A 139,684-nucleotide genomic window follows, 5' to 3' on the forward strand; every position below is an offset into this window, starting at 1 on the left:
CTGCCTTACCAGGTTATTATGAAGATTATATGAAATAAAATATGTAAAGTGTTTTGCAAAGTTCCTGGCACACTGTGATCGCATACGCAACTGACGGCAGCTATGACTATACCTCGCATTGTTCGTGCACATCTCATGTCTCCGGACTTACACATCCTAGACAAAGCAAAAGCGCACAGCGCACATTAGCGGCCTCGCATATATCAGTCGCTGATAAAGACTGGTTGAATGAACGATTTTAAATATAAACGGAAGGTATTGTGGTGGTTATAAATGATGGCATAAATTATTATAATGGCTATAGTACAAAATGCACTCCTAATGAGCAATACATTATTTAAACAAGTGTCTCTCCTATTTACCTTCATTATTTAACAGTTAATTACTGCAGTAGAGAAACACTCCTGGAGCTGATTAGTAATGACAATTAGATGTCCGACGCTGCATTTGTGAAGGTTCCAGGGGCGTCTCCCTTTAAAACCAAAACCAACAAAAATTTCACCCCAGAAACAAAACGAAAAACACCACTTTTCTCATGAAGACATGAAGCCTCTCAAATTTTAACTGAAACCTTTGTTCAGCAGCAGAGAAACTGGGGAGGCAACAGCTGCCCCCCGCAGCTTCCGTACAAGATGGCGCCGCCCACTTGTACACCGCAGCTGGGATTACGTCCTCCTAGCCCTTCGCAGGACCGGAAGTGGTTGCAGCCCTAGTGGATCCGGGTGGGTGCGCGCAGGTGGCGGCGGAGGTTCCAGTGCTTCAGCGTGGGGCGCCGCAGGTGTTCGGGCGGGATCTGGGCCACAGGTAAGTGAGGATCAGAGGCCGGCGAGGCCTTTCACCCCGCTCTTGCGAGGGGCGCACGGGGTTTCCACTGCGGATGGAGGAGAGGGGTCGTGGAGCTGGTGATGTCACCGTGTGCGGGGGCGACTAATTGCGGGGACCCTGCGGTCCCAGAGCGACGTGGCCCTGCCCCTCTCTCCGCCCCCGCGCGGCTTCCTCGCCCCGAGTGCGCGGCCCCCCCACGCCTCCCAGGGCGGCGCCCTCGCACCCCTTTCTCTCTTTAGCAGCACCTACCAAACCCTCATGGCTTCCTGACCCGGTAAAAACGAAGCCCCAGCCGCAGCCCCAGCAACTCCCTGGGCGCTGCGTGCTCTGCGCGTCCAGTGCCGGTTCCCTCGCCGCGATTCGCGGGGCTCACCCCCGCCCCCCTTTGTCACCACCCCTTTCCTCGCGGCCACACCCGCTGCTTCTGGCCTGGCTGGCCAGTCACCTCTTTCTGTTTTCGCATCCCTGGGATAGATCAAAGCTAGAACGTCAATGATTGTTTAGTACAAAACTGATACCTGCTCATTAAAGTATAAACAAGCGCAAACCTTTATAAACAAACTTCTGCGGGACGCAGACGAACTCTCTCAGATACCCACGCTTTCATTAGACACCGAATTAATGATGTCATATGTTTTAGTTGTATTACAAGGATGGAAGGAACTACTGGAAGGTTTTGTTAATTATCAGAATTAGAAAGTGGGGGAGAAAGGTTTAATATGGGGGTGGAACGATTAATTTGCCACATTGAGCTTGTTTTAATAATGCATTTATTCTTCTATATTTATTTTAGTTGTAGTCCATGCATATGATCTTGTAAAACATTGATGAAAATTTTTACACAGGCTAGATCCCCTTTGACCTGTGTCTTTCCATTTCCATTTTTCCTTCTTTAATCTCTTGCCCCAAAGTAAGAACTGTTATCCGTTTGGGGTGTGTTTTTCTATTTTTCTTTATATTTATTGACAGGTGTTTATACATATGAGATATATTCATGTATCGTACCTACTCAACTTGACTTTTTGTGCTTAAAAATGGGTCTTAGAGCTTTGCCAACATGTAGAGGTCTGTGGAGATCTACCTTGTTCTTTCTGCTTGCTCTGTAAATTCCATAGGATGTCAAGATCCCCTAGTATGTGCGATTCCGTAGATTGCTTACAGTTTTTCACTGTTAGACACAGTGCGGCATAGAAAATCCTCCACGTGTCTGTGTATGCATGTGAGCATGTCTCAGGTAGTTACTAGTGAGATTATGTTGTGTGTTTTTTAAAGATATTTTACTGATTTTTAGAGAGGGAGGAAGGGAGAGAGAACAATTGATGTGAGAGGGAAGCACCGATCGGCTGCTTCCTGCACACCCCCTACCAGGGATGGGTCCTGAAATCTGGGCACGTGGCCTGACCCGGAATTGAACCGGCAACCTTTGGGTGCACAGGACAACGCCCAACTGGGCCACACCTGTCAGGGTGTGAGATGATGTTTTCACGAGTGTTGACTAGTTGTATTTCCTCTTTTGAGAAATGTCTCATTTATATTGGGTTGTCTTTTTATATGTATATAGTAGTGTTTTTTCTATTCTGGATAATAATCTTTTGTCATTTATATATGTTTTAAATATTCATTCCCAACTTAGTGCTTTTTAAAGTTGTTGCTTGTCTTTAGCCATGTGGCATTTTTGTTGAACCAAAGTTTAAAATTTTATGTTTAAATATATCAATTTTTTATGTGTGTATTTTGTATTTTCTGCCTATCATTCCCTATCCTAATGGTTCTCAAATGGAAGATATTTTGCCTTTTAGGGGCCATTTGGCAATGTCAGGAGACATTTTTTGGTTCTCCTTTGGTGTGGTAGTGCTAAACATCCAGTGGTGCTAAACATCTGTTCATCCAGTGAGTAGAGTCCAGAGATGGTGCTAAACATACTACAATGCACAGGAAATCCCTCTACAACAAAGAATTTTTCTGCCCTAAAATGTCAATAGGGCAGTTGAAGTTGAAAAACCCTGCTTTACCCTGAGACAGAGCAGGGGTTTCTCTTATATTTCTTCCTGTAAGTTCTTATATGGTTATGCTTTTCTTCAGTCTATGTGTGTGTGTGTGTGTGTGTGTGTGTGTGTGTGTATTTATGGTGTGCGCGCAGTTATTTTTTTCTGAACAGTGTCTCTCCAAATAGTCCACCCATTCTTTCTTTTAAATTTTTGTTTATTGATTTGAGAGAGAGAAACATTGATTTGTTGTTCCATTTATTTATGCACTCATTGGTTGATTCTTATATGTGCCCTGACTGAGGATCAAACCCCACAACCTTGGCATATCGGGACAATGCTTTAACAAACTAATCTACCCAGCCAGGGCTTCAGTCCATTCTTGACCCATTAATCTCAAATGTCACATTTACCATATACACACAGTCTGTTTCTGGACTCTCTCCTGTTCTATGGCCCAATTACCTTCCTCCCCACCTACCTCCCTTTCTCTCTTTCTTTCTCTCTCTCTCCCTCTCTCTCTCTGTCTTTCTCTTTCTCAGACAATTTTTATAAGACTTTATTTGAGCCAAAACTGATGGGGGAAAAAACCCTACCACAAATAAAACTGATGCCATATGCCAGGGAGCGAGATCTCAAATGCTTCGGAGGACAGTTTGGCAATTTCTTTTATGCATTTGAGATTAAGGAGGGATGTAAGGAAGATTACATGAAGGTAGGAGAAAGCAAGGCAGAGATTAGATTACCTTGTGCAAACTTTCGAAGGAGGGTTCTGAAAGGGTGGTTAGGTATTTGAAGGAAGGGTCTGAAAGGGGGCATTTCAAAGGTGTGTTAACCTAGATGCACAGAAACAATGGACAGGGCTTACTTAAGGCAAAGATAAGCCTTTTAGTAAAGAAGTTTTATGTTTACATCTCACAGGTATAGGGAAAGAAAGCTCTTCCTAGAAGGACTTTGGTTTCATAAAGCCAATATTTATACGCCTTTTGAGATTAAAAGGAGAGATTTGGGGACCATAAGATGAATTGATAGGCTTCGAATTGTTTCTGGAGCCACACCTCTGGTCCTGTAAAGATTTCATTTAGGCCCGGCTGGGCATGGCTCAGTGGTTGAGCTTCGACCAAGGATCCAGGAGAGGTCGTGGTGTGATTCCCGGTCAGGGCACATGCCCGGGTTTTGGGCTTGATCCCCAGCTGGGGGCCTGCAGGAGGCAGCTGATCAATGATGACTCTCTCATCATTAATGTTTCTAGCTCTCTCCCTCTCTCTGAAATTAATAAAGATATATTTTAAAAAAAGACTTCATTTGTAAAATAAGGACAGCTGTTTTTAATACCTCAAGAATTGGGTTGTAAAGAAGTTATATGCTTATATGCATAACCCATGGACACAGACAATAATGGGGTGAAGGCAAGGTGGGAGCAAGGTGGAGGGGGGTCAATGAGGGGAAAAAATGGGACACCTTTAATATCAACAATAAAGATAAATTTAAAAAAAAATTAAATTAAAAAAGAAAAAGAATTAGGTTGTCACCTAAATGGTGGCAAAGGAGTGATGACTCCATCCACCATTGTTAGAATGTTTCTTTCTCTCTGGGTACATTTCTTATCAGGCTCTGGCATTAGCTTTCAATGTGGGCACATTCCTTTTTTTTTTTTTTTTTAATATATCTTTATTGATTTCAGAGAAAGGAAAAAAGAGAGAGAAACAGACAGAAACATCAATGATGAGAGAGTCATTGGGGCTTAAGCCTGCAACCTGGGCATGTGCCCTGACTGGGAATCGAACCCTGATTGCCTGGATCCCAGGCCGACACTCAAACGCTGAGCCACGCCCAGCCGGGCGTGGCCAAATTTCTGATTAAATTTATGAAATCCTTTCAAATATTTTGTCAGGTTTCAGCTGGGACAAACAGCAAATGTTCCTAGTGGTATTAAACAACCCCAAGAGAGGGTGCAGAGGTTACTACTTCCCAAGTCCCAGAGTCACTCCCAAAGATAGCCAAAAGCCATAGGTCTGGAGTTGGAGAGGATGAGACTGAAACTTTATTTCCCTCTCTAATTAGCCTCAGGATGTTATCCATTTAGAAAAACTTTTGAGAGGCCTCCCTGGGTTTAAGAAATCCTAATTAATGCTCTTAGGTCAGCTGTTGACCTAGGAGTAAAAATTACTCAAAAAAGAGCCCTGCCCTAGACGGTTTGGCTCAGTGGCTAGAGCATCATCCTGTGGACTAATGGGTCCCTGGTTTGATTCCGACCGAGGGCACATACCTTGGTTGCAGGCTCGATCCCTGGCCCTGGTCAGGCGAGCGAGGGAGGCAACCAATCCATGTGTCTCTCTCACATCTGTGTTTCTCTCTCTCGATCTCTCCCTTCCACTCTCTGAAAAGCAATGGAAAAAATGTCCCCAGGTGAGGAGGAAAGAGAGAGAGAGAGAGAGAGAGAGGGAGAGAGAGAGAGAGAAAAGTAAAGAAAGAAAGAGAAAGAACGAGTGAGCCCTGGTCAGTGTGGCTCAGTCTGTTGGGCCGTTTGATGCCAGGTCAGGGCACATGCCTGGGTTGCAAGCTCGATCTCTGGTTGGGGGCACACAGGAGGCAGTCCATCAGTGTTTCTATCTCTCTCCCTCTCCCTTCCTCTCTCTCTCAAAATCAATAAAAACATATTAAAAAAAAACAAAAAAGATTGACAAACCTTTAACCAGACTCATCAAGAACAAAAGAGAGAGGACCCAAATAAATAAAATTAGAAATGAAAGAGAAGAAACAACTCACACCAATGAAATGGAAAGGATTGTAAGAAAATATTATGAACAGGTAAGTATATGCCAACAAATTGGACAATCTGGATGAAATGGATAAATTCCTGGAAACATACAATCTTCTGAAACTGAATCAGGAAGAATCAGAGAATCTGAATAGACAGATTACAACTGGTGAAATTGAAGTAGTAATAAAAAACTCCCAACAAATAAACGTCCTGGACCGGCTGGCTTCACCAGTGAATTTTACCAAACATTCAAAGAACTAACACCTGTCCTTCTCAAACTATTCCAGAAAATTCAAGAGGAAGGAAAACTCTCAAGCTAATTTTACGAGGCCAGCATTATCTTAATTCCAAACTAGATAAAGACACAACACAGAGAGAAAATTATAGGCCAATATCCCTGATGAACATAGATGCTAAAATCCTCAGCAAATAGGATCCAGCAATACATTAAAAAGATTATACACCATGATCAAGGGGGATTTATTCCAGGGATGCAAGGTTGGTACAATATCAACAAATCAATAAACGTGACACATCGCATAAACAAAACGAAGGATAAAAACCACATGATCATATCAACAGATGCAGAAAAAGCATTTGATAAAATCCGACACCCATTTGTGATAAACTCTCAGCAATGTGGGAATGCAGGGAACATACCTCAATGTTATAAAGGCCATATATGACAAACCCATAGCCAATATCATACTTAATGTGCAAAAACTAAAAGCATTTCCCTTAAGATCAGGAACAAGACAGGATGTCCGCTTTCGCCACTCTTAATCAATATAGTACTGGAAGTCCTAGCCACAGCAAACAGACAAGAAGAAGAAATAAAAGGCAGCCAAATTGGGAAGGAGGAAGTAAAAATATTATTCAGAGATGACATGATAGACTCCACCAAAAAGCTACTAGATCTAATAAATGAATTTGACTAAGTAGCAGAATACAAAATTAACATCCAGAAATCAGTGGCATTTTTATACACCAATAATGAACTATCAGAAAGAGAAACTAAGAAAACAATCCCATTTACTATTGTAACAATAACAAAAATAAGATACCTAGGAATAAATTTAACCAAGGAGGTAAAAGACCTATACTTGGGAACCTATAAGACATTGAGGAAAGAAACTGAGGAAAATACAAATAAATGGAAGCATATATCATGTTCATGGATTGGAAGAATTAATATTAAAATGTCCGTACTACCCAAAGCAATCTATAGATTCAACACATTCCCTTTTAAAATACCAATGGCAGATTTCACAGATCTAGAACAAATATTCCAAAAATGTATATGGAACAAAAAAAGACCCTGCATATTCTCAGTAATCTTGAGAAAGAAGAACAACGTTGGAGGTATCACAATACCTGGTATTAAACTATATTACAGGCCATTGTAATAAAAATAGCCTGATATTGGCATAAGAACAGGCATATAGATCAGTGGAACAGAACAGAGAGCCCAGAAATCAACCCACACCTATATGGTCAATTAATATTTGGTAAAGGAGGCAAGAACATGCAATGGGGTAAAGACAGTTTCTAATAAATGATGTCAGGAAAATTGGACAGGTACATGCAAGAAAATGAATCTAGACCACCAACTTACACCATACACAAGAACAAACTCAAAATGGATAAAAGATAACTATGTCAGAAAACCATAAAAATCCTAGAAGAAAACATAGGCAGTAAAATCTCAGACATCTCTCGTAGTTATATTTTTGTCGATATGTCTCCTTCGGACAAGGGAAATAAAGGAAAAATTAAACACATGGGACTACATCAAACTAAAAAGCTTCTGCACAGCAAAAGAAACTATCAACAGAATGAAAAGGAAACCCACTGTATAAGAGAATATATTTGCCAATGATACATTGGATAAGGGGTTAATCTCCAAAATATATAAAGAACTTACACAACTCAACACCAAGAAGACAGACAACCCAATTAAAAAAATGGGCAAAAGACCTGAATAGACACTTTTCCAAAGAGAACATACAGGTGGCCAGCAGACATATGGAAAAATGCTCAATGTCACTAATCATCAGAGCAATGCAAATTAAATCCACAATGAGGTATCACCTCACACCGGCCAGAATGGCTGCCATCAATAAACAAGTGCTGGTGAGGATGTGGAGAAAAGAGAACCCCACTGTGGAAAACAGTATGGAGCTTCCTCAAAAAATTAAAAATGGAGCCCTGGCTGGTATGTCTCAATTGGTTGGGCACTGTCCCATGCACCAAAAGGTTGCTGGTTCGATTCCCAGTCAGGGCACAAGCCTGGGTTGTGGGCTGGATCCCTGGTAGGGGGCTGTGCAGGAGGCAGGCGATTGATGTACCATCACATCAGTGTTTCTTTCCCTGTCCCTTCCTCTCTCTCTAAATATCAAGAAACTACTCTTTTTTAAAAAATTAAAAATGGAATTGCCTTCTGACCCAGCGACCCCATTTCTGGGACTATATCCTAAGAATCCTGAAACACCAATCAGAAAGAATATATGCCCCCCTATGTTCATAGCAACGTTATTTACAGTAGCCAAGATCTGGAAACAGCCCAAGTGCCCATCAGTAGAGGAGTGGATAAACAGCCGTGGGACATTCACACAATGGAACACTATGCAGCTGTAAAAAAGAAGGAAATCTTCCCTTTGCGGCAGCGTAGATGGACCTGGAGATTATTATGCTAAGTGAAATAAGCCAGTCAGAGAAAGACAAATACCATGTGATCTCACTTATATATGGACTCTAGTGAACAGAATAAACTGATAAACGAAATAGAAACAGAGGCATGAATACATGGAACAGACTGAAAGCTCTTGGGGGGGGGATGGGATGAAAGAAGGTGAAGGGATTAGCCAAAGAGCATCTATGCATAGCCCATAGACACAGAGAACAGTATGGTGACCAGAGGGCAGGTGGGCGGGGGCTGGGTGGAGGTGGGCAAAGGAGGGGGGAATGCGCACATCTGTAATAGTGTCAACAATAAAAATAAAGTAAAAAATAAAAATAAAGTAAAATAGTGAATATCCATTCTGTTAGGAGCCCTGGTTCTTTTTCGTTCTGCCTGCCTTTGCCCAGATTTGGATATTCTTCCATTCTTGGCTCTACTGTTGTGAGTCTTCTAACGGTTGTCCCTGCCTCTAGCCTTGCCCTCCTCCAGTCTAGCACCACACTGCCATCATGGTATTCTCTGAAACATGAGTCTGATCCTGTCACTCCCCTTATTAGTGTGTTGTTGGCTCTGTTACCCGTAAAGTTTTGTCTTATGGGGTACTGTAAGCTCCCTCATGATCTGAAAGAAGGTGAAGGGATTAGCCAAAGAGCATCTATGCATAGCCCATTCTGCTCATTCCAGCATCACCTCTATTTCCTCACTTGCACTTATGCTAGCGTAGCACTGTCAAGTAGAAACATAATGTGAACCCCATAAATAACATTTCTATAGCCACATTAAAAATATAAAAAGAAACAAGGTGAACTTAATTTTAATAATGATTTATTTAACCTGTATGTCCAAAATATTACTTCAACATAGATATAAAATGTCAATATGGGATTCATAGACTTGGAAAGTATAAATAGAGGTTACCAGAGGTTCCCAGGTGGGGTGGGAGGTTATTGTTTTTGTTGTTGTTATTTTTTAATTTTATTGATTTCAGAGAGAGGAAGGGAGAGGGAGAGAGAGACAGAAATATCAGTGATGAGAAAGAGTCATTGATCAGCTGCCTCCTGCATGTCCCCTACTGGGGATTGTGCTTGCAACCCAGGCATGTGCCTGACTGGGAATCAAATCAGTGACCTCTTGGCTCCTGGGTCAGCACTCAACCGCTGAACCACACTAGCCAAACATTGCCTGTCTCTGAAAAGCACCATTTAAAAAAACTTATATTTTTCTAATTATGAATATATACACTTGCATAGAATTAAAAAAGTATTAATGATAATTATTAATAATAATTATTAATAATCCTACTACCCTTAGGTAACCACTGTTCCTACATACAGTTATGCACCATTTAATGGGGGTATGTTCTGAGAAATATGTGGCTAAGCGATGTTGTCACGTGTGAACGTCATAGAGTGCACTTTCACAAACTAAGTGGTATTAGCCTATTACACACCTAGGCTATATGGTAAAGCCTATTACTCCTAGATTACAGACCTGTACAGCATGTTACTGTACAAAACAACAGGAGATTAAATCAAGCACAAGACCAAATGATGGCAATCTGGAGGCACAGTAAACACAACAAGATGTATGAAGCTGCCGCTGGCATAACATGGCACACTGTTTTATAGCAGACTTATTTTTTAATAAGTAGAATACGGTCTAAAATAATAACGTATTGTGTAGTAAATACATAAACCAGTAACAGTTGCTTTTTATCATTAAGTATTATGCACCGTACATGATTGTATGTGCTGTACTTTATGACTGGCAGCGCAGTAGGTTTCTTTACACCAGCAGCACCACAAACTCAAGAGTCATGCTTTGGGGAGGAACCCGCAACCCAGGTACATGCCCTTGAGTGGGAATTGAACCCGAGACTCTTTGGCTTGGGGCCAGCACTCTAACCACTGAGCACACTGTGCAGGGCTAGCTTATTCTGTTTTATTTATTTTATTTTTAAAAAATATATATTGATTTCAGAGAGAGGAAGGGAGAAGGAGAGAGAGAGAGAAACATCAATGATGAGAGAGTCATTGATCGGCTGCCTCCTACACGCCCTCCACTGGGGATCGAGCCTGCAACCCGGGCATGTGCCCTGACCAGGAATTGAACCACAATCTCCTGGATCCTAGGTCAATGCTCAGCCGCTGAGCCACACCTGACTGGGCAGCTTTTCCTGTTTTAATTAATATGATTTTGTATGACTCAGAACCCCAGGCAACTGGTAAAGGGCAGGAGGGTTTTCTTGGGTGTGAGTGGAGATAGAGATGGAGTAGAGAATCTACAAAAATGAAAAAATTAAAATATCACTGTTCTATGTCAAAATTTGTAACAGTTTTTTAGTTTTGTGGCACATAGACTGTAAATGGAACACTTTTAAGGAGAAACTTGTTTCCACATAGGTTTAAATTCTGTGTGTTACCCTTTGGTTTGCAGATTGTAGGATTAGTGATATGCTTTCCTAAACAGCAGCAAAGCTGAAGATGTCTAGACACTTGGTGGCTTTGACAGTGACCACACTTCTTGGTGTGGCGGTGGGGGCGTTTGTCCTGTGGAAAGGCATCTGGCACCGGAGGAGCAGAACAAGCCGTGGGACCCAGCAGCAGCAGCAGCAGCAGCAAGCTCCAGGCGGCAGAGAGCCGGCCCCTCCAGAAAAGGACCAGCGGCCCTCCAGTGCCCCCAGGGCCTCCTGGGAGGAGAGGATCCTTGAAGCAAAGGTTGTGACTGTGTCCCAGGAGGCCGAGTGGGACCAAGTCGAACCCTTGCTTAGGAGTGGGTTAGAAGATACTCCAGTACTTGGAATCGACTGTGAGTGGGTAAGTTAGAAAGCAAAAATAAAACAAATCTTTTCTGCTTTTCCAACTGGGGACCTTGAATAGTCAGGTAAAGGATGAGCTTAAAGGAGAATTAGCTTGTTCTCAACTTGCTAGTAAGTAGATTTTAGCAGGAGAAGCTACTTCTCTTCTCAGGATAGGGGAGTGCTCATAATCATGGACTCTGCAGTCAGGCAGATCCATGTGAGTTCCAGAATAAACCACACATCATTCTGTGAACTGGAGGAAGTTTGAGTCCCAGTGTACTTGTCTGTAATAGGGATGCAAAGGTGTGTACCTTCCAGGGCTTTTCTAAGGATTCAGATAGTCTCTATAAAGGCTTTAGCATGGTTTTAACATATAGCAAATGATCATTAAATACTAGCTCCTATTAATATTTTTAATAGTATTTTCATATGGATTCCATGGTGAAGTTCATTAAGGAAGTCTATTAAATGGGAATTATTATACAAGTCAGGATTTAAAAAGATAACAGTAAACTTTGAAACATTGTTTACCCTAAGCCAGGTATTATGCTGCTTTGTTTGATCATCTCATTTAGTTTAATTAGATTCTCCTAATAATTCTATGTAGGGAGATACTATTACTATCCTCACTTTTACAGTTAGGAAATTGAGACATAAAAAGGATTAGTTGTTGTTGTTGTTTGGAAAGAGAGAGAGAAGCATCGATTTGTTGTTCCACTTATTTATGCATTCATTGGTTGATTCTTGCATGTGCCCTAACTGGGGATCAAACCTGCAACCTTGGCATATCTGGATGATGCTCTGACCAACTGAGCTTCCTGGCCAGGACTTGGTTGGGGCACATATTGAAGGCAACCAATAGATATTTCTCCCTCTCTCTCCGCCTTCCTCTCTTTCTAAAATCAATAAAAACATCCTCAGGTGAGGGTTAAAAAAAAAGTTATACTGGCCTCATATGAGTTAGGGATGTTCCTTATTTTTATGTTCTCTGGAAGAGTTTATGTAAGATTATTATTTTCTTTTCCTTAAACATTTGATTAGAATCTACTAGTGAAGCCATCTGGAATTTTAAGGGAAGTTTTTGGATTATGGATACAATTTTTTAAATATTTTCAGGCTATTCATATTTTTAATTTCTTCATATCTCTTATGATAAATTATATTTTTCATCTAAATCTATCTTATCAAAATATTTAATTACGGGCATTAACTTATTTATAATGTCCCCCGACAGTTTTCCCCCTGTCTGATGGATATGTAGAGCTGGCTTCGTTTTCATTCTTGACATTCTTGCTTATTTGTACTTCTCTCTTTTTTCCTAATTACTCTTTCCATGGGTTTACACATTTTATTAGTTTTTTCAAAGAAACAGCCTCTGGCTTTGTTGATCTTCTTTGTTGTGTATGTTCTGTTTCATTGATTTCTGCTCTTTCTCTGTTATTTCTTTTCTTCTAATCTCTTGGGTTTAAGTTGCTGTTACCTAATTTATTCTTCAGCCCACTTTAATGACATCCTACCATACTACTACACTGAAACTGAGAAAGTTGGTGGCTTTCTTGTTTTCTGATCTAGTGGACACTTATTTGGACTCATATTATTCTAGTTTTCAAAAACATCTGCACAGTTCTTACACAAGACATTTTCTTCTTAGCTTTCATGCCTTCACACACTCCTCTTTCCTATCTTACTCTCCTTTCTTCTTTTTTCTTTTCTGATCCCCCTTCTACCTGACATCTAAATGTTGACATAGCTCAGACTTGGTCTCTTCTCTGTCCACCTCAGGGATTGCAAACTCAGATGCCTACAAGCTCCATACAGGAATGCAAATGAATGATGTAGGTGTTTGTATTTTGAATGCATAGGAATATTTTTAAATTTCAAAGAAATATGCTTTCTCTCTATTTTTCTTTAAAAACAAGCCCTCTATAGTCTGTCTTTCATTTTCCTAGTTTTAGAGAGACATGGATTGTGAGAAATACTTCTTTGTGTTAGAAAAATAATGGTATATAAATATAATGATAAATGGAAATTGACAGTTGGCTTCAGTGTTGAGAAGACATTATGGTGAAGCCGCTATACAATTCAAGCCAAGAGTTGTAAGATTGTTCAGTTCTTTAAAGAGAAATTTGTAATATAGATTTTTTAAAAATGTGAACTCTACTAATTTTAAATTCTGGCACAAGTTTTTAAATATGTGGACACACAAAAAATTAAAAATGTCTGTATCAGTAGGTGGGTCAATGAGCCACTAATTTATGTCCTCTAATCTACATTATTTTTCTAAGTGATCTCATCAAAAATTTTTTTTTTTGGAGAACTAATTAATTCTTTAATTTTTGAAATTAAAGTATGGCCCCGCCAGTGTGGCTCAGCGGTTGAACATCGACCTCTGAACCAGGAGGTCATGGTTTGATTCCCGGTCAGGGCACATGCCCGAGTTTCTGGCTCGATCCCCAGTAGGGGGCGTGCAGGAGGCAGCTGATCAATGACTCTCTCATCATTGATCTTTTTATCTCCCTCTCCCCCTCCCTTCCTCTTTCTGAAACCAATAAAAGAAAAAATTAAAAATAAAAATTAAAGAATAGTTGGCATACAATATTAGTTTCATGTGTACAACATAGTGCTCCAGTACTTATATATCTTACAATGTCACCACGCAAAGTTATTATGATGTTGCTGACTATATTCTTTGTACTGTACACTATATCTCTGTGGCTTATTTATTTTATAACTGGAATTTTGTACCTCTTATTCCCCTTTACCTTTTTCATTCATCCACCCGTCTTGCCTCTGGCAACCATTAGTTTACTCGCTGAATTTGTGAGTCTATTTTTGTTTTGTTTGTTTTTTGTTTAAATTCCACATGAAGTGAAATCATACAGTATTTGTCTTTCTCTGCCTGACTTTATTTCACTTGGCATAATACTCTCTAGGTCCATCCAATGTTGTCACAAATGGCAAGATTTCATTCTTTTTTATTGCTGAGTGTATTCCATTGTGTGTGTATATATGTGTGTCTGTGTGTGTGTATCACACACACGTGCATACACACATATCACATTTTTATTTATTTATTTTTTAATCCTCACCCAAAGTTATGTTTCCATTGATTCTCAGAGAGAGAGGAAGAGAGAGACAGAGAGAGAGAGGCGAGAAAGAAACATTGATCAGTTGCCCCAATCAGGGATCAAACTCACAACCTAGGGATGTGCCCTGACCTGGAATCAAACCGGCAACCCCTTGGTGCATATGGCAGTGCCCAGCCAACTGAGTCACACTGGCCAGGGCCAGTACTTTATAAAAAAAAGGAATCCTGAAGCTAATGGATTATCCACTGTTCCTCAGGAAAGAGGATTCTAAACCAATGCTCTCTAAGTGAATCACTGAAATATGAAAAAAGTGTTAGAAACTTTGTCTATAATGATTGATGGCATCATTCATTTAAAATTTTTACTTCTGTGTATATATAATAATGTAATGTCTGTAACACATTAGTATAGTACTACGTGTATATAATTTATAAATATATATGCATATATGTTGTGTGTGTCCCAAACATTTTTTATGAGTTGACCAATCCAAAAAAAATAAAAATCAGAGACCATCGAATGAAATGCTAATGAAATTAAAATATGTCATGTCTTTTCCCATTAAGAGTTCCATTGTTTTCCACGAGTAGTAAGTGATATCAAGACGAAAAGATGTTAGAAAGCAAAAGGGGTAAATCTATGAGAAATATAGACTAGATATCTTATTAATTAAGTCAAATTGACTGCTAGAGGCATTATTCTTCCAATTATACATTTAGTATATATTGGGAACCTATTGCAATCATTGACATTTGGATTTCTAGTGGGAAAACCTTAATTGTAGTACATTGGATCTTAAGCACAACCCAGAAACAATATTAAAAGGACAATTTATCCATCTATCTAGTTATTTACTTAATGTATTTTAGACAAGGAAACCTGACTGAAAAGATGTTCAGAGATTCAGCGTTAGGAATTTGCAGTATTATGTCAAATTAGCAGGCTAAATATTAGAAGTAGAGATTTATAGCTTTTTCTTGGAGAGAGCTGGTATTACAGAGGGAGGGAGTTACTGAATAAAAAGGGCAATTTGGCCACATCCAGCTGACTTATTATAGAACAGCACCTAGTAGTCAGTTTCTTGTAGGTCTTTTGGACCTTGGATGAGCCCCAAGAAATAGATACGTTAAAGATCAAACTGGCATGCTTTCCTTTGAGGATATGGAAGTAGCCCTCATCGATAAAGCAGTGCCTGAGAAGAGACATCCTAAGACTTTAATGAGTTAAACCATGGTTTTACTTAGCGTTGAAGTTGAGGGCAAAGGCCATCCTGGATTTTGTTTTTAACAATAATTCTTTGTGATCCTGATTGTTTCTTCTCTGTGATATTGGGAACCTCAACAATGAAGTATCCCTCCTTGATTATTTGTAACACTTTGTTGGATTCCCTCCTTTGGTATTTACCATGCAGTTTCTAAGGTGTGCGCTTGTGTGCATGTACTCTACCTTAAAGGCTGTAGTCCTTAAGGCAGGTTCCATCTCTTATATAACTTGATATCCACAGTGGTGCCTGGTGTAAAGCCTTGCACGCTGATACTGTGGTAGCGAGAGAACCACATTGCCTAGAGCAGGGTTCTCCACTGGCTTCATTTGGGCAGATCATTCTTTGTTGTGAGGGGCTATCCTGTACATTGTAGGGTGTTTAGCCGTGTTCTGGCCTCTAACTGGTGGGTGTTAGTGCACTGTCCCTCAGGTAGGACAACCAACAATTTCTCCAGATATTTCCAAAGGTCCTGGGTGGGATGTGTGTGTTCAAAATCAATCTTGGTTGAGAATTACTGCTCTAGAGATAGGGAAGTTTAGGTTCTAGTCCTGACTTTGCCATTCGCTTTCCATGTTTAAGCAAACTCCTTCACCTGTAGGCCTTAAATTTCCTCTCAAATTTCCTCTCTTGGAAAATGAGGATTGGAATTTATTGGGTACTTTATAGGGAACCTTTAAGTAATGTGAATTTTGTATGTATTTCTGGGAATAACTTTCTTAGCTTTTAGCATTTCTCCAACTTAGCTATTACCTCAAAAAGATTGAAACTATACACCTGAGTCCTGGCTGGCGCTTCTCAGTGGGTTGGCCGTCGTCCCGTGCACTGAAAGTTGCTGATTCAATTCCTGGTCAGGGCACGTGCCCTGGTTGCATGCTCTGTCCCCAGTAGGGGTGTGCAGGAGGCAGCCCAATGGATGTTACGCTCTCATATTGATGTTTTTCTCTCTCTCCCTCTCCCTTCCTCTCTAAAAATCAATTTAAAAAATCTTAAAAAACAACAACCTACACACCTGAAACTAATACAGAATAATATTGAATGTAAACTGTAATTAAAAAATAAAATTAAAAAACAAAGCAGAACAAAAAGATTAAAACTAGATCAGTTAATATATAAAGTTATTTTCATCTCTTAAGATATAAGGATCCTAGCTTATGCTCAGTATACATTTTTTTTCTTTTGTGACCAACATTTGTAACCATAAAATATCGAGAAAGCATTTTGTGCTACCAGGGTTTATTATAATGACAGATACCACTTACTTATACTGGTATTGTATTTCCTGCCTCTTTTGAACAATCAGCTCTTGAGGCAGTGATAAGGTAAATGAGTCAAGTCAGTAGCACGTACCTTAGAGAGTTTGGGTCATGAAGAGTATATTTATCATCTGGCACTCTGCTCCTTAGCCTTTGTTGTTGTTGTTGTTAGCCTTTTAAAACGAGCATGTTTCACATGGCTCTGCTGTGTGTGTCCCAGTGCCCCCTGTGTGTCAGCTGGTCACTATTTATGGACTGCTCACATTACAGGCTCTGGAGTTGGGGCCTTCAGTAACCTTTGTTTAAGTTGCTGCTTCACAGAGTCCATCGCATTTATTACCATAGGCTGATCCTTAGATTTGAACCAAAATCCAGTCAGCTTCTCCCTTGGGAAAGTTAAGGATATATCACTTAGACTTTTTTTTTTGCCACAGTTTCATATTGTACTTGGTGCTGCACTAGGGTGTGAACTGTGGCCCCGTTTTTTCCTCTGTTGCAGGTGAACTTGGAAGGGAAAGCCAGTCCTCTGTCACTCCTTCAGATGGCCTCCCCAAGTGGCTTCTGTGTCTTGGTTCGCTTGCCCAAGCTGATCTGTGGAGGAAAAACACTACCAAAAACATTATTGAACATTTTGGCAGATGGCTCTATTTTGAAGGTTGGAGTAGGATGTTCAGAAGATGCCAGCAAGCTTCTGCAGGATTATGGCCTCGTTGTTAAGGGGTGCCTGGACCTCCGATACCTAGCCATGAGGCAGAGGTATGGTTTGTGTGAATGTTGCTGGGATTCCTGTAGCTTGGGGGAAACATTTTAGCAAGATTTATAGACTAATAAGAATCAATAATGAAGCCTCTAAAATTCATTACAAGCCTAGAGGCTTCTGAGATGCCTATTGAATTTGTGAAGAAATATTCCAATTTCTGAGAAAACTTTAGTTACCTCTATGCGTCTTTTTAAGTGAAACATTAATAAGGTGTGTCTGTAAGCTACAGATTGTAAACTGATGGCCCCACTGGCTAAATGAGGGCCGCAGATGGTTTTTGTTTTTGTTTTTCCCCATATGGTATTTTTAGGAAATTTTAGTTTAAATGCAGAAGATCTGTATTTCTGGTTTCTCTTGAAAACTTAGATGATTCAACTATATTAGGTCAGTAGTGCTAGATGACAGCAATTGCCTGGGTAGCCCTGTCTTCTTTAGGCAGCAAGCTCTATTGAATTTGCCCAAGTCGCCACCTCTCCCATTGTAACCGGGACTCATGCTGAAGCATTCACCCTGCTTTAGGCCAAAATGATTGTAGCTGTAATCTTTTACTGGGAGGAAGAGAGATTTCCCTTTCTCTTGGAATTCTATTTCTATGGAAATTCTATTCTAAATTTAGGGAGTTGAAATTACCTTTTCATGTATATATACAGGTCCTCATTTTAATAATGTGGACTGAAACAGCCTCTCTCTCTGCCTCAAATGACACTGACATTCAAAGTTTGGAGGATTTGCCCAGCCCTTGTGGTTCAGGTGGTTGGGCATTGTCCTGTGCACCAAAAGGTTGCTGGCTCAATTCCTGGTCAGGGCACATGCTTGGGTTGTGGGCTCGATCCCCATTAGTGGGTATGCAGGAGGCAGCGATCAATGTTTTTCTCTCTCTCTCCCTCTCTTTTCCTCTCTCTGAAATCAATAAAGATATATTAAAAAAACCCCACAAACATTAAAAAAATGAAAGTTTGGAGGATTTGATAAACTAAGAGAAGGCCCAATTAAAATCTTTGCTGATCGCTCTAGCCAGTTTGGCTCAGTGGTCTGAGTATCTGCCTAAGGACTGAAGGGTCCCTGGTTCGATTCCAGCCAAGGGCACGTATCTCTGTTGCAGGCTCGATCCCTGGCCTTGGTCAGTGTGTGAGCCGGAGGAGATCAATTGATATGTCTCTCTCACGTCGATGTTTCTCTCCTCCCCTCCTTTCCACTCTCTCTGAAAAACAATGGAAAAAATATCCTCAGGTGAGGATTAAAAAGAAGAAAAAAAAATCTATGCTGATCATAATTTTTTAGTATAAAGTGAAATTTTATTTTAGCTTTGCAGTTTGGCTTATGTAAATAAAACTTAAAAATAAGTATCAGTTTTTTTCAAGTAGTACATTAAAATATTTACTGTAAAAATGTTGAACTCTGTAAATGTATTTGGAGTATAGCAGCAGAAGCCGCCTTTCCTCGGGCCCTCCTCCCTTTGGCACCGCCTCCCTGGAGGTGCCCACAGTTGCTCTGTTACTAGAGGCGGCGGTGTGTACAGTGGCCAGGAGTTGATTTGGGAGCCAAGCGTGTGGCTGGGAGTCCCAGTGCTGCCACTTACCAGCTGTGTCACCTTTGGCAAGTTACTGAACCTCACCATTCCTCTGTTCTCTCATCTGTGAAGTAGAGGTAATAATGCTCCCACCTCAGGGGACTGATGTGAAGATTAAATGAGTTAAACTATATAAAGAACTTAGAAATAGTGTTTGAAATATAGAGAGTGCTGTGTAAATTTTAACTATTACCGTCACCATTAGCACCAGTTTCCATACGATCATCATCTGATTGGTTTGTTTTTCCAGGTCTCTTTCTATGCAATTACAGTTCTCCCTATGAATATCTGGAAGTTAGTGGTGCTCTAAATTCTTTTTGGCTAAATGCAGAGTGGCCAAGTGTCAGAATAAGAATTTGGTTACAGCTGAATGTTACCATGAACTTTTCTAGAAATAAAAATGAAGCACTTATAGACCTTGCATTTAATGATTTTTTTAAAAAATCCTCACCAGAGGATATTTTTTCCATTGCTTTTCAGAGAGACAGAGAGAGAGAGAGAGAGAGAGAGAAGAAACATCGGTGTGAGAGACACATCGATTGGTTGCCTCCCGCATGTGTCCCAACCCAGTGCCCAGTACTGAACCTGCAATTGAGGTACGTATCCTTGATCGGAATCGAACCTGGGACCCCTCTGTTTATTGGCCATTTATTTATTTTTGATTTTTGATTTGCCTGTTCTTGTCCTTTGCCCATTTTTGATACATGGTTTTGTTTACTTTTTGTAGAAACAATTTGCTCTGTAATGGGCTTAGCCTGAAATCACTCGCCGAGACTGTTTTGAACTTTCCTCTTGACAAGTCCCTTGTACTTCGTTGCAGCAACTGGGATGCTGAGGATCTTACAGAGGACCAGGTACTTCTTATCAGAGTGCTTGAAGAATGGAAGAGTCATTGCTTGTGAAGTATAATTGTTTTGAAAATCCTAATCCTCAAATATGATATAAGTATTAGGCAGGAATACCTTAAAATGGATGCCTTTGACCAAGATAACTTGTCTATAATAATGCTTAATGAAATTTTAGGAAATGCAGAAAATAATATTTAAATTTGACATTAAAAAAAAAAAATGGATTGAAAGCATAGCACATATGGCCAGGGTTTTTGGACTAGTGGGTTTTATTATCAATAATTATAGATTACAGTCAAATGTCAGTACTATAAGTCTTTTCTCTCAGGCTACTCAGTTTCTTCAGAGAGAATCTTCTAGATTTCTGCCCAAGAGGGATAAGGCTCACAGCCTGTATTCTGATAGCTGAATGGGGGAAGGTGCTGCTAGTCTCACCATTTAGGATGTAGACTTTCCCATAATCCCCTCTTTTCCAGGTGACACTTTGCCTCTAGCCTCTGCCATACCTGGTATTACTATGCCCAGATCCTCTGTGATTTAGCCTTCATATGACTTAAACTTGTCAAATTTGTCAAAAACCAAATTCTACACATTGAATAAAACAAAGCAGAAAGATGAATTTTTTTGCAGGCTGGGAAATTCAAGGCCACGGGAGCAATGAGTTCTGAGTTGTGTACAGACTAAAGGGTTTTAATAGGGTAAATGTGAAAGTTATTTGGCCTTTTCAGCTGATTGGTTGTCTCCTTCCTTATTTGGATCTGGGTAGCTGAGACAGGAGCAAGGTAGCCCAAAGATGGTGTGAACAGACCTGGTGTTTGGGGATTGGCGGGCATCCTCTGCTGATTTCTGAGGAGAGCTATAAATTCCTGCAATTTATGTTAGGTGAAGTTTTGTTTTCTTTAATGTGCCTGTTTTCGCCAGCTCCATTTTGTTCCTGACATAAGTAACTCCATTTTAGTTTGGGTTCTACAAACTTTTACTCGTCTGGATTAGAGAAGGCCCTGTGGTGTAAAGAGGTCTGGGGTTTAAGTGTGCTTTATGGAGGCTTTCACGTATCCTCCTGTTTTCACCCCACTTGTATACTTGCTTTCACAGATACCTCCTGCCTCCCATTCCTTAGATTTTGCCATTCTTTGCGGCTCAGATTAATTTGATTTTTAATTTTTGGCTTACTACCCTCTATAGGCTTACATTTCAGCCTTCTCTTGGTGGCCGAGTCAGTTACCACTTGTTGATCTTTCCAAAACGTTGTTATTGGAAAGAGTTAGCAATAGTTAGTATCTTCAGGTTCATTCTGGGAATCGAATTATGTGAATTTGTTTCCTACAGCCATTTTTGATTTGCTGTGACCCTGAGAAAGTTACTACTTTGTGCCTCGGTTTGTTCATTCGTTTCTTCTTTACTTCCTTCCTCTTAATAGTTTTACTGAATCACTTCTCGGCCTTTTGGCTAAGATCAAATGTTAATAGTTTTACTGAAATATAGTTCACATACAATAAAATTCACCCACTTAAAGTGTACAAGTCAATGGATTTTCATATATTTACAAAGTTATTCAACCATCATCAAAGTCTAGTTTTAGAACATTTTCATCACCCCAAAAAGAAACCTTTTCCATACCCATTGGCAGTCCCTTCCCATCCCCCACCCAACATCTAGGTTTGGTCGGGGTTGTTTGAAGCACAAAAGGTTTTATTTTTTATGGGGTCCAGTTATCTATTTTTTTTATTTGTTCATGCTTTTGGTATCATATCTAAGAAATCATTGCCTAACCCAAGGTCATGGACATTTACTCCTCTGTTTCCTTCTAAGAGTCTTATGCTTTAGCTCTTACACTTAGGTTTATGATCCATTTTGGGTTAATTTTTGTGTGTGATGTGAGGTAGGGAGGTCCAACTTCATTCTTTTGCATGTGGACTTCCAGTTGTGGCACCATTTGTTGCAAGTGCCTTGCTTTTTTTATCATTGGAAAATAATTTGTTAAAAAGCACTCTGAACTTTTCACATCCAAGCACACTCTTTTCTTATGGGAGACAACTTGCTGGTAGATATGTAGATTGTTTAGGTCTACGTGGAAAATTATATCCAAACTTGTTTTATTCTAAAAGCGTTAAAAAAAATTCTTACTTAATAGTTCCATTCACCAGGCTTGGCTATTTTTTCCCCCATCACCATTTATCCCCCCTGTACCCCCTCCCACCCCCCACTCCCTACCCCCTGCAGTCACCACACTGTTGTCTGTGTCCATGACAGGCTTGGTTATTAAGGCGAATTAAAGAAATCTAAAGTCTCTATAGTCTTTGTTGAGGAAAGCTATTAATTATAGCTTTGCCTACTTTTATTTATGACCAGCTTGCCTGGACCAGTTGCTTGGAGAATGATTTATCATTATTAAATAAATAAATTCCAGAAATGGACCTTGTGACTTTTGATTTGAGGCCCATGTTTGAACCCCTCCCCCCACCCAATATTTTATTAATATGGTGGTGAACCTCACTGTAGTCACACAGGCCTCTTAATGAATGTTGTCCTCAGCTGTTCTAGATGATGACCGTCCCCAAAGTGAAGTTCATGTACTGGTTGTCATACCTGTGGTAACTGTCCTACCCCAGACTTGAAAGAAATCTGTCCAGCAGGTTTGGTAGCCGATAGAAACTCCACTGATTATATAGATTAGGATTTTTGAGTATTTAAAGTAAGTTATTATTTTAACAATTTTAGTTAAAACATAGGGAACATGAAGATTCATTACACTATTTGATTTGCTTATGTATAGTTTGAAATTTTTCATAGTAAAAGTTTTTAAGAAGTACATGGTGCCTAGGTTATCGTACAACTTGAATTAGACCTAAAACTTGTTTGTATCTTTCTGATGACTTTGAAGTTGCTCTCTCTGGTTTGCCTTCCAGATTCCACTGATCTCTGACTTTTCTCTTCAGGTAATTTATGCTGCCAGGGATGCCCAGATTTCAGTGGCTCTCTTTCTCCATCTTCTTGGATACCCTTTCTCTAGGAATTCAACTTTAGAAGAAAATGATGACCTCATTGGCTGGAGAAAGGTTTTGGAGAAGTGCCAGGATGTGGTAGACATTCCATTCCGAAGCAAAGGAATTAGCAGATTGGGAGAAGAGGTTAATGGGGAAGCAACAGAATCTCAGCAGAAGCCAAGAAATAAGAAGTCTAAGACCGATGTAACAGTGCCAGGCAACCACCAAGGGAGAGACCCCAGAAAACAGAAAAGAAAGCCCCTGGGGGTGGGCTATTCTGCCAGGTAATTGACTTGTTCCCTGTCTAGGAAAGAGTCAGAGGCCCAGCCTCCAGCCAGAGGCACACGTGGTGTCTCTCCTTGGTCCAGGAGAAGGCGTGTGTGGTAAGGAAGCAAAGGCCCTTCAAGGGTTCTTATTTGTCCTTTCCTCAGGGGCATTTGGAGCTCTCCTTTGATTTATTGGTGTATTTTTCTCCTTTCCCCTTTTTACTTTTTCATTGTTGGGCAGTTGGAATGGAAATAAAAGCGCTTAACTTAGCTTTGTTGCTGACCCTGATTTAGGCGTAGATCTGTACTTTCTCCAATTATAAAAGAAAGTATAATTATTCCTGCTGGCTTCAGAGTAGCTGTGAAAATGAACAGCACGAAGTGCCTCGTGCTTTTCAGGAGAAATGCGTCATTCGACTTCTTGTTCATTTGCTATTTGACTATTTAAATGGCATCCAGCTCTAAGCTGGTGTTACTCTCTAGCCAAGGAGAATTTCCTATACCACTTGAGCCTCTGTTGCAGAAAGATGACGAATAAGTACTTTGGAGTGGAAGTGTCGTCCCTGTGGCAAAGTGGATGATTAAATTGAAGCAACGATTGTGTCTGAGCCAGAAATAAACCCACGTGGCCCTCATTACTTTGGCCTGAAGTGATTTAATTTTAATTTACTTTGTTTAATCCAGTGATTATAGGGCAGCTTTCTTAGTGCTTTGTTCCTGATTATTTTCACAATAGAACTTACTTCTTAATGTCCCAACCCATACATATAAAAACTAGAAGTATAAACTATTCAGTTTTATTTCTGTTTCCTAGCCCAATGCAGATGGAGGAATTAACATGGTTTCTTTCCCTGTTTGGTTTTGTGGTTGTCCCTAGTGTTGAGAATAGCTTGGGTCACTCAGAGGAGAACGTGGGAAGGTGACTGATACCTTGGCCGATAGTTAGCTTTCAGGTTTAGCTTTCTCTCTCCCTTCTCTGCAGAAAATCACCGCTCTATGATAACTGCTTTCTCCATGCTCCTGATGGACAGCCCCTGTGCACTTGTGATCGAAGAAAAGCTCAGTGGTACCTGGACAAAGGCATTGGAGGTTTGAGATTCAGCTGTCACATTTTATCTATAAATTAGGTTCCTGTGGGCACTGGCAGGAGTAGGGAGTGAGATAAGGGAGACAGATGGATAGAAGGAGGTAGAGAGACCTTGAGTCACATGGGACGGAGCTATTCAAAACCCAGAAATAGTGATGACTGCCAGGATACAGCCGAGAACAACTAAGGTTGTTTTTCTCCTCTGGGGCAGACACTAACTAAAACTTCTTTTCTCTAAGAGCTGGTGAGTGAAGAGCCTTTTGTGGTCAAGCTACAGTTTGAACCTGCTGGAAGACCTGAATCCCCAGGAGACTACTACTTGATGGTTAAAGAGAACCTGTGTGTAGTGTGTGGCAAAAAAGACTCCTACATTCGGTGAGTGTGGGGTTGTCTGCCTCTGATGGAAATGCCTTTGTAGCCACATGCAGAGTTCTCAGGGGCCTTAACAAACAAGCTCCAATCTGGGGATGGGCATGCTGTTCTTTGCTAGTCAGGAACCTCCCCCCCCCTCCCCATGGCTCCTCAGCCAGGGTCAGCTAGGGGCTTAACTAGCAGCAGGGAGGGGGAGGGAGTGAAGCTGGGAACAGCCTTTGTGCAGGCCAAGGACAAAGAATCTGGAGAGGCTTATTAGCTGTCAGGAACATGGGAAACGCCCAGGTCTGTGCTGCACTGCTCCTTGTGGCCGCTGGCCAGGTGGACACCGTTCCACTGACTGGGAGGGGGAATTGGGCTGTATCCTCTCATGACTCCACAGGGGCCCTGCTGGAGTCTGCCCACTTTGGCTGAGAGACTTGTCCCTAGGACGCATCCCAGTATCCCTGAGAGCCCTGCCACTCGGCCTGGCCTTTCCCCTAGCCCTCCTGAGCCCGGTTCTTAGTTTCTAGAATGCAATACTCTTCTCAGTAACAGTTTGCCATAGAGAGTGGTTCTCTTTTGCTCACAAGGGAATGGGGACCAGTTCCTTCAGAAGCTGCCTATCTCTCTGTGTCATTATAATCCTCCCCTGAGGGGCTCACATGCTTTCTGATCTTTGGTACTGTTCATGAAATATCCAGATGACCTGAAGGCACACTCTGGAATAGTCTGGGAAGACTACTCTGTGTCAGGGTCCCCATGCAATGAAGGTGAGGCTGCCTGTGAGCCTGGGCGCCCAGACACTTAGGTCTTCTCCTTGGCTTCTGTGGAGTAACGTGCTCGTGCTTTCTTCCTTTCTCCCTTTCTCCCTTGCAAAGTGAGACAGGTAGTTGTTGCTGCCAAGAGTTTTTCTTGAGAGCTTTGTTCTTAGAAAATAATGATGGACTTTGATGAACCAGGGAAATAATCTTAGAGTAAGGGATTCTTCAAGTGAAGGAAATTGACCTTTTCAGGTCACCAGGGTCCCAGAATTTCAGGAGTAGAGGTTACCTGCTACATGCTTTGAGAGAGTTTGTTGTCTAGATATCAAAGGCCATTAGAATTTCTTTTCATTTCCCTGATACTTTTCCTTCTGGGAACACAACCTTCTCAAAGGTTGTTGTTAGCCACTCACTACCCCTGGCCCTCCACTGAAGCCTGACAGCAGGTAGTGTGTTCTAACTAGAGGAACCTAAGGCACCGGTAGTTAGGTGGGCCAAGAGTGGAATAGGTAGTATTGGGTTTTTTAAAAATATATTTTTATTGATTTCAGAGAGAGGAAGGGAGAGGGAGAGAGAGAAACATCAATGATGAGAGAGTCATTGATCGGCTGCCTCCTGCATGCCCCCTGCTGCAAATTGAGCCTGAAACCCGAGCATATGCTCTGACCGGGAATCAGACCCCGATCTCCTGGATCCTAGGTCGATGCTCAATCGCTGAGCCACACCAGCTGGGCGGTAGTGTTGTTTTTATGTCATCTCTGTTGGATTGTGGTGCCCAAGGCTTCGCAGTTAGGTTCAGGCCCAGGTCAGAATCCCAGGAGCCCGTGCTAGCTGCAGGTGGGTTCTGTGTCATATGCTCACGAGCACCGCCTTGTGGGCTTGTTCAGGAAGAACGTGGTTCCACACGAGTACCGGAAGCACTTCCCCATTGAGATGAAGGACCACAACTCCCACGACGTGCTGCTGCTCTGCACCTCTTGCCATGCCATCTCCAACTACTATGACAACCATTTGAAGCAGCAGCTGGCCAAGGAGTTCCAGGCGCCCATTGGCTCTGAGGAGGGCTTGCGCCTGCTGGAGGATCCCGAGCGCCGGCAGATGCGTTCTGGGGCCAGGGCCCTGCTCAACGCCGAGAGCCTGCCCGCTCATCGGAAGGAGGAGCTGCTGCAAGCTCTCAGAGAGTTTTATAACACGGACACGGTCACGGATGAGATGCTTCAGGAGGCTGCCAGCCTGGAGACCAGGTATAATTGACAGTTCTGATCAGAGAAGGGAGTGAGAACTAATCAGTGACATTAACCCTGACTACTTAGTGGGAACACTTCCCAGGGAGGGGCATTAGTCATTTAGGTGCAGTGCATAACCTCATGATTATCCCAGGAAATATCTAATGCTTAAAATATCACGGGGGTGGGATAGAACAATCTGTTTGAGAATTTCCTTTCTATAGGAGGCTTCCCTTCTATCCTTGACCCTTTAAGGTCATATACTATGTCCATTTTCATGATTAGTAGGAGAGTTCAAGTGCAGTAGGGTTGTGCTTTATATGTTTAGTGCAGAAATAAATCCTCAAGTCAGCACATAATATGCAAATAATAGTCAAAAAAACTCCCTCAAATCGCTGAAGTTGCCAGTGAAATACGGTGTGTGTGCTTTTGTGTCTCACTGCATCCAGGTCTGCGGGAACTATGACAGGGGGCTCGTTTCCTGTCTCACCTGCACTCCAGGGCACTGGCCCACTGGTGGAATGCTGGCCAGGATTCTGTTACTATTTAAATTATGTTTCTCCTTTTTCCTTCCTTTCTCAGGCCTCCTTCTCCATTAGTACGCAGTTGAATTCATATGACTTAACTCAGTGTCCCTGAATGAGAAGGTCGTGATCCTGAGAAATGAATGGGTCCGTGGCTCAGATGATAAAAACTCTGGGCCGCCTGCTGTAGTTCTGCTCCCCAACTCTCACTTTTTTCAGAAGTTCTAGGGGTAGAAATAATTGAACTGATAAGTTCACAAAACTCTAATAGTGATGCTGGTTACCTATAGTATTTTTGTTATCAAAAACCCAAAATACCTTAACTATAGCAGCAAATATTGATGGAACAAGTACAGATATATTAATCTACCTAAGCAAGCTAATAAACTTTACGTAACTTGCCTTGGTTATTTCACCTAACAAACCCTATGAGGTAAGATTTAGGTTTCTTACTGGTAACTAACATTATATCTTACATTTTAAAATATCTTTCAGAGTTTAAAAAAATTGATTATTGAATTTTATCCTTGTTGAGGTTATAGAATACATGTTGTTTCCCAAGTTTCATACTAGATACCCTGAGGTTAAGATTAAGTAACTTGCCAAGGTCATATTAGAAATTAATGACACTGGCTCCTTGAACCAATTCCCAAATGTATTTCCTAAAACAGCCACACTTCCCCTTTCAGCCACAGGCCTTTCTAATAATTTGCTGGCTTGGATAGAAGGATGCTGGACTTGGATGTCTAGGACCAAGAACAGCTCTTTGGGAAAAGATACACAAGTTAATGGGGTGCTCTGGAGCTAAATAATAAAATGTATGGAAATTCTCAGAGGAATTTCTGACACTGCTAGACTGGAGGAGTCTTGGGAGGGAGGATGAGAGGAGGGCGCGGATGCAGGGAGAGGAGCTGCGTCTGCGGGGTAGGGAGCCCTTGAGAAAGGTAATCTTTATTCAGAGGAGGTGAAAGCATGTTTGCCTGGTATCAGAGCAGTTTTTAAGGCCCCTCAGCTTAGTTGGGAAGGGAGCACCAGGTGCCCAGCGAGCCACCACGGTAGCATTTCATTGTCACTGAAGCGCTTCTCATGGATGCCGTTTGGCATTCCTTTTGTGAGAAGGAATGCACTAAAGAAATGGCCCACCTGGCATTTTACATTCAGGCGTTACACTGTTATGAGAAACTGGAACACATGGCCTGGTTTAACAGCCTCATATAAATACTGAGTATGGTTCAGGATGAATAACTTGAACGAAGCGTGAGCTGGTAACTGAGCACCCTGGAGTCAATACAGGACCAGCATTCTTCACCCTCCTTAGTCAGCCAGGAGGCCCCTCTAACGGGGCTGAGCATGATATAGTGGTTTTCCCACAAGTATAGCTCAGAATCCCCAAATGCCTTCTGTTGGATTGTGTGCAACATGCCCAGGTTTTTTTTAAAAAGCATATATGGGAAAGAGGATGTTTCAGAACCATTAAAGTAGCCAACGGGTTAGGAGTCCAGCAACCTCCTTCATACCCTGGTGAAAGCCCCTTGGCCTGCAGCATTTGGAGCCATCAGGGAGACCGTCCTGTACTTGTTTCTCTCTGACCCTTTGTACTTTGTGTCTTGGCAGGATTTCCAATGAAAACTACATTCCTCACGGGCTGAAGGTGGTGCGGTGCCACAGCCAGGGTGGGCTGCGCTCCCTCATGCAGCTGGAGAGCCGCTGGCGTCAGCACTTCCTGGACTCCATGCAGCCCCAGCACCTGCCCCAGCAGTGGTCAGTGGACCACAACCATCAGAAGCTGCTCCGGAAATATGGGGAGGACCTTGCCATCAAGCTGTCATGATAGCTGCTCTCCTCCCAGGTTAGGACAGCTGGGAAGCTGGAGCCAAGGTGGAAAACTCACCTCTTCCCATTTTAATACGTTGTTAATTGTCAAAGCCTGGTGACACGACCCAGAATACTAACCCATACTGACCCCAGGATGCTTCTGGTGGAGCATGGCTATTGTTTGAAGGGGAGCTTATGGTTTTGAATTCTAGTTGGGCAGAATGAAAATTCTTTTTTTCTCCCTTTTACTTTATTTTTATGGACAAGGAGGCCCTTGAGTTTATTTTACTCTTTCTCTTCTGCTTTCCCTGTGCTGATGGCAAATGAAGGATTCTCCCTGAAGTGACTTGTCAGGACTCTCAGGTTTTTAATACATTTCTTCCCTTTTCAGTACGTTGATTTATCTCAAACGGGCTGTCACGTATTTCAGTCCCATCAGGTTAGGAGCAGAGAAAAGGTGCTTCCAAGGGGTTGGGGAGGCAAACAAGGGTTCAGATTCATTTTCCCAGTTCAGCCTCCTAATTATAAATTCTTCAGCTTAATGCCCTCCCACAATGCACCTGTTTGGGATCCATCCCATCTGAATCACTTCAGTTTATTTCACAGAATGCTGCCCTTGACATGCCCAGGACCAAAGCAGCAACTTCTTGCCCCATGTGCCCACCCTTACACTGGAGGAAACCCTTCTGTAGAAACAGGCCTTCAACCTGGGTGGGGCAGAGAGAAGCCCAAGCACCATCTCCCAAGAGAACTTCGATGATTTGCTTAGCTTTTCCTTTTGTGCTGTTCATTGTCTGCTTGTTGCCATCCTCCTGCCCATAACTGCAAGGTTTTTAGCTTAATCCCTTTCTGAGAGGACGATTATCTTTTCTCAGACTCAGTATCAAGCCCGTTCCAAGTTCTGTGCCCCATCAGATTCTCAATACTCTTTTGAGCGCTTGATTCTCTCTCGAGTCATTTGGTCAGGGTGCAGTGTGAGGATTTCTCCATCTCCTCCCATGCCTGGAACACCGAGATTAATTCATGTGTTTAGATGTTCAAAGTGGTGTTTTTATCTTTCAAAATGTGAAGTTGCCACTTTAAGCATGAAAGTAACTTATTAGTGATTAGTATTTTTCTAAAGTATTAGGAAAACTTTCTTACGTTATAAGATCTTAATAAGCTTAAAAAAGAATTTTATGGCCAGAATCCAACAAGAACCCTGTTTTGGAATTGTGCCCAAGTTGGCGATGGTTGCTGTAACATTGATAAATAAAACTTCTAAGCACAAAACTTACTGACTGTAACTGTAAAACTTTTTTCTTCCTAACTTTATAAAGTTGGTAAATATTCTTGGAGGAGGAGATAGTCGTCCCATAGGTTTCTGCCATGTGGCATATAGTGTGTGTGCACAGATGGATATACATACGTATGGTGCAGCTTCAGCCCGGTCAACAGCAGCCCACAAACGCACGTGCACATCCCACGCATCATTCCGCTGCCTCTTCATTCCCACTTGTCCTCGGAAAGGCATTTCTGGGGTCTCAATGAGAAGTCCTTGAAAATGAGTAGTACCAGGCACTGTGAGGACCATATCATGTTCAGTGCCGTAGGTTACTATGGCCCGAGTCTCCGCGGCCACACTGCACAGAGCCCAGTGGTGAAGCACGCAGACGGACAGGTGGTCATGTAGTAGTCAGACTTGCCACAAGGTGGCACTCACACATTTTGTTTTATATTCATTCTTGAGACATGAGAGAGACATAATAGGGCTCTCGGACACAACTCATGACTTATGTTTCAAAATTTGTGTAGCTGTTTGGGGTCATTTTGATGGCTCTATAAGAAACACTTCCTCCTCTGACACAGGGAGTAGGCCTCTTTCGCTCTCTTTCCTGCGGTCCTCATGCTAAGCGGTAAGGACCACGTACAAGGTCATGTAAGGAGCAGCGGTTGCTGTGAGAAGAAGGAATGGGGTCTCCAGTAGAGCTCCCTGCAAAGCCCAGCAACAGAGCCACACGCCACAACACAGGAGGAAGCGGGACTGTGGCACACAAGCTTTCTCACCCTTTTCAGAAGAGTTCTGGTGTAGATTTGACTCTTTTGTTCTCTGAGCCAGCCTTGGACGTTAGCCGCCTTTCTCTAAAACTGACAATTGCTGTTTCAGATGAGATATTTCAGAGTAGGCATACTATAAAATAAATATTTATTGGTTTTTTCCTGATACAGAAGTAATGTATGCTTATTATAGACGAGTCTGAAAAAACAATAAGCATCACCCACTTGACTCCACATAGAGCATAGCTAACCTCTGCTGGCATGTTTATGAATTTCCTTTCCGTATATAAAAATGCATGTAATACATGTATTTAAATGAAGTTGAGTCAGACATATATACAGCTTGGTCTCCTGTTTTTCTGCCTCACTTAACATGGTATCACAAGTAATGAATTTCTTGTGTCTTTAAATATTTGAAAGTGGACTTCTAGTGGTTCTGCCTTACTTTAGTTGTCCATTCCCACACTTGGCAATTTTGGTTTCTTCGGGTCCTTTGTTAATATCAGCAACGCTGTAGCAAACTTTCTTGTGTATAAATCTCTGACTGTATCTTTAATAGTTTCATTAGAACAGAACCTAGAAACTGGATTGTGAGGAGGGGTATGAGTACAAGTTGATGTCACCTCTAGGAATATATTCCAGGGAATGCTTCCCTTTGATCCTGTAGCTCGCGTTCCAGTGCATTTGCTGCGCTTCCACGTGGGAAGCGGGGAGAGGACAGTGTCCTAGCGAGGGCCTTTCTGAATGTGCCTGATTGTTAGTCTGTCATCTCAGTCTTTTCTCTGCTTCCCTCCTATGTCCCACCCTCTATCGCCTTGTTTCCCTCCTTGCAGTCAGTGTTTTTTGGAAAAACTACTTGTTTTAAAATAAAAATGTAAAAATAATTAAAAATAAAAATGTTTATTTTAAAATAAGTTATAGACAGATTTTTTTTTTTTTCCTGCTACACAAGTGTTCTCCTAAAGTGAACAAAGCACAGTACTCAGGGATTTGTTGCCTTGTAAGAGCACAGCCATAAGTTACTTATCCTCACCCGGGTCACGGATAGAGATCAGGTGACAAAATGTGCTCTGTTGAAATAAAGCCATCTTAATCCCTCGCTGTAGACGCTTAGGAACCCAGCAGGCAGAAAGAGCTTTTGTTCAGCTTCTTGTTCTGCTTGTTAGTTCAGGCCCTCACGTTTGACTATAATTTAAATTCTTAGTTTATCTGGCCTCTCTGGGTTTTTTATTCATTCATTTATCCTTCATTTTTTTCCCCTTCATTCTGTCTCATCCTCATGAGAGGTATCACTTTTTATTTTTAAAGGAGATAGTTTCTCAGTTTGCTAGCTTACTAATTATTATATATGTCTAAAGGATTCCTCTTCCTGATCCTTCGTCTTTTGTTTTGTACAGGTAGGTGGTCATTTTTAGAGTACCGAATCCCTTAGGAAAGCAGTGACAATCCGTTCTTCTTGGATGAGATAAGCTAAAAGAAGGTATAAGAGCCCTGGCCCGTGTGGCTCAGTGAGTAGGACGTTGGCCCCTCGCACTGAAGGGTCTCAGGTTCTATTCCTGGTAAGGGCATGTACCTGGGTCGCAGGTTCGATCCAAGCCCCATGGGGTGCTTGCAGGAGGCAACCAATGGATGTGTCTCTCTCACATCGATGTTTCTCTCCCCCCCTTACTCCCTCCTTCCTTTCCACTCTCTTTAAAAAATCAATGGAAAAATATCATCCAGTGAAGATTCACAAAACAAACAAAAAAGGTATAAGGATGATTTTTGTTATGATTAACTCTTGATCTGAATAACATATAAATAATCCATAATCCCCCCGAATATTTTTATTTTAGAATTCAGCTGTAGTTTTCAGGTGTTCACCAGGTTGCCTCCTCATGCTGCGGCCTAATACCTTCCGCCCGTTCCCAGTCCTGGAGCAGTTTGGCATCAGGCGGTGGAGCAGGGCTGGCCTGCCAGCAGCCCACTTGTTCAGAAGCACCTGTCCCACCAGCCTACTAGGACATGTGTTAGTCACTCCCTGTGCTTGGGGCACCAAGGCCCTTGCTTAAATGCCAACATGTTATTTGGGAAGGCGGGAAGTACGTGAGACCATTGTTTCCTTCTAAACAATTCAATGGAGTCGTCTAGGGACAACCCATTGGAGATCCCTAGACACTGTGGGTGGTGGGACCAAATGGGTATACTTGGGGAAAACCAAGAACTGACTTCATTTGCACAGGATTAGGGAATGTCAAGGACCTAGTTCATGCAGCCTGGCTCGAACCCTCTTCTCATGCAGTGAACACTGCCTTAAAGGTCATTTTCTGCCCGGACTGAATGGAGATAGTTAATCTCACACCCTCCGGACTGAACTCAAAGCATTTCCCTCCTTCCTTATTTGTTATTGATTCTTAAATTTTCCTCTCTTGCTAAATGGGTAGCCCGTTGCCTTCCCGCCAGCATAAACTTCAAAAGCCGCTGAGCTTAGAGTCGGCTTTATTATAAGCATGACGTATGGTCCTGAAACTTCCCGAGTTGCAGAGGCTACTTATATTCCCCCGCTTCTCAGAGACCTCCCTTCCCAGGCTGCGGCACGCTGGCTGGCGCACAGTTGGGCTTCTGACTACTCAGGCCACCAGGGCCTCTAGTAGGTCCTGGATAAGAATCGGAAATCTGAGCTCAGTAAGCTAATGGCGCTGAAAGGAAATGGGAGCTTGAGACTTGGGTGGTTTTAAAAGAGGTGCGTTTGTTTGGTGGGAGTGATGGGGGTGTAATCCGTGGACTTTATATTTTGCTTTTTCTTATACTCGGTTCTGTCGCAAGTGGGATGATCAAAAGAGTGGGCTGGTGACCTGGGTTCTGGGTCTGGTCAACCACTGTGTATCTTTGGGCCAATCACTTAACTTTTCTGGGCTCCTTTATTTACCAGTAAAATTAGGAGTAGGAATTAGGACCTTCTTAGCTGTAGCACTCTGCAGTACATCCCACTGTTTCTTTATGTGGCACTTTCCCTTGGGTGCCGCGTGCCTTCTGCCTCCTTGCACACTCTCATCCCGCCCCCAGCCCTGGGAGTGGAGACTGCGCATGGAAAGGAGGGGAGTGAGGGAAACAGGGCTCCCCACCAGGTCCTCCTGGCCTCACTGACGGGGAGAAGCCTGCTGCCTCCATCTGGTGCTCCACCTGGGGTCCAACTACTCTTCCCACCACTGATGTGCTGTGTGTGTGGCCTTAGGGAACTCACATTTCTACTCAGCTCACTGTTTAACAGCAAAGAAAAAAGAGAAATCTTTATCTTCAGCCACATTGCTAGTGCTGCAAGGCTTAGTAAGAGATAAGCGTAGAATGGAAATGAGGCGAGTTTGCCAAGTATTGTAGATAGAAGGATATAGAGAAAAAATGAATGACTGCTTCTCATTTTAAGGACAGAAAAAATTAAAGCTGTGCTGTATAGAGAGAATTGAGTAGAACTGGGTACTTTAAAAGTAAAACATTAAACCAATCCGTTAAAAATATTCTCTCTTTTTTCATGTTGTATGACTGCCTAAGAAAATTCGAGGGGTCCACGCTTTAACACCTTGTCATCCATCGTGAATTCTAAGACACCAGCTCACGGGGAGACTGGGAAGTCTCTGGGGCCTGCATTTTGTATAACCCTGCCTTGCCTTGGACTTTGTCCTGCTCATCTTTGCCAGGCTAGACAGTCATGTGCAAATTGTAAAGTTTCCATTTTATAAGCTGCTGAAAGACATTTCTCTATGCATCCTTTCCCTATGATCTGGCAGAAAATACATTTCCAGTCCATCCTTGTGTTTACGTTCAGTCCCAGAGATGGTGTGGTATACTGGCTTTCTTTGTGTGGCATAGATTTATAATAAGGATGCTAAACTTGAAGCTCTTGTTACAATAATCACCTACAATTGACGTGATTCCCCCGTTTTCTACCAAATTGGTTGTTATTCCAGAAAAAGTGACCAGAGAGCCAAAAGGAAAGCTGAAGTGTTTTTCTCTGCCCTCTCCTAAATGGACACTAACTTTACCTAAAATTGGGGCATCTTTTGTTATATCCCATAAGGCCAACTGGAGCCCCCGTCAGTTAGCTTAGTTTCTTTTTCATCAGGATACGTGCGTGTGGCCTGGAGGACGGGCAGGCCTGAGCTGTAGTGCATATGGCTTCCTCTGAGTTCTTGGATGCACTGAGCAGGACTAAAGTTGGCTCAGAAAAGGAAGAGAAGACGACTCGGGGTTAGTTTTTCTTTTTTAAATGTTATACAAGTGCAGAGCAGTTGGCTGCCATCCCCTCAAACCTTCAGCGGAGCTTGACCTTGGCCAAGCTTTTGCCTCATCCCCTCGGCATGTCAGCGCGGCGCTGCGTCTCGGCCCTGGAATGCTTAACCAAAAGCACATGCTGGGGCGGCGCTTTCTAAAGAGCAAGTTCTGGCAAAAAGTCCTCATCGTGTTGTTTCCTCAAAACAACAGCTTTCTGTGAACCACCAACCCAATAACCCCCCCAATTCTCTGCCCTGTTTGTACACAGGAGCTGAGATTTTTGTTGCTGTTAATACTTTATTGAATTGTTGTGTAACGAGCATACAGTAAGGTGTACAAATCCTAAGAGGACAGCTCGGTGAAATTTTGACAGTGGGTATACACCGATGTAACCCATTAAGGACTGGTTTGGGGGGTTTTTTGTTTGTTTTACGTGAAATATCTTTCCTGATGATGTACAGCTTGGAATTAGAAGGTTGCACATTCATCTAGCTGAACAAATTACTGTAAGACAGCACATCCGGGTCAAAATGGGATGAAAATTTGGTTGCTCGAATCCAAGCAGCTTGCCCTTGTGTCACTCCTAGTGGATTTGGTTACTGCAAAGCTTCATGATGTTTGTTTTTAACAAGTTACTTTTAAAAATAGGTAATATGTGCACCTAGTACAAAACTGTTTAAGACATGTATCATGAAAAGGGAATCTCCCTGCTAGCCCTTTCCCTCCTAGACGGTAACCACCATTACTATTACTCGTGCATGGTATCGCCTTGAGAGAGAGAGAGAGAGAAATTGAGATTGTTTTGTTTATTAAGTCACAGGTTTCTTCTTTGGTTGTTAACCAGGAATATGTTTCTCTGCCCTTCTCTTCATACTCTAGGCTCTAGTCTGGGCATTTATAGAAACTAGGATCCTGCAGCCTCAGTAAGACCACTCCTATTTTCCTGTACTGAAAAGCTCATTCTCTCTGTCATCTGGCTCAGAGTCCTTGTTTCTCACAGAATTGGCCACAATTTGATAATTGTTGAAATTGGGTCTTTACTTTTAGGTTTACTACTTTTTAAATATATATTTGAAATTTTCCACAATGACATGTTTTTTAAATTCCTGTTTCTTTAGCATAACTCCTGCACACACATCTCTGTTATGGTTTTTGTCTGTTTTAGGTTGCTTGATTGCAGCCTAAAAGCAAATTATAGGTGGATCTATAAACAGTCCCACCCTCACCCCCACGTCGACCCAGATCAGACAATCAAAATTCCAAAGTTACGACATGAGCTGGGATGATTATTCACCTCCACCAGCCATCTTTTCTTTAAACATAGGATTGGGTTGAACTCAAATTTATTTTGAAAAGCCACCTCCTCTGGCAGACAAAATGTGATCTGATCGTAAACCAATAAATCAGGCATAAATTTCACTCAGAGCAGTTTTTTACACAACTTATGGATTCAACAGCCAGGAAAGGAAGAACCTCTCTTTCCAACCCTCGCAGTCGGAGAGGAAAACGAAGCTTGCATGGATAGCTTTCTTGGCCACTGCTCCCAGCTCGCAGCCTTATTTTGAACTCTCCTATGGCAGGTGGATGCGAAGTCAGGCCTTCTCCAGAGCAGAGTTTCCCAAAGGTACACGGTCCAGGGAAAGGAGTGGGGCTCGTGTGTGGTATTTTCCAATGCAAGTTCCATGTGGTTTCCCTAGGGCCATTTTATCCTTGATGTCCTTTCATGCTCTCCTCTTTGTCTTGCTGGAATGTAATCGCCCAGGCCTCTCCAGTCGTCATTAAGAATATTCCCACTGGTCAGAGAGCTCCCTTTCAGCATCCCGTTAGAGCAGATGTCACACTTGAGCAGCATCTGCTTTCTGACAAGCTGGAAGACGGAATGAAGTAACTCATTGAGGCTTTCCCAGTGGAAGTAGATAACACAGGCAACCTTTGGGACTGTGATCAATATGCTGTGAGTTTAGTGGCCTGGCAGCTTGTGTGGGGGGTGGAGAGGCAGGTGATTCCCAGATGGGGCAGGGATCCCCACGGTCTCAGCCCTGTGGTTCGTGCAGGGTCCTAATGCTGGAATGGTTCCCAAAACCTTTGGCTCCAGCCCTTTCTGGGCAGGGAAACAGAACGAGGCAAAATGCCTGGTGCGTTTTAAATAGATTCTGCTAGCTGTAGCCAGTAAGCCCAACAGCTTGCGAGGTGAGTGACCCTTCCTGAGAGATTTCTGTTACGCCATTCCTCCCGCTTCCAGCCCCTCGACCACGGGCCGCCCCCGCCCTCCTGCTTCTCTCCTCTGACCTTACTTCACCGCCCTCTGGCTGGTTTCTCCTCGGCTTTCTGGTCTTAGTACTCACTGCACTTTATTGGTTTTCACTTCCTGCTTGATCTTTCCCTGCAGCTGTTTTCCTCGGGTGCTGGATCTTTGCATCTCTTGGCATCTGTTTGTGTCCACTCTACCACATGCACATGTCCATCTGCTGCTCCTCGTCTGACTCTGTCATGGCTTCTCACTTGTCCTCTTGCCCCCACCCTCCCATGGCCTGTTGGAGGACAAGCTGCCCCCACCTGAAAGGAAATTGGGTGCAAGGAATGGGAGTAGAAGGTAGGAGGAACCTACCCTGACCAACGCCAGTGGTGGGGCAGGTGACAGCTCCTGTCTGGGAGATGGACCTTCAAGGTGGCAGCTGTCTGGGGGCAGAGTAGCAGCACAATGCAGCGCAATAGGTGAGCCAGAGGAGGAGGAACCCCAGGAGGGGTGGAGAGAAGTAGGGTACTCAGGTGTGATGGGCCTGCACCCATCCAAGGTGATAATCAGAAAAGGGGGCAGAAGAGGGAGGCCAGGTGGAAGCTAGATGTCCTGGGGGAACGCTGTGGAGGAGCCGGCACTGGGGGTGACAACCAGGGGAGTGGGGCCCTGCAGGCGCCACAGCCCAGCTCTGCCAAGTGGAGGCAAGTGGTGTGGGGGTGGGGCCAGGAGGAAAGGGAGCCTTCACGACCCTTTCTCCCCACTCACCGCTGGCCCTTTTGCTTGTCTGTCTTTCATGTTCCTGTCCTCATGTTATATTAGCGGAAAACAAAACAAAAGGCAGTCCATCTCTGAAAGGGAATGACGGCATCTGGAGAATCTAAGGCTGGATATACCCCTCCGTTTGCTGAACTCCTAGGCTCCTTTGTCCATCTGGCTGCTGGAGCCAGGAGAGCCAGCCCCTTACTGCAACACCTTGAATGGAGTCCCTATACCAGCTTGACAGCCCAGCGGGAGTGTCAGCGGCAAGGGCAGCCAGCAGTGGGATGCACCCACAGAACCCGTCTGGCGCATGGGGCAGCAGGGGAGCAGGGCTGCTGGGCACCCCAGCTGGAGTTGGTCATAGGCAGGGCCCAGGATGAGGGTGGCTTCGAGTTTGTGATGCCAGCCCCATCATGGGCTCCTTGCCCCCAGGAACTGAGCTGCAGACAGGCCTGTGGTAGAAGAAAGAAAAAGGAAAGCTCTTCTCTTGCTTAAAATAAATTAATGGAAGAAGTAATAAATGCATGTGGCAAAAAATTCAAAGGTACAAAATATACAGTGAAAAGTCTCCCACTCCTGTTCTCAAGTTTCCTCCTTGGAGGCATCCTGGACGTGCCAATTTCTTGCACACTGCTCTAATTTCTCCGTTTTAGGTATGCTGTCATCCAGAAGTTTTCAGACTGATCCAATGGAATATTTTAAATTTTTTGGATGCATATGTATGTATGTAATATATGCAGGGGGACCAAATGATAATAAAGAAAATTGCATCTCAGTTTATTGCCAATAATTCTTGCTGGGGCAAGGAATGGTTTAAAATATTAAAAGAAGTAATAGAATCCTAAAATGCTAGCACTAGGAAGGACTTTCCAAGTCCTTTTATACTGAAGATTTCATTTTAAACATAAGAAAGAGGTCCAGGTGACTTTCTAGTGTCACCAAGCTAGCTAATGGCACACCTGGGACTCACCCAGGTTTCCCACCTCCTGAATGCTCCATCTTTTGGTACTGGCCTTTATAAAAATATGTGATTCAGAAATGGAAGGAAAGACAAATGATTGGACATGGATTTAGAAATTTTTATCATTGGACACAAATACAGGGAAAGAATTCAGTAACTCCAGGAAAAATCTGAAGTCAAATTCCAATTGGAATATAGCACATGTGCACACAGCACACACACGTGCATGCCCGCATGCACGCATTGACCAAAGACAAGATGAAAGTCAGTAAAGTCTATTGCCTGTCTAGAGACTGCCCACCACCCCTCCTCTGCTGAAGAACTTGCACCCCATGTTTTTGTTGGGCGGGAGGGAGAAATGCCAACCTAGACTAGAATAAGAGGACAGCCTGTGCACGGACACAGGGCCGGGATGCCAGGGGAGAGGGGAGGATGTGTGTGGCCATCACTGGCTCTGTGAGCAGTGACAGCCTGAACTGTTTATACCACCTACCAGGAGGAAGTACCCCAAGATTTATATGCTGAAAAAACAGCAGGATGGTTTTAAAAAGAAATCTCTCTGCTTTGACATCAGCTCCAGACACTGCGAACAGTTTCAGTGTCCAAGCCAGATTGATGGGACTTTTGATGGCTTCAGAGGGTGGCTCCGTGAGAGGGGACATGTATGACTGGAAACATTGGCTGCAAAAACCCTCAATTGCTTTGCAATGGTAAGTTTCCAGGCAGTGTGGATCTAATGTTACACTCCTCCTGCATTAACAGCTTTTTCTTCCTGTTCAATTATTTTGGCTGGTAAGGAGTAGAAATTACACTTCAAAATATATCGATGGATATGTTCAGCCTTGCTGAGTGCTTCAAAATATACACCAATTCTGGGAACATTCTCTTCATTTCTGCTTCTCAGTTTCTCAAGAAAAATGGAAGTATAAGGAAATTCAGGACCAAGACCAAGGGGCGATTCAAGTTCTCTCTGGCCTTATTGTCTGACCTCTTTTTGAGACAAATTTTGTTCCAGCCCTAGGTGTGGGGTTCATCCTAATTATGTACCAGATAATGAGGCCCTGGATAAAGAAATGAGTATTTTTAAGAACCTGGGTTCAGAGCATTGAATCAGGGCATCTTATGGAGGCAGGACAAAAAAAAATAAAAAAAATCCCAGTTTTCTGCTTCTTCATCTCATGAGGGATCCAGAAGTCCTAATCTCTGATGCACACGGCCTCTTCCCCATACCTACATGGGCAGCCACCCAGCCACATCTTTGCCCCAGTTGTATTCTGATTTTCTTATCTCTACCTGACTAGCCTCTTTCCAAGCACCAGACCTGGGTTTACAGCTGCCTTCCTGAATGGACCACAGAGAACCTAAGTTCAGTTGAACATGCCTCCCAAATCTGCACCTCCTGTATTCCCCATCTCAGTTAATGATTACCTTACACCAAAGCACTTGTCTCCTTCACAGGAAATTTCCATGTTATTCTCAAATCCTTTTTCTCACCTCTACCTCCAACTGATTACCAAACCCTTTGAGTCTACCTTCTTTCTTTTCTGCTCCAGTGTTTTTGCACTAATCCAGGCCCACAGAATTGCTTGCTTGGACTATTGCAATATCATGATCCCCTGCCACTTAGTCTCCAGCCTCCTCACGAACATTTATAACTGGTTATGTCATTTCCTGTTTCTAAATCTTGGATGGTTCTCCATGGCTTACCAGAATAAGTCCAAACTTCTTACAAAGACATAGCAGACATCAGTTAACTGGTCCACACCAGCCTCTCTAAGTCCATTATCATCACCACCCCCTACACCATGCCCAGCAAACCACTCACCATTTTTGGCCTCCCGTACACTTCCACGTCTTAGTTCCTGTGTTTGCCTCTCCCTCTTTCCAGAACTAACTTCCACATCTTGCCCACCGTTTACCCTTTAAGATTCAGCCCTCAGATGACTTCTTCCTTGTGAAAAAGCCCCCACTTGGCTCCTATTGGAACTCTTACTAAATGATCTTGACCATTTGTGTGTATTTTCCATTATCAGTTACTGGGCTCCTCAGAAGTTGGGGTGAGGTTTTGTTCATTTTTATATCCCTGGAACCTAGAAGTGCCTGGCATGGTAGGTGTTCAAGAAGGAAAGGAAAGCCCGGCCAGGCGTGGCTCAGCGGTTAAGCGTCGACCTAGGATCCAGGCGGTCAGGGTTCGATTCCCGGTCAGGGCACATGCCCGGGTTGTGGGCTGCAGCCGATCAATGACTCTCTCATCATTGATGTTTCTATCTCTCTCTCCCCCTCTCCTTTCCTCTCTCTGAAATCAATAAAGATATATTTTTTTAAAAAAAAGAAGGAAAGGAAAGAAAGGGACTTGGAAATACCACCCCAATGGGCAAAAACAGGCATTGGCTTTACAGTCTGAGTGGGCTCTGTCGCATTTTCATGGGACAGAATGGAGAGAAACAGCAGCTTACCGCCTTAGGTATTTATTCATTCACTTGCTTGTTGCACAAATATTTAGTGAGTGATGCCTAAGGAGTGCTATGAACTGGTGGTAGACAAAAGAAGGCTGCCAAGCCCTGCTCAGAGGAACTCCCACTCAAGGGAGTTCAGGCACATGACAGGCCCTGGCCTAGCACTTGGGGCCATCGGGTCTGCTCTGAGGACCTTTACCACTCAGCTCCACAGAGGTTGTGGAGGAAGGGAAGGGACCAAGAAGCAGGCAGTCAGATGGGGAGGTCAGGAAGGACTCGGGCAGTGCTCTGCCTCTGGACCAATTCTGCTGACCAGCTGGCTTTATTTATGCACTCTCCTTTGTAGGAATTCCTTGCTGTTAAGAAAAAAGCATTTGACACATTTCTAATTAGCTCTCAGACTCTACAATCCTATTATTCCCAAATGCAACAGCTGGGTTATTTCATGATCAGTAAAAACATTCATAGTTTCTGCAGTTATCCACCAAATCAGGGTCATCCCTTCCCTGGCTTTTGATGGGACTATAGAGTACTTTCTCACCCCCTCATCCTGGGGCAGCAGCTTTTGGCCTCTGGCCCATGGTTGGGGGAGGGAGCCAGCTGCTTCTGAGGAAGCACTGTGAGGGGACCTGGGGTACTCACTGCATGGGCCCACGCTGACCCTAGATGCATCCCTCCTTTTCTTTAGGCTCTATTCCTGCTCCCAACTCTCAAGTATTTGACTTGAGAAGCTCATGTTTCACAGAGCTACCCTACCCTTTCCTTACCTCTGTCTTCCTCTTTCCCTCCTTTCCTTCCATCAACAAATACTTAATGAGCATATACTATGTGCCACCATATGCCAAGCACTATTCTAAGCACAGGGGAGACTGCAGTGACCAAAACATATCACAACCCCTGCTCTCATGGAGCTGACATTCCAGCAGCAGAAACAGACATGAAAAGCCACGGCTATCAGACAAATGGAACGATCACTAAGAAGAAGACTCTTCAGGTTCCTTTCAAAGAGCCAGGTCTTCTCAATCTATTACAGTTTATGTAAACAGCTTATAAATAACTTCTCCTTAGCTACACTGGTGCACTAAATGCAGTCACCTGTCGGTGAGTAGCAGATGCGCCCCTTGGTGGCCGCCTGTCTCTGCAGGCACCAGTCTCTCATCTGTGGAGTGGAGATGGTCACACGTTCCTCACAGGGTCGTGGGGAGTATTCTGAGATCGTGTATGGGCACAGTGCCTGCTGCATGGCGACATACATTCTGTTGACCATTCCTGCCTCCTTTCCTGCTTAGAGCAGGACGTGGGGGCTAAGTTGTTCTCTTCACCCACCTCCTGGGCCCCTACTGCAGCTGCAGACAGGATGAGGCTTCTGAGCTGGCCCAGTGTCTCCAGGGCAATGGGTGTGCCGTCAGGAATAGACACCAGCAGAGGCTGGGGCCCTGCACATGGGTCCCCCAGCCCTCCAGCCCTGCCTCTGGTCTACTCAGCAGAACTCTGGAAGAGGCAGCCACCCATCCGCAGGGAGGCAATTGTCCTTGGATGTGGCTGAGCAGGCCTGCCGGGGACCGGTACTCTTCTTGCTCAGCACCGGTCAGCAATCCGTGTGTGCTCTGGGCAGGCCTCACCCAGCAGCCAGCAGCAGCACCTGCGACAATGGGCATCCCTCCAGGGGACTGCGCTGGTTACCAGACACTGGGGTTTGCATGCTTTATCATCCTCCCTTTCCCAGCAATGCTGCAAGTTAAGGGCTGTCGCGTCCCATTTCACAGTTGAGGAAACTGAGGCTAAGAGAGGTTAAGAATTTGCCCAAGTCACTCTCTTAATATGTGACAGAACCAGCATTTGAATTCGGTGTCAAACTCCAGAGCTAGGGTCTTACATTGTGGTATACCGTCTCTCCTCTCTATTAGCCACCTGCCTCCCAAATTCCACATCAAATGCAGGGGCAGAGAGTTCCCTGGGGCCTCGGGGAGCACGAGGGGCACATGGCACTTTGCCCAGCTTACCCGAGTGCTGGCTTAAGCAGTGTTAAAAGAGAAGGAGACCATGCCCAAGAGCAATGCCTCAAGGGAGAACATGCCCAAGAAACTGAAGTCCAAAACAGCACGGTTGGAGGAACTTAGAGGTCATCTCTCCGCATCCCTCCTTTTACAGAAGAGAAAATAGAGGCCTAGAAGGGAAAATGAGGTCCAGGTCCCCGCATATAGAACTTCTGACCACCATGCGGACTTCCCAGTGGCCTCAGAAGCCCTGCACTAATGCCCAGACACTGGCATGGAAATGGACTGAAGCCCAGCCCCACCAGTCTTACCTGCTGTGGGACTCTCGGCAACTGAGAGCCGCACTGAGCCTCCAAGTCCGCCTGCGGGTTGTGGGTGTGTTAGAGATAGTGTGTGTGAGATGCCAGCACAGCAGCTGGCACCTGCTATATACTCAGTGAAATGTAGCTATTATTATCAAGCTTGTTGTTTTCGAAGTTCAACGAATGTTAGGCATTACTGTCTCTTAGGTGTCACTTTGATTCTATGGTTCTGCTGGAATCCATTCCTAGGACCAGAGAGGAAACAACGCTCACCATCATCTCTGAACATGGAAATCCACCTCAGGGATGCTGAGGCTCAGCTCTGCGCCTGTTTGGGATTAGACTCTGGAAGGAGGGCCATGGGCTGCAGCCGAGGTAGCAGCTGTTAGTTCCCATCTCTTCCAGTGTGCCTGTGGCTTGCGGCCCGTCACTCAAACTCTATGTCAAATTTCTGTGGTCAAATGAGCATGGTAATTACCTGTCCCCATTACCCCCACCCCCAGGGAAGCTTATTGTGTCCATCTAAGGAAGGGTTGGCTGTGAAGTCTAACACCATCCAGAGAGGCCACTGCTCCTGTGAGGTTTTCTGGTGGGGGTTGGGGGGAGAATGGGGAAGTCTTCGCTTTGGAAAGGAACTACCAAGGAGTGACAATTTGGTACAGATGTGTACCATCCTCACCACTGAGCCCTGGGGAATAAGGGGTGAGACTTGGAGAAATTCCAAATTCTCCCAAATTCCAGCTCCTCCTTCCCTCCCTATCCCCATAGAGTCCTCCTTCCGGTGCCCTCAGAAACCCAACCATCCTGATTTCAGTTTGGCACAGTCCAGCTTTATCCCCCATGCCTAGGGCTGAGTTTGGAGCCTTTCATTAGGGGTTAATGTGATGAGTTTGGATCCCACATCTCACCTGGTTGTCTCAAGACCAAAAGGTGACGAGACGTGTGTAGACCAGGCTGAGATGAGGGGAGCAGCCCATGGCAACCTGGCTGCCCTGAAAGCCTGTGTGGAAGTAGGGACACCAGGAGGGCAGCTCCCGTATACTTTCTTGTTTGGAGATGCCTGTGGGGCCTGATTCCTAAGAAGCAAGGTCTTCCTGGCCTCCTACAGAGGACATGACCACTGGGTCTGCCCCATGATTCTTCCATCTGTTACTTGTGTAGTTCAGTCCTGATGCTGGAGAAGTGGGGAAATGAGCGGTGATGATGGAAGTGGCTGGAGTAAGGCATGAGCTGTGCCCCTGCCATTTGCCTGATTCCCAAGGCTGCTTCATTTAGAAGGACCCTTTGTGGGCCTTCAGATCAGCCACTGTCCAGCAGCACCAGCAGGAAGCAAACTCCCTGGCATTCAAGGGCCTCCTGAGTCCAGACTCACCCAACCTTGCCAACCTCTACTTCCACCAAGACCTTCCCTGCATCCTGGACCCCAGCAGCGCCAGGCAGCTTTTTGCCTTGAACACATCAAGTACTTCCCTCCTCAGAACCTTTCCTCCGGCTACTCCAGCCAGTACCCTGCCCTGCCCTCCTCCTTCCCTGCCTCTTAAGAATTTATTCAAAGATTTATCCGCCTTCTGTGAGAAGCCTTCCTTAAACTTGCAATACATCTTCCTCTGCGATCCCCACTTGGTTTGTTTATTTAACATCTGTTCATTTACTGTCTGCCTGTGTGCCCTCCAGCCTGGGCTGGCCTTCTAGAATCAACTTCGCCCACCTTGTCTTCAGCCAGAGTGAAAATAGTTCACACGGGATTCTCAGTGCTGCCAGGGCTGGGGCAGAATCCCAATGATTTCCGCGTCTGTGTCTCTCACCACTGTTCTGTACTTTGTCTAAAGTGTCAAATGGAGAGATGGCTTCTAGACTGGGCTCTGACCACTAATGAATTAGTCGCATGGCCCTGGACGAATCTTCCAGTCTCTCTGGCCTCCCTTCTTCCTGGTGCAATGATGCTAATACCTCAGGGCTGTCCAGGGGACAGTGAGGCAGGCTGGAGAGAAGCATCGTGAAAGCTGGGAGCCCCAGGCCAATGGCAGATGTGGGGTGGCTGGACCCCTATTCTCCTTTCACTGGCCGTGAAGCAGCGTCGCGTCCCCTTTGCTCTCTTCGAATGTCAAGTGCACCAGCTTCCAATCCCTCCCCGGGGCGGGCTCTCGGGCGGCTGGGAATCTAGGCCCAGGAGTATTCCTGTGCAAACTTTGAGACTTTCCCCGCCCTACCGCCGGTTCCCAAGGACTCGCCAGCACACCTTAAACCCCGCGCCAAGGCGCGGTTCGAGCGCAGCCCGTATCCGCAGATCCGCGGCGCGGGCCCGGGCCGGGGTCGCGCATCTCCAGCCGGTGACTCAGGGCCGCTCGGCCCGGGGGTGGGTGGAGGGAGGCGGGACCGACCGAGGCCGCGCGGGGGCAGCCGCCGGGCGCTCCGTCCCCGAGTGTGGGCAGCCGAGACCGGCTCTGGCCTGTCGCCGTTCCGCCGCTGGCGTTTGCCTCGCCCGGCCTTCCTTTCGCTCCGCTTGGCGCCGGTCGCGCATCTCCAGCGGAGCGCAGCTGCCCCGAAAGCCGGCGGGGGCTGAGCGCCGAGCGGCTCTGCGCGCGAATGAATGGGCGCCGGGGGAACGCGCGCGCGCGCGGGGCTGAAGGGCATTAGGACCGTGAGGATCGCTCCGCGCGCCTGTCTCTCCCTATCACCCCCCCAACCCCCACCTCTCTCCTTTTTCTGCTCTGCAGGACTGAGCAGCAGGGTGCGAGCGAAAACAAACAGCTGGGGCTGCGAGCGCCCCCGCCCCGGCCCCTAGAGCTCGCCGGCCCGGGCCCTTACTCCGGGCGCCCTCCCGCCCACCATGAGGAAGATCCGCGCCAATGCCATCGCCATCCTGACTGTAGCATGGATCCTGGGCACTTTCTACTACTTATGGCAGGACAACCGAGCCCACGCAGCATCCTCGGGCGGCCGGGGCGCGCAGAGGGCCGGCGGGAGGCCGGAGCAGCTCCGTGAAGACCGCACCATCCCGCTCATTGTGAGTCCTCCCTGTGCGCCCGGGGAGCCGGCCGGGGAGCCGCGGCGCGCGTCCTAGCCCAGCGCGGCTGCGGAGGGCGAGGGGCCGGGCCGGGGGCTGCGTGCCCGCCGCGCCCTGCCGGCTTTGTATATGTTGGAGCATTCCTGCACGTTGTTATGGCAACCTCCGTTGGGCCGGCGAAGCCGGGGCGCGAGGATGGAGGGAGAGTGACAGCGGGTGGGGGTTGGGAGAAAGTGCTGCAAGTTTGGTGGGCCCGGCGTGCGCGCACGACTGGGAACGTGGCGGCTCCCCCGGCACTGCGCTGCGAGGCCGGGCCCGAGGGCTGCGGGCGCCGCGCCCGCCGGGGAGGCAGCTGGACCTCGCGCACGGCGAGCGGGCGGTGGGAACCGCTCGCGGCTGAGCGCGTAGGCGGTGAGCACCGCACCCCCTTTCCAACCCCCTGGGGGCCAAGGACGTGGGGGTGTGGGCGTTGGGAGAGGCACGGTCGTTACGGGCTGCTCCGGGCTTTGCGTCCCCCTCTTAGCCCGGGTCAACTTGAACCTGCTTCTTTGGCAGGGAGTACTCTCCACTAACACCCCCAGGTTCTCTGGGTCGGGGAAAGGTCTCGTCCGGTACTCTCCCCTCACCCCATCACGACAGGTGAGCGGGCAGTGTCTGCGCCCGGGCTCGGAGGTTCCCTTGCACGAGATCAGCCTCGAGAGGTCAAGGCGAGCGGGGAAACAAAGGCGGCCGAGCACGGCTGGGGCCTCGGCGGAGCTGCGAGGGCCCTGGGCGCTCCGGGGACCTGAGCTGTGGCGTGCGGAGTCCCCGCCGCCCTGCAGGGGGCGTGCCTGCCGCCGCCGGGGCGCGGGGTGGCGGCTCCGCGGCTGGGGCACCTGTTGAGGCCGGAGGCGCTGGGAGCCGCGGAGACCCGGAGGAGCGCGACGGCGGGCTTCGTTCTTCCGAGGGGGCGGGTGGTGGGCGAGAGCCTTGGGCCACCCTCGGGACCAGCTGCTGAGCAGATGCAGCCTGGCCCGACGGGGACCGGCAGGAGGAAGAGCAAAGTGTGGGGCCGAGGGTGGGGAGTGCAGCAGGGAGGCCATCTGACTTGAAGAGCTGCGGACCTGGGAGGGACGGGCGAGGCGCTCCTGGGGAGGTGCGGGGTCCGGAGGGCCGAGGCTCCTGTGGAGAATTCGAGGTGTCAGTGCAGAGGCAGCTGAGCTCCCAGAATATGGTCGTGGGGGGGATGTCGGTGTGGAATAGCTCTCACGTTCCCATCCGGCTCCAGGCTCTGTCTTGTTACCCACCCGAGAAGTAAAAATCCCCTGTGAAGGAACCGTATTTCCTGGCTTTGCCTGAGGAGCCCTTGGGGTTTGCTGGTTTTCCCCAGCCCCTCTCCCCCAACTCCCAAACCCCCTGTCTGGTTGAACTCTCTGGGGGTGAGCCTGGTTAGTGGAATGCCCCTTTCCCGGCTGAGGGTCCCTGTCACTAGGACACTGGTTCCAAAGCACTTGTGGATGTTTGGACAGAAAGGCTGATAGGAAAAGCCTCCTGTGTAAAGACCCCAGAGTGCTGGGATCTGGGTGGACTGACAGAATGGAGTGGAAGTAGCCAAACAAGTGGTGGCCCCAGGTCCTCGGGGAGCTTCCACACCTTTAGGCCATCCAAGCTGCCCCTTCTTACATCCTGAGAGGGCCAGCCCGGGTCTCAGGGTAGGTGGGCCCAGAGCTGCAGGGGTAGGGCAGGCTGGCCAGATGTTCTGTCCTCTGTGTGAGGTGATAGGAGGGGGGTCTGAGCTGAAGAGGAGGAGGAGGGGAGAGAGGAGGGAAAATGGAAGGGAAGAAAGCCCAGGGAAACCGCTGCTGAGAACCCCAGGCTGGGCCTCATCACATTTGCCTCTGCCTCAGAATCCTGACCTTGCTCTTGGACTTCTCCTGGGCTTCTCCCGGGGCCCTTGGAGATCAGCCCAGAAGGCTGCTCAGCCGGAGAGCCCCAGGATGGTGTGGGGGACACCGCTTGAGGCATGCAGCACTCATGTCGAGGGGTGGAATTGGAGGTCATGGGGCGGGGGAGTTCAGTGAACTCTCTCTTGCCCTGTCCTGGATCCCATGGTGTTTTACTTGCTGCAGATTAGAAAAGGGCTGTGAACTGGAAGCCAAGTTTAAAGTGTGAAGGAGCCAGGTAGTGGAGGTGCAGGAAGAGAGGGAGAGAGGAAGTTCCTGGGGAGTGAGTGGCAGAGCCTTCTTTGGCCATGTAGGGGCATAGCCAGCTCCCTGCCTGTTCTTAAGCCCTAGCCCGTGTGTCTGTTCCATAGTCTTTGGTCCCCAGGCACACACTGCCTTTGTCTCATATCTCTGTCTTCTGAAGTATTTCACTTCAGTGGCATTCTCAGTCATCTGCTCTGTCTCCTCATTGAATGCAAGCTATCACGCAGGGACTGTGCAGGAAGCTTCTTGCATCCCCACAGTGATGCACACAGCAAGACTTAAGTACTGGTTAGATGATTGAAGTAAGATTTCCGCCCACCTCCGGAGCAGTCAGTGCTCCTAGCTTCATACCCCTCTCATATTTCATTCATTCCCAGCTCCAACCTTACTTGTCAAATTAGGGAGGGAGGGGAATGCATATTCAGCCTTTCTAGGACTTGAACCCTTTGTTCAACTTAAAAGAGGCAGGTGCAGCTGAGGATTGGCTTTCTCTCTGAAATTGTGGTTAACCTCTCACTGGTCTTGCCATTCCCAAACACGGCTCTCTTTAGTTGGGCCAGGACACTGCCCGGGGATCTTTAGATTCTTAGAGAATGACGTGGCCATCCCTGCGGACAGAGAATGAGAGAATTCAGACAGCCGTCATCATCACGCCCCTGGGGAATCAGAGAGCTAAGCTGGGAAAGGGAGGGTCTGCAGAGCGCAGGCCAGGAGGCAGCTCTGCCTTCACAATGTCTGGCCTACTCGAAACCAGCCAAGTTCCTTCTGGATCTCAGAGGCCCTTGTTTGGCATTGTGGGGTGTCAATATGGCAACCATAAGGCCCAGATCTCTCACGGAGCTCCTGATTTTTAATATTCTGTCCTGCTGTCAGCCCATGTGTCACAAATTTTGGTGTGAAAAATTGGTCACGGACTCTGTAAAACTAAAGGGAGATTCTGACTGCATCCCTCAGTGGCTTCTTAAGCTGTGGCAGGGTTTGTGATTTTTTTCATGCAGTTCTTTGTGGGCAAGGCAGTGGGCTTGGGGACATCCACTTGAATCCACATTGATGCCCACTGGCACCGGACGGCAGCGAAAGCAGGAGGTGAAGTAGGCACGGCTGGCCTTCAGTCTTCAGGTCTCACAGTCAGGAAGAGCACTTGTGATGGGTTTGGGACCCAGGTTTTCCAGGTGTCACACGGAATTTCACTTTACAGACATATTTTTAAAAGACTGTCTATTGTGGGTATTTTCAGGATAGGTGTACTCATTTGCAACATCTCCTATTTGGAACCAGGGAAGTTTTGGGCAAGAGTTTTTCTAAACTGGAGTTCTTATCCTACAATTGGGATACTGCTGAGTGAATGTGGACAAAATACTTAACACCTCTGGACCTTGGTTATTTTATGTGTTAAATTTGGGTTAAGCCCTGGCCGGTGTGGCTCAGTTGGTCCCGTGCACTGAAAGGTCTCAGGTTCAATTCCCAACTTGCAGGTTTGATCCCTGGTGGGGGGGGGGGGTGCATGCAGGAGGCAGCGGATTGATGTTTCCCTTTCACATCAATGTTTCTCTCTCCCTCTCCCTTCCTCTTTCTCTAAAAATCAATTTTAAAATCTTTTAAATAAATAAATAAATTTTGGTTATATGACTTCTGAGATTTGTTGATCTTTAAATAAGCTTATTCAGTTCTAGAAGTGACTAAATAGCCTTACAGGAGTTCTCCCGAAGGGTACTGTGAGGTTCATGGCTGGTGAAGAGACACGCCCCTGTCGGGAGAAGGCCTCGCAGGTATCCCCCCCTTACGTAGTGGAAAAGAACACAGGTGATGGCTTTCCGGCGCTGTTCTCTGAGAGTAGAGACTTCAATGAGATCTGTCTGGGTTTATATTTTATTTATAATGTGTGCATTTCGGAACTGTGGGAATATGATTTGCTTAAATGACAGAAAATGATTTTATATTTAATTTATCTAGGTGCTGCAAACAGGAAAGAGTGGGGAGGGAGAAGCACAAACACCCACAATTCTTTTTGCCACATGTTCAGATAGAAAGAGCCTAATTTCTTGTCATTGGGGTCCCATCCTGGGTCATGTTGAGACCTACTCATGGGCCTTAGGGACAGCACAGAGGCACCAAGACTGGTAAGGGCCCTGACAGCCTGAGTGTCACCTCGCTGAGAGGCCTGAAGCCCAAGGGCACGGGATTAGTTGTAGGGTGCTGCTCATTCTGGTCCCTTATTTCTGTGCCTTAAGAGCCGTTACCCTTGGCTGCTCCCAGGGCTTGGGGCCTGGCTTTCTTTTCTGATGGTTGTTGTTGGCTCTGTGAGCCGAGCTCTGGAAGTGCCATTTAAGTCCACGTGGAGGGGCACTGATAGGCAAGGCTGGGCCGAATTCTCTGGGGGACTGTCTTGCCTTAATGGAGGAAAGCACCCTGGGGTTAGAGGTGAGCCTGGAGCGGAGCAATTCATTACAGTGAGAAGATTGAAGATTTATCCCCATCTGCTTCCTGAGACCCAAAACACCTTCCTGGTGAACAGCAGGGCAAAGACACAGGGAAGCTAAACAGACAGGTAACCCAAGACTTCTGGAAAAGAGCAGGGGGCAGAGCTTTCAAACTTGAGTCAATGATAGTTATGCTTGGGCAGTAATTCAGTTCACCAAATCGGATGCCGTGCTTGGTTAGGTTATACATGGTGTACAGCCTGCTCTGGAAACAGTTTCTTTTCTCTTTTTTTAAAAAAATGTATTTTATTGATTTCAGAGAGAAAAAGGGAGAGAGAGAGAGAAACATCAAGGATGAGAGTCATTGATCGGCTGCCTCCTGCACGCCCCCTACTGGGGATCAAGCCCACAACCTGGGCATGTGCACTGATGGGGACTCTTGGTGACCTCTTGGTTCATGGGTCCATCCTCAAACCATTGAACCATGCCGGCCGGGCTGGAAATAGTTTCAAGTGGCTTAATCTCTCTCTGAGCACTTGTGGTCTTTGCTCTGCACGCACCCAGCCTCGGTAACCGCTGTTACCTCCGTATTAGATTCATGGTGGCTGATTGATTAGATGCTGTGTTAGGTCTTTTACAAGCGTTGAATCCCTTCAACAACTTACAGGGAAGGTGCCGTTTATCCGTTCCAGTTAACATATGCGTAAAGTGAGGCTTAGAGAGATTCAGTGACTCAGCCGTGACCTGGCAACTAGTGGGTGCCTCTGAAACCCAGCATTTCTGCCTCTGAAGGCTGTGCATGCGTCTTGTTTCCCCTGAGACATCTTCAGGGCAAGATCCAAGTCTGATGCATCAGCACGTCTTTCCTGGAGCACCTAGAGCAGCCCCTGCTTTGTATTCACTCCATAAACTTTTGTTAGGGGAAAAAAATGCAAAACCATATAGAACAAAATGTTAGCAGTGGTAAAGTAGGATTATGGGTAATTCCCCTTCCATCTTTTGGCTTTTCCCAACATTCTCTGTAAGCACCTATTAATATTATAATGATGAAGCCAATGAAGATAATTATTTTAAAAACTATTTGAAGACCAGCTGGCTGGTGTGGCTCCGTGATTGAGCGTCGACCCATGCACCAAGAGGTCGCTGGTTTGATTCCAGGCCAGGGCACATGCCCAGGTTGCTAGGGGGCATGTAAGAGGCAGCCAATCATAGTTAATGTTTCTCTTTCACCCATTGATGTTTCTATCTCTCCGTCTCCCTTTCTCTCTCTCTAAAAATCAATAAAAGCATATTTTAAAAAGACGATTTGAAGACTGTATAAAATCATTCTTGATTCCTCAGTTAAAGTGTACACGTCTTAAACATATCCTCACATTTCTGAGTCCCCCATCAGTGCTCAGCATTTAGCCAACAGAAAAGCAGGAGACTTACTTGAATTATCCTGTAGGGTTCCAAGGAGCAGGACTGAGGCCAGCGGGTAAAAGTTGCAGGGCAAAAGATTTCTTTCCATCAGAAGGAAAACTTCCTCACTGAACCGTCCATCCTTGAACGGTCCAGAGGTCAACCAGGTTTCTCTTCACACTCCCTGTCATGGGTCAGTGCTTCCTTTCCAACAGCGGTGGGAGTTCGAGAAAAAAGGCTCCTTGTCCTGTCTCCTGAGATGTCAAGCGGCTCTGTAACAGAGTTTGAAATAGGGTCCAATTACTACACCGCAAGAGACCTGGCACCCTGGGGTGCAGGGCTGGCCGGGGGAGGAGGGTGACTGAAAGAAACCAGTAACTGCCGCTGGGCTGTCCCCTCCCTGTTTCTTTGGAGCTGCCAAGCAGGAAAGGAAGCACTGGTCTCGAGCATCTTTCCTGCTCCTGGGCACAGAGGCCCACAAAGGTTTTCCTGCCCCACCGAGGTCCCTTGAGTCCCACATTCCCATATTCCACTTCTTTTATTTCTCTCGTCTAACCTGGGGGAGTTTACAAGTAGCCTGTCCCACCTTCCAGGGCCCTGCCCGTACCTGAGCTGTGTGTTTATGGAGGAAAATAAAATGAAGTAGCCAAAGGGGACGGGAAGATGGGAGAAAGATGGCCGAGAAAGGGCTCTCTGATAAGATAGTGTTTGAGCTGTGGCTTCATGGGAAGAGCGAGCCAAACAGGCATGTAAGGAGAGCGCGTCCCGGGTAGCCAAAGCCCAGGGCACCATCTCTGCGGGGTGTTTGCTCGGTGTGCTTGTCTGGGACAGCGTAAGCAAGGGTACAAGGGGCCCCGATGGAAGGCCTCACCGGCTATGGTAAAGATGGACTCAGAAACATGCCTCTGAGTCATAGGAAGTGATAAATCACTTTCAGTGTACGGGCTTGGACATCAGGGAACTATGTCACTCAGTTCAGAACATTTTATGGCAGTGTGGTCAAAAGTGTTGGTTCTTACACAGGTAAACCTAAGTTCTTTGAAAAATGATCTATAGCTGGAACACTTCATTTCTTTATAATGTGAGATCAATGAGGTACGTGTGTGTGTGTGTGTGTGTGTGTGTGTGTGTGTGTGTGTGTGTGTGAAGCTGGTGAGGGGGCATGGAGGGTGCTGGTGCCTGAAGAGATTTAAAAGACAAAAGTTAATGGCACTCTTGTTGAGATATTGGAGTCGGCACGGATGGAGAGGGCTCTGTCCCCACAGGGTGAGTGTCGTGTGGGATGGAGAAGTCCTCTGTACGGTGGCACCTGATCAAGCCACCCTCTTTCTCGTCTGCTTCGTCACGTCCTCTTCAGGTGCATTTGGGACTCTGGAAAGGATGCTTTCTGGCAGTGCGGTAACTTGGACCTTTCCCTTTCCTGCCTCAGGCTCCCCTTTTGCACAAGCAGACCCTTGAAGGCTGAAGTGTCCACGCCTCCCCTCAGACATTGAGGTGGGCACCTGTACCTGGGTGGGCACCCAGGCCTGGCAGGATCAAGGACCCTACACAGCTTTTTTCAGGCAGATGGTGGATGAAGGGGCTGCTTTCAGATGATGGCTCTGCCCGGGCCTGTCTGAAGCCGTGCCCATGGACGTTCTAGTGGCTTCCCCAGTACCCTGGTCACTGGTATGATATGGCTTCATGCGTCCCGGCAAGCTGTGGACACTGTTTTAGTGGTTCAGGTCACACACACTCAATTCCAGACTTCTGTCAGTCATGCCCTTTTAGATGTGCTTCTCAGAGTTCAGATTTTCATCCCTTAATCTTCTCACAGCAGCTCTGGTTTTTAGCTTCCTTAAATGAACTGTTGGGGACATTTCAAGGTCTTTGATTTCCAGAGAATCTGGCCTTGGGGTGCCACAGCCAGAGGAGACCCATGTTGCCTTCCAAAGTTGCCTGGTCAGTTCCAGGAAGGTTAGCTTCTGGTGTCTTACATGTCTGTGACCAGATTCTTTGCTTGGAAGCCGTCTTTCCCCCACTGTGAAATCCCTCACTGGGTTTGGCAGGAGTGTGGGAGGCTGGAACATTACCTCAGAGTTTGAGGTAGAGCCCAGCCAGAGGCTCAGGGAGAAAGAACATGTGAGCGATGCATGATGTCTGCTGTGGTCAGGAAGGTGTCAGGACAGCCACAGCCCTGACATAGTTCACCAACCCAAGAGACCAGAGGAAGATAGGGAACAAAGGGACAGAGCATACATACTGCAGGGACCAGGGACGGTGATAGAGGACCTTTTGGAGCCGAAAGCCAAAAGGGATTTGCCAGGTAGAGAGCAGAGGCTGCCCAGGCTGATGTTTTAGTAGTCTTGGTGCCATCTTGGGGGCATGAAATGGCAAAGGCTTCCTTCCCAAACACCAAAAGGAAATGGCTCCTCTTGGATGCACCCCAAGGTTGCCAACCCTGTTTTTTGTTTTTGTTTTGCATAGCAGAGAAGGTAGAATCACCTAGACAGCTCTTCAAGTCAAGCAGGGGCTTGGAGCTGGGCCTTGGAGCCAGGTGGGGGTGGACTAGCCTGAGAACTGCAGAGCTTGGAGCCTGAGAGATCTGAAAGCCAGTGTTGGTGCAAAGCTGTGGGTAAGCCAAGCAGAGATGGCAAGAAAGGGCCTGGTCAGAGAGTGAAACTGATTGTGAGGCGACAGGCCTGACAGGAGTGTTCAGAGGAGCCAGGCCATCGTTTCCCTGAGCACAGTCCCAGGGACTCTGATGGGAGGCTAGTGTCTGGCCATGGGTAGGGAGAGCCCTGTGTGGTCCAGACCTGCGGTGGCCCATACATTAGCCACCATCCACATGTGCCTATTGAGCTCTTGAACTGTGGCTGATGCAATAGGAGAAACTGAATTTTAAATTTTATTTAATTTTAATTGTTTTAATTTAAATGCAGGCACTCATTTCAGTTATTGGAAAACTTTTAGGAGTGTTTAGAAGAACTTCCATATGTGGAATCTATGTTTTCAACTGTAAATTTTATGACCTCTCAAAACAGATTATTTTTGGTGAAGATTTAGTATCTAAATTGAAATTACCTATAAATATAAAGTACACACTAGATTTCAAAGACTTAGTACCAAAAAAAATGAAAATACCTCTGATTTTTAAAATAATATTGATTGTGTGCTGAAATGATAATATTTAAACATATTGGGCTAAATAAAATGTCTTATTAAAATTAACATTACCTGTTTCTTTTTACTTTTTTAATATGGCTAGTAGGAAAATTTTAAGTATATATGTGGCTTGCATTGTATTTCCATTGGATGGCCCTAGTCCTTGCATGTGTTCATGAGCCCCCTCTCAAGTGCTCAGAGGTTGTCAGTGGAAGGTTATATACAGAGAATGTGGCTGTGTTCCTGGCTTACCTTGACTTTAGCGTAACTCTTCCTGGTCCACCTGCTGCTGAGTTCCCAGTTTACCACCATCTATGGACATGGGACACCTCTCAGCATGGGCCCTTGTCCTCCCATCATTACAACCCAGGCCAATGTTTTTCGTAGTGTCTTCTCTTTTTAAAATCCCTTCTAAGCTCGCCTGGCCGGTGTGGCTCAGCAGTTGAACATGGACCTACGATCCAGGAGATCTCGGTTCGATTCCCAGTCAGGACACATGCCTGGGGTTGCGGGCTTGATCCCCAGTAGGGGGCGTGCAGGAGGCAGCCGATCAATGACTCTCTCATCATCGATGTTTCTCTCTCTCTCCCTCTCCCTTCCTCTCTCTGAAATCAATAAAGATATATATATATTTTGAAAATCACTTCTAAGCCCTGGCTGTGATGACAGTGGGTTTTGGAGGAGGGGTAAGAGCAGTAGAGGCAGGGAGCTTTTCACTCGCTTGGAAAAGAGAGAGATTAGTTCCAGTTTATTGCTTTTGGTTTTCATCTTTGTCCGGTTAGAGCCAGAATGACAAATAGGCCTCAGCTCTACTGCCAACTCAGAACCTGTGGAAGGGGCAGTCAGGAGCACAGTGGTGAGAAGGCTTCTGAAGCTGCATCCAGACGGAGTGGGAAAGAGGCGATTGATTAGCCATGTCTGTAAAGGGCATGGAAGGGGACTGTAGAACACGTGCTTTGTATTAGCGGATCCTGCATTGATAAAGTCGTCTTCTTTGAGTGATTTTGCCCCACCTGATATGTTTTAAGACGTTGGCCAAGTTGAAGAAGCAGAAATGAGGCTTGCATTGAATCAGCAGATGAGCAGAGGGGAAATTGGCCATCTCCATAGATTGGAACCCTAACTAACAAGATGTGACAAGAGCTTTAAAACATCGTGTAAACTTTTTGTAACATATTTTACTTACTTGGTGGAGATGAGTTGGCTCTGGTCTGGGACCAGCAGAGGAGGTGGTTAGAGCTGAAACCCAAGAAGGTTGGGAACCTGGAGGATCTGGGGGAAGAGAAGAGGGTTGGCTATTTTCCTGTCTTTCCTTCTTCTTCCTCCCTTAAAATCAGTCTCTGTGAATTTGAGAACATATCCTGCATCTTGGTGCTACATTTCTGGTTATGGCTTTGTTCAAGGATGCAGCATGAGATAGTGGTTATGGGCACAGAGGCTGGAGTCAGAGTGTCAGGGTTCCTGCTCCAGCTCTGCTACTTCCTAGCAAGTTATTTATGCATTCCGTACCTCAGTTTTCTTACCTGTGAAATGGGGATACTAGTAGTTCACATTTCAGATGGTTGCTATGAAGCTTAAATGAATCAATTTACATAAAGTATTTAGAATAGTGCCTAGCACCTAGTAAGTGCTATACTAGCATTAGTATACAAGTTAGTAATAACAATACAACTTGTCATCATTTGTTAATATATATTATTTATTTAATGCTGCATAACAGATCACCCTAAAATTTAATGGATTAAAACAACAATAATCATTTATTCTCTCTCATTGTGTCTGTGGGTCAGGTATTTGGGAGTGGCTTGGCTGGGTGGTCCTGGCTCAGGGTTTTCAGTGAGGTTGCAGCCAGATGTCAGACTGTAGTCATGGAAAGGGTTGAAGGTGGCCGTTGAAGGACTACAGGTTTGAGAAGAGACAGAAGAAGAGCGTAGGCAGAGCCCTTTTTGATTGCCTGGTGTGTCCCAGGAGCCTGCCACTTGTGTTTCATCTACTTTTCCTTGAAACTATCACAGCTGGCTTGTGACCTGAGTATTACTACCCCCACTTTACAGATAAGGGGCCTGACCGAGGGAGGGCAGGTTACCTGCCAACAGAGCCAGGGGTTCAACAAGGATTGCCTGGCATCAAAGTCTGCAGAGATGCCAACTTCTCAGGATGCCCACAACCTGATGGCATGGCTTTCGAGGGAAAACAGACTCTGTGAAGGATCTTAATTTCCTTATTTTCTGAATTCAGGATGGAAAACCTTAAAAGGCCAAGAAGTATTCATAAGTTAGACAGGGCAGTGGAATGGGGACCAGAGCTGGGGGGAAGAGCCAGGGGCTGGAGTGGGATTTGGAGGGTTTATGGATTAGTAGGATGTGGTCTGGACAGAGTCCCTGCAGTTGGTTTAGGATCTCCAAATTAGCAGAGCCTCTGAGGTCAGGGGAAGCCTTGTTGTTAGCTGAGCTCTAAGGAGTTTCATGCAAAGGATTCAGGCCACCCACCTGGGCTGGAATACCTTGCAGTTGTAAAATAAATGAACTGAGTCAATATATATCAGCATGAATGGAGCCTAAAAACATGATGTTAGAAGGGGGAAAAACCAGATTGCAGACAAGTTAGTATAATAAATTTATGCAAATTAGAATAATACAAAACAGTTCTGCCTCTTGCTCCTGGAGATGTGTATGTGTATATGTATATGTGTATATATGTTATACACACACACACATATCTCAAAGTGTAACAATGGACCAAAGAAGATGCATAGCACACCTAGGACAGTGAGTGTTGCTGGAGAGAAATCGGGGAGGGGACTAAACCAGGGAGTTTGACTTTATTTGTAACATCTATTTTATTTCAGTTGTTTTCTTAAAGGAGAGAGGCTTGAAGCCAGTATTACGAAATGCTAACAAACTGAATTCTGGTGGCAGTGCAGGTGATTCTTAGTCTTTATACTTTTGGGAATTTAAAAAAAAAATCTTAAATCTAAGACCATTTTAAAAGGAAAGAAAGAGCTGGTACCTCAACATTGCTGGGTCTCGGTTGCATGAAGATGGAGTGTGAGGGGAGTGGAGGACTGAAGGCAAGATTCCTGCTCCCCCAGCCTCCCACCGAGCCTGTCCCCCGCCGTGGTACCGTTTTCATTTCCCTGGAGGATAGTAAAGCAATTTTCGGTGCTCATATATGGAGAGAGGAAATCCATTTCAGCACCGTACCTTGTGAGGTTTGTGAAGTTTGTGAGGTTTGACTCAGAGCCCCCAGTTGAATCCCTGGAGCAGGAGGGAGGGAAAGGACGAGAGGAAAAGTGGGGCAGCTCCAAAGCCCGCAGACCCCAGTGCCCTGCGCGGCTACCCTCCCGCTTCCCAATGCTCCGTGATCTCAGCAGTGGGAGCCCCCCTTCTTTGTTTCCAGGGGGCTGTGTGGTCATGGCACCAGCCCAGCCCTCCATCCTTCTGCGCTCCACCTGCTCAAGTGACCCGGGGAGTCCTGGCTTGCTCAGACACATTAACATCTCTCTCTTCTCCCAGGACACAGGCCTCTGGCATTTCTGAGTCCTGATATTTCACAGTCCCTGTCACTGCAGACATAGTCCTCTACCTGAGCACGGGGGTGCTGGAGAGGAGCTGAGCCTGTCCTCAGGGCCTGTCTGTGCCCCAAGACATCATGATGCTTATTAGAGAAATGATATTCATTCTGAAATTACTTCCTGCTGGTGAGTACTTGCATCCCACAGCACTTCAAAGACCAAGTGTCAGGACTATTAATTTTCAGAAGTTACCTGATGGGGTTTGCCCCAAAGGACCTCTGAGAGACATCAGAATTGACAAAGATTATGTCTGCACTAGCTGATTTTTTTTCTTTACATGCAGACAGCTCAAGCTGCATGGTGAGGTTCCATACCCTTCAGAGGGGCTTGGAACCTGGGGCCACCCTGGTCTCCTAAAAGCAATCCTTGTGTAGTTCCCTTGCACACTGCTGCTTGGACACAGTATTGTGTGTTGGAACACATAGGCCTGGAGTCGGCCAGACCTGGGTTTGAATCCCCCACTTTGCTGATCTCATATTGTTCCCTCTGTTCGCTGCCCTCCTGTCTTTCCATCAGCACATCAGGTTGTCCTGCCTCGGACCCTTTGTACAGGTTGTCCCTTCTCCCTAGAACCCCCTACTCCCACCCCGGAGCTGACTGTGGCTGGCTTCTCTCGCCATCCCTCTCTCCAGCCTTCCACACTTATCATTCCTGGAAACAGCCTTGTGTATGTGCCCTTCCTGCTCTCCAGCTCACCCTCCACTGGGAAGCACGGCCATGTGAGGAAGGGCTGTGTGAGCTGCTCCTGTGCCACAGAGCAGGGGCTGCCCCATAGATACCCATGTGTAGTTACCACGGGCCAGTGACCTGACCTCTCTAAGCTCTCTGGGCCTCTGTTTCTTCTTCTGTACAATGGGCATAACTAGTCATGAGGGTCATATTAAAAGGATATACTACACACATGGGTGTGGCACAGAGCAGGCACACCACAAACGATGGGTGGCTAATGTCATTTACTCGGTTTCTGGAGGGTAAAGAACATTTCTGTCTTGTTGTGCCAGACAGTGCCTGGCACCTAATAGGCAAGCAATAAATGTTGACCGAATGGGAGGAAGGCTGACCATTACTGGTATGGCCATTGTATTACCCGTGTCTTGGTTGCTAGGATGTCGATGTATTTGCCAGTTTCACACTTGACCTCCTGCAGGTCCTGATTTCTGGGCTCAGGTGAGTGAGGAGCTTGGTATAATATACCAGGAGGCTTTTCCAGGGTAGGAAAGATAGGATGGTGGTCATTACGGCAAATTACTTAACCTTTCTGTGTCTTAGTACCTATATCACAGGGTACTTATTAGGGTTTGACTATTTACTAAAAGTGGTGCTCTTAGAATGGTGCCTGGCACTTAGTAAGTGCTACCTTAATTGTATTATTATTATCTCTGATTTTTCAGCTTCCCTGTGTTGTGACCTCATTCATTTAAGATATATTCATTAAGCACCTGCTATGCATCAAGAACCCTGCAGGGTGCCAGGGAATCAAATGTAACAAGACATCCCGGCCCCTGTCCTCAAGGTGCTTACAGTCAGGTGGGGGAATAGATGGTGACGGAGGCATGGATTCATACCAGGGAGCACAGCCCTGGCTGGGTGGCTCATTTGGTTGTGGCAAGCCAGCCTCAGATCTGCCTCGTGGCCTTCAGCTCAGGGTCCTTGCCCAGCTAGTGTAGTCTCTGTTTCCCACCCCCCGAGAGAGCCTCTGGCTGGCCCAGCTGATCCTACTGAACCCGGCCACAGAGGTTAAAAGTCACTAGCCAACACCTGGATGGCCGCTTTTGGATTAGGTGTCTCCCCTGGTCAAACAGCTGCAGTAAAGTGATCAGAATCACAGGACACAGAACACCCAAATTAGGACAGCAGGGGATTTGTGGATGGGGCAGGGGGCATGGGCAGAGTGCCTTAAAAAGGGGTGGACAAGGGAACCCTCTGGAGTGATATTAATGTTCTGTTTCTTGGTAGGGATTTACATTACACAGATGTATGCAATTATCAAAATTCATCTAAAGGCACTCTTAAGATTTGTACATTTTGCATTCCCCCCAAAAACCCTTAAACAAATTTTGAACTCTAGTTAATGATATGCATGTGGAAGTGTTTAGGGGTAAAGTATACTGAGGTTTACAGCTTCCTTTGAAATACACCAAAAAATTTTGCCCTGGACAATGTGCTAAGTGGTTAGAGCATTGGCCCTCGCACCGAAGGGTCATGGGTTTGGTTCCCAGTCAAGGGCACATACCTGGGTTGTGGGAGGCAACCAGTTGATGTGTCTCTCACATCGATGTTTCTCTCTCTCTCCCTCCCTTCTACTCTCTGAAAAGCAATGGAAAAAATAGCCTCAGATGAAGAAAGAAAGAAGAGAGAGAGAGAGAGAGAGAGAGAGAGAGAGAGAGAGAGAGAGAGAGAGAGAGAGAGAAAGAAAGAGAGAGAAAGAAAGAAAGAAAGAAAGAAAGAAAGAAAGAAAGAAAGAAAGAAAGAAAGAGAGAGAAAGAATTGAGATGGACTGATTGATTGATGGATAAAACAGTGGATAGAAGGATAGATATATGATAAAGCAAATATAGCAAAACGCTAATGGTAGAATCTAGGTGGTGGCTACATGGTGGTTACTATATAATTATTTAAACGTTTCGGTGCATTTGAAAATGTTTATAATAAAATGTGAAAGTTTTAATAAGAAAGGTAGGCACTGCCTGCATCTCAACATGATTTGCTCTTTCTCTAGTCAAAACACAGGACACTAGTGCCCAGGCCTGCTGCAGGATGCTCAGTGTCTCTTCACCACTATCTGACTCCCGTCAAAAGCTGAGATGAGTTGGTTAATAGCTGAGAGAGTCTCCAGGATCTGAGTCACTCACCACTCCTGGTTTTCCAGATCAAGTCCCCACATCAAGCCAGGTCACCAGAAAGTGGCACACCTGGCAGTGATTTGTGACTTTGCTCACTGTTGGAAAGTCTTTGTAGAATCACAGTTCGGCTGCCACACTCTCACTTTTATAGAGCCCTTTCAGCATCTTTGTATGGTCGCCATTGGCATCATTGTCATATTTCCATCGTGTGAGAGTCCCCAAGATAAAATCACAGTCCCTGCCAAGGCCTGTGGGCTGGTTGCTGTTGCAGGCCCGGCACAGGGGCCTCTCCCAGATGCTCAGTAAATGTTCACTCTCTAAATGCAAGTTTGAGTGGATTGTAGAATTCGGTGCAGAAAAGAAGCATCTTTTTCCTGACTGATGGGTAAGCTTTCTTTTATCGAACAGTAAGAACTGTTCTTTTTTGGTGCAGCTAGAAATTCAACAGAGCAATTACAACTGTTCTGGTACCCTGGGGTCCCTCACTGGCAGTGGGCAGGTATCCAGTCCCCCACTTCCAAAACTCTGAATTTCTTGTCTTCTTATGTTTAATGATACAGGGAATATATAATAAATAAATGAATAGAAGTCAAGTCCAATTCTTTCATTTTGCTGTTGAGGAAAATGACTCAGAGAGGTTAAGTGACTTGCCTGAAGGTGAACAGCAATCTGGTCAGCAACAGAGACAACGCACGCAGATCCTGCCTTTCCTACCTCCACAGTTCTCCCTCCTGGGCCACGCTGCCTCTTGTGTTCAGATCTGAGGTGATGCAACTGCCTTGAAGAAACACTAACCAAAAATCCTAACTGCAGGGCCCAAATCCACTAGAAAATTCTCCCCTTGATCCTCCTCTGGATATTGAGTGACTTAATTCTGAGGACTCAAGAGAAAGCCCTCCATAGGACCAGGAACTATGAATTATCCCTGAAGTCTCCCGAGTCCTGAAAGACTGTGGTGCTGAGAGACCAAAATGTTTCTTTGAATTAGTGATCCTGCAAGTCCAAAGCAAACTAGCAAAGGTATCTGCCACTGCCTCTCTCAAGTCCCCACACACTGCTTCCCAGCAGGGACTAGGTAGGAATGACCCAGAAGGCCACCCAGTAGCCTGATTTACAGGGGAGGAGATGACAGAGAGAGGGTCACTTGTTTAAACACACAGCTTATTTCTTGTTTGGGCAGATGAGGGCTGGGATCCAGGCCTCACAGCCACAACTCTTCCCAATATGCCCTGCTGCCTCTTTAGAAAGCCACAGGACATTTGTTCTGCATTAGGGGAAACCATTATGCAACCAGAAGGAGCAGCCAGCCAGCTGTGAAGAAGCCTCTGATGCAATCGGTGGTGAATGAATTAAGTGAAGCTACCAAGCCCAACCCACACCATGTTAATCCCAGGAGACCACAACACTCCTGCCAGTAACTCCAGCTTCTCTGTGCCGCTAAGGCCCAGGGGGTCGAGCACTGCCTTCATTCCTCCTGCACTAAGTGAGCACCTAGCCTGGTCGGTGAGTTGTGGCCCCAGACCTCACTAGTTTACCACCTGAAATCACTAGGAGGTAACAAGATTCAGGGACCTTCACAAGTGCATCCTCTAGGTTTTAATCGGTTTCCATCAACCCAGAAGTCTGTGGATTGGAAATTAGTCAGTGCCTGTAGCATCAGAAACTTAAAAACTCACCCCAGGGTCTGGGAAAGTCAACACCAAGAGAATGAAAGTGTGTTCCATGCTCAGGTTTGGGTCTGATGTTGACATGGGCTTCTCCCTGGATGAAAAGCCCAGGTCAGCAGTGGATAGAGGTCTTTAACTGTTTTTCCTTTGGAGCCAGTGCTAGATGCTGAGGTGGTAGAAGCTTTGTATGAATGGCTGAGCCTGTGTGGAAGTCATTGCTTTGATGGGATTGCATTTTGGAGTCTGGTTGTAAGTTAGCAGGACAAATTTAAGTCTTAGGGGACTGTTTGCTAGGATACCTGGGAGGCTGAAAACCAGCTGCTTCAGGTAGTCAAAACCTCTGAAAGCTTCACTTGCTAGAAGGCTTAGACTCTATGCTTCTCTGTTGCTGGTCTCAAGCCTAAGGCCTGGGAGGGCCTTGTTGGCCTAGCTTAAGTCCTGTGGTTACCCTTTGGTGGAAGAAGTGGGATGTCTTCGAAGGGGCCTGCAAGGACCTCTCTGGCTTCCGTGGTGGTGGTGGTGGTGGTGGTAGTGGGAGGGGGGAGTCCCTTGAATCTCCCCCCCCCCCGTGAGGTTGCCCTCAGATATAAGATAATTCCCTAAAAGAAAACCAGGGTACTCTTTGGAAGGGGAAATGGATGCTAGGCTTCCCAAAATGAATGCTATTGTTTATGCCCCATGTAGAAATTGTTCTGGGCCATTTTTATTTAACAAATGTGCTTTGCTGGTCAATGTCAATGATCTAATGTATAAGATTCTTAAAAGCGAAAGTGCCACAGTGCTAGGTACCGTTGCGTACCCAGGTGTGCGTATTTGTCATCAGAACTCACATTTGTAGCTGCTCTCAAGTTTGCACTCTGTCCCCCACCATCTTGCTGATCTTTGCAAGGTTCCTGGGAGGCAGTCGTCCTACCGAATGAGGTGCTCCCAGGAGAAGCATCCTTTGCCTCGGGAAACCAACGTCTTGGATTGCCTTGCAGGCAAACAGGAAGGCGGGGGAACAGAAAACTGTCCCAAGACATCAGAGCTGAACCCAGGCCGCCTGCCCTGGGAACAGCTCCGCAGGGGCGGACTCCACCATCATCCGTCTTTGGTGCCTCCCCAGAGGAGCTAAAACAACAAGACTTGGGTGTGGGCTTTGCCCTTTGGTTTCACTGTTGATGATTTTAAACTCACAGAAGCAAACGAAAAGGTTATAAAAACAGCAAGGCTCTCATTGACCCCAAGATGCTGTAGCATCAGAAACTTAAAAACTCCCCCGTACACCTCACCTCAGGGCTGGGAACAAAATCTCAGTCCAAATGGTACCGGTCTCAGAAAACTACCAGCCCTTGAGAGTGAGGGCGGAGAATGAAAATGCTAATTCAGCCCTATCTGGGAAGAATTAAATGCCCAACCCTCCATCCCAGTTCCATTATTACAGTTAGGCCTCATCAGAGGAAGCAAATGGCCCTGGGGAGGTTCCCCGCTGCTCCCAGAATGAGTGGAGCTCCCTGGACACCTGTGGCTCTCAAAGGAGGTGGGAACTCCCCCCCAGCCTTCACCACACCCTCACCTCTCCCTTCACTGGCCTCGTGGCCCACAGGAAGTCCTTGGGGCCTAACCTGGCCTGCCTCCCGCTGCCACCTAGACCCAGCTGTTCTTTCTCCGCCCTCTGGGGAGGTGGGGAATTACTCCACCTTTCCTCTTCCAAACTCACAGATCTACCTAAAGCCCCTCAGCCTTTGCTCTTTGGTCTAGTGAGGCTGGCTTCCCCTCGCCCATTTGGTTTGCCGGTGCCCGGTAGAGAGGCTGGCAGATGCCTCCTGGAGACAGTGGCTGCAGTTCTCCAGGGTAAGGACAGGATCAGTCCACTAGGCAGCTTTGTCCCAATGTAGAGAGTTGGATCATAGTGCTGGGAGCACAAGGTGTTTGGTTAATCATCCTCAACAAAGTACAGTGCCCCCTTAATGGTCTGCAATGAGAAATGTATCTGTCGGCGACGAGAAATTAGATAGAGACAATCACATCCGTTTATTAAGCCCTAAGTACATGCTGTGAACCTGCGCTGATCACTCTACACATATTACAGTATGTAATCCTTACACCCCTCAAGCTGGTACTTTTTTTTGCAACCCATTTTACAGGTGAGGAAGCTGAGACTCAACAGAAGTTAAGTATCTTGTCACTGCTCAGATAGAGGAGCCCAATGAAACCCCATTCTGTCCTGCCTCAAAGCCTGGGCTCTAACCTCCTCGGCTACTGTCCCACTGTCTTGCAAAGAAACCCAGGCACTTAAGTACACATTAGGAATTGCTTTGACTTCTCTCTCCTCTCTCCACCTCTCTCTTTTTTTTTTTTTTTTAAATATATTTTTATTGATTTCAGAGAGAGGAAGGGAGAGGGAGAGAGAGAGAGAGAAACATCAATGATGAGAGGGTCGTCATCAATCAGCTGCCTCCTGCAGGCCCCAGACTGGGGATCGAGCCCACAACCTGGGCTTGTGCCCTGACTGGGAATCGAACCCCGATTGCCTGGATCCTAGGTCAGTGTTCAACCGCTGAGCCACGCCCTGCTGGGCTTTCCATCTCTTAATGTCTGAACCATAAAGGGATTTTGTTATGGCTGCTTCACAGGTTTGGCACTTTCCTTTCAGACAGACTGTTCCTTAAACAGGCTTGGCTTTTTATACTCTCTGAATGTTTCAAAATGCAATTGGACAAGCCCAAGCCATTTGAGTCAATTAGACAGTGGTTTCTTCCCTGGCTGGCATTTACTGAGTACTTAATGTATGCCAGGCGCTTTGTTTTAATTGTTTTATTTAATTCTCATAATAACCTGAGTTAGGCGGTGTCATTGTGAGGCAGTGCCGTGCGATGGTTAAGCACTTGGCCCTTAAACTCAGACTGCGTGCCTGCTGCATGCTAGCTGTGTGACCATGGGCAAGTCACTTAACTTCTCTGTGCCTGGTTTACTCATTTGTGAAATGATGTAAAGTGATCACCAAGAAGAGTTGTGAGGGTTAATATATGTAAAGTACTTGGAACAATGCCTGGCAATATAGGAAGCATTAGTTATTACAGACCTGCTTTACAGATAAGGACATTGGCAGGTAACATAGCTTGCCTAGATAGACTGGGAGAGCTGACATTTTAAGCCAATGAGTCTAATGCTAGGACCCATGCAATTAACCACGACCACTTCTTAGTAGCCCTAATTCCCTTACTTTTAAAATAAACCACTTGAGTATAATTTACATGCCATAAAATTTACTCATTTCAATTGTACAATTCAATGACTTTTACTAAATTTATAGTTGTGGAGCCATCACCATAAATCAAGTTTAGAACATTTTTATTATCCCCCAAAGACCCCCCCCACCCCTGCCCATGTAGCCACTTCCCTTTCTACCCCCAGCCCTAGGCAACCACTAATCTACTTTCTGTTTCTATGGGTCTGCCTTTTTTGGACATTTCTAGAAGGAGAATCATATAGTGCGTGGTCATGTGTCTGCCTTCTTTCACTTCACCTGATGTTTCTGGGGCTCATCCATGTTGTAGTTTGTATCAGTAGTTTGTTCCTGTTTATTGGTAAATAATTGTATGGAGAGACCTCATTTTGTTTATTCATTTACCAGTTGGTAGACATTTAGATTGTTTCCATCTTTAGACTGTTATAAAGACCTTTTAAATATTTAATAACTTGCCATGAAAAATTTCAAACATACAGTGAACCCAACAGACCGATCAACCAGTTTCAACATTTAGCATTAACATCCATCCTTTTGTTTCATCTAGACCCCTCTCACACATCAGGTCATTTCACTCTTTAACTTCTTCTTTTAAGCATATGAATTTTTATTTAATTTTTAATAGGTGGCATATTCATAAGATTTTAAGACCAAATGCTTAAAAAGATTTACAGTGAAAAGTTTCACTCTGGAAACTTCTATCCCCCGTCTGCTCAGTTTTCACTCAGTGCTGTTCAGCTAATCTTATTTTTATGTATTCTTTCAGAATGCATATGTAAGAAAATATGAATCTAGCCCTTTGCCCACTTTTTACTTAAAGGGTAAGCATATCTATTATATATACTGTTTTGTTTCTTCATTTTTTAATCATCTAGCTTGGAAACCTTTCCATATCAGAAGATCAGTAGGTTCCTTATTCTCTTATTTTTATTTTTACAGCTTCATGTTGTTCCATTGTATGGATGTACCATAACCTATTCAACCAGCCACCTACTGGTGAACTTTTAGGCTGTTCCCAGTTGGTGTTTTTGTTTGTTTGTTTGTTTTTTACTATTATAGGCAGCACTGTGGTCCATAAACTTGTACCTACATCATTTCTCACAACAGAATATCTACAGGATAAATTTCCTAAAAAGGATTTGCTGGTTCAGAGAGTATATATGCATTGGTAGCATTTGTAATTTTCATTGATTTTCCCTTTTTGACAGTCGTACCAATATACACTCCGCCAGCAGTCTATGCAAGTATTTGGTTTCTATCGCCTCGCCAGTAGAGCAAGTCATTCAACTTTTTAACTTTTACATCATAGTTCTGTTTTTCAGTTCTTGCCTCCTTTTCTTTCTTTCTCTTCTTATTTTGCTTTAGTTTATACATTTTTATGTAATTAATTTTTGAATGGGTTATTCCCTGCACACCTTGAGTCATTTTTAAGGCTCTTTTGTTAATAGCCTTTTTGAGATATAATTCATATACTATACAATTTACCTGCTTAAAATACACCCTTCAATGGTTTTTAGTCAGTAGCTTTTTTTTTTTAATCTTCACCCAAGGATGTTTTTTCCATTGCTTTTCAGCAAGAATAGAAGGGAGAGAGAGAGAAAAAAAAACATTCATGTAAGAGAGACAGACACATCGATTGGTTGCCTCCCACGTGTACTGCGACCGGGGATTGAGCCTGCAACTGAGGTATGTGCCCTTGGCCAGAATTGAACCCAGAACCCTTCAGTCTGTGGCCAACACTCTAACCACTGAGCCAAACTGGCCTGAGCTGTAGATATTCTTCTTTTGTTTTTTTAAATATATCTTTATTGATTTCAGAGAGAGGAAGGGAGAGGGAGAAAGAGAGGTAGAAACATCAATGATGAGCGAATCCATGATCTGCTGCCTCCTCACACCCCTACTGGGGATCGAGCCTGCAACCCTGGTATGTGCCTGAACCGGGAATCGAACCATGATCTCCTGGATCATAGGTCACTGCTCAACCACTGAGCCATGCTGGCTAGGCTGTAGCTCATTTTTAATGCTCATTTCTAACCATGAAAAATATTTTTTGGTTAAATGCTCTTAGAAAAAATTTTTTTCTTATTACTGAAGCAAGACCTATTCAGTCCAAACAGCTTGGAAAAACAAAAAACACCAAGAAAAATAACTGTAATGCCATCATCTAAAGATATCCACCGTTAACATTTTTTTAAACAAAAATGATACTAAATTTATATACTATGCTGTGGTTTTTCATCATTCTCAGTTCTTTTAAGTCTCACTTATGTCTTCGACCTCTAGATCTGTTAATGAACATAATCATCATTGATGTGATAATAATAGCAATAATAATGATAATACTCCTCACTTACTGTGAGCTTTTTGTGTGCCAGGCATTGCATGTTGCATAATTGACTCAATCTCAGTTATTGGTACTATGCTCACCCCATTTTATAGCTAAAGAAACTGATGCTTAGAGAGATTAAGTAGTTTGCCTAATGTTAAACAGGTAGCAAGTGGATGAGTCAAGTCTTGAACTCTTATCTGTGTGACTTCAAAATACAATTTAGATTAAAGACATTCAGGACTGGTTCAAAGAAATAGCCCTTTTCTGAGGAAGAGTCAGGAGGACACAGGGGTTATACCCCTCAAGAGCAACCTTGGGACCCACTAATGCCAGCTCCAGATGGCCCACTCTGTGCTAGGGGGGCTGTCTCAGGCCCTTAACCTGCATTTGCAGGATTTTCTGACTTGTGTGGCCCCCTCTTGGGCCTGGAAGGCCCCTCCCTCCGTCCACTTTCAGGAAGGGATTGGAGGGAGTGAGGGATGTGTTTGCGGAGAAGTGGCTAACATTACAAGAGGATGTGGGGACCCCTCTAGCACAATTCATTTTGCAGCTCTCCCAGCTCCAACCTGTTGTGGAATTATGAAACAATTGCAAAAACACTGAGCTCCGCACTTCTCGAATGCCCTCCTGTTCCCCTCTCTCACTTCCCACATCTCCCCACCATGTTCCAGCCTCTCAGATACTTTGGGGGTACCTCCCCCGGTTTGGCCAAGCCAACTAGCCAGCAGGAGGCTCATGGCTGTTAGCTAGAACGGCAGGTTGGCTGCTTGGTTGCTGTGGCAACAGCTGTTGTGAGTAAGCGGTCCTTGTGGCAGAAGACAAATTAATAAGCCAAATTTCTGGGCCCAGTGGGAAGATGTGGTAGAGGCTTTATTGGGTATGTTCTGTGGCGCTGTGGTACAGACGGGGTGTGACTGACGAGGGCTGAGGCTTCTGTCCTGCCGAGATTTGCCTGCGGGGATGAGAGAGCTGCATCCTGAGGCCTCAGAGATGCTGAGGCTCAGCTCTAGACATCACCCAAGGCCAGGGCCTTGCACTTCTCCTTCCAGCTTTGATGTGTCAGAGCAGCCGTCCCTCTGAAAATAACTGGAAAATCTGGACAAAGCATTAAAAAGTCTGTGTGAGGTTGAGACAGGTGGGCAGGGCAGGTGTCCACCCCAGGGACCCATTATAGTGAGCACGGTGGCCCTGGGGAAGCGGCGTGCTGTTTCCGTGTCTCTGCTGCAATTAAAATCGCAAGTCCCGGGGAGAGTTGTTTGTGCTCGCTGCACTGCCTCTCTCCTCCGTGCATTCTTTCTTGATGCACTCCAGGCAGGCTTTTGTCCCCACCGTTTCTCTTAAATGCTCTTGTCAAGGTCACCGATGACCCCATGGGACTAGATCCCCTTGTTAGCTCCTGGTCCCCAACTTTCTTTTCTTTGAGCTACTTTTTTTCTTACCCTCACCCAAGGACATTTTCATTGATTTTTGGAGAGGGGAATGGAGGGAGAAACATCGATCTGTTGCCTCCTGCATGCCCCTGACTGGGGCCGGGGATCGAACCTGCAGCCTAGGTATGGGCCTGACCAGGAATCAAACCCACGACCTTTTTGGTGTATGGACGACACTCCTACCAACTGGGCCACACCGGCCAGGGCTCTATGAGCTGCTTTTGACGCTGTTAGTCACTCTCTCTATCTCTTGTCATTCTTGGTTTCTGAGAGACCACATGTGGCCACCCGTGCCCGCGCCTTCACTGTACTGGGGCTCCCTCCTCCCTGACACTGACACTTTGGAGGGCCCAGGGCTCAGGGCTCAGCCTGGTTAGTTTGCCCTTCGCTCGCTCCCTGAGGGAGCCCCCCTAGGCTCTGAGGGCCCTGGGAGCAGGCTCTGAGCCAGAGGCTTGCACGCAGTGGGCGCGCCTGGGGCGAACACCTGTTAAGGGGCTGAGGGGTGCAGAGGGAGGAACGGATCTGTGAGGCTCTTGCAGCAAAGGCTTCAACCAATGGGGCTAGGATCTGGGGAGTGCCAGCACTGTGCTTTGCAGGAATTAGCTCCTCAAATTCTCATTAAGTCACCTGGCTGGGTGTGGCTCAGTGGTTGAGCATCGATCTAGGATCCAGGAGATCACTGTTCGATTTCCGGTGGCTGCGGGCTCGATCCCCAGTCGGGGGCCTGCAGGAGGCAGCCGATCAATGACTCTCACATCACTGATGTTTCTGTCTCTCTCACCCTCTCCCTTCCTCTCTCTGAAATCAATAAAGACATATTAAAAGAAAAAGATAAGAAGTTTGACCTGACTTTTGTTTAATGGAAAAATAATGTCCTATGTCCCCAGTCTTTGAACCAAAGCAAGATGCACAGTGATTATCTCATGTCTGTGCGTAACCCTCGATGGATTAGCTCATATCCTTGAGGTTCACGGCTTGACTTTGAGAAGCACAGACCTACCCCTTTATCCAATAGACTTGGGGACTGAGAATGAGGGCAGGTGAGCAGATTGTCCCTTCCCTCCACCTAGGCCTGGAGCAACTGCCCCTACCCTCATCTTTCCTTCCTTTCCTCCCTCATCTCCAGGCGCCCCAGGCTGCCTGCCGGGGACCTGCAGCTTCAGTGTGCCCCCATCAGGCAGGGGTTGGGGTGGTGGAAGGTGGTGCCAGAGGGGCCTTCTCTGGATACTTTCTCTGCTCCTCTTAAGACACAAGGTGGCTGTGGTTCAGAGTCTGATGGAGCTATATTCTCAGGTGATGAAAGAATTCAAAACAGTCCCAGAAGCAAGACGAAGGGATGAACACTCAGAGAGCCGGACCTCTTTTTTCTGTGTCCTAGTGGCTACTTTCAGGGAGGGACATTTCATAGGGTGCTGCCACTTGCCACAAATGGTTTAGAAATTTACCAAAAAAGAAGTCAGTGCCAAAGTAAGCAAATCTCCAGCCTTTGGGGTAAACCTCTCTGCCTTCAACTTACACAATGTTATAACACTCTTACATGCAGGACATTACATACTCATGCTATTAATTCTGTTGCTTAAAGCTTCCAAACAGATTTTGGATAAAATTCTGTGTATCTTAAATTTAAACATACCTTGCCAAATTATTTTCCTCAATGTGGTGGACATGAATACCTCTGCTAGCTGTGTTTCCTGCATCCTCACCAGTAGTGGATGTTATTTTTTCATTTTGCCCATCTGCTAGGTAAAAACAGCATCTTACTTTATTTTGGTTTTCTACTTATCAGTTCTTTGGTATGTTTATTGGCAACTTGCATCTCCTCTTTAATGAACTGTCCACAACCTTTGACCGTTTATTATTTGAATTGTTTGTCTTTTTCATATCAATTTGAGAGATTCTTAGCATATTTGGGGGGTTAATCTTTTATCTATCAAACATGGTATAAATATTGAGTTATTAAATAATAGGATATTATTTGTCTTTTGAATTTGTTAATAGTATTTCTTCCATAGGAAAATTCTTAATTTTTGGATAATCCTGTTGATCTACTTTATTTTTATTGATTTTTATATTTATATTTTAAATTCATCTGGGTTTTACTTTGGTATCTGTTGTGAAGTGAGAGCCTGATTCCGTTTTATTCCATATAAATAGCCAGTTATGCCAAAACTATTTACACCAAACTATCTTTTCTTTACTGAATTAGAATGCCAATTTGTCATATATTGAGGGTTGGTTTTGTTTTTAATGTTTTTATTGATTTCAGAGAGAGGAAAGGAGAGGGAGAGAAAGAGCTAGAAACATCAATGATGAGAGTCATTGATTGGCTGCCTCCTGCATGCCCCCTGCTGGGGATCAAGCCCACAACCTAGGCATGTGCCCTGACTGGGAATCGAACCGCGATCTCCTGGATCCTCGGTCGACACTCAACCACTGAGCCACGCCGGCCGGGCTTTACTGAGTTCTTGTATGTACTGTTTCTAGATTATATCCTGTCCCACTGAACCATTTGTGTTATCCTCTTCCAATACCATGTGGTTTTTTGAGTATAGTGGCTTTAGAGTTAGTTTTAATAATTGGCAAGACAAGTCTATTCCATTGTTTTTTGCTTTCTTTTGGGGGTTGAGGGACAGAGGGACTAGAGAGAAGCAGGGCTCTTTTTTCAGATGTTTGTTCTTTCAAATGAACGTTTAAAATATTTTTTGTTAAGATGAAAGCAAGGAGAGAGAAAACGAGGGCTGTTCCCAGCGGAAGGGCATCCGTGTTCGTCTTCCAGGAGTTTGGAAGCCCCCGCTCCTGCCACTACTCAGGGCTCTTTTAGGCACTTACTGGCCTTGTGATCCTGTGTGTACATAGCAATGAGGTGAAAAAGACAAAGGCAGCTTTAGCCCGAGCTTAGAACTTTCCTGATGCAGAATATTGTCATGGTTTTCTCTTGGAAAAGAGACGCAAATTAATATTTTTAAATTGATTTTATTGGGGTGACATTGGTTTGCCAAACCATACAGTTTTCAAGTGTACAACTCAATAAAACATCGTCTGCACCCTGCATCATGAGCCCAGCGCCCCAAGCAAAGTCTAAATCATATTATGTTCATAGGGTTTGGTGATTGTTTTGGTTTAAAATGTAAAATAGATCAGAGATAAGTTTGTGTTGGGTGACATGCTGCAAAAAATGCCCTGTACATGCCTCTTTGGGTATGTAGATAAGCTTTGTTTGTTTGTTTGTTTTTAAGAGGTACCAAGAGGTAAAGTTGCTGGATAGGAGGGCATTGCACGTTTAACTTTCTACTAGCTACTGCCAAATTGCCCAGCCTCCCAGGCCCCTGCATGGTTCTCAGGTGGCATAAATGAGGTTGGTTCATGGTGCAGCTGTTGGAGAGAGCTATTAAAGGGAGTGGACACAAGACTCTATCCCACCCCGACCTCCCCTCCCTGCCCCATTCAGCCATCCTAAGGCACACATCATACAAAATAAGAGGTACCAACTTTGGCTCTCTGGTTCTTTTTCCTATTTGTGGAAACTTCCCAACTCAAATGCTCTTCAGCAGCATCAGTGTGCAAGAAATTTTCCCTTGGCATCATAGTCTCTTACACACACACACACACACACACACACACACACACACACACACAGATTTAGAAGTGCTGCCCTGGGAGTGCTGAGCTAGATTCTATCCCTGGCTTTGCTCCTTTTTTAAAATCTATATTTAACCAGTTTGGCCCTAAAGGGAATTAGCCAAGTCAGGGCTCCAGTGAGTGCCAAAGGCTTGGGATTGCACCAGGGGTTCTGAACCTGGAGCCCAAGAATGGACCTCAGGGCGTGTGTGAATCTCCTAAACTGCCTGCAGCAGCCTGTGGGTTTAGGGAGCTGCTTTTAACTGGGTCTCAGAGCAGGTGTGTGACCACTGTCCCCCCACCCCCGCAGATGGTTACGAACCACTGCCACAGAGACAGAGTAGCTACTTTAAAAGCAGGCAGAGTACAGGAATGCCATTCTAGAATCTAGGTAGGAGTTCTTAACCAGGAGGGATGAGAGGGGAAACTATGCAAAATTTTGTGTGAATACACCTGAGACTAGGACACAGAGATTGCATTAGGTCTCCAAAGAGTTCATAGCTCCCAAATGTAAGAATCACAGATACAGAGGCTTAATGATGTTGTTATTAATGTCATCTGTGAGGAAAGATATTTCTAATAGTAATTTTTTTTAAATGTTAATGCATTTAGTTCATGGTAGAAAATCTGAAAAAACCTGGAAATCTTCTAAAAGTTCCTATAATCCCAACACCCATAGATAATAACTGGTTTTTTTTAAGTTTTTTTTCAGAGTGTCGGGTATCTGTCTCTGTCATTCTTTCTCCATATACGTGCATGTGTGTGCAAATGTAGAATCATACTGATTTTTAACATGATTTTTCTACTTATTATTTTATGAGCACTGTCAGCTGTCGTTTTCTAAAACTGTTTTTTACTGTTTCATGTGATTTCAAACAAATCTTACACAGAAGTCTAAAGTATAAAATAGGTGAAAGATGAGAAGTTCTAGCTAAGCACAGGGAGGGAAGAAACACAATTTGACAGCCACTCCTCTGAAAACATGGCTTTTAATGGCCATATTCTCTCATTGGATGTTTAGGGTGACCAGGTTTACCAAATAAAAATATAAGACAGCCAGGTAAATTAGAATTTTAAGTAAACAATGAATAATTTTTTAGTTAATTATATTCCAATTTGAATTTTAGGTAAGCAATGAACAGATTTTTTAAAATAAGTATATCGCATGCAATATTTGGAACATATTTATCCTAAAAAAATTATTCGTTGTTTATCTGAAATTCTAATTTAACTGGGCATCCTCTATTTTACATGGCCCCCTTATGATGTGCCACAGTTTATCTAACCAAGCTTCCCTTGTTGGACATTTAGATTGTTTCTGATGTTTTACTGGCATAAAAAATATGGGATGGTATATCTTTGTACCCACACCTTCATAAACTTATTATTTTATAACACCCTAGAATTATCATTGCTAGACCATTGGTTGTAAACATTTTAAAGACCTTTGATTTATTTGCCAATTTGTTTTCCACAAAGGAACATTCTCCCAAGAACTGTGTATGTGAGCACCTGTTTCGGGAGAGGTTAAATAGGCATCAATCCATTATTAGGGGTTTATGTTGGCTTGGCTTGCTGCCCTGGTGAGACCCAGAGATATTAAGCTTCAAAGCTGGCAAGTTTGATCTGTGGGGTTCAGGGTGGCCAGAAGGGGCTGGTTAGCCTAACAGCATCGGGGTGCTTAGGGTCAGGGCTGATAAGACAGGGTAGAAATGTGTGGGAGGTCAAAGGAGAAGAAGTCACAGTGACATCTCACCCAGGAGAAGTAGAAATAAGCTGTAAAGAGCCAGGCTCACTGTCAGGCATTCTTTTTAGTAAGCAGCCTGTGTTCCATAAAGACGACCATTCCAAGGAGGGGAGAGGCTAGCGAGGAAAAGTCTCAAAGGATTTCTTTTTTCCACTTAAAAAAATAAAAATGACATAAACACAGTAATAACCGAAAGGATGGAAAATCACCCGTAATCTCTCCATCCTAACAAATCGCTGTTTTTATTTTTCAGTATGCCTTTCTTGTCACAGTCCATAATTTTTACATATCTGCAATCACAGAGCATATGCAATTTTTATCCTGCTCTTTCCTCCCATTATTGAGCAAGCATTTTTCTGTGCTGCTACAGAGCTTTCATAGCTACTGTTGTTAATGTTATTTTTTTCTTGATTTCACAGGTAATAATTATTCATTAAGACAAATTTGAACATCCAGATAAACAAAAATGGAATCACAATGCACATATTAATTTGTAGCCTGCCTTTTTTCACTGAATAGTGGATGGTGAACATCTTTCTTTGTTTAACAGAATACATTTCTACGTCTTTTTAAATAGTTGCGATGTATTCTGTTGAAGGGGTGTACCATAATTCAGTGACCTGATTCCCTATTACTGGAAATCTAGGGTTTTTTCCTCCACAATCTCTTGCTATTATAAGTGGAACCCATTTTTAATAATTTCCTTAGGACAGATTTCTAAAATTGAGTTATAGGTACACATTCTTTTCAGACTCTTGATACATACTGGTAAATTTACCTCTAGAAGATTTATACCAGGTTATACTCCCTCTAATAACACATAAGAGTGTACTTATTTCCCCACAGCCTAAATCAATTATCGTAAATTGTTGCCAAATATTCTTTTCAGTTCATAGAACATAATTTACTTATTTGTTTCCCTACTGTTGACATTTGGATTGTTTTCAAATTTCTAGTCTTATAAATAAGACTGTCACGAACATCTTTGTGTCTAATAATTGTCTATAATTAGTTATACGGTCAAAATAGGAATCCTAAATGAGAAGGCGTATTTACACATGTCACTCCCTCCTTCCAAAGGTTAAATTTAACTCGTCTGGGTATATGGGAGATTTGGGGCCCAATTGGCAGCCTACAGTGGTTACGGGAAGGTAATGGACAGAATGAAACAGAAAAGGCCATGGGCCAAAAGATTTAGCACTAGAAATGTACTGCCAGGCTGTTTTCCAAAAAGGTACTAATTTAATAACCATTCTAGTGGCTTAAAAACAATTTAATGTAATATTCAAAGATATTAGTCAAGGAAGAAAAGCACTATCCACGGTTAACCCACAATAATGTCATTCCCCACAAAGGACTCTTCAATCACAATGAAACATCCATTTCTGTCCCTCCCGGCCCAAAGCTGGCATGCCCATCTGCCTGGCTCATGTACTTGGCAGGACCCACCAATGAGTCTCTCAGGTTACCCAGCTTCCTGCAGCTCCCCCATTCTAGAAATCCTTTTTATTCTTATCTCCTGTCCAAACCTCAAGACCCAGAGGGAGGAGGTACCATTTTGGTGACAATCAGAGCTGCTGACCACTCCTCCAGTTCCTGTGGAACCTGGGTCTTTGGGGCACAACGTACACACCTTTTTGATGTGACAAACAACCCTGAGCACCTACTGTGTGTCAAGCACAGTGGTAGTTCACAAAGGAAGAAGCTCTCAGATCCTCCACAATTTGCAATAAATACATACTGAAGACTGATGGAGTGAATGGATGTTGTTACAGATCACTTAATGCTCAAGGTGGGAGAGGCCTCAGAGATCATCTTGCTCAACCCCCTCCTTTTATACAGTCATTTAGTGAGGGCTCCCATGGGCCAGATGCAATGACTTCATTTAATAACTTTGGACACCCCTGGGCGGTAAGTATCATTACCTCCTTTTGCAGCTGTGGAAACTGCTGCGCTGAGGTTAACTCAGGTGCTGCAGAATGGTCTGCGGGCTAACCTGACAGTCCTTTGCAGCATTCCTTGGCCTGCCCGCCCCTGTCAACAAAGTTATTAGGTTAAGCACTTGACACCAGGCACTGTAGAAAAGGTAAAAAAAAAAAAAAAAAGGTTTAAAATGATCAAAATGGAAAGGGAAATGGCACCAATCGCCCATTTGCCTGAGTGCCAACCTCTTCAGTGTTCTGTGGTTGGCACCTCCAGTACAGGCGAGGTTAATGGCCCTTGCCCAGGGTTTGCTTCTTAGTCCCAACCCCCCACCCTGTTTTCAATTGTTAGGCCTGTGCTTTGGGGAGAAATCAAGTTGGGCCCCCAACCATCGCCTGAACAGGAATTCACTTGCAGCAACACTCCCCACCTAGGGCTCAGCCCCCGTACACTGCTCCCCTCCATCCCACACTTTGAAGGGGAGCAGAACATGCCACTCCCAAATATGCCACTTTGGTATTTTGATTATTTTGAGCTGTAGATACTTGAAAAACAGCAAATGTTGGGAGAGTTTTTCTCTGAACTCCCCTCATCTGCCTAAAGATGGATCCCCCTAAAGGAACTCACTTGTCATAAGTCCCTCCCCAGAGTTTCATCAACCAGGGAAGGTTGACTTTTAGGAGAGGAGACTAAGAGTTGGCATCACACCTAGACACCTTGTCATAGACTATCATACCTCCCATCTATTCTTCATCTTTCCTAAAAATCATTTTACTCGCCCTAAAAGACCTGCATTTTTCTCCCCTTTCCCTATTAAGATGCTATTTAATCCTTAATTCTAAGCCACCTTGGGGAGCTACTCATTTTACTCCAGTTTCTCTCATGTATACAAGTTAATACACTTTTGTTTTTCTCTTGTTAATCTGTCTCTTATTACAGAGGTCTTAGCCAAGAACTCAGAAGGGTAGAGGTACAATTATTTACCTCCCCCACAACTTCCTTTCCTCTCCATCAGGAGTAACCTGCTCCTCCCTGGTACTTCTGCTCCCAAATGTCACAGCTGAGGAAGGGCTTACTTTTCATCAATTTACAGTATTTATTCCTGAGATTCACTCTGAAGATGATGATATTGATGATGACAAGAAATAGCTTAACTTTTTATCTTAAATAAAGAATTGAGGTTCATCTGTTCTTTAAAAATAATTTTATTATAAAAGATTAATGCTTACTTATAAAAAATTAGACTTGTACAAGATAAAAGGTCAAATTCTCCAGTCTTCCTGCTCACTCCCTTGCCACTTTCTGGAGGTGACCACTGATTAGCAGTTTGCCATGTATTGCCCAGATATATCTATGCATGTATATATCATATTTATGAACTGTTTATACAAAATGAATAATACTGTGCACACATAACATTCCTTCTAACCTCTGTTTAGAATTCTACTGTAAAGATAAACATTTATTTATAAATAGACCTTTATTGATTTCAGAGAGAGGAAGGGAGAGGAGGAGAAGGAGATAGAAACATCAATGACGAGAGTCATTGATTGGCTGCCTCCTGCACTTCCCTTATGGGGATCCAGCCCGCAACCCAGGCATGTGCCCTGACTGGGAATTGAACTGTGATCTCCTGAATCATAGGTCGATGCTCAGCTGCTGAGCCACACCAGCTGGGCTATAATTTATTGAATTAGACCCCTAATGATAGGTCTTTAAGTTATTTCCAGCATTTTAAAATAAATACTATAATTAATATACTTGTACATTTTATGTACTCATGTGAGCTTAATTATACAGTTAATGCCTAGAAATGTAAGGTGATTATATAAGTTGTATATTGGGGCTGTCTCAGAAAAATCAGGTATATGTTTACTTAAAAATGGAACTTTTACTGAGTCAAAAAGTAGTATTTAAAATGCTAATGTTGTCAGACAGCCTTGGTCATACCAATTTATAATCCAACTTTAAAATATACTTCAGCCCAGCTGGGTGTGGCTCAGCAGTTGAGCGTCAGCCTGGGATCCAGGAGATTATGGTTCGATTCCCAGTCAGGGCACATGCCCGAATAGTGGGCTTGATCTCCAGTTGAGGGCATGCAGGAGGCAGCCGATCAATGACTCTCTCATCATTGATGTTTCTATCTCTCTATCCCTCTCCATTCCTCTCTCTGAAATCAATAAAGATATATTTTAAAAATAAATAAATAAAAATATACTTCAAACTTTAAAAATATACTTCAAACTTTAAAAATACTTTAAAAATACTCAGTTGGTTGAGTGTCATCCCGTGCACCAAAAGGTTGCTGGTTCAATTCCTGGCCTAGTCACATACTTGGGTTGTGGGTTTGATCCCTAGTTGGGAGCATAGGAAAGGCAACCAATCGATGTTTCTTTCTCATATTGATGCTTCGCTCTCTCTCTCTCCTTTCCTCTCTCTAAGCATGTCTTCTGAGCATTATACTAATAATTATTCTTGAATTTACCAGGTAAATTAGCAAGAAATTATATCTTGTTTAAATTTGTATTTATTTAATAACAACAAGGTTGAACATTTTTTCATTTACTGTTGGTCTTTTGTATTTCATATTTTTATGAACTACTTGTTTATATCCTTTATGTCTACATTTTAAAAAATTATTGGTACTTTTCCTATTGATTTGTAAGAGCTCTTTTTATATTAAAGAAATTTGTCCTTTGTTGGCATATATTTGGCTAATATATTTTTCCCAGTGTGATCTTTTTATTTTGACTTTGGGTGTTTTTAGCCTTAAGTTTTTTTTAAGTCTTTATATGTAGGTTTTTTACATGACATTTGGATTTTATGTCCAAGATCGTAAAAAACAAAAACAACAAAACTAACCAATTTTTAAATACTTTTTAGTTTTTTTAATTTAAAATTTTGAGCCACCTAAAATTTATTTTGGTTTAAAAAATGAATTCAGCTTTATTAGTTCCACATGTCTAGTCACTTTTCTTAACTTTATTCACTGACCATTGTTCACATCTCTCCCATTCCCCTGCCATTTGAAGTGCAACTATATCTATGTCAACCCTCCATTTGTACTTGGGTCTATTTCTGACTTTTCTATTTTCTTTTATTGCTCTATTTGCCATATACTAATAGTATCTTGCTATATAAAGTCTGAAGTCTTTAGTATGTCTTACTATCTGGTAAATTTAGTTCCCTATTTTTAATTTTTTTTTTTCTTCAGATTTTTTTCTGATTGTTCCCTTGTGTTCAAATTCTTTCAGTGGAACCTTCCCCCACCCCCAACACAATTGTTACTTGATCAGGATTGCATTGAGTTTGTAGATTAAGTCAGGGAGGACTTATATCTTTACATCACTAAGAATATATGAACATATATAATATCCTTTATATATAAAAAACATATAATAAGCAGTTTATTTAGATTATACTACAAGCATGACATAGTAATTATGTTGTTGCTCATTAACAATTATGGTTCAGCTCACTGTGCAAAAACTGCAGTGAGTGTGGTGCATATCGACGCATTTCCATTGGCCCCAGCACGTGCACCTGTGATACGCTATGATTAGGCGATTTGTGTCTCTGACTTCTCATTGAGTAGAACTGCATCTTTGGCATATCCCAGAAGTAATCAAAAGTTCTATCCATTAAAAAGATTAGTATTATTCCTGCCTCCAGATTTTATGGCAGTTTTTTATTGTACCTAGATAAAATGCTGGACTGCAGGCAGAGGTGCCAGTCCTGGGGCATGGTCCCTCTTGAGGGGACAAGTTGTACCTGCCTCAGAGGTGGCCCTCAAAGAAAGTCACACATAACGCAGCTACTTTTTCCCAATTCCCTTACCCCTCCTCCTTTTTCTGTTTTGCTTAATTTGATTTTTAAAGTCTGCCTCTGTTATGCTCTCTCCTAGTGTGGCTAGAACCTGTTTAATTATTAGTCATGAACCATAGGTAATGTACTTTTACACTTGACCCACAATGCCAATAATGTACTGCACCAGCTACTACTTTAAATTGGCTCTTTGTTCTGAAAAGTGTTATAAACTGAAGTGCCCAGCCCATGATCGGGGTCTTGCTGAGTTCTAATGGATTGAATTTGATCCTGGACCAGCTGGTCCTGACCTCAGTGGGTGAGGCAGGAGGTTGTCACCACCCTTGAAATAATCATATTGTATGTGTTCTATGTGTTACATGGCCCATTATTCTTTTTATTTTTCCAGTTAATATCTGACAGGTTCAAGTTCAATAGATTCTGAAATGAAACACCTAAAGTGCAATGCTAACATACAAACATTGACATATTACACTTGTGTGACTAGAGCAGAGCTGGTGGTGACCTGCACCATATGTTGGCCACAGGGGTGTTGCTGGGGCCAGGGGAGCCCTGGGCAGTTTATTCCTCTGGCTTCCTTCCTTGCAGCTGCAGAACATGGCAGTGTTGTTTGCAGGGGTTGGTACCATCAAACAGACAAGAACCTGAACAGGAATAGACTTTGTCTCCCCCTTTGCTGCGATTGCGGCAAAGGTCATCAGGACCCTGAGGGTGTCCCTGGCTGGGATGACTGAGGAGGGCCCGGGCTGACCCAAGGAAATTTGCTTGTTTGCTTTTAGGTCTGAGTAATACAAACTCTTGTACTTTTCATTTTTTCCATAGTCTCCCAGCCATAAGTAGAGAAGAGTTTCCATGCCCGTGTCAGGCCAAGAGATGACAGCACTGGGCAAGTCCCCATCTGAGCCATGAACTGATGCTCTGACCCTGAGCCCAGGAGGGAGGCAGCCTCCACTTGTTAGGACCGGTGTGTTCTGGGCACCAGAGTCCAGCCTACTTTGGAGCCAAGGGACTCAGAATTGGAAGGGGGGTGCCAGGCACATCTGGGCCCAAGAGTCATCTGAAGGCACACAGAGGAAGCTTTGTGCTCAGGCTCTGCAGCCAGACAGCCTCAGTTCTAATCCCAGCCCAGCCACTCAGCAGCTGTGTGACCTTAAGCATGTTGTTTTACCTCTCCGGGCCTCAGTTTTCACCACTGTAAAATGAGAATAAGAGCATCTATTTGACAGGGCTGCTTCGAGTTAGAAATAAGCACCTAGCAAAGCACCCAGCGCATAGTAGATCCTCACAAGCGGTCAGCATCGGCTCATTTCTGTAGAAAAGGCCTAATCTTTCCTCATGCTCTGCAGAGGTGTGGTTGGGAGGGTAAGGCAAGGGTTCTGGCACCCTTCACAGGCCAAGGAATGATCTACTCCAGCTGGGTAAACTGATAAGCAGGTAGAAACTGAGCTACCATACCACATATCCATAGTGTGGACCACCCTTAGAGTCCCTCTGTTCCTAGGTGGCCTCTGGGCTGGACAGAGCGTAGGAAATGAGACGTGGGGACCTTGATTCAACCCCCTTGATCGAGCAGAGACGATCTGGAATGGTGGGCCTGATGCCTTGTCCCAGCCTTAAGTAGAGGATCCTATTTGGCTCAGATCCCTAAGGGAATGGGCAATGTACGCCCTCTTTCCTGGTGAGATCACTTGTGTCATAAAACCGTGCAGTCATCAGAGCTCCTGGAAAAGTCAGGTCATTGTGGGAAATGTAACTGGGAGCCCAAGGTGAGCTTCTCAGGCAGCCCCTATCCTGTGTCCGGAGTATATAATTAAACTAGAGCCTCCCTGGGCCCGTGGGCATAGGTGCAAGGTGGTTTCCATAGCAGCCATGGAAACTCTAGCTGAGTTGCAGTCAGCTCTGCTAATGGTGTAGCTCCAGGTCAGTACAAATAGAGGCCAAACACCAGACTCATGGTGAGGGTCCTTGAGAAGGAATCAGGGGAGATGGCCTCTAAGAACCTTCCTAGTTCTTGGTCCTGTGATTTTAGCAGCCCATGACTAGCAGCAGCTCAGCCTTGGTAACACACTGGAATCTTCTGGAGAGCTATAAGAACTCCTGGTACATGTTCCCACCTCCAAAGATTCTGATTTAACCGGTCTTGGGAAAGACCTGGACATCAGGATTTTAACAATCTTCCCAGATGATTCTAATGTGCAGCCAAGATTGAGAACCACTGGTAAAAGACAGACGAGCTAAGAGTAATTAATAATTACAATTTACGTGCCAGATACTGTGCCAAGCACATTATCTACAATATCTCCTTTAATCCTCCTAAGAATCCCCATTTTTTCAGATGAAGAAACATGCTCAGAAAGGGTAAGAGAGCAGTAAGCACTGGCATTCTCTCCCTGGGCTGTCAGATTTCAAAGCCCAGACTGGTAATCCCTCTAATAACTACCTTGGAGGCAATGTGAAGAGGAAATCGGGACATGTCTGGGGCAGTCCCTAAGTGAGTTTCCTCTGTACCCAAACTGAGGCTCCCGGCCCTGTGCCACCCCAGCATGTGGATGGATAGGAGGAACACTGGCAGGCCCAGTGGGGTTGGCTACTTCCCCAGAACCCAGTGACTCATGAGGAGGCCCTGGGGGACCTGCCTTTTTACTTGGGAGAGGTGGAACCTGAGACTTTGTGCTCAGAGAGGTGGTAAATCATGTGCTTAAGTTTCCCAGCTCTCGCAATGAATGGCACTCTTTCAACTTGGGACATAGCATCAGATGAGATTTTGTTCCCAGGGGAGTGGTAGGGAATCACATTTTGTTCGCCAGGTGTTTTGGGTTTAAACCAGACTCAGAAAAAAAATCAGGAGGCATCCATAAAACAGGACCAGAGCCTTTTTATTTACAGTTCCATTGAAACTTAGTGAAAGGCAAACCCAGCAGGTACCTGTTTTACTGGCAGTAAAAGGAAATTGGACGGCAGTTATTTAAAAGGAGTCTGAGTTGCTTAAATCTCAAATTTAGGGGTACATGTACTTTTCAAAGAAAGTTTACAAGGTTTGGGGATTTGGGTTGAATGGTTTTTTATGAACATGACATGGAAAATATTTTCCTTTCTTATTTTAAACTTTCCCCTTTGCTGTTTGTTTTCTAAATTTAGAAGTCAGGAAGAAATATGCAAATCTAGCTAGAAAAAAAGTGGAGCAAGTCAGGCAAGTTTCAAAGTTTAATTGAAGTGATGGACTAAAAAAAACTTCTCCAAGATGAGAAATGATTCTTCCCATTTTATAGAGCAGAGTCATTATTTCAGCTTAAACAGCTTCAGATGTGTTTGACCTTATTGGACATGGAAGTGCTGGATTTGGCACTTCCCAAAAGAACAAAGACTGGAGAGGAGGCAGCTGCCTAAATGTCAGCCAAGAATGCTCAGCAAGAGGCTGGAGAGCAGAGAGAGGTTCATCAGGCTGTCACTGATCGTCTCCCCAGCCTTGTTCCTGGACATGGCAAGTCAAGGGCCTCTGAAGCCATGGTCCAGATGGAAACCCCAAAGACTGACCACAGACCTGCTGGCTGGGGGCTGCCCCACACTTCTCCAGGCTTGGCTCAAGTCACTGGGCCAGATGCCAGAGACCAGCCTGTTGTCTTGGAATGATTGGCTGCCACCTACACCATGTCATTGTGATTGGTGGCTCATTTTGTTTCTTATTTTTCGAGAGTGGTTTTCTATTCATTGAAAGGACTGACGACTGACATCTCTGAAGTTTTGGTCATTAGAGAAGAACACTCAACTCAAACTAGTTTAAGAAAAAAGATAGATGATAGGTAAACAGACAGATAGGTTTAAAAAACAACACAAAGTAAATTTGGAACAGGTATGACTGACTTCAGGAACCTCAAACAAAATCATTAGAGCTCTTTCTTTCCATCTGTTGGCTCTGATTGTTTCTTCTTGGTTTCATTCTCCAGACGATATTTTTCTTTTTTTAACTAACTGAGATAGAATTGACATCTAACAATGTCATAGTTTCAAATGTGCAACATAACAATTTGATATTTATGTATATTGCAAAATGACCACCACAAGTCTAATTAACATCCATTGCCACACATAGTTACATATTTTTTTCTTGTGACGGTAACTTTTAAGATCTACTCTCTTAACAACTTTCACATATACAATACAGTATTGTTGACTATAGTCACCATGCTGTACATTACACGGACAAGCTTTCTCCATGTGATTGGAAGAAGACCCTCCTCTGTCAAACTCAGCAGTGCTGATAAAAAGAGCTCACCTTGCCCGTCCAGCATGGTTCAGTGGTTGTGCATTGACCTCTGATCCAGGAGATCTCGGTTTGATTCCTGGCCAGGGCACATGCCCAGGTTGTGGGCTCAATCCCCAGTGTGGCGCATGCATGAGGCAGCCAACCAATGACTCTCTCATTGATGTTTTTATCTCTCTCTCCTCTCCTTTCCTCTCTCTGAAATCAATGAAGACATATTTAAAAAAAAAAAAAAAAAAGGTCACTTTATAGAAGGTCTCAGGGAAGATTCTGATTGGCTCAGAGAGAGTCAAATGACCTTTCCTGAACCAATCCCTGTGTCTGGGGGTACAGTAATAAGATCAGCCTAACCTGGGTCTTGTGCCCACCTTATGGAAGTGATTGAGGTATTGGTGGGACAGGGGCAGTGATTGACAGCCTTGCCAGGAGCATGTAAGTGGGCAAGAAGATCCCTAAGGCAGGCAAAAACCACCTTGCCATCTCAGTTCCCAGTGTTGTGTTAGTCAAGAATGTGTGTGAGGAGCAGGCGAGGGGAGATGCTTGAGGTCATGGTGGCTCGTCATTCGTGTATTCATTAGCCTTTGTTTTTGAGTCCTATGATCACTCAGTCACCGTTCTGGTCTTTGGAATCCAGCATTAAAGAGAAGGGACAGTCCATGTCCCAGTGAAGCTTATCCTTTTGTGGGAAGAAACAGTCAAAAAGATAAAATAAATAAGCAAAATAAACATAGAATGGCACAAAAATAAAGGCAGGCAGGAGGATAGGGAATTAGAGGGTGGGGTCAGGGTAACAATTTTACAGGTGGTGGTGGGGAATGCTCCATATTTGATCCATATTTGAGCAGAGGCCATATTTGAGCAGAGCCCTGCAGGGAGTGAAGGAGGGAGCCATGCAGACATCTGGGAGAAGAGCCTTCCAGAAAGAAGGCAGAAGGAACAAAAAGGCTAAGGGGAAGGGTGCCAGCCAGCTCAAGGAACACAAGGAGGCGAGTGTGGCTGGGGAGGGGTCAACGGTACAAGCTGAGACCAGTCAGGTGATAGGGTACTCACTCACAGAATCTCTTGGGCCACTGTAAGCTCCAGGGACAGTGAAAGCCACCAAAAGTCACATGATGTGGCAGAGGATCCCATTTGTTTGCTGTTTTCTCCTCAGTTGATTATCAGTAAGCTGAGAACAGAGACAATATTTAGGTATTCACTCATTCATTCATTCCTTTATTCAGCAAGTGCCTACTCAATACTTACTGTATGCCAGGTACTGGGAGCTCAAAAATGAGGAGGAGCCCACCATCTAGTGGAAAAGAAAGCGATGTAAATACAGATGTCAGAGCCAAGTGATATAAAAACTCCACAAACAGCCTCAAGTGACCTCACCTCCTCCAGAAAGAGCAGCAGTCCGAGTCCCATCAGTGGTTCCAAGTCGCTCCAAACCCAGGATCTCAGACCTCTCGGGCTGATCCAGATATAGGTTCTCATGGTCCCACAGCCTAGAGACAAAGGGTGCATTTACCCCTCGCATGCCGATTTGCTAAGTAAGCCAAGCCCCCTGGATGGGAAAAGTGGATAGTAGCAGCACACTTCCCTTTTAGGACAGGGGACAAGGGGAACAGCATTTACTGCTACGCAGCCCATGGGTCAGCACCGTTTCCAGACTCCTGCCCCAGCTGGGGTTCGGGGGGGGTGAGCTTCCACGACCAGCTCCCCAGCTACCTGTGCTCTAAGGTTGGAGCTTCAGTTGGCTGAGCATCGGCCCACGCACTGAGAGGTTGCCCGTTCGACTCCCTGCCTTGTCTCGGTCCTCAGTAGGGGGCATGCAGGAGGCAGATGATTGGTGTTTCTCTCTGCTCTTTTCCTCTCTCTCTAAAAAAAAAAAAAAAAAAAAAAATCAAAAACATATTTTTAAAATAATAATAAGGTTGGACATGGGGGTTTCTTCATGGTCCTCCATGGCCTGCCTTGCGTGGGATAGGGGAGGAAGAGGGGCTGATTTCCTAGATTCCTCTTCTGGGAGCCATACTGCTGTGTGTTTCTTTCTGTCTTCATAGCCTCTTACACAGTGTCTGCACATACTAGACTTTCAGTAACTTTTTGTTAATACTAGTGGGATACCCATAGGACACCGCCTATGGATTCCTAGAGCAGGGGTCTAAATCAGGCTGTGGAGCATGGGGAGGGCGTCAGGGACCCCTGGATTTGTGGCTTGGAGCACCCAGAGGATCGACTGCCCATCTCAGCAATAGGCAGTGCAGGAGAAGCAGCTGGCTTGGAGATCAATAAGAATTTATTTTGAGGTGTTGAGTTAGAGGTACCCTTGGGACATTCAGAGGCCTGGATCTCTCCAGATCAAAGAACAGGGCCAAAGGGAAAGGAGAGTTGGAGAGCTGGAAGGAAATGCACTGTGGTGTGGGTGTGTGAACTGGGGCTAGATATCTGAGGAGGAAGAGCCCTGGGCGGTGACTGGCGGGAGGCCAGGAAGGCGCTGGATGGAGGGGAAGTGAGAGCCCTGCTGAGGTCGCATCCCTCCCTTCCTCAGCTTTCCCTCTACTTGGCTGATGCAGGGCCAAGCGAGGTTCCAGCTCCAAACCCCGGGGCCTGCTGGGTGAGCGGGAAAGCAGAGCTAAGGCCTCTGGGAGGGTGGGCCTGGTTTCCATGGCACCCTCCTTCACCAGCCGTCTCACAGGGGGGGCGTCTAACCTTGGAGGAGGGTTGGACCCACGGGGGCTCTCGGTTTGTGGGCGGGGGCAGCAGGTGTTTCCTGACGGCATCTTTGAGGTTGTCTCGCTCAGTTTCAAGGCCCTGCAAGGGACTTCTCTCTCGAGCCTTGGCCTGAGCAGATGCTCTTTCATAACATTCCCGGTGGCCCCGAGGAGGCGCAGGAAGGCAGCAGGCTGGGCGTCGGGGAACCGTCTCGGAAGCATTCCTTCCACTTCCTGACACGTGGATGGTGTCCGCGGGGCTCTGAGAATGAATGGGTGGGTGAGCGAATGAGTGAGTGAATTCAAGCCTTTATAAGCAAATAAATGAATGCTCCAGTGCCTTGGAACTCCCAGAAGCGTGCCCCAGGGCATGGGACATGGGTGGCTCTCTGACAGTGTTTACTAGGCAATGGGTGAGTGTCAAATGAGGGCTTAGAGGTTTTCTGAGCCCACAGAGTGACCCTAAGTCCTAAATGAATAAATGTTATTTCCCACAGTCAACTTGAAGGATAATTAAGTAGCATACTCTCCCTTTGGAGCTTCTGTAGTTTTCCTTTTATTTTAACTCCTAAACCATCAACTGGAGACTGCTTGCCACCTCTCTGACCCTGGGCTGGAAGGAAGAGGGGTGGAGGTAGCACCCGTTCTTTTCCTGGGTGGGAAGGGCACAAAGGATCTCTCTCATTCTCACTCTCAAAGTTGGACGTCTCAGGTCCTTGCAGCGATCCAGGGTTCATGTCAGAACATTCTCTCTTCCTCCTTCCTTCCCCCCTTTAGTCTTTCCTGAAATGGATTGTGAGACCACAGGGGCTCTGCTACATCTATCCAGCCCTTGGCATCACAACAACTCAGAATATCACAGTGCGACAGCTGTAGCCGTTGTCACTATTCTGAGCATCTGTGTGTAGCATGGGGCTGGCTGGGCCCAGTGGCCACACAAGGAAATCTTCATTGACTCTGGCCTCATGGAGCTCAGGGACTGGCTCCTAGGGCAGGATGCAACTGGAGGCGGGAACCCTACAGAGTGGCACTCTTTAAAGAGATCAGGGCTCCCTGGAGCCTTCCGCGTTCCTGTCTGGTGAGGTTAGAAGCTGGGCTCTCAGGGGAGCATGGAGGCCCTGGACTGCTGGTGGATGTTCCACAGCCTCACCCAATATATTGGTTTCCTGTCCCACAGGCCCACCTGCCTTCCTGGGACCATCTCTCTAGGAACCAGGCCTGTGACAGAGTCTTCCTGCTGGGGTTCTATGCATGGACAGTTCTCATCTGTCTTCCTGCTGCCCCTGTGTGCCCATAGCTCCAGCCCAAGCTGCTGGGCAAGTGAAAGGGTTGGAGTTGGCAGACACTCACAGCCAATGATATTTCAAGGCATTCTGGGGAATGCCCGATCAGCATTTTGGTTCAAATAATGAGATGTCACGATTCATCCATTCATCTCAGATGTGTTCTTCCCCAGTGTCTTTCATGGCTGGACTTTGGGAGCTCAAAGTAGGGGGTGGCTAAGAGGAAGGAGTCTGGGCCATGACATCTGTCGTCCATCATTCCCAGCACTTAGCACTGGTGGACCCAGTAGGTCTGACATGAGGCTGTTTTAGCAGCAAGTACAAGTCCCTGAGTAGATGCATCATTGTCTGTGCACATGACTTGCAGCAGTTCTGGCATAAGCCTGTGAAAGCTTGCTTGTCCTCACAGGTTGTTCTCTGTGTAGTAGCTGTCTAAACCCTGAGTGTTTTACTGATCATACCTAGCGCAGTGTCATGCCCAAGTTCACCCCTAAGAGACTGTCAATCTACTGGTAGCTTGGCAACCTCCAACCTCCTTGGCGATTTCCTCAGGACACCGAATCTTGGGGATCTCGTGAGCTCCAGAGTCACCCTCTCCACATTCTGCACACAGAAGTGGTCACGAGTATGTGTTTCAGCCCTGGCTGGGTAGCTCAGTTGGTTAGAGCATCATCCCAATATGCCAAGCTTACAGGTTCGGTCCTCACTCTGGACATGGAAGAATCAACCAGTGAATGCATAAAGAAGTGGAACAACAAATTCATGTTTGTCTCTCTCTCTTTCTCAAATCAATAAATTAAAATTTTAAAAAAGAGTGTGGGTTTCAGAGTTAAAATGACCAGTTTGAATCCAAAACCTATGACTTACTAGGTCTGACCTGGTCTTTTTTTTTTTTAATCCTCACCTGAGTATATGTTTTCACTGACGAGAGAGAGAGAGAGAAGGAAGGAGAGGGAAAGAGGGAGAAACATTGATGTGAGAGAGAAACATCGATAGGTTGCCTCCCACATGCACCCCGACTGGGAATTGAACCTGAAACTTGGGTATGTGCCCTGACTGGGAATTGAACCCATAATTAAGCCACACTGGCCAGGATGGTCTTTTTAAAAAGTGGACTTTACTTTTTTTTTAGAGTAGTGTTAGATTTACAAAATTGAGCAGAAAGTGCAAAGAGTTCCCATATATCCCCTGCCCCACACATGCAAATACTGTTTTTGACTTATTTTTGTTATTTTTAAAATATATATCTTTATTGATTTCAGAGAGGAAGGGAGAGGGAGAGAGAGAGAAACATCAATGATGAGAGAGTCATTGATCAGCTGCCTCCTGCACGCCCCCGACTGGGGCCCGAGCCCGCAACCTGGGCATGTGCCTTTACCGAGAATCAAACCATGATCTACTGGATCCTAGGTCGATGCTCAACCGCTGAGCCATGCCCAGCTGGGCTGATTCTTGAGCCTCAGTTTCCTCATCTGTACAGTGGGGGAAATAATGATCTCCTGCTCACAGAGTTGAGGTCAAGTCCAAATGGGGTCTTGTGGTTAGTTCCTGCCTGGTAGTAAGTTCCTACCACACAACAGTGGCTACTTTCTCCTGGGGCCCCTCTGATGCTGACCTTTGTCTCAGGTGACAGGAACACCCTCAAGAGGCTTTGATGAGAAGGCGTACCTGGTGGCCAAGCAGCTGAAGCCCGGAGAGGACCCCTACAGGCAGCATGCCTTCAACCAGCTGGAGAGCGACAAACTGACCTCAGACCGACCCATCCGGGACACCCGCCACTACAGGTGTGGCCTCCATTGTGCCAATGGGGAAAGAAAGGTGGAGGGAAGGGCCAACCCCAGTTAGCTTGTTTGCTTTTTTCCATTGCATGGATTTAAGAAATGAGGAAGATTTTCCCAGACTCAGTCTACTTATTGAGACATTCACACCCTCATCCTCAGTAGCTACCTGACTCCTATTTATTTCAGTTGACCTCCTGAGGCCCTGAGAAGGCCAAGGAGACCTTCCCAGCTGGGACCAGGGAGGCCCCTCAGCACCTCAGTCTGAAGTCCCAGAGAGAGTGACCTGCCGGGGGACCACAGGGAGGTCAGAGGGGCTATGCGAGCCAGTTCTTCATGCCCTGCAGGTGGTGCCTGAGGTGAAGAGGGGCCACAGCCCTGCCCACACTGTGCAAACAGTGGAGTGCTGTGCACGGCCCACTGGCATCCCTTTCCTCCCTCTCCGCTGCCCTCCCTTCCTTGAAACTCCCAGAAATGCTTCCCAGTCTTGTTCTTTTTCTCCCAGAGTGGTAGCTGGGAGAGGCTGTAGACCAGGACCAAGGGCACCTTCCATGCTTATCCCAGTTCCGACTCTCCCCAGTGTGAGCCACAGACCTTGGGCAAGTCATCAGGCCCTTCTGGGTTACACAAGTCGCCACCTCCAGTCTTTCCTCTCCCTGCCCTCACCTACGGAAACAGTCTGAGCTCCTTTACCTGAAGTGGGAGCTGCCCCCTCTCCCCTCGGAGCCTCTGCTCCTTTTCACCTCCACTTAATGCTCCCCCATCCTATATCTCTCCCGCCTCCTTCCCCAACTCTACCCACTCTGTTTCCTCTCCTGAAACCCTACCCCCACGCACATACACCTCACGACTCCTCTGTGTCCTTTCCTTCGGGTAGGGTTCCTTTCCCAACCCAGGCTGCTTAGGGGGACTTCTCTGCTCTCCATGCACAAACCTAGCAGAACAGCAAGAGGATGCTGTAGCTGAGCCACCCATGTGCTTGCAGCTTTCAGTGGCTAATAGGGCTGTGTTGGACCCAGCTAGCGCCAGCTGGTCCTGGTTTGAGGATAGGCGAGAATGACTCAGGTCAATTGGTTCTCCTGTTGAAGCAGCTACTCAACAGAAAAAACACATACGTGAGATAAGGGTACAGAAGGGGACCTGCTTCTAGCACCTTCCTTGTCACTCCTGGAGGTGTGCCTGAAATCCAGTGAGCTTGGTGGCCTGTGCAAGGTGAGATGGACGTGGAGCTGGGGGTGCCCAGACAGTTCTCCATGTACTTAACCCCAGCATTGTCTGCCTCCAGAAACAGTTCATGCTACCAAATAGGGCAGTAATTCTGCTCCTCAGGAAGGCTCCCGCTCAGGTCTAAAGGCTAGTACAGTCCCTGGGAATTCTTTCTCAGCCAATCCTGGGGCAGTCTCCCTTATGTCTGCCTGCGCTGCGGGGCCTACAAGGTTATGTCCATGCAGCTCCACTTGGAGGCCTTTTATGACCTTGGCCAACCTAGACCCCAGAGCCTGGAGGTTTTCCTGACCCAAATCTGTGAATTGAGAGGCTGGCCTGGATCACCTCTGCCCTCCCTCCCACCCACTCCCACTCTAAACCTTCTCAGGTGTTCACTGAGGAACTTGGGGATACACACATTTTAAAATGAGATTCTTCAAATCCAAGGCAGTGGTGGGTTGGTGAGTTAGGCCCCTCCTCCTGCCCCAGAGCTGCTGCATGGCCCTCTCAGAGCTGGAGGTGGCTCCAGCATGTGTGCATGCATGTGTGTATGTCTGTGTATGTGCGTGCGCATGCATGTGTGTAGCGGGAGCAAAGGAGGTGCTGGCTCTGGTGACAGGACCTCCCATGGTGGAGCCAGGTGTGTTGGGGTGAGCCACACTCTCCCCTTTAGCCCTCCAGGCTGCTGCTTCTGCCAGACTCTAGGCTAGTTCCTGGTTCAGCCTTCAACTAGGGAGCTCTGTCTCGGGGAGCAGAAAGACCTAAACCATGCAAAACAGGCCTGCCAGCTCTATAGCCCAAACTTAAAACACAGGCAAGGGGCAAACCTCTTCAGAGGCTCTTGGCTCCTGGGAGCCTCTGGATAAATCCCCATCATCACAGATATAAATCCCAGAGAAATGCAAAGTGGAGAGGGTTGGAGGGGGTGGGTAAGAGAAGGTCAGGTCTGTCCTCCAGATGGGGTCTGGGTAGGTTGTCCAACTCAGGTGGAGAATGGGCATCGTAATCCAGATTCCGTCCTTGGGCACCAGATGGTTGGGGTTCAGGGACATACCTAAAGGACCATGCTGGGGGGCTGGGTATCTAGGAGGTGGTTGTTTCTCCCAGCACCCCCATCTCATCAGGCCAAGCCTCCACAATCAGCATGGCTCTGAGAGGATGGGCACTTGGGAAGTCTGGCTTCTCAGGGGGCCGAGGTGAATTTCTCTTTCTCTCCTACCCCCCACATTCCCTCTCAAGGAGAATTATTCTGAAGCCTCTCAGGATTTCTCCCATGGGGGCCCCAGGCTGGTGGGCCTCCATTCTGCTCTGCAGAGCAAGACATGGGCCTGGGAATTCGGCTGTAAGCTGCTGTCAGTGGAATGAATGCTGTAATCAAAAAAACAGTCACTGCTGGAATAGTCAGAGAGCAATTGTAATAAAGAAGATTGCCATGAAAACCAGCTTGGTGGCTGCCTTCCCCAGGCCCCAGGAGTGTGAATAACGCCTTCGCAGAAAGACGATGAAGGCTGGCAGGAGTGGAGTGTTTGAGTGTTTTCATTCCCTTTGGGGGGTGGGGGTGGGCAGGCAATGGGCCAAAAATGTGGTGTCTGGAGATGGCGAGCACGGAGCAGCTGGGGAGGGAGTGGGCTGGAGGGAACGGCCTCTGGTGTCTTCTCAGAGGCTAGTTTCCTCCAGAAGCCCCAGAGAGGCTGCTCCCCGCCTGGTGTCAGCTGTGGTGGGCAGTGAGAGGGAGGAATTCACGGAACAGCAGGAGGGGGGTAATTCCCCTCCAGATTCTACCAAATGTCATGGATGGTGGGGGGGAGGGGGAAGAAGGAAGAAGCTTCAGGGTATCAGAAACAAAACAGAGGCTCCCCCGCCCGTTTTGTCTCTTGGCTGCTCCATCGCAGGCAGTTCTGTCTGTGGGTCCGGGCCTGGGGCTTGGGGGGGATGGTGCCTGCCCATAGCCGGAGCCCTCCTAAACACTTCAGAGATTGTAGGGATCCCAGTGCTCTAGGTCCTCGGTGAAGAGCTTCTTGCCCTGGGAAGGTGCCCTACCTGTGGTGTTCTTCCGAGGACTCCAGGCTGGGTGGCCTCAGTGGGTGGAACATGGGTGTGGAGGGGCAAGGCCCACATCCTGGCTTCAGGCTTTATTTCTCTGTCCCACAGAGGTATTCCTGGGGGGCAGCAGGCTGGACAAAGAGAAGCCTCAAAACCTGCCCTGAGGACACTCCCATAGCTGCCCTCTGACCTCTCTGCTCCCTCCTCAGTTGTCCATCCCTGTCCTACTCCGCGGACCTGCCGGCCACCAGCGTCATCATCACCTTCCACAATGAAGCCCGATCTACCCTGCTGCGCACCGTGAAGAGGTGAGCCCTGTCTCGGGACCCTTGTCTCAGTGGTGCTGCTCCCCAAGGCCTCGGAGTGATCTGCCAAGCCCTTGGCAGGGGAGGACATTGAGATCAGGTGCTGTGGCCAGACAGGGTGAAGACCAGTGGGCACTGGGAGGGGGAGTCCTGCCTTCTGAGAAGCTGGGGCTGGTGAATCAGAGTCAGGGAGACCCTAGAAGTCCAATTGTTAGCGAATGCACAGTGCAACACAAGGTCAGGTCCCTAGGAGGGGAGAAATGCAGGGGTCAGCAACCGAGAGAGGCAGGGATGGACGCGAGGCCTCAGGCAGATGATGCCATCTCAGTAGGCGCCTGTCAGTGATTCAGAGAGAGGTGCCCCTTCTGCCCTCCTGAGCTCGGCCCTGTGGTCAAGTTCAACTCCTACTCACCTTGTGTCTTTAATGAACTTAGAAGATAATAGGATTCGGGAACGTGGGCCCAGTTGTATTCCAGGGATTAAAGAAGCTTGGATTTCCTTTCCCAGGGAGTAGAGGAAGATGAGGGATGGTGGAAGGCAAAGAGTCGGGAGACTTCCTGAGATCCCTCCTCCTGACCCATGAAACCCGAACAAGCCTCACTAGCCTTCCTCCACCTGGCTGGGGGTGGCCCCTGGCAGGCACCCAGAGCAGCTGAGGGTCCTGCCTCAATAACTAAACTAGGGCAGACCCCACCCCCATCTGAGGTGGGTCCCAAGTGCTTGAGGGTCCGACAGCAGGGTCAGCCAAGTCCTAGAAGAGCCTGAGGAACACTGTGCTCCTCAGCCATTGCTCAGGGCTCAAAGGTTAGCAAGCAGCTGCCATGGCCAGTGTGCTGGCCCCCAGGCTGGGTATGGAAGGGAACCCTATGGCAGGGAGAAGTAAATGGAAAGTGGCCCCTAAATCTGGGCTCCTCTGTCCCCATCACTGCTCCAGTGTCCTGAACCGAACTCCTGCCAACCTGATCCAGGAGATCATTTTAGTGGATGACTTCAGTTCAGATCGTAAGTATCCACCTTCTTTCCTTGCACCCTCCAAACCCCCATTGCCCCAGAATGCTGAGGCGACCTCTCGAGGTTGTCCTGGCCATCACCGGCTGGACTTTGGCCCCACCAGAATCTTCAGTCTTTTCTAGGTGCCCTCACTGGTGCTGCTTTTTGTTGCCAAAGGAGGAGAAAGAATAGTGGTGCTTTGATGGGTCACCAATGAAATGACATTTTTAAAAATTTGAAACAACATCAGCAGCGTCCTTTCTTATTACAACTGTCATGGGGAGAAAATCGTCCCTTCAATCTGGCTCCATGGGTGTTAGCCTAACGATCGTGCTAGTGCTCTCTGGCGCCCCTGGGGGTAATGCCAAAAGTACAGGCAGTCCTTAGTCGGGCCTGGGTGTGGGGGACACAGGGCCACTAGAGATGACCATGCTCCCCCATTTCTCTCCATCCCCAGCCCTTTCCCTGGGCCTAGTATGGGACAGTTCCTGGGCAGTTCCAGTGGTGGCCAAACCACTTGTGATCTGATGCCCATATCTGAAAGAGCTTCCTTCTCTCCACCCTCAGCTGAAGACTGTCTGCTCCTGACCAGGATCCCCAAGGTCAAGTGCCTGCGCAACGACCGGCGGGAAGGTAAGTTCTTGGACCCTGGGTGCCACCGCAGACCCATTTTGGCCTAAACCTCTGCACCACCCCACTCCCTTTTGGTGTGATGTCATACAAACCAACATGGTCCTGCTGCATTCCTGTGGCAAGAACCAAAGTCTGGTAGAAAGACGCTCCTGTTGTTCCAGGTCAGCCCCTATCCCAGCATGACCGTAAGCAAGTTACCCTACTGAGAGATGGGGATAATAATAGTTCCCTGACTGCCTTCCATGGTTGTTGTAAGGATTAAATGACATGGGCTATATGGAAATGCTTTGGGACAATCAAAGGGCATATAAAGCAGATGTAACCTCATTTCTAACTAAGAGGTGCTTGGGGCATCAACAACAGCATAGGACTGTGCTCTTTAGGCACCCTAGGGGACACAGAAGAAGTACAAAACATGGTCCCTGCCCTCGGAGAGCTTTAATGTAGCCAGGGGGTGAGAACCCACCATAGCTGGTTATAATTATGTGGGAGAATGGAGCTTGGAGGAGAGGGTGCTGGAGGAGAGGGATGTGATCAGGGAATGGGCCTTCACTGGGTGAGGGGGGCTGCTAGACAGCAGAGCAAGGGAGGGCGTTCCAGGCTCAGGGACTCTGCAAGCAGAGACGTGGTCAGGCGTGGTACACAGGGAATACTAATAGCCCTCCTCCCAGGTGCTCATCCTGTCCCAGGCAATCACTTTTTCTGCTTTTTCACAGTCAGTCCTCATAGCAGTCCATCATCCCCATTTTGTAGGTAAGGAAACTGGGGTTTAAGGAGGTTCAGTCATTTCCCCAGGGTGGGGGTGAATAGAGGAGCCAGGATTCCAACCCGGGGAGAGGGCTCACCCCATAGCCCAGCCTCTTCACCTCCTTCTACTGACTCGCCCTTCCCAGGAGAAGCAAGGCCTGGTCAGCAGGGGGAATGGACAGAGTGACGGTAGATGACAGAGGACCTTAAGCCAGAGAAAGGCATTTAGACTTGATAAGGCAGATAATAGGGAGCCACTGAAGGGGTGTGTGTGTGTGTGTGTGTGTGTGTGTGTGTGTGTACGAGAGAGAGAGAAAGAGAGAGAGAGAGGGATGGATGGATGGATGGATGGATGGATGGATGGATGGATGGATGGATGGATGTGACGGGCGTATTTAAGAAAGACCAGTCAGGCTGTGGGGACCTTCATACTGGAATGGAAGAGGCCAGAGAGCAATCTCTAAGTATAACAGGTCCTCACATAATGTGGTTTCATTATCACATTGATGAGACGCTGTAGGAACTTAATTCTTGCTTACATTCATTAGCCTATGGTAAAAACTGGCTTTGTTATATTTCGTTTCACTTAAAGTCACAGAACCTATGTAAGACCTTAAGTGAGGACTTGCTATCCAGGGTCGTAGGTGCCTTTAGGTCTGGGAATATGCTGTTCCCTGAGGTTTTGCCTAACATAGATGTGAATTTATGCCTGTGGGGCATGTGTAGAAGCAGAACACATGTAGTCCTCCTGGGCACCAGGCACTCTCCCTGACCGGCAGGGATCGTGCTCTCTCTGAATCTCAAGGTGAGAAAACTGAGACTCAGGGAAGTTAAACAACATGCTTAAGGTGAGTGAAGGGGCGCATACTAACTCCAGCCTGTCCTAGTCCAGAGTTTCTGCACATCACACAAGACGGTATGGCTGGAGGGGACCTCCCTCAGGTTCCCAGAGGCTGGGGGAAGGCTTTTGGTTTCTGGTTCTCCTTTGGTATCAAACCACACTTTCCTCCAGTTTCCATTCACTGAACTCTCACTATTCAGCAGTGTGTCCCCAGAGCCCAGAACAGTGTCTGGCACACGGAGGGCTTTCTGAAAATGGCCTTGGAGCAATGATGGTTGATGGATAGATGAGAGAAAGAGAGAGGAAGGAAATAAACAAATACAAAGTAAAGTTCAATCACAGTGACTCAGAGGAAACAGTGCCCTGAGACTTGTGGGGATGGTTGGGAAGCAAATGGACTCAGCACCACTGTCCGCCTCCACTGCAGGGCTGATCCGGTCCCGAGTTCGTGGGGCAGATGTGGCCTCGGCAGCTGTCCTCACCTTTCTGGACAGCCACTGTGAAGTGAACACCGAGTGGCTGCAGCCCATGCTGCAGCGGGTGAAGGAGGTGAGTCTGTCTGTCCCTGGGTAGCTCTGTCTCTCAGGACGTGCCCGCCAGATTCTTGGCATGAGAGCATGTGAACCGTCTTTGACACTGGGCAGGCAGAGTAGGAGCCTAAATGGGCTGCTACCTCCTGAGCGACTTCACCTCGTTGAGCTTCTCATCTGAAAATGGGGATAATTATAATATTTGTCCCACCAGGTTGTTGGGAGAATTAAATTGGATAACAGCCTGGGGGGGGTATAAAGCTACTACTGTGAATGGGTGTGGGTGTTTTCCTTCTAGAGGGGCAGGGTCCTGTGCTGGGGTGGGGTGGGGGTGGTTTGGGTGAGGCTGGGAAGCCCGAGAGAGAGGGAGGTGAGGACGGTGTCCTCAAGGAGAGATGAGGCCGGGGAGACCCGTACCGTGTGCCCGCTGTTCTCTAGGATGGGGAAGATTTGGACGGATGGAGGAAAGGATGAGGTGATTGCAACTCAACTGTAAAAAGACAAATATCCCGATTTGAAAATGAGCCCAGGATTTGAATGCACATTTCCTCAAGGATCATACACAACGGCCAACAAGCCCATGAAAAGATGCTCAACATCCTCAAGTCATTAGGGAAGTGCAAGTCCAAACCACAATGAGATACTTGATAGAATGGCTATCATCTAAAAGACGGACAGTAGCGAGCGCTGGTGAGGGCGAGGACAAAGAGGAGACTTCACGCGGGGCTGGTGGGAATGTCAAACGGTGCGGCCCTGGGGAAACCAGCCTGGTCGTTCCTCAAAAGTTTAAACACAGAGTTACCATATTCCACTGCTGGACTTAGCCCAAGAGAAGTGAAACATATTCCACACAAAACCTTGTACACAAGTGTTCAGAGCAGTATTATTTAGAAAAGTCAAAAATGGAAACAACCCATATGTCCATCAACTGAATGGTAAGCAACATGTGGTATGTCCATACAATGGAATGTTACTCAGCCATGAAAAAGTAATGAAGTACTGATTTATATTGCAACATGGATCAACTTTGAAAACCTGATTCGAAGTAAAAGAAGCCAGTCACTAAAGAACACATATTATATGGTTGCATTTATATGAAATGTCCAGAATAAACCAATTCATAGAAATAGATAGTGGGTTAGTGGTTGCCAGGGGCTGGAGGGAGCGGGAAATGGGGAGTGACTGCTAATGGGTACAGGGTTTCTTGTTGGGGTGATGATAATGTTCTGGAACTGGATAGTGGTTGCACAACCTTGTGACTATTCTAAAAACCACTGAGTCCTGGCTGGGTAGCTCAGGTGGTTAGAGCACCGTCCTGATACACCAAGGTTGTGGTTTGATTCTCAGGCAGGGCACATACGAGAGTCAATCAATGAATGCGTCAGTAGGTGGAACAACAAATCGATGTTCCTCTCTCTCTCTCATTCTCTCTCCCTCCCTTCTTCTCTCTCTAAAAATCAATCAATAAATGTTTTTTAAAACACTGAATTGCACACTTTAAGATGGTGAATTTTATGGTACATTAATTATATCTAATAAAATTGCTATAAAAATGTGAATTATATCTCAGTACAAAAAAAAGTCTATAAGAAGGATAAGGTGAGCCCCCCCCCCAGAGAAACCATGGATGGTCTCCCCAGATCCTCCACCTCCCAGGCTTGTGTCGTCCTGAGACAGGCTGTGAACTGAGGGGCAGAGCTAGATTTCATGTTGCGGACAAAAGGATTTTGAGAGTCAGTGCAGAGGGTGGAGAAAGGAGAGAAGGAAGGGGCTCTGTCCCATGTGCCTCCATAGAAGGCTGATAGAAGACAATTAAGTTTCACAAGTGGTATATGAAATAATCCACTACCACCACTACCACCCACCCCAGAAAAAGAACTTTAGTACAATTGACATTACCCACCAATGTTTTGGAGGTGGATTTGTGGCCTGGAGGTGATGAAGGGAGTAGTGAGTCTGAACTTGAAGTGGATGTGACATGAAAGGAGTGACATCCAGGTTACACAGGGAACACAGGGTCCCTGCCCCTAAGCTGCCGGTGGCCTAGTTGGGAAGACCCAACCCAAACATGTACAAAGGTGGATGACAATGAATGAAACAACAGTTCAGACCAGCATCAGAAGAACTACCTCAGGCAGCAGGTGATTCACTGTCCCAGGAATTGGCTAGACTATAATTGCAAGAGCAACTTAAAAGAGGAAGAAGCCCTCAGCCTGGAGCAATCAGGGAAAGCTTCACTGAGAAGGTGGATTCTAGCAGGGTTCAACATGATGTGAGAGGAAGAGTCTGGGAGAGGACTGTGCCCATCTGACCCAGTGGGACCTTCCAGGAACTTGGATGTGCTGATACAGGACAGCTCCCAGGAGCCTGAACTGTCCTGCAGGAAACGCTGAGTATATGGTCTGATGCCTCGGAGAGACCTTCCTCCTAGAGCAGACAGGTGGCCCTTTATTCACAGAGTCCCTGGTTTCACACCATCCCACATTTTCTCTCCTAGGACCATACTCGGGTGGTGAGCCCCATCATCGATGTCATCAGTCTGGATAATTTTGCTTACCTTGCTGCATCTGCTGACCTTCGTGGAGGTGGGTCCTACTGCCAAGGGAGGGGCTCTAGACCAGAGAAGAGACAGGTGAGGGCAGGCCACAGCCCCGGTTTGGTGCTTATCTTTCCAGCTGTGCCAGAGGGTGTCATGACACCCTTACTTCCAGAAAATGAAAAGGGATTATATACATTTGTATACAATGTATTGTACCCATTTGTATACAAATGTATATACATTTTTGGGGGGACACCCTGTATTTCTTTTGGACAGCTCTGGTCTAGACTTTAGAGCTGTACTGTCCAATACAGTAGACAAAAGCCACATTTGGCTATTTAAATTTAAATTAATTAAAATTTAAAATTCAGTTTTCTAGTTCCACGTCACATTTTAAGTGCTTGTTATCTACACATGGCTGGTGCCTACCACATTGGACAATGCAGGTATAAAACATGTTCATCATTGCAGCAAGTGCTATTCAACAGGCTGCTCTAGAGAATCTATTGCTGGGAGCTAGTGGGCAGATGGATTTATTTGGGGTCTGGACTTCCAATGAATGGATAAAAGCATTAATTAGATCTTCAGATTGAGTGGGATTCTGAGGGAGCCAGGCACTTCTCCTTTGGAAAGTCACCTCAGGGCCTTTGCACTTACTGCCTGAAATTCCCTTTCCCCAGATATCTCCATGGATCAGTCCTTCATTCAGGTCTCTATTCAAATACCACTTCATCAGAGAGCAATTTCTGACTGCTCTTACTAGAATAGCATGGGTGCCTCCCCTTTATTTTATTTTTTTAGCACTTTTCACCCCTGACTGACATATTGTCCATTCATTGATTTATCTTGTAGTCTCCATTTCACCCAGTAGATTGGAACTCTACAGGGACAGAGACCTGTCTCATTCTGAATGAAGGGATGACTGCACAAATTGTCCAGGGCCCTCTGTGAACTGGGCTTGGATCAAGGGAGATTCTGAGGGGTGGCAGAGTGAGGGGGCAACAGCCACCAATGGGCTTTGCCCTGAGCCCTGTCCTCACCCTACTCTGTCCTCAGGATTCGACTGGAGCCTACATTTCAAGTGGGAGCAGATCCCTCTTGAGCAGAAGATTGCCCGGACAGACCCCACCAAGCCTATAAGGTCAGGGCTACTGTGATCTCCAGAGAGACCCCTTCTTTCCCTGGGTCAGGGGCCTGGGAGGCTTCTAGGGAGCTGTTTCAGTCACCAGGGCTTCTGACGATGTACAGTCTAAGTGCTAACTCTGTTCTGGGCCCCAGGGACAGAGGACATAGGACAGGGAGCTGGCCAGACATCCTGCCCCAGGGACTCTGCAAGCAGGGGATTCTGGGGCAAATGGCCTGGGGTCCTGGGGCCATGTGGAGGGGCTTCCATCTTCTTAAGCTCACATGTTACCTCTCTCCCCTCCTTGCTCCCAGGACGCCTGTCATAGCTGGAGGAATCTTTGTGATTGACAAGTCCTGGTTTAACCACTTGGGAAAGTATGATGCCCAGATGGACATCTGGGGGGGAGAGAATTTTGGTAAGTTGGGAAATATAACAATAGCAACAACAACAATATTAATAATGAGTCAATATGATTGAGCACTTTCTATGGGTAAGGCCCTGTTCTAAGGACTTAATCCTCATGATGACCCTCTGAGGTAAGTACTGTTATCTCCATTTTACTGATAGACACTGTGGCACAGAGAGGTTAAGTAGTTTTTCCAGAGCCACACAGCTAGTAAACAAAAAGAATTAGGTGGTTGGGGGAGCCTGTGGCCACATGACTAGACAAGTATATGGAAGAACATACAGGCTGTATCATGGACCACAGCTCACATACCTGGTTACTTCCCTACCAGAAAGTCTGGGAGTGTGTTCAGTAGAGGGTACTGGTTAAGTAAGCCTGGAAGCAGATCCTGGCCATGTGATCCCACTGCTTACATTTAACCAGTACTACCCTGGGTTACTGGTTACTGGGTTATTGGGTGAAAATCCTATCACCTATAAGCTGTTCAGCCCTGGGCAAGTTAAAGCCTCCCTAAGCCTCAGTTTCCTCAAGGAGCTGTTATGAGTACTAAGTGAGACGATGGGTTAAAATCATGGCACCCTGGCCAGTGTGGCTCGTTGGTTGAGCTCTCTCCCATGCACGGAGAGGTCACTGGTTCGATTCCTGGTCAGGGCACATGCTGGGGTTGCGGGCTCGATCCCCAGTAGGGGGCATGCAGGAGGCAGCTGACCGATGTCTTTCTCTCTCTCTCTCTCTCTCTCTCTCTCTCTGCCCCCATTTCCAATCTCTAAAATCAATAAAAACATTTAAAATAAATAAAACACATGGCACAGTGTTAGTGGTCATTATCATTACTTCTGAGGCTATAGGAACTCTTTAACCCCAAAAGGAAAGGGAAGAGCCAGTGAATTCCCAGGATTGCTGGTGAGGTTCAGGTTAGATAAAGGCCAGATACAGGTGGGATACCCAACGTGGGTAATTTTTTTTAATTGATTTCAGAGAGAGGAAGGGAGAGGGAGAGAGAGAGAAAGAAAATCAATGATTAGAGAGTCATTGATTGGCTGCCTTCTGCTCGCCCCCTACTGGGTATCGATCCCGCAACCTGGACATGTGCTTTAACTGGGGAATAGAACCGAGATCTCCTGGATCATAGGTCAATGTTCAACCGCTGAGCCACACCAGCTGGGCCCAATGTGGGTAATGTAAGGGGGTTTATTAAAGGGCCTTTTTACACAGTGTGGGCAAGATAGAGAGAACCACAGGATCAGCTTAGTATTGGGCAAGGCTTTTGCCTGCTAGGAGATGTCACCACCCCCAGGTCTGAAAGATGGGGAGGAAGCCCACCTGATAGGAGCTGTGGTCTTGAGGCACCTGCAGCCAGCCCACAGCTCCCAGGTGGAAGGTGTCAGAGGGGAAAACATCCACCCTCATCTCCCCCCCTGATCTGCCAGTGCCTCTGCTGGCTGAACCTGTCCCCTGCAGATAGGAAGCCCAGTGGTACAGCCTTACACAAGTAGCCTCCCAGACTCGGAGCTGGTGGAGAAGGGTGCTGAGGGATCCAGAAGCGGGGCAGGTACTTTGAGGCCTGTGAAGACAGAGGTCTGTCCTTGCTCTTGCAGTGGACCTGGTCATTTGCCAAGCTCTTTCCCCCTGCTTCCTTTTTCATCCTACCCAGGTTTCTTTCGAAGTAAATAGGGCTGGTGGTATGTCACCTGTTTGACAGGTGGGAAAACTGAGGTGGGCCCTGCCTTCCAGATTTCATTCAGAAAACTCCATGTCTAATGGGTGTATGGCATCCCTCGACCAGAGCCTATTAAGTGTTGGAAGGTGTGATCAAAGTCAAATTCTGTGTTTCTGAGACGTGGGGGGCAGGTCTTTCTTCTCTCTCTCTGATCAGGACACAGATGAACAGTCAGGGCTTAAAATAGTCCTGATCCCTGCCTGGCTGGTGTGGCTCAGTGGTTGAGCATCAACCTATGATCCAGAAGATCGCTGTTCGATTCCCAGTCAGGGCACATCCCTAGGTTGCGGGCTCCATCCCTAGTGGGGAGCGTGCAGGAGGCAGCCAACCAATGACTCTCTCATCATTGATGTTTCTGTCTCTCTCTCCCTTCTCCCTTCCTCCCTCTGAAATCAATAAAATATATTTTTTTAAAAAAACAAACAGTCCTGATCCCAACCCAAAACCAGGGGAGTGGAAACAGGCATGAGGTTTGCTCCCCTTTGGAACTTATTCCTGGAACTGTTTCTAGGCAGGCATCTGGAGGAGTAAATTTGGGAACTGAGATGTGGTGGCCCTTGCATTCTGACCTCCTTTCACGTGTTTAAGCCTGAGCGACTTCCTTTGTGTCCTTGCTCTCAGCCTGAGGGAGCTTCGGCAAAGCCAGTTTTCTGTAAAGACTTAGAGGACTGGAAACAAGCTGTCGCTCCTGCCTCCAGAAGCTCTTCTTCTCTTCTCTTCTCTTCTCTTCTCTTCTCTTCTCTTCTCTTCTCTTCTCTTCTCTTCTCTTCTCTTCTCTTCTCTTCTCTTCTCTTCCCTTCCCTTCCCTTCCCTTCCCTTCCCTTCCCTTCCCTTCCCTTCCCTTCCCTTCCCTTCCCTTCCCTTCCCTTCCCTTCCCTCCCCTCCCCTCCCCTCCCCTCCCCTCCCCTCCCCTCCCCTCCCCTCCCCTCCCCTCCCCTCCCCTCCCCTCCCCTCCCCTCCCCTCCCCTCCCCTCCCCTCCCCTCCCCTCCCCTCCCTCTCCCCTCCCCTCCCCTCCCTCTCCTCTCCCTCTTCTCATCTCATCTCATCTCATCTCATCTCATCTCATCTCATCTCATCTCATCTCTTCGCTGGGGACTGACAGAGAAACGAGGGAATGATCAAATAGCTAACTTCAAACTCTGCCTGAGGCAAGGGCTCAGTGGTTGGGGAACTTGAAAGGTGAACCTGGAGTGGGTCTGGAGACTGTTTTGTTTCTTAGAAGAAATTCAAAGAAGTTTCTAGGCTAGTCATAGTTTTGAGCTGGGAGACTCCTGCCGCTGGTAGGTTTGGGCCTTTCATTTTGTTTCTTTGTTGAAGAAAGGGAGATACGAGAACAGAGACTCGTTCCTGTGTCCCTTGGGAGAACCAAACTCGGGAGCCAAAGGCTGCCTTGAGTGGGGGTGGCACATGTGAACACCTTGGAGGTCACATTTGGGATCCTTTCAAAATCACGACATTCAACTGCTCAAGACCCCGCAGGGCTCCTGCATCACTCAGAGCAAAACCCAAAGTCCTGACGTCTGCCTGTCCCCGGCAAGCACACACCATCGGCTCTGCCCGACCTCACTCTGCTCGGGCCGCCTGGCCTCGTTGCTGAGCCTCGATCTTGCCAGCCAAGCTCTTACCCCTAGATCTTTGCCCTTGCTTATCCCTCTGCCGGAATGCTCTTCCCCTGAGAGCCACCCGACTCGGGTCCTCACCTCCTTCCAGCTTTAGCTCAAATGTCCCCTTTTAGGGACAGCTTTCCTACTCAGCCTAATTAAAATGGTAGCCCTCGCCCGGCCGGGCGTGGCTCAGCGGTTGAGCGTGGACCTAGGATCCAGGCGATTGGGGTTCAATTCCCGGTCAGGGCACATGCCCGGGTTGTGGGCTGCAGCCGATCAATGACTCTCTCATCATTGATGTTTCTATCTCTCTCTCTCCCTCTCCTTTCCTCTCTCTGAAATCAATAAAGATATATTTAAAAAAAAAAAAAATGGTAGCCCTCCACCCCGATTCCACTCGCCCCCTTCCATCCCCTACTGGCTTCCTTTTTCTCCATTGTACTGATAGGCTATGTATTCTACTCACTTTCTTGTCTACCTGTATTTTTGTTTCTTATTTTACCGAGTTCCTGCCTCACCCCACTAGCATGTGAGGGATCCCAGAACAGTGTGTGACATACAGTAAAAAAATTTCTGAATTAACTAAAGAATCTTGTTCAAGCATGCAGCTTGCTGGACAAGTGTGAACTTTATGTTGTGATTCTGCAACTGAGCATTTGGGTGACCTTGGAGAGGTTTTTTAACATCTTTGATCTCCACAGTTCTTATTCAAAAATATGGGAATAATAATACTGACTTCACATGGTTACCTTGAGAATTAGACATCAGATATAAAGAGGATGGCACATAGTAAGTGCTCAATAAATGGATGGTGATTACTGCTATTGTTATTGCTATTGTTGATAATAATGACAATGATTAATAATAGCATGGGCAATATGGGCTGAGTGGGATGAGATGTCAACTAGCATAACAAAGTTAGTCTGGCAGAAATGGAACCAGAAGGCAGATCTTTTGTCCCTAGTTTCAAATCTCTGTTCTGAGCCTGCTGCAGAGCTCTGACTGGAAGAAGGGACAGAGGCCTGCCTGTTTGCAGTCAGACCCAGGGAAGCCCAGTAACATAGCCAACCCTGTGTAGGGGTCCGGATATGCCAACTGTCCAGTCCTGGCCCCTGAACCATATCTGGAAGTCTCCTAGTGCACACAGGCTGGCCACAAGGTAGGCACTAGTCCTGCTGCCTTCACTGCCCCCTTTGCTGGTCACTGGGAGACCCTGACCCACTGCACTGTGTGAGTAAGAAAAGAGACCAAGGGACCGAGAGAACAAATGACAAAATGGTCCTGCTTTTTAAAGTTAAAGCAGAAAACAAAAAACAAGGCTTATGGATTTTCTGGGACAGGAAGGAGGTGTTTTAACATCACAGGGTGTCCAACTGTGGAGCTAATATGAAGGAAAGTGGGAAACCAGAAGAGATTATGTGAGGTTCAGCCAGTTGCCAAGGCGGGTCTTGCCAGAAGCGACCATTGCTGAGTGGAGGACAGAGTGGGTAACTTGCGACGTCCCTCCCTTTCTGAGAAATGGAATGGCCACTTCTTTCATCTCCCAACCTACTGAGAACCACAGTCATCTGCCAAAGCTTGCTCAGCGTCACCACCACATCAGAAGGAAGAGGGCCAGCGGCAGCCTGTAAATGGAAACCCCGGCACAGGCGGAGGTCGAGCAGATGTGTTCTTCCTTAGCTCATGTCTGGAGGGGGCGTTCTAGACAGAGGCTGGAAATTAGGCTGCCATCTGATTCAGCTTTCCTTCTACTCATGGTCTTGGTGTTCCTTCAAAGCTTTCCCAACGCTCTCCCAGAGCTCAGTGTGTGTGTGTGTGTGTGTGTGTGTGTGTGTGTGTGTGTGTGTGTGTGGAGGGTGTGCGTGTGGAGGGTGTGTGGACGGTGTATGTGTGTATATGTGTTGGTGGTGTGTGTGTGTGGTGTGTATGGAGGGTGTGTGTGTGGTGTGTGTGTGTGGTGTGTATGGAGGGTGTGTGTGTGGTGTGTGTGGAGGGTGTGTGTGTGTGGTGTGGGGGCGGTGTGGAGGGCGTGTGTGTGTGGTGTGTGTGTGTGTGTAGAGATTATGTGTGTGTGATATGTGTGGAGAGTGTGTGTGTGTGTGTGTGTGTGTGTGGAGGGTGTGCGTGTGGAGGGTGTGTGGACGGTGTACGTGTGTATATGTGTTGGTGGTGTGTGTGTGTGGTGTGTATGGAGGGGGTGTGTGTGGTGTGTGTGGAGGGGGTGTGTGGAGTGTGTGCGTGTGGAGGGTGTGTGGACGGTGTATGTGTGTATATGTGTTGGTGGTGTGTGTGTGTGGTGTGTATGGAGGGGGTGTGTGTGGTGTGTGGGGGGGTGTGCACAGGCACAGGGTGAGCAGTCAGGAACACATGCAGACGTGTCAAGAGTGGGTGTGCACCCATGTAAACAGGCCCAGGAGCTCTGACCCCAAGCATGTGCCTCCGATGAGACACCAAAGGGAAGGGAAGCCAGCCCCTTCCCAGCTCCACTCAGCGGGGCTTGCCAGGGGCTCTTTCCCCTCCTAACGGCTGCCGTCTCCTGCAGAGCTCTCCTTCAGGGTGTGGATGTGTGGAGGGAGCTTGGAGATCGTGCCCTGCAGCCGGGTGGGCCACGTCTTCCGGAAACGCCACCCCTACAACTTCCCCGAGGGCAATGCCCTCACCTATATCAGGTAGGTCCCAGGACCAAGAGCACCGAGCTTAGAGCCGGGACACCAGGGTTCTAGGCCCAGTCCTGTCAACTGACTTGGGCAGCCAGCCCCCTCTCTGGGCCTCTGTTCTCCCATTTGCCCCCTCCCAGGTCTTTCATTCTAGATTCCCGGTACTTCCAGGAGGAAGGATGACGTTGGGAGTGTTGCTACCTGGTCTCTCTTGCCTTGACTATCTTTGTCCTTGAGGGTCTTGGGTAACCAGCTAGGAGCTGCCTGCCCTCCGCTCACATGGCATGAATGCCATGTCCTGACCCTGACTTGGCCAGCATCTGCCCATCCATGTCCCCGGCCACAGGCCTTTTAATACATTTTCATATATACGGTTTATGTAGAGAGAGACACACACATACAGCTTGGGTTTGTGTTTGTGTTTTTATATAAATGGGATCCTGCTCTATGTTTCGTCTGCAGCCCATTTTTCTGCCACTCAGCACTAAATTGCAGACATCTTCAGTGAGCGCACGCTGACCGTGGCATTGCTTTCCAAGGCTGCCGAGTGCTCCGTCACGTGGAAGTAGTTCACCATCCTCCACCCGTGGGCCTTTAGGTGGTTGCCAATGTTTTATTAAACAGATATTCATGTCCGTGTCCTCGCTGCCCACACACAGATCTGTCAGTAGAATAGATTCCTGGAAGTGGAGCGTCAACAAGTATACATAAATTGATGGATAGTGACAGATCGTTCTCAAAGAGATTGTGCTCATTTATACCACCCTAATCAGTCCTGTTTTGCATACGCTTCTGAGATTTTCATCACCCCGTGTTCTCATCCGTGCCCAGAGCTGCTCTGGATCCTAACCCTACCTCTGTCACCGCCTTGGTGGCCTTCTTTGGCTCCTCCCCCTGCCTTTAGGAATACCAAGCGCACTGCGGAGGTCTGGATGGACGAGTACAAGCAGTATTACTACGAGGCCCGGCCCTCGGCCATCGGGAAGGCCTTCGGCAGGTGGGCCCCCCAGCCCCGCTTCCCTCCACCTGGTAGCACAACTTTAACCCGAATACAGCTTGTGAGCCCCCACGGTCTCCTTAGTCACTGAGCCCCCTGCTCTGTGTGCGGCGCAGGGACAAGACACTGGTCCTTGAAGGGGATGCAACCCCATGCGGGGAAATAACCGGAGAGGGCTGTTTTTGAAGAGTTTCTGTCCACAAGCTGCCTGCAGGAAAAGGGACATCTGTAGGAGTACTTAGGGACGAACCATCTGCAGAAAACACTTAGGGTCCACCCCCTGTTGTTCCAAATCTGACTGGGAGCCGTTAGCCTATTTTCCTGTCTCTGACTGTTATGACTACAGTCTAGTTAGGCATTTTCAACATGCAGATTGGTTATGAAGTCAATTTAGTGGGTTGCGAATAGCATTTTAAGAAAATGATTAGTACACTATAGATTAAACACTATGGATTAGTACAGAACAGAATAGAAAAATAACAGTCGGTTGCAGTGAAGGGTAGCACTATTTTGTGAAACTTATTTCAGTTATGTGTGTCTACATAAATGTGTACACGGGTAAACTCGATCACGATGTAAGATGTATTTATGTCTTATTTATTTAAGGTCATGGTCAGAAAAGTTTGAAAACATTATTAGTGATCATCAATGAATCTTCCTCCCTCTATTTACTTATATCTATCCCTTTAAAAAAATAGAGTTTTGTCACTGACTATTTCTTTTAGTGGGGAGCTAACATTTACTGAGGACATACCTTGTGCTAGGCACTTATGTCCTTTAATTTATTTGAATCTCACCAAAACCTCCTGAGGTCAGTGGTTATGTCTTTAGTTCACTGGAGAAGAAACTGAAGCTCCGGGAGGTGGTGAGGGGCATCTGTCAGTGGTTATTATGGTTGTTTAACTCAGGAAGGTGAGGAGGCCGAACTGCATGCCCACCAGCACATCAGACAGTCTGATAGGCTAGAATTCCTGAAAAGTCTTCAAAGCCTGTTCCTCTTGTTGTTAGACCCTTTCTGCAGTGCACACAGGGAAAACTGGAGTTCAGTAAGACTCTGCTCTCTGTGGAAATAGGGGCCTGTGCTAACTGAGAGTGTGTGTTATGCTAGCTGAGGGCTCCAGGAGTGAGGAGAGTCAAGTGTAGCCCCCTGCGGGCTAGGCTGATCTTGAAAAGTGAGCAGGAATTTGAGGAGAGAAGTCAGGAATGGCCAGGAGACCTGGGGTGAAGTCAGGAGTCAGAGGATGACTTCAGGCAAGTGGCTGAGGCTGGAGGGCAGGCTGGGACCCAGACTCCTGGTCCTGGCCCGCTAGGGAGGGGCCCCTGCCCAACCTCCCTGGGGCTTCCTCCCATGCCCACTGGCCAAAGCCTGAACCTGGCCTTCTCTTTTAGCGTGGCCTCGAGGATCGAGCAGAGGAAGAAGATGAACTGCAAGTCCTTCCGCTGGTACTTGGACAACGTCTACCCAGAGCTCACGTGAGTGCAGCCTTCAGCCTGTGCAGCTGGCCTAGGTGGGGGCCAGCAGCTTGGGGGACCCTTCTACCCCAGGATTTCCCATCCCCCACTGTCTGGGTCTTTCTAGCTGTCTGTGTTTATCTTCATGTGAAGGCTCAGGGGAAACTGGGAGGACGTTACCAAGAGTTAAAAATGACCTGTGGTAAGAACCAAATTTTTAGCACACTGGGTCTGCGAGCTGGAAATGGACATTGTCTCTAGGAAACAGCACTGCGTTATGTAGCAAAGGCCACAGAAATCGTCATGCCCTTTGACTCTGTTCTCTCCCTTCTGGGAGTTTATTCTAAGAAAATGAAGCAACTGAAACAAACAGCTGTTGACAAGTAGACGTTCACTGTAGGCTTCTCTGCTGCTGGGGGAAAATCAAGAAACAACCAACAATGGGGGCTGAGTTGCATGAATCATGATGCATCCATCTAAACAAGTGTTATGTGCCCATTAATATTATAATGGTAAAGACTGGGAAAGAAAAAGAAGAAAAAAAGAGACTGGAAAAGCGAGGGGAAATGTTTGCTCTAGCAAATGTGGAAGCAACCTGCAGATGGCGAGAGCACTAGAGCCACAGTGCAAGTGAGTGTGTGAGCGCCAAACAGCACTGTGGGTGACCAGCCTAATGGCCAGGGTGGGTAGAGAGGATTTTTTCTTTCTTACTTCAAAATCCTTTTGAGTGTTTTGGCTACATCCACATGGCTCATTTCCTCACCTTCTTCAGGTCTTGCTCAAATGTCCCCTTAGCCAGTAGACCTCCCTGAACACTCTGGATTTGCAACCCTGCCCCCAGCATTCCGGCTTTGTCTTCCTCTGCCACCCTTATCATCTAACATCCATCTGGCCAGCTAGTTCTGTGGTCGCCTGCCACAGTGACTGTAAGCTCCAGAAGGGCAGAGGTGTTCATCTGTTCTGTTCACTGCTTTATCCCTAGCCCCTAGAAGTGTGTCTGTCCCAAAACAGGCTCCCGATAAATACTTTTGATTGAGTTAATTGCATAGTCAATAAGCCTCAGTAATAACTTTGAAATTAGTGTTCTCCCTTCTATAGCTGTCACCTGGGGGAGAGAGTTCCTCCCACTGTGCCAGCTTTCTCCCGAAGATGCTGGGTGGCTTTCCAGAACACCACCCCTCCGAGCTTGCACATCTTTGAAGGGCAGATTTGATTTTTGGAAAACAGCCATAGTTACATCATAGCCAAGATCAGTGAATAAACTAGATTAACCTAGATAATATAAATCCTGGGTCCCAAATACAGTGTGACAAGACTGAAACAAGTCACAAAAATAAACTGACACTGGGAGCAATTTCCAAGGAACTCCAAAACCATTTGAGCAACAGCAGCATCCTCAGAAGAAAGGTGGCGGCCTGGACTCTGCCACGCTCCCTGGATGACAGTTGTGAAGGGAAGGACATTAATTTGTAAAAGTATAATAAGCCACTTCCTCAAGTGACCACTTTTGAGGGGATGGTTTCATTCAGATGTGTCGTTTCTGAGGGGAAAAGTCATTTCTTAGCATTCTGTCAGAAACATTCAGATGGAGCCATGGACTCCAGGCCTCAGGTGGGAACTTGGGAGCCTGGGGAGGTGGGGAGAGGGGGGCCGAATGTGCCCTTCCGCTCCTCACCCCAGTCCCCATGCAGAGTGCCCATGTCATCCCCCAAGGACCAAGAGGAAGAAGTAGTTTATAACTGTCAGAAACCTGGTTGGATCGACCCCAAGGCAGGCCAGTGGATGAAACCAGCTATGTTAAATGAGAAGCGTAACTCAACTTCTGTTTGTTCTGTCACTGTGTGAAAGTTAAAAACTGATTTATTGCTGTTAAGGTAGAAACCGCACACCTCATTCAGACCCAGATTACTCCTCCCCAGTCCACTCGTTCGTGAGCTGCCTCAGTTCTCAGGGAGACGGGTCAGGGGTTTACAAAGGAGATCAGTTGGCCCAAATGACACCAACTTTATTCCAAGCAGGGGATCCTAATAGTTGGCCCACACCACTGCCAGCGGTGTGGGAGAGAAACTCCCCGAGGTTCTGAAGAACCTCGAGGTTGGTCCTGGGGTTCTCGGGGCTTCCAACCAGCTCTGAGGAAGGAAGACCTGGGTTGGCCGAGATCCTATAGGATGCCTACATTGAAGAATGCCAGATGTGTTCTGATGCCCCCCCTCCCCCCGCCCAAGTTTTCTTCCTAACAGAGGTGACAGGAGGCAGATAAGGTTAAGCATATGGCCAGACTCTCAGCCCTCCTGATTTCCCATCACCCCAGTGGGCCCACAGTCTGAGATCATGTATAACCTCCTAAGCCCAAGTATACAGTCCTGCATCTCCTGGGGCTGGCAGCCTTCTTAGGTTTATTGCCCACAGGGTAAGATACTGTGTCTTATATCAGTGTGTATGTGTGTGTGTGTACTCATATTTTTTACTGTTCATATAAAATGTTTTAATAACGTGGTATTTTGAAATGCCAGTTTTACTTAGCAATATGTTCTAAACACTTTCCCACATTACCAGATATTCTTTCACAGTCATTTTTAGTGGCTAAAGGATTTTCCATCTTGCAGATGATTCACAGTTTACTTTGACCCTTATTGTTGGATATCTAGGGGTTTCCAATGTTTTTGTATAATCAACCACTCTTAGATGAATATCTTTTAAACTAAATCTTTGCACATATCTATGATTATTGCTGTAGGATATTAAGTTCCCTGAAGTGGGATGGTGAGGTCAAAGGTTTGCACATTTTTAAGGCCTTTGACACATAATAATAGTGTCACATTGCCTTCCAGAAAAGTTAAGCTAATTTATGCTTTCTCCAGTAGGGTATGAGAAGATCCAATCCCACAGCTAGTGTCAACACTGGGTATTGATATTAAATATATATATTTACATGTATCCATGTAAATACATATTATTATATATAAAATATATTTTATATGTAAATAAATATATACACAATATATACATACTGTATACGGTAAACAAACTGCGCTAACTCTAATATGTATTTCTTTCATCGTTAGTGAGATTGAACACATTTTCATATTTGTGTATTTTAAATTTGCCTCTTTAAAGTGAGCCCTTCCCTGTCGTTTTGAAGTTGCTTATCGAGCCCATATTCAGGCCCCAGCCTTTCCCCAGGCTTTCCTCTTCCTGGACTAGGAAATCCTAGGTTTCTGGCCTCAGCTCGATGCCCCCAGGATCCTCTCAGACCAAGCCTCCAGGGCAGTCCCTGGGGCTCCTAGCTGCTCAGAACCTAGTGGGGCCCAGGCCTGTCTTCCCCGAGGAACCCCTGCTCCCTTTTCCGCCTTCTTCCCTCTTTGCTAGTTAGGTCTGTCCCCTAGTGTCCTTCCCCCTGGGACTGTGGTGCTCCAGGAGCTGACTGGGGCTGCCCACTGGGTAAGCGTGGGTAAACTGGAGGAGGGCAAAATACAAGCCTGACCCCTGCCTTTTCTCCCAGGGTCCCAGTGAAGGAAGCGCTCCCTGGCATCATTAAGCAGGGGGTTAACTGCTTAGAATCCCAGGGCCAGGACACTGCTGGTAACTTCCTGCTGGGAGTGGGGATCTGCAGAGGCTCTGCCAAGAACCCCCCAGCACCACAGGTAAGCTGCTTAGGACCAAGTGGGGTGAGGGGCGCTCCTCTGCTCAATCTCACCCTCTCTCTGTCTGCACCCTCCACAGACCCACTTTCCCAGGGACCCTGCCGGCTGTCCCCTCCCACTCTGCTCCTTGGGTCTGCTCCTGCCACATTCCCATCTCCTTTCCAGCCTGTGACACCATTGCCTTCTATGCACCATCCACTCTACCCTTACAGAGGGAGAAATGCTGCCCAAACAGGGCCCAGTTCCCTCCTGGGATGCAACTGTGGTCAGCTTATATGACGGGCAGCAGGGCATCTAGGACCCCTGTATGTGTGTCCCATATATGTGTGCAAAATATGAGTGTCAGTGCACCCACGTCAAAATCAGAGCAGGTCATGGAACCCCTGTCATGGACAAGCTTCCTGGCTGCCCTGGTCCCATGCCCTGTCCTTCTCCCCCATCCCCAGCATCCCTTGGCTTTCTCCATTGCTCCAGCCAAGCTCCCCCAATATTTTATTATGAAAAATTTCAAACATATAGAAAAGTTGAAAGAACTTTACAGTGAATACCTGCATATTCACCCCTATTAGTAGAAAATTCTACCAAAACAGTGTATTTGTTGTATCACCTCACTTCCCATCTGTCCATTCATCGCTGTACTTTCTGACTCAGCCTTCCTGGCCCTGTCTTGCAGGCGTGGCTGTTCAGTGACCATCTCATCCAGCAGCAGGGGAAGTGCCTGACCGCCACCTCCACCTCCACCTCCACCTCCACCTCCCCTGGGTCCCCGGTCGTACTACAGGCGTGCAACCCCAGAGAAGGCAGACAGGTAAGCCTCCTTGCCTCTGGGCTCAGGATGGCCAGCATCTCCAGAGGGACACACCGTGGGGGTCGCAGTAGAGCCCCAGGCTGAGACATATAGACTCAAATAAACCCTCCAGAATGAGGACCCGTGCAGGCCTAAGGCATTATCTAGGTCAAGTCTATGATTTTACTCATGAGGAAGTTCTTCATGAGTAAATATGTGTTAAATGTATGTCCTGCCAGCCAGTGAGCTGAATGAGGGCAGGCACTCCTTGTCTTGTCAACACTGTCCCTAGCCTCTGACAACCGCCACAGTATGTCACTATAAAATAAGGGGCTCCCTCCCCTGCCTGCCTTGCAAGAACTGACACTGTGGAGATGGGGGAGTACTGTGAGGGGACTCTGTTTCTCTGGTCAGGCCCAGAACTAAGTGGCCAAGGGGAGTCAGGGAGGCCCCGAGACTATGCCTCATGGCACTGGTAGGAAATGAGACTCCTATGATTTGGGGAGCGCCTCCTAATGATTGGGTCATTCGTTCATTTATCCATGCATTCTTTCTTCATAAAACAAAACTGCACTGGGTGCCTACTCGTGCCAGGAAATGTGCTGATCATATTGGCCGCAGAGATGAAAGAGGGACATGGTCCAGCAACACCCAGCTGGGGAGAGTGTGGCCACCCCTTTCCAGGAGATTAAACACTAGAAGAACCCAGGCAACAGGATGCTGTCCCACCCACTATCCCTGACCTTTAGGCCAGGGACCCCTCTTTGCTGGGGCCACATGGGCCAGAAAGGCTAGTTCTCAGCTCTAAGCCTCATAGTCCTGCATTCCTAAGGGGAATCCAGGCTCTGAAGCCCCCACCTTCTACCCCGTGTGCACATCCCAAGTTGGTTCCCTTCTCTGCCCACCCCGTGCCCCCCTGCAGCCCTGGGCCCGAAGCTGTGTACAGCTCACTTGCCTTCTCCTAGCTGCTCTGGAAAGAACCTGGCCCCTCCCCCTCAGAGCCTGCTGGGCCCCACCACCTGGTCACAAGCACTCCCCACTTCTTAGGACAAGGTGGATATAGGAAGAGGGGAGAGGAATGCATGGGAGGGAAAGAGGAAAGAAACCGAGCATCCAAACTACACCTCATCCTCCATCCGGGCACCTCCAAAATGTTCTCAGAAACAACTCTCCTTCCCCTTGTCGAGCCTGGGCAAGGGGAGGCACCAGGAGGTGAAGGCACTGACCTGGGAGCCTCGAGTGCCCCCACCATCCTGCTGGCCTCTCTCTCTGCGGAGATGGCGGCCAGCTCCCACTAAAGGGAGCAGGTGCCAGCTGCCAGTTACAGGCCGGGGCGGGAGCATGGAGCAGAAGCAAGAAGAAATCTTGTCTGAAGGAGTCAGAGGCTCACCTGGTCCAGGAACTCAAACCCAACTGCCCACGGGGAGTGGGGGGGGGAGCCCAGGTGGACTCGGGTCGTTTACAGCAGCTCCTCAGCCCCAACCAGCTGATGCAACAAGAGAAACCGAACCATGTCTGAAGGGAAGCTGGAAACGCAGATTTTATGTGGCGACTAAGCCAAATTTTAAATTAATACTGAGCAGGCCAAACAAAACACATCTCTGGGATAGATTCAGCCCGTGCGCCTCTGATCTCTACAGTAACTTCGTGCCAAACTACAGAGCAGGCGTGCACCCGGAGGGGCCAAAGCTTGTGTGCGGTGGGGGCCCCTATGTAGGGGGGTAGGGGACACACAGTTTAAATGGGGGTGGGGGTCCCAGCTATATGCAGGGCCATGTATATACAAGTGTAATGAAGGTGGTGTGAGCATTATTCTTATTTTTAATCACTGTTTTTTTCCCTCCTCTCCTTCCCTGCTTCTCCCCCAGAGATGGAGGAGAAAAGCCTCTTTCATCCAGCATTCGGTCAGCGGCCTCTGCCTGGAGGCCCAGCCCGCCCAGCTGGTGACCAGCAAGTGCCAGGCTGACGCCCCGGCCCAGCAGTGGCAGCTATTGCCGCACACATGATGGCAGCCCCGGGGCCTCCTGTACCTTTTGCATGAGACTTTGGGACTGGAAGGGGGTTAGGGTGGGGGAGTGTAAAGCGGGCCGTTTCCATCCCCTCACATTCTGCCGGAACCATCAGCAAACACCCCTGCCACGAGACCATTCTCCAAAGCTTGCACAGGGAGGGCGTGGGGGCCATGCCCGATGCCCAGGCTGCCGCCCCGCCCCGCCCTCGCCCCAGGAGAGAAAGTCAGGATGCTGGACTGCTGCTGGGCAGAGACTGGGCAGGTGCCCTCACCCTTTGTCCCCTCCCTTCTCCTTCCTGGGAGCCCAGACAGTGGCTTGGGTACCCTCCCCTTGTTGTCTGGGGTGAGCAAGGACAGAAGCTCACATAGGGTCCCCACTGTGTCACAGGGCCTGCTTATGGGATTGAACATGAGAAGAGAATGTAGGCAGCGTGGTTGGGGAGACTGAGGCCAGGAGGAGGGGGGAGCCTGTGAGGTGGGTGGAGAACCAGGAGGAGGTTAGAAGCTCAGTGGCCTGTCCCAGGCAGGTGCTGGGTTGGGTGTGGGAGGGATGGGATTGGGGGCAAAGGATGTGTAATCTGCAGAAGGATATGGACGGAAAAGCAGCACCGCACCCAAAGAGTGGGTCTCTTCCAGGGACCCCATCCTCCATGCTGCACCAGCCCCAGGGCACTGTGCCTCCAGCCCTGTGCTCTGGTCCCCACATTCTTAGCAAGAGGCTGCAGCGCCATCTTCAGGGGCATCCTTGGAACACAGTTTATTAAACAGACCCCACTTCTGTTTGGCCATGTGTCAGGATGAGACCTGTCCCTCAGGCCTTACTGACCTGCTGGTGCCCTATGCCCCCTGCCTGGGCCCACTGTGAGGACCCCATAAGGACAGGCAGCCACCACCCACCACTGAGCTGCCCCACCCTCATTCGCATTTTTTGACCCCTGCCTTCTCAGAAGCCTTTGCCTCTGTTACAGCATTATGCAGTCGGGGCAGTCCATAAGAACAGGACCTCCTTTCTAGAGCATCGACATTCCCTAAGTCATTAGGGAGTAAGTCACCCAGGCTAAGCCTCATGCTCACCCCTCCCCACTACAGGAGGGAGGCCCTGAGGGTCAGTCACTGCAGTGGGCGGGAGGCTGGCTGGTGGCTCCTGATTGTGTTGAGAGGTCCCTGTTTCTTCTCACAACCACTGGGCCCTTCCCCTGCCCCATGGCCTGGTCTTGGAACCACTTCTGTTATTCCCCGTGCTCCTCTTCTCCCACCCCACTGGCTCAGGCAGTGTGATCTTGGGCAAAAGACTGGTGGTACCAGGTCCCCTAGGGGTACCCTTCCCAAAGCAAACCTGAGATCCCTTAGGAGTTCATGGATTCCAGGGGGCCTAGGAATCTCCTGAAATTGTCCCCCCAATAGTGCATGTGTGTGCATATATGCATTTTCCTGGGGAGAGGGTCCATGGACTCCCCCAGCTTCTTACAGAGGCCCTTGATCTCCAAAGGGTCTGAACCTCTGCTCTGGATCGGAGCTCCCATTCACCTGAGCTGCCACGCCCCATCTCTCTCCCTGGTGTGCCTAAACTACTGTCGCCTGCTCCTTCCATGCAGCCCTTGGGGCCAGGAGCCAAGCGTCCCTGGTCCACGGCACCCACCCTGGAGGGTTCTTAGTGGTTTCCTCTCACCTCCTGGCTCTCACCGGCATCCTCTGGGCAGTGCTTCTGTGCCCCAGCGTGCACCCTGTGCGTTCACCAGCTTGGGGGCCACACTTCTCCGGTCCCCTGTTGTGATCATCCACTGCCATCTCTATGGTGCGTGTCCACCCTGGCGGGCAGCGTGGACCTTTAGGGGAGTGAGGGCTTCTCTTGAATGTAAAGGGACTGCTGCTCAGAGAGCCATAGAGAGGTCCCTCCTTCCCTGTGGTCAGGCTGGGCTAGGCACTTGTCAGCCACCATTTGTGGGATTCAGCCCTATTTCTGTTTTTGCTTTTCCTCTTCTTGACCAAAGCATGTGCCACTAGCTGTCCTTGAGGACCTTGTCTTTATGAAACACACACCTGGAATAAAACCACTTCTCACACATACACGTGCACCAGCGCCTTCCTTTCTGACTCCAGAGTCCAGCCCTTCAGCGCCACCCTCCCCTGCCTCCAAGAGGAGTTGGGGCCTCTATTCTGTAAAAGTGAAACTGAACACTCTCAAGTCTAACCCCCTCCTGCCCCTGAGAGCTCGCTCCTCAGCCTGCGTGCCCCATAGTACCCCAGGGACTCCTGTACAACAGGCTGGCTGTTCTGGGGGCAGCCTGCAGGTGGCCCTGCTGCTGGGGCAGGCTGGGACCAGGGCCCAGGCTCCAGTGACAGACACTGCTTGGGACTTCAAAATGGAAACCAAGGGGCTTCTCCAAATGCTTGCCTTTTGCCAGCACTCTCTTCCCTGAGCGCCAGCCCCGGCCCCTCTGAACTGCCCTTCGCCTCCACCCCACAAGAAGGCTGTGATAAAACGCAGCTGGGGCCCTCTTCCTGGGTAGAAACAGTGAAATAATTCCAGACAGAGTCCTACCAGCCTAGCTTTGTTGGATTGGGTAGTGGATGCTCTGCCGAATGTTTCGATGGAAACCAATGGGAAGTCCTTGCCATTTGTATGATTAGAAACCAAACCTACCCAGGTAGAAATAAACACTTCAGTGCACATATGAACTGTAGGGGGCAGGCCAGTGTGAGACTAAACCTCTCCTGAATGCAGCCATTTTCGTCCCTGTCACCACCTTGTCTCAGGGCTGCTCATCTGGATTCCCCAGAACTTATGATCACCAGGCCTGAGGGGCCTGGAGCAGAGTGCTGGCTGGTGACTGTTCCAAGCACACAGCATGGCTGCAGAGCCAGCTTGGGCAAAGCTGGGCAAGGTGGCAATTTACTGTAAGACTCTAGCCGCAGTCTGTCCATCCATCCGTCCTCTGGAGGAGCACGGCCCACTGCCCACTGCCTTCTTGGGCCTCCCTCCTGGCCAGGCTGGGTCCACTTTCCACTTTTTGTCCATTCTCACTCCCACCTTGCAGAGCCCTGGTGCTGCTTCCCCTGAGGCACGCTCTTGCCCTCCTCCAATCCTACCTTTCCAAGGCCCATTCTCCCTCCCACCTAACCATCCCCCCACCCCTATTTTTCCCCTGGAAATGGAGGCTTATTAGCCTTTAGCCAGCTCCTGGAGGAATAAGCAAACGCCCTCGGGCTGGCCAGTAACAACAGGTCTTGCATAACCCAGCAGAAGAGTGAGCCTCCCAGAGCACCCTGGGGTGGGAAGGGCGGGAGGGAGACTGTATGGAGCCAATCTCCAGCAGGGAGGGCTTCCTCCATCCCTGGGCCTCTGTGACTTGGTTTTGATTTTCACAAAGGTTCTTCCCGGGCCCCTCAGCCTCCCCATTTGCAGTTGGAGAAATACCTAGCAACAGGATTGTCCTCTGAGGGGTCTGGCACTCCCAGGCCTGCGGAGTGTCTTCCAGCACTGAACGGGGTGTGGTCCTCTCCCACAAACAGGACAGGAAACCTGGAAGGGAAAAGCTGGACTTCATAATGTCCACAGCTTCATTCCCGACACTGTTCTCAATGTCTGGTATTTCTGTGTGTCCCCTGTGATGCTCTGAGTCAGTTTCCTCCAGAAAGGAGGTGACCCAGGCAGCTTCTCTAGTCTTAATTAAGAGGTCTTCACTGCCGGGCACTTAGCAAAGACCTCGAGGCGGAACAGGGTGGGGCCCTCTCCTCTCCCAGGCCAGGTGAGAGGGCCCCTCCCTGGGAAACCCAGGGGAACTGAGGCCCCAGAGCCACCTGAGGACAACTCTCTGCTGTAGAATTCAGCCCCATGGAGTGTGGAAGAGGGTCAGTCTGAGGAGTATGGACTCCAGAGACCTGATCGGCGGGATGGACCCATCCCACTCTGCCACTTACTAGCTGTGTGGTGTTGAATAAGTTATTTCCTCTCTCAGCCTCAGTTTTCTCACCTGTAAAGTGGATGTACTCAGAGCCTTAGAAGGGTTTTTGTGAGGACTGATTTATTAGTCCCCTTCTCAGTGTTTAGTAAACAAGTGTCACTGCTATTGTGAATAAATGGTTTTTGAGTGCCTGTCGAGTAACAAGGCACTTTGCTAGGGGCGATGACACAAGTGTAAACAAGACAGAAATCGTCCCTGCCTTAAGAAATTGTCTCCTCAGAGGAGATGCACAAATGAGCAGGGAACCATCATACCATGTGATAGAGGCTACAGGAAGGCAAGAGCTATGGGAGCAGCTGGGTGGGCCTCTCCTGGTGAAGGGTGGGCTGGGTGCGGACCGGTGTGGTCAGCTGGCCATTCTAGCCCAGCTGGCAGCTCAGTGGGCCAGTGCTGAGCGACCCGGCCTTTATACCCCAGTGCCCACAGCGCTGTGGTGATGTAGAGCAGTCTGTAATCATAGAAGAATTCTAGAAGTAAGCTATGCGAGCCACTTAAACCCAAACAGATGTGACTTCTGCTTCTTGAGCCAGTGGCCGGTCCTCCAGAGCCCAGTTTTCTTTGTTTGGGACGATGAAAGAAAGGGTGGGGCTAGATGGCCTGGAGAACTCAGTGATGCAGATCTAGAGAGCATGAATGCAAACGACTGGGAGGTGTTCCAGAAGGCTTGTTTTCTCCTTCCTCCCTGGCTCAAGTTATATCGGACCCCCTCAAATTATTTGAAAACTAGGCTTGTCTTTCAACAATTTGTCTTTCAAAATAAGTGTCTCTCAGGGTGAGTTCAGATAACCTGCTGGGATAGCTTGAGGTGTTGTAAGCACGTCTATTCCTGGGCTCGGACCCAGACCTGCTAACTCCGAATTTCCATGTGTGATGAGTGGCCTGGGTGAGTCTGGTGTACATTGAGCCTGCCTCCCTCTGAAACGGGAGGGAGAGGAGCCACGCAGGGGACAGTCAGGACGGGCCTAGGCTCTGGACCGAGTACAAGGGCGCTCGACCTCACGGCGAGGGGAAGCCAAGGGCAAGGATGGTGGCCCCTGCGCTCCTCGTTACACTCCCCCTGGGAGCCAGATGAATGTGGGGACCGTATCTAGGAGCCAGAGGTCTGAGTCAGAACCAGTACCCGAGGGGAGCACTGATGGAGAAGTTTCCCAGCGAGGGGACAGTTCCCTAGTTGGACAGGAAACCAGGGCTGCAGTCCACCAAACTGCCCTGCATCCTGTTTCTGGAAGCTTTCTGCCTTCTCGTTTGTGCTTTGCTGTTCCTTCTGCCCGCTACCTTCTCATCTCTATGGGTCAAATGCTACCCATTTTTTCAGATAAGGGAATCTACCCTGATTCCCCACCTGTTCGAAAGCACCCGTCCAGGTTATTTCTGCAACGTCACTAATGTTCCTCTCCAGCTCCAGTGAGCACCTTCCTCCTTATGCAGTGATGTGGACTTATCTTCTCTAGTCTTTATTTTTCCTCCCTTGTTTTCTGTGGCCCCTCGATAACACAATCTATGTTTGCTCCACCTTTAAACTTCCCACAGCTACAGCACAGAACCTGGTTCTCCAGACTTTCAGTAATTGTTGGCCTGCCGAGTGAATGAAATAAAAGATTCTAGGCCCTGACTGGGTAGCTCAGTGGGTTAGAGCGTTCTCCTGATACGCCGAGGTTGTGGGTTCCATCCCTGGTTAGGGCACATATGAGAATCAAACAATGAATGCATAAATAAGAGAAACAACAAATCGATGTTTCTCTCCCTCCGTCTCTCTCCTTCCCTCTCTAAAAACCAATAATTTTTTTTTTTTTAATTAATAAAAGATTCTAGCTGGGATTTTGTGTGTGTGTGATAAAGCATTTAGTAATTAGGGCATTGCATTCAGAAAGCACTCAATTTATATTTGTTCATTTTCCCTTCACTTCTTAAAAGCTTGGGATCTTCACAACTCCATCCTTCCTACTTATTTGTTGTCTCTAAGCCCTCAACAACCATGCATTGGTGCTGCTAAGGACTGACATGGATGGAGCATTTCCTGGGTACGCAGAACTTACACCACGTGCAATTCTCTCATTCCGTCTCCAGCACCTCCCCTGAGGTAGGTTCTGGTATGCCCCCTTTTTGGAAAGAGCGGAGAGAAGAAACTTGCCCAAGGACAAATAGCAAGGTTTATGCTCACTCCCCCAGAAGTGTAGGTCAGTGGTTCTCAAATTGAGGTCCCACAGACCAGCAGCATCAGGATCACCTGGGAACTTAGTAGAAATGCAAACTCTTGGGCCCCACCCAGACCAATTGAATCAGAAACTCTGGGGGTGGGGCTCAGCCATCTGAGTTTAAAAAGCCTGGGGTTGGGGAGAGATTCTGATATACACTCAAGTTTGAGAGCCACTGCTTTGGTGACTGAGGTGGGCCCTGGTTCCCTGACTGCAGGGCATGGGTCACCCGTGGCACAGAAGGCTCAGCAGATGCTGTGTGCTGCAGGCCATGTCTCTGCTAAGCAGGCTGACTCCTCACTCTGGGCTGGGCTGGGTCCCTCCGGGGTGGAGGACAGTAGGCATGAGGCTGGGCCAAGGTTCACTGCTGAGCCGGATGCCACATGCCAACCTTGCTTCGTGTGATTTATGAGTTTCTTCCCAACACCAGCCACATGTGGCTGATTTCATTATAGAAAATCTTCCACCCCAGAAGAGTCATTAATCAAGAATCAGCCCCGCACCTCACAGCCCTCAGGATGGGCACACATTCCCATGAGTTATGTGGCTAAGTCCTTTCTATGGGTCATCCAATTGACGACACAGCCAGCACTGTCACATGTTCACCAGTCACTGAGGTTCACACATTTTAGCTTCTTTAATCCTTACAACAACTCTATCAGGTAGGTATTTTCATTGTCACCCCATTTACAAACTAGGAAACTGAAACCCAGAGAGGTTAACACACTTACCCTAGATTACCTGGCTAGTAAGAGGTGAAGCCAGGATTTCAAACCATAAAGTCTGACCCAGAGTCCATGCTCTTTCCTGCCCTTTATTGCCTTTTGCATATTAGTTTGTATACTCATCCCAACCCTGACACTTTTATATTATTTCCCCGTCTTGCACTTAAGGAAATGGGGCCCCATGCAAAACTCTGTCTCAGGCTTGTCCCCCTAGACCCCACATCCTTTCATAAGTGATTCTCAGAAGCCTGAGAGGTGGGACGGACCAGGATTGGCTCTACAGAAGTAGAAATAGGCTGAGAAATAGGCCAATACGCCCAAAGCCACAGAGCAGGAAATTGGGAGAACCAGGACGTGGCAGAACCAAGAACATGACACACTGACAGATCCGTTGCCGAGGTGTCTTCTCCGAGCTTAGGAGGGTGAGACCCCCTGAATAATCTCACTCAATCTCACCCATGGGTGTTGCGCTCCCATGTCTGCTTTCTCCCACATCTCAGCCAGAAATCTTGTTTTCTGAATGTGTTCCTGGCATTAAGGTTCTCTGTTCTGCATTATTTCTCTTCAGATGCTAGTTTTGTACTTGTTCAGGTGGACTCCCCTTTTGCAGACCTGCCCCTGTGGCTTTGTCAGCCTAAGGTGGGGTCTTAAGGGTGTTTAGTGGAGCCCAATGGGTTCACCCACAGGTTTCACAAGGCACCAGGGACTTGCATGCTCATCAAGCAGTTGGGCATATTTTTATTTGTTTGTGTGTTTTTTTAAAATATGTCTGTATTGATTTCAGAGAGAGGAAAGGAGAGAGAGAGAGAGAGAGAGAAAGAGAGATAGGAACATCAATGATGACACAGTCATTGATTGGCCGCCTCCTGCATGCCCCCTACTGGGGATCGAGCCTGCAACTGGGGCATGTGCCCTGACCTGGAATCAAACCTTGATCTCCTGGACCATAGGTCGATGCTCAACCACTGAGCCACACCAGCCAGGCAGCTGGGGATATTTTAAATTTATTATCACCACATGTGTCCATCCCAGTTACACCTTGGCCACTTTACTGGGTGACAGCAGGGGTGGGGAGCTCTGGCCTTACAGTGAGATAACAGTTGCTCCTAGCCCAGCCATTTATGAGCAGGGTGACCTTCAACAAGTCACTTAGGCTTCCTGAGTCTCACTGTCCTCAACTGTAAAATGGGGGTGATGTGGGAGAAGATCAAATGAAAAAATGCTGTGGTCCAGCCTTGTGATTTGGTAAGCCTGTGCAGTGGTCCGGGAATGTCAGGGAATATTTATTTCTCTGACCCTGGGCCAGGCCAGAGCTGTTAGACCCAAGGCTGAGGGTTTTCCAGCTGCTCAGGACCTTCTCCAGCCATTAGGGCAAGGAAAGTAGATTCAGCTGGGGTCCCGATGTTGCAATAAGGCTTTGAAAAGCTTCAGACTAGTGGGGAGGCTAGGATGGGGGCCAGGAGGGAGGGCTATGAAGCAGGAAGAGTGGTTGCTTCTGGGGTGTTCGGAGCAGAGCTGGCCCTCTCTCTCATTTGCATCCCCTGCCCAACATGGATTAGGGCTCTCTGGGCCTGCCCCACAGAACAGAGGAGATGGGGGCTGTAATGACTGTCCTAGGCAGGTGGCCTCTGTCTGTGGAGGCCACACAGGGCATGGCCTTGCTGCTCTCAGGAGAGCATCCTCTGAGGGAGGATGTCACAGCCACATTGTTGAAAAGGCTCCGCAGATATTCATCAATGACACAGAAAGCTGCGGTTGGGAGGCTGATTCCCAGCCCAGAGTCCACTCTGCCTGGCAGAGGAGAAAGAGGCAGGGCTGTGGAGCCAAACATGGAGCTGAAGCCTGGTTGCTTCTTTTACTAGCTGGGCAACGTGTGTCAAGTTACTTTACCTTTCTGAACCTCAGTCCCCTCACTCGTAAAAGAGGGATAATACTAGCTACTCCTTAGGGATGCTGTGAGATTTGAATGTGACATTTATGAATGGGCTGGAATAAAGAAAAGGGGACATGGTACCCAAAGGAATGCCAAACTCTGAGGACATATTTATCTTGTTTGCAGCTGGAGTACTAGAACTAGATCCACAAGTATTTGTGAATGCATGAGTGTAGCTTTGTGTGAAGCAAAAGAGACTCTCTGGAAGGCCTTGACTCTAACCCCAGCCTCAGCCCAGGGTCTCCCGGACTCAAAGTGGGCATGTGTTCAAGATAGGTGCATATCAGGCTTGTTAACCCTGCAGACAGAGGGGGCCGGTTGGGCATGGGGCTCAGAGTTGGACATATGGATGTAATTTGTGGGCAAGAATCACAACCTCAAGCTTCCCTGAGATTCCTCGCCTCCATCTCTAGCCATGGGTGAGGGGCTTCCTAGGGGTTCCCTGGGCGTCCATATTTCCTCCCTTTACCTTGCATCTACAGTTCTACACTCCCCTTAGATTTTTTTACTGCATGAAAAAAAGGACCTGTTCACATCAGCCAGTGCGGTGCCTAGCGCATGGCAGGTCCTCAGTGAATGTGTGGTGTTCTTCCTCAGTTCTGAGAGTCTGGTCTTGTGCAGGGTTGGGGATGCATGTTCTTAGCATCTCTTCTAACCTGGCTGCTGATTGGGGTTTTCCAGGAATCAGGTGAGGTTTGACCAGTGAAAATTCCTTTTCCTCAGGCACAGGAGACCCAGCATTTGAAAGTTAATGACAAATCAGTGCCTGATTAAACAGACAGCAAATGTGAAAACAAAAATCACACAGCAGAGATGGTGCAGCACATACAGGTGGGGATGCACCTACCTTGTGAGAAAACTACTTACATACTAATGAATTCGTTAAATTTAGGCTAAGGCAGTGAAAATTGCAGCATTGGGATTATCTATGGTTTTAGTTTAAACTGGCAGCAAAGAGAAACTGATGAAGCCTTTTCTGTGGTCCAAGCCTCGGTCTTCTTGAAGTTTTTGCCCAGGGCCATGTCTCTGTTCAGATATAAGTCTTTAGTTTATTTGCATACAAATTGAAAACATCTACAAAGTCTTCAGCTCAAGCAATTTTTAAGTAAAATGTTATTGCTTCCCTGAAGGCTATAATTCCTTGTTTTTTTCTCAATATTCTTCTCATTTAGCAGCCACTAACGTTAACCCAGATTTTCCACCCCAGAGTGTCTCCAGGAGAGTGGAAGGAGCCAAAGGGAGGGAGAGCAAAGAGGGGGGTAGACAGCTGTTCCATCGAATCTGCTTTTCAGCACACCCAGAACCTGGCCCAGAACCTATTTTGTTTAATTCTGAAGCTAACTCTGTGGAATAGACACTATTATTATCTCCATTTGTAATGAGGAAATCAAGGTTAGATGTTATGTGAGTTGCCTAAGGTCACATGGCCAGGAAATGGCAGAGTCTGAACTCCAAGGGTGTCTGGCTCCTGAAATTATACTTTTTTTCTTCTTCTGCAAAAAGCTTTATTGTTTCCATTTGGTCCAATGCATGGGAGAGGGCTCCAGGGTGGTTAAAAGAATGGCTAGTGGTTGCAGGGAGAGGCTCAGGCAGAAGCCAGGCACCCGGGGATGCAGAAGGGCCCCTCAAAGATCTCTGGGCCCCAAAGGCTCCTAGTCCTGCTTGAGGGGGAGCCTTTCAAAGAGATCCTCGCCCAGCCCGGCCTGGGGGCCGCCAGCTGTGGAGGTGAGGCAGGTGTCGCCCGTCTTCTTGATGAGTTTCACCTCCGGGAAGTGACTCTGCAGAAAGTCACAGAGATGAGGGTCTGTGCGGGCAAGCAGATCCAGAGGGGCCTGGCTCGGGATCCTCTCCAAGGCCACGCGGCTTCCATGGCGCCCTGAGTTTTGCCCCACTCATCCTGGGAAGGCTTCAGCAGGTCCCGGGGAGGGTGAGGCAGCTGCACCCTCGGGCTTCTCCGTGGCCAACTCAAATACCACGCCCTGCAGAGCCACACTGTCAAGGTAGGTTAGGAGGCCCGGCGAGACGGGTTGACCAGGCGGCCTCCATCTTGGTGGGATAATTCTGATGAATTTGGGAGCTCATGATTGATCGGCAATAAGAAGTTGCAATAAAAAAACGGTGTTGGTTGGTCTCGGAGGCTGAGAATGGCTGAGGTGGTTCTGAAGGTGGAGACTGGAAAAGAGGTTGGAGGGTGGTCGGAGGCTGGAAGAAGGGGCGCCCCTGGGTCTGTTCTGTCCAAACACTGAAGCAAGAGACAGATCTGGGGGACTGGGGAGGGCACTGACCCAGAATTATATTTTTAAACTATACTATCTCTTAAATCACTTACTCTTTAGACAGTTTTAAATATATAAGGCACTCCGTTAAATTATTAACAGTAGTGTACAGGGTCTACTGACTTGTCCGTGAACTGTTTTCAAATCTGAAAGTGCTAAGGAGGTTTCTGGAGTTATTGTCAGGATAGGGTTGGCTACATACTTCATGGGGTTTAGTGCAAGATAAAATTATGGGTCACCTAATTCATAAGCTATTAAGAATTTTTAAAATGATGGCAGCAGTGTAGGGCCCTTCTAAGCACAGGGCCCTGTACAATCGCACAGATTGGGGGCCCATGAGGCTGCCTGCATCGGGATTCTCAGGGGAAACATGTCCATTTTGTCTGGGTACCTGGCATTGGGTCTGGCACATGATAGACATTAAAAACCTGTTGACTAATTGAATTACCCAATGCAATAAATATTCATCTACTACTATATACCAAGCAGTGTTCTGGGCACAGGGCATATAGCAGTAGGCGATACAGACAAGGTCCCTGACCCCATGAAGCATGTACCCTGGAGGGACAGGAAAACACAAGGGCACTACTACCAGGTGGTGGGGATCACTGGGGGTCATCTTAGAGGCTTCCTACCACATAGATCCCACCCCTTCCTTAGGTCAGGTGATCCAAGGAAACATTTCCAACCAGAACATTTCTTTAGGATTTGTGAACTCAGCTAGAAAGGAAGAATCTTTCTAAAATGGTGAAAGAGGGAAGGGGGGTGGAGGGTGGGAAGAGATTAACTAAAGAAGTTATATGCATATATGCATAACCCATGGACACAGTCAATAACGGGGTGAAGGCATGGGGAGGGAGTGGGAGCAAAGTGGAGGGGGTCAATTGGGGGGGAAAATGGGACACCTGTAATACTTCCAACAATAAAGATAAATTTAAAAAATTAAAAAATAAATAAATAAATAAATAAAATGATGAAGCTTGTCCCCCACTAAGTGGAAGAAGCTGGTCCATGGGAGGAATAAAGCTGACACTAAAAGGGAAGCAGAGATCAGAAATGGTAGGCATTCCTGACTAGCCAAACCATGTTTCTGGTCCATTTGACCCTGAGATTCACCTGTGCTCTGGCCATTCCTGTAGTTTGGTTACACGAGTCAATTAGCTACACCGCCTTTATTATTGCCGCCTAAGCTAATTCAAGGTGGGTTTCTGTCATTTTTAATAAGAGAATGACAACCAGCTAATGGACCCAGAGTCTCACCCTGAGGCAGGCAAGTCAGTTAGGAAACTACTGCAGTAATTCAAGTGAGAACTAACTGATGAGGGCCTGAACTAAGGCACTGGGAATGGTAATTAGGGCCTAACAGGAGAACATATAAGAACTAAAGGCAGGGCGCTTGCGGGACTGCCTCATTCACTATTGTATCCCAGAGGTTAACATTGTGTCTGGCACAAAGAAAAGTGCTCAGTATTTATGGAAATTAATGATTAAATGAATGAATGAAGGCAGGAAGACAAAAGTAAAAGGGAGACTTGCTGACCAATAGGAAATGGAAGATAAGAAGGAGGGTGTGCCCAGCCAGCGAGGCTTAGAGGTTGAGCGTCGACCTATGATACAGGAGGAGATCGAGGTTGGATTCCTGGTCAGGGCACATGCCCGGGTTGCACACTCGATCCCTAGCACAGGGTGTGCAGGAAGCAGCCGATCAATGACTCATCATTGATGTTTCTCTCTCTCCCTCTCCTTCCCTCTCTCTGAAATCAATAAAGATATATTAAAAAAAAAAAAAAAAAAAGGGGAGAGCCCTGGCCACTTTTGCTCAGTGGTTAGAGCATCGGCCTGCAGACTGAAGGGTCCCGGGTTCGATTACAGCCAAGAGCATGTACCTCGGTTGTAGGCTGGATCCCCAGCCCTGGTTGGGGTGTGTGCAGGAGGCAACCAGTCAGTGTGTCTCTCTCACATTGATGTTTTTCTCTCTCTTTTTCTCTTTTCCTTCCATTCTCTCTGAAAAGCAATGGAAAAATATCCTCCAGTGAGGATTAAAAAATAAAGGGGGAGAAATACAACCTTACTGGCTGGCTGGGAGCCCTGTTCAAGGCAGGAAGAGCGGCTCTGGAAGGGTCACTGGGTGAGAGTCCGTCACTGGGGTGAGGAGCTCTGTTCTGAACTACTGGCATGTGTTTTCAAGTCTAGTGGTTGGTCTTAGGGAACAGAGGAGTTAACCCATCTACATGAGGACATCCCTGTCCTTGGCCTCCTTAACTCTGACCATGTAACCAACTGAGTGACTCCACTGTGCTCACTCAAAGCCTATTCGCCAGCCGGAAAAAGACCTAATTTTGCAAATAGGCAATGATCACAACCGCCTCAGGGACTGGTGGTCCTTGATTAGGAACGGTCTAAAGTTAGCCTGACAAGATCAGCTGTCGAGTGTCAGCCTAATGAGTCCTCCCGACTCCCAGCACAGTTCTCTAGGGTCCCTGCATGACAGCTTACTTCCCAACCAGACTGGGGGAGATTATGGACATGAGTTGAGAAGCTTAAAATTGGGTATTCAGAAAACACATTTGCTTTTCTCCTTTGGGGATGCCCACACCGAGGCTGAGCGTAGATGGCAGCTATTTAAAAACTGGCGTTATGAAGCTGTCAGAAGTGGGAAATGCCCCTTATTTCGGCATTCCGTGTCCAGTCAGAAGCCGTCTAGGGACATGGTTAAGCAGAGGTTGTTAAATTCCACCAGAATCTAGTTTGAAGTGCTGTGTTTACATCCCTGGGCAGAGCTCATTAGCATGTGTCAGAAATGCAGCTTCAGCGGCTCCACACTCCCCTGCTGCTCCAGGCTTGCAGAATGCCAGCCTCGCTCCAACTAGCTCAGCTTCCTTAAGTTCCTCCTGCCTGAGTAGCCAAAGAGTACAGAGCAAAGACTTTTGTGACCCAATTATGTGCCGCTTTGAGAATACCTCATTCCCTCTTCTGAGTTCAGGTTGTGGGGAGGGAGCTGGGCAGAGGATCCAGGTCGAATGGAGTAGTGACGGTGAGATGCTGTAATAAATGGCAAAGCACTCAGAGGGGTAAGGGACAGACAAGTGCTCATCGCCAGCCTCCAAAACGATCGTATTGGCTTCAGCATATAGCTACGCAGCAGTCCAGACAGGTTATAACTGTGTTATCATTATGGAAATTTCCAAGCATATAAAAAAGTACAGAGATTAATAACCCACCACCCAGTTTCAACAACTATCAGTTTATGGCTATCTTGTTTCATCTACATATTTCCACTTGATTACTTGGAAAAAACATCACAGCTATGTCATTTTATCTGTAAATATTTCAGTACACACTCTTCAACAATATCGTTATCAAACCTAGAACATTTCACAGTAATTCCGTAATACTGACGGAATCTTATACTGGAGAGAGGAGGTGGCTCCTGCACTACCTTCTTTACCCTTGATTGCTAACAGAAACAATGTGTCAGTTGCAAAGCCATGAAAAAGTCAAAGGATCAAGGCAAGGCAAGATGATGCCCATACCCGGGTCACACTGATGAGCTTATGTTTAAAACATTTCTTGAAGTAGCCTAATAGAGAAATTAAAAGAAAAACAAAAACAGCAGTCCTCACATTTTTAAAAAATATATATATACCTTTATTGATTTCAGAGAGAGGGAGGGAGAGGGAGATAGAAACGTCAATGATGAGAGAGTCATTGATCGGCTGCCTCCTGCACGCCCCCAACTGGGGATCGGGCCCGCAACCCGGGCATGTGCTCTAACCAGAAATTGAACTGCGATCTCCTGGATCCTAGGTCGATGCTCAACCACTGAGCCACACCTGGCTGGGCCTCACATTTTTTTTTTTTTTTAAAATATATCTTTATTGATTTCAGAGAGAGGAAAGGAGAGGGAGAGAGAGAGAGAAACATTAATGATGAGAGAGTCATTGATCGGCTGCAGCCCACAACCCGGGCATGTGCCCTGACCGGGAATCGAGCCCTGATCGCCTGGATCCTAGGTCAACACTTAACCGCTGAGCCACGCCCGGCTGGGCCTCACATTTTTAATAACCAGTTCGCATTTCCTAGTGCTACAGGACAACCCAATAGACAACAGAGAAGTGTTGGGAGGTGAACAAGATGCCTTCTCTGATTAGCTGGTGGCCATACTGCCATAGGGTCATAGGCCTCTACCAAGATGCGGGGGTAACTCCATGGGAATATGAATTTTTTAGACTTCTTTCTGGTAGTGTTAATAACAGTATGAGATATTTCTGGGAAATAAATTTTATTTAAGTATAACATATATATAGAAAAGTACACAAAACTCTAAAGTTCACTATTTTATAATCATTATCATCACTGAGCTCTATGCTTGTCCTGAAGATTAAGTTAAACACTGAAAATGAGATGTAAACAGAACAACCGCTATTAGGGCAGCCAGTCATATGTTTACCATGTGAAATCATCGCTATGGATGAGCAGGATGGGAAGGGCGTCTCCGTGAGGAGTGGCCTGGAGTGGGGAGTCAGAGGATCAAGTAGGGGGAGATGTCTATGCAGAGGGTGGCCCGGTGGAGGATACCAGAGCCCAAGTGGGGTGAGGAGGCCGTCCATGTGGGGGACCAAGCGATCCTACTACCCATGTGCTCTCAGGACAGCATGCTCCGTGTTGAGCAGCAACACTGACTCACTTTTGGGTGGTGTGTTGAAGTAGTGATACTGAGTCTTTTATAAAAACTGTATAATCCCAGTGTAGGTTGCTCGGTTCCCAAAATTACTGGTCAATATTACAGAGATGGTGATTGTTCACATAGAGCTCACACAGGCCTCAAATACTCTGTTGTTTAAGGAGTGATCATTAGCCTTTTACATCAAGGAAAGATGTGATTTCGCAGTCCAAGCATCTGCATAGATCCTGAGAGCCTGGCTCGGAGAAGCCATGAAGGGGGCGTATCAAGGCTTTCCACCGGAAATCCCTCAGACCTGCGTCAGGACCACATGCTAGTGAGCATTTGCCCTCAACAGCCTTTTAGAACCTGTGCCTTCAAATCCTTTCATAACACCTCTCTGACAGGAGTATGAAGCAGCGCCCCTCTCTCACAACTGCAAACTCTTGTTGGGATTTGCTTAATAACTGGGAAGAGCATGTTGGTAATCCTTCCTGGAAGGAAGTGGGGTAACCACGCCTCTAACGGGAATCTGGGCTCACAGAGGGTGTCAAGGACAAAGTTATCTCTGGAAGGGCTAGGGCCACTGAGAAGAGGCCCAACATTATTGGGTGTTCCTCAAACTGTTTATCCTGGAGCAGGTACTAAAAGACTCAACCATATTCTTTTTCCCCAAAGACTAGAGGGGCAACATAGTTGGCCAAGGCTGGAGGGTCCTGCAACAAACTAGATACTCCCCAACAAATGCCTTAGGTGAAGGGAGGAGTTAGCATTACCATGGCAACCCCTCCAATCTCAGGCTTCCAAGGAAGAAACCATGATCTACCCCATTTCTCTTAAATTACAATCTTCAGGCCTTAAATTCAAACATCTCTTGACAAGGTTAGAGGGCCTATCTCAGCTAAGTGATGTAATCTGTCCTCATTAGCCTTCTCCCTCTCTTGAAAGGCATAAAGAAAATTACCTTTGGCACAGAAAAGGCCTTTAAACCAAACTCTTTCCAGTATGTCTCAAATTGAACATCCAGTTGAAACACATAATTACCAAATAGAAAGGAGTGTGCTAGATAAGTTGACACAAGATCTCTAAATGTAGCTGACGGGATGACTATTGCCTTTGAAGGTAAAATATCTTTCTTAGATCAGGCTTACAAGTCAAACAGTGTAATGGAGGAGACAGAAAAGTGAAGCACTCAGAAATTATGCCCCTCTAAGGTTTCTCTTGCTGATATTCCCCTTAGGCCATGATCTAGCTTCTTCCAACTTCCCCATCTCTCAAATGTCCTCATGATTTCAGTCTCTCAGGCCCTCTGTATCTCTTAGCTACCTGTTCTCAATGTCTGAAAAAGTCCCTTCACTGTTTGTCATTTTCCAGTTGTTAAGTCTGGTCCTTACTCTGTTATGGATAGAAGTAGAAGTCCTGGGGAGCTTTAAGAGAATTCTCATTTTCCCAGGTCCTGATCCAGATGGACTGAACCAGATTCTCTGGAGCAGGGGCTGGCCAACTACAGCTCGCAGTCCATACCCAGCCTATAGTCTATTTTTATCTGGATGGCAGGCTAAGAATAGTTTTTACATCTTTGGAGGGTTATAAAAAATACAAAGAATGTGTGACAGAGACCGTGTATGGCCCGTAGTCTAAAATATTAAAATGTTTGCTGATGCCCAATCCAGAGGAAGGGTCTGGGAATCTTTTAAAAAGCTTCCAAAGTGACTGTTGGTAGACCAATATTTGGAATCCATCACTGTGGAGGAAAGGATGTGATCTCTGGAACCAGAGAGATCTGGACTTTACTTCTTGACCTTGGATAACTGCTCTTAAGTGGCTATTTCTACAGTTATAAAATAGCAATTGATATGAGGAAGAAAGATGAAAGGTAAGGCATTCAGGTGAAGTGCCTTGTATGGTACAGCCTTGGCCATAGTACGTGGTTATTCTATTTTACAGAGTAAGAAGCGGTCTCTCTCTCCTTTTTCTCATTGGTTGAGTGCTTCCGGGGAGTCAGGTGTGTGGATTAATTCCACTAAGAATGAGTTCACCTCCCAATTGTTCTAAATGTTTCCTGCCATCTTCAAGGCCCCTGATATGTCTACTCCTCCCTTTCCAAAGATGGTGACTTATTCTACCCATTTAATGGACTGAGACAATCTAGCATAAACCCCCTCAACTTTCCATTTCAATTTCTCCTGTCATTATTGCATCAGTACACTTAAAACATTTTCCCTCTTCAACCGGCTTTGCAATTTTCACCATTAATTATCCAATTATAACATACTTATTGTCTTAGACCCCTCTACTTTTGTGAATAAAATGTATCCTTCCAACTTATCCCATATTACCACTTTTCTTTCCTAGTTTCCAGTGAACTTTGCTTTCCTTGCCTATACTTACTCCATTTCCCTTCCTCTTTACCTGCAAATTTTTTGTCTTCGTATTACACTACTGACAAAGACTTCTTAAACCCCAAAGCCTTTTATAATTCCTCATCTTACCTGTTTCACTGAAAATCCTCAACTTGACTTCTGGGACATTATATTTTTTCCAATCTAGTCTACACAGAACAGAGTTTAATCCTCTTAAATGCCAAGATTTGACGGGCAATGCCTTAAAAATCTTGACTATCCACAGCCTATGAAGTTAAACTCTAGCTTCATGGTCAAGGCACTCCAGTATTAGCTTTCCTGGCTCCTTTGCCCCTCCTCTCCTAAATGCTCACTTTACTCCAGCCATGGTGGCTTACTTGCTGTTCCTCAAACATCCTGTCCTTTACAACCCTCACTATTCCTGTCCTATTTTCTTATTTTCAAATTTCAGCCATTCTTCAAGGCCCAGCTCAAATGTTTCCTCCTTCATGAAGGCAGCTAGATATGCCATCTCACACTTCTTAAACCCTGTGGATAAAAGATTAACAAAGCTCCTGCTGTATGGACAAATCTGACCTTGGGTTAACTTTTAGCTCTGGCTATGTTCCTAAGGAAAAATGATGGAATGTACTAGGAAAGATTGCATATTGTACAGACAACTTCTAATGGGTAACTTGTACCTAGACTGAGTGAAAACTGTAAATATCTGGTGGGAAGAAATAGCTTTGTGCTTTTCTGATGCAGTGACTCATAACTGGAGTATATCTCTTACAGCAACCTAGAAGCTGTCTATGGAGTTATTTCAAGAGATTGTGGCTGCTGTTGTATACTAGGCTTCGAAGCCAGGGTAGCTCTTGAACTTATCTTCTCTTCTGAGCCACCATTTGTCGTGTGCGCAGAGACTAATTCTTGGATGGCTATGTTAACTGCCACAAGGACTACTCACTCCCATGAGAGAGAAACACAATGATGCTGGGTTGGTGAGCTGTCTTCTGTGTCTATATGCCTTCTTAAAAAAAATTTCTATTTTAGAAATTTTAGAAATAGATTTTAGAAATAGATTTTAGAGGGGGAGAGGGATAGAAACATTGATGAGAAACATTGATTGGCTACCTCCCGCATGCCCCTCACTGGGGATCAAGCCAGCAACCCAGGCATGTGCCCTGATCAGGAATAAAAAAGGCCTCCTGGTGCATAGGTCGACACAACCACTGAGCAACACTGGCCAGGCTCTATATACTTTTGAGTAAACGGGTGACAAATGTGACCTATTCAGGTCTTGTGAATCCAAATACTTGAATTTAAAGTTTCCTTTGATAGGCAAGAGACCCCATTACTTACCTTACACCTATTCATTTTGTGGGGCTCCCAATGCCCCTCCAGATCTTTTATTTTTTTAAATATATCTTTATTGATTTCAGAGAGAGGAAAGGAAAGGGAGAGACAGAAACATCAATGATGAGTCACTGATCGGCTAGCCGGCAACCCGGGCATGCGCCCTGACCGGGAATCGAACCCCGATCGCCTGGATCCTAGGTCGACGCTCAACCACTGAGCCACGCCCGGGCCGGGCACCCCTCCAGATCTTTTGAAGTTAAGACCATGTCTTTCTCATCTGCAAAGTTTTTGTGGTACTGCTGTGTGATCTGGGTGAATCACTTGAAGAATCTGAACCTGTATTTTCACCATTAATAGAGAAATAATTATTTCCTACTTCAAAGAGTTGCCGGCATGATTAAATATTAGCTTTCCTGGATTAAATATCAAAATGTTTCCTAAGCAGTAAATACCTGGTGGGAAGAAATGCCAAGTGGCAATGCCAGTATCATTATGCTAATATATGTTAATATTCCTTCTTCTAAAAGGATCTCTACAAATTCAGTAATATTTATTGAACAGGTCATATATTAATCCTGATTTTCATTCCAGTCTTCAAAAACAATCTGATATAAGATGGGCCACACTGGTATGAAGCTGATGCCATACTAACAACTGCCCTGCCCTCTTTCTCCCAACTCAAAGTCTGGTCTGCTTTTAGGACAGTAAAAAACTGTCTGCTCATCCCTTGTGAAAGTAAAACAGTTCACCACCATTTCCACCCAAACGGGAGTGAGATATATAACTTGTTCAAACAATGTGCAAGGCATTTAGTGAGTTGCTGAAGTATTTTAAGCAAGAGAACTGCAAGTGAAGTGAGCTGGTTAAAACCTCCCTTTCCCTGGGCAGTTCTTCTCAGTGGTTAGAGCATCGGCCCTCGGACCCAAGGGTTGAGGGTCCGATTCCCGGTCAAGGGCATGTACCTCAGTTGCAGGAGGCCAATCGATGTTTCTCTCTCTCCTCCCTCCCTTCCACTCTTTCTAGAAGTCAATGGAAAAAAATCTCCTCAGGTGAGGATTAAAAAAAAAATTATAATAAAATAAAATCTCCCTTTTATACTCCTGAAACCTCTTAGATCAAATGCTAAAAGAAAGCAGTATTGTAGGAAATATCTTAGAAATTTCCAAGCACATAAAATCAGGTGAATTAAGAGAACCAGGAACTTTTTAACTTGTCTGGTAGGTTTCACCTTTACATACCAGCATAAAATATCACTTTATAAACAGAAATCAAACCTATTTTACTTGTGGTCGGGGAAAGGCCACACAATCAATACTCCGACTCCCTCACATGGGAACAGTGGCTGTAGCTTGGCCAAACCACTAAGAGTTCCATCAGACATCACCTTAACAAAGAAAAGGCTTTTGCTTCTCCTCTTCTGTGTAATACTAGGTACAGTTAAATGTGTATTTCTCCATATTTGTTACAGCCCCATTCTTCCTTAAGCCTTATAAAGTATGATTCAAAATGCTTACCTCCTTTTTGCTCTCATCACCCAACACCTAGGACCCAGATTCTTTTTAAAAAAAGTCTTTATTGATTTTCAGAGAGGAAGGGAGAGGAAGATAGACAGAAACATCATTGATGAGAGAGTCATTGATTGGCTGCCTCCTGTAGGCACCCTACTGGGGATGGAGCCCAAAACCCGGGCATGTGCCTTGACTAGGAATCAAACCACAATCTCCTGCATCATAGGTCGATGCTCAACTGCTGAGCCAGCTAGGACCCAG

At 46.7% G+C, this 139,684-nt stretch overlaps 2 protein-coding genes across 4 annotated transcripts; both read left to right on the forward strand.

The window, feature by feature from the left end:
• Positions 1-571: 571 nt before the first annotated feature.
• Positions 572-31,758, forward strand: EXD2 (exonuclease 3'-5' domain containing 2). Of its 3 annotated transcripts, none has more exons than XM_081131733.1 (9): positions 712-804; positions 10,691-11,070; positions 17,160-17,416; positions 19,718-19,844; positions 22,778-23,109; positions 24,074-24,180; positions 24,418-24,553; positions 26,181-26,537; positions 28,658-31,758. In XM_081131733.1, exons 2-9 carry the CDS (start codon positions 10,738-10,740, stop codon positions 28,872-28,874), a joined length of 1,866 nt encoding a protein of 621 aa, XP_080987859.1. In that variant the 5' UTR covers positions 712-804; positions 10,691-10,737; the 3' UTR covers positions 28,875-31,758. The 3 variants fall into 3 exon arrangements, with proteins under 3 accessions (XP_080987861.1, XP_080987859.1, XP_080987860.1); XM_081131734.1 differs by having other exon boundaries at positions 720-804; positions 19,811-19,844; positions 28,658-30,132; XM_081131735.1 differs by lacking the exon at positions 10,691-11,070 and having other exon boundaries at positions 572-804; positions 28,658-30,133.
• A 14,515-nt stretch (positions 31,759-46,273) lies between these two features.
• GALNT16 (polypeptide N-acetylgalactosaminyltransferase 16) lies at positions 46,274-120,524 on the forward strand. Its single transcript, XM_081129566.1, has 15 exons — positions 46,274-46,864; positions 92,067-92,224; positions 95,677-95,775; positions 96,707-96,774; positions 97,330-97,395; positions 99,411-99,532; positions 102,011-102,098; positions 103,109-103,193; positions 103,490-103,593; positions 109,452-109,578; positions 110,471-110,563; positions 111,953-112,036; positions 115,518-115,659; positions 116,333-116,467; positions 118,315-120,524. Exons 1-15 carry the CDS (start codon positions 46,688-46,690, stop codon positions 118,450-118,452), a joined length of 1,686 nt encoding a protein of 561 aa, XP_080985692.1. The 5' UTR covers positions 46,274-46,687; the 3' UTR covers positions 118,453-120,524.
• Positions 120,525-139,684: the final 19,160 nt, after the last annotated feature.

This window comes from Miniopterus schreibersii (assembly GCF_964146895.1).
Source record: "Miniopterus schreibersii genome assembly, chromosome: 1".
NCBI classification, from domain to species: Eukaryota; Metazoa; Chordata; class Mammalia; order Chiroptera; family Miniopteridae; genus Miniopterus; species Miniopterus schreibersii.

Coding starts and splice junctions, on each gene's coding strand:
- EXD2 (XM_081131733.1), top strand. CDS start 10,738: ATGTCTAGACACTTGGTGGCTTTGACAGTGACCACACTTCTTGGTGTG. Junction 24,554..26,180: donor AAAAAAGACTCCTACATTCG/GTGAGTGTGGGG, acceptor GGGCTTGTTCAG/GAAGAACGTGGTTCCACACG. Junction 26,538..28,657: donor GCTGCCAGCCTGGAGACCAG/GTATAATTGACA, acceptor GTGTCTTGGCAG/GATTTCCAATGAAAACTACA.
- GALNT16 (XM_081129566.1), top strand. CDS start 46,688: ATGAGGAAGATCCGCGCCAATGCCATCGCCATCCTGACTGTAGCATGG. Junction 103,194..103,489: donor GACCCCACCAAGCCTATAAG/GTCAGGGCTACT, acceptor CCTTGCTCCCAG/GACGCCTGTCATAGCTGGAG. Junction 103,594..109,451: donor CTGGGGGGGAGAGAATTTTG/GTAAGTTGGGAA, acceptor CGTCTCCTGCAG/AGCTCTCCTTCAGGGTGTGG.